This window comes from Callithrix jacchus, chromosome 10 (assembly GCF_049354715.1).
Source record: "Callithrix jacchus isolate 240 chromosome 10, calJac240_pri, whole genome shotgun sequence".
In the NCBI taxonomy this organism is placed as follows: domain Eukaryota; kingdom Metazoa; phylum Chordata; class Mammalia; order Primates; family Cebidae; genus Callithrix; species Callithrix jacchus.
In genome coordinates this window covers 123,396,677-123,534,609 of record NC_133511.1, presented here as the reverse complement: position 1 = coordinate 123,534,609, position 137,933 = coordinate 123,396,677, and the positions used below count along the sequence as shown (strand labels likewise).

The following is a 137,933-nucleotide window of genomic DNA, read 5'->3' as shown; positions in this document are numbered from 1 at the left end:
CTGTCACAACACTCGGCTAATTTTTGTATTTTATTTTATTTTAATTAAAAAAATTTTTTTAATTATTTTTTTTTTACTCCCCCCACATCAGGATAATTTTTGTATTTTTAGTAGAGATGGGGTTTCACCCTGTTGGCCAGGCTGGTCTTGAACTTCTGACCTCTTGTGATCTGCCTGCCTTGGTCTCCCAAAGTGCTGGGATTATAGGCATGAGCCACCATGGCCAGCCGTCAGGTATTTAGTTTGTTTGTTTTGAGATGGAGTCTCGCTCTGTCACACAGGGTAGAATGCAGTGGTGTGATCTCAGCTCACTGCAACCTTCGCCTCCTGGGCACAAGCATTTCTCCCGCCTCAGCCTCCTGAGTAGCTGGGATTACAGGAGAACTCCACTACGCCTGGCTAATTTTTGTATTTTTAGTAGACACAAGGTTTTACCATGTTGGTCAGGCTGGTCTCGAACTCCTGACCTCATGATCCACCTGCCTCGTTCTCCAAAAATACTGGGATTATAGGAGTGAGCCACTGTGCCCAGCCTAGGTATTTCTTTATAGCAATGTGAGAATGGCCTAACATGCCTTAACTCTACAAATAATTTAAAAATTAGCCAGGTGTGGTGGTGCATACCTGTAATCCCAGCTACACCAGAGGCTGAGGCAAAAGGATTGCTTGAGCCTGGAAAGTAGCAGGTACAGTGAGCTATGATTGCACCAGCCTCGGCAAAAGAGTGAGACCTTGTCTTAAAAAAAGCCGGCTGGGCGCAGTGGCTCACGCCTGTAATCCCAGCATTTTGGGAGGTTGAGTTGGGTGGATCACTTGAGGTCAGGAGTTCGAGACCAGCCTGTCCAACATGGTGAAACCCTGCCTCTACTAAAAGGACAAAAATTAGCAGGGTGTGGCGGTGCATGCCTGTAATACAAGCTACTAAGGAGGCTAAGGCAGGAGAATTGCTTGAACCTAAGAAGCGGAGGTTGTAGTGAGCCAAGATTGTGCCACTGCACTCCAGCCTCCTGGGTGACAGAGCAAGACCCTGTCTTAAAAAAAAAAAAAAAAAAGTAGAGGCTGGGCGCAGTGGCTCAAGCCTGTAGTCCCAGCACTTTGGGAGGCCAAGGCGGGTGGATCATGAGGTCAAGAGATCGAGACCATCCTGGTCAACATGGTGAAACCCCGTCTCTACTAAAAATACCAAAAAAATTTAGCTGGGCATGGTGGTGCGTGCCTGTAATCCCAGCTACTCAGGAGGCTGAGGCAGGAGAATTGCTTGAACCCAGGAGGTGGAGATTGCAGTGAGCCAACATGGCGCCATTGCACTCCAGCCTGGGTAAGGAGCGAAACTCCGTCTCAAAAAAAAAAAAAAAAAAAAAGTAGGTAGTAAGAGGGAGAGCTCCAGATCTTTCCCTAAAGGAACATTTGCAACAGGTTGTAAAGAAGTTTGAGTTCAAGCCCAGGAGCACTCTCAAAACACTGGAGGTTATGGTGAAAGGCAATAGAGGGAGATTGATAGAATCTGGAGATACAGGCTAAATTGCAGGCTGGCTAGTCTGCTGAAGAGAAACGGGGGGAAAGGGAAACTGGAGAATCCTGCTAGAGTCGGAACAAATCTCAGACACTGACCTCCGGGACTGTTTCTTCAAAGGAGTCACCAGGTTTGATTGGATCCATTTGTGGAGCAGTTTATACCCAGAGCTTTGTGGAAAATACAGTAATAGACAATTCAGCTGGCAATTACTGGAGTTTAACAGCTGGGTGTGTCAGGGAATGAGTCAGTCAAAGAGAGTCCTGCCAAAACCCTTGTTAACCCACGGTGATTGTGGGTACCCAGGGCTATACCCCCTGAGGAATGACATCTGAGGCTTCACACTCTGGCAGCAAGAAGGAGGAGATAGACTTCACTAAAATATCCTCCAGTCACCAAACGTGTAAGTAAGGGCAACGAGCCCGAGATTTGTATCTGTCATACACAAGCAACGTCAGCCTCTTGCTTGGTATCTTGGGAGCCCCAGGAGGAGCAAGGAAGAGCAGACAGAGGACAGGGAAGGCAGAGGAGAGGAGGCTGGGCTCCCTTTGACCTTTGATGGGCCACTTGGAGAGTTAGGGACCCAGAACTTCCTGGAAGTAGCTCATTCCCCTCCCTCATTGCGCACTTTCAACGCGTTACCAAGTCCTGCCTCCTATGTCCCCACAGCTCCCATCAACCTTGCCATCCCTTTTGCAACTGCCCAGAGAGGCAGTACTGAGATATAGGTTCTGCCTCTCCCAACACACACACACAGACAACTCTCCCTAGTTGTGTGATGTTGGGCAAGGCTCTTCACCTCTCTGAGCTCAGTTTTCTCAACTGTGAAATAAAAATAATTAAGATAGGCTGGGTATGGTGACTCACGCCTGTAATCCCAGTACTTTGGGAGGCTGAGTCGGGCAGATCATGAGGTCAGGAGTTCGAGATCAGCCTGGCCAGCATGGTAAAACCTTGTCACTACTAAAAATACAAAAATTAGCCACACGTGATGGCAGGCACCTGTAATCCCAGCTACTTGGGAGGCTGAAGCAGGAGAATCGCTTGAACCCAGGAGGCAGAGGTTACAGTGAGCCAAGACCACACCATTGCACTCCAGCCTGGGCGACAGAGTGAGATTCCGTCTCAAAAAAAAAAAATTTTTTTTTATTAAAATGAATAAAGACACTGGCCAGGTGTGGTGGCTAATGCCTGTAATCCCAGTATTTTGGGAGGCTGAGGCAGGAAGATCATTTGAGCCCATTAGTTTGAGACCAGCCTGGGCAACATGGCAAAACCATCTCCACAAAAAAATTAAAAATTAACTGGATGTGCGCTGGGCGCAGTGGCTCACACCTGTAATCCCAGCACTTTGGGAGGCCGAGGTGGGTGGATCACAAGGTCAAGAGATCGAGACCATCCTGGTCAATATGGTGAAACCCCATCTCTACTAAAAGTACAAAAAATTAGCTGGGCATGGTGGCGCATGCCTGTAATCCCAGCTACTCGGGAGGCTGAGGCAGGAGAATTGCCTGAACCCAGGAGGCGGAGGTTGCGGTGAGCCGAGATCGCGCCATTGCATTCCAGCCTGGGTAACAAGAGTGAAACTCCGTCTCAAAAAAAAAAAAAAAAAAAAAAAAAAAGAGATTGAGACCATCCCAGTCAACATGGTGAAACCCCGTCTCTACTAAAAATACAAAAAATTAGCTGGACATGATGGCGCGTGCCTGTAATCCCAGCTACTCAGGAGGCTGAGGCAGGAGAATTGCCTGAACCCAGGAGGCGGAGGTTGCGGGGAGCCGAGATCACGCCATTGCACTCCAGCCTGGGTAACAAGAGCAAAACTCCGTCTCAAAAAAAAAAAAAAAAAAAAAAAAAATTAACTGGATGTCGTGTCATGTGCCTATAGTCCCAGCTACTTGGAGGACTGAGGCGGGAGGATCCTTGAGCCTGGAAGATTGAGGCTGCATGAGCCATGTTTGTGCCACTGCACTCCAGCCTGGGTGACAGAATGAGACCCTGTCTCAAAATAATAATAGTAATAATAATCAAGATACCTGTCATACAAGACTATTGTGAGAAATTGATGAGATTACCTAGGAAGGTTTAGCTCAGGCCTGGCTCATGGTGTATGTTAAAAACTCTCTAAAACTCAACCACTATTTGTAAGGCCGGTTGCCTCACCGCGAGGCTGGAGACACCCACCTCTGCACTCAGCACGGGACTCTGCACCCGGCACCAGGCTCTGCACTGGGCACGTAGCTCTGCTGCATTGCTCCCCTGGAAGGCTCCGGCTGATGCAACCCTGGCCGGCTCTCACACCGGAAAACCCACCCAAAAACCCGCCAACCAATAGCGGCCCACCCCGTCCCAATACCGCTCCCCTGGAGCCAATCAGAGCACCCAGCTGTTGCTTGTTCCTCGTAGCCATAAAAACCCCCACGCCCCAGGAAGTCAGTGTGACTTCTCTGGCCCCCTTTTCCTGGACCAGAGAACCTCACCCGGGAGCTGAATAAATTGGCATTTAATTTTCTTATACTGGCCTCAGTTTCCTCATTTTAAACTCGGCAATAACCCTTACACTATTAATGTTAGTTCAGACTTCATCATTTCTTGGCTTGGGCGCTCGGGACATCCCCCATCATGGCCTCTCTGTTTCCATTCTTGCCCCTCCAATCTATCTTCTCCAACTAAGTCGGTGTCAAGTTCCTGTTTACATCTTGTCAATGGCACCTGCACCTTTTTTTTTACCGAGGGTAGGTCTCGGTCCATCTGAGATACTGATTAAAGTGCAGCTTTCTGGGGTGTCCCCTCCAAGGATCCCTGGACTTATCCCAATGTCCCAGGCAATCTTGCTGGGCACTGACAGTTGAGATTCAGCCCTCTGCAAGCTAATCTACATTCATTGGTGCAGGATTCAAGGCCCGTCAGATCTCTTTCTCCTGCACTGGTCATATAAGATATGCCTGCTTCCTCTTCACCTTCACCATGATTGTAAGTTTCCTGAGGCCTCCCCAGAAACTGAGCAGGTGCTTCCATGCTTTCTATACAGCCTGTGGAACCATGAACCAATTAAACTTCTTTTCTTTATAAATTAGCCAGTCTCAGGTATTTCTTTATAGTGATGTGAGAACGGACTAATACACTTGTGATATAGTGTTAAATGTTTGCTATGACTTGCATGTCTGTCTCCTCCAAACCCACATGTTGAAACTTAATCCCGTAGATGAAAACAGTCAGACTCTGTAAAATATTTGAAGAGATTTATTCTGAGCCAAATGGCTTGTGACACAGCCCCAGGAGATCTTAAGAAAATGTGCCCAAAGTGGTTGGGCTACATCTTGGTTTTATACATTTTATGGAGGCATAAGGCATCAATACATGTTAGATGTTCGTTCACTTTGTCCAGAAAGGTGGGACAACTTGAAGCTGGTGGGAGGCGGTAGTCTAGGGAGGGGAGCTTCCAGATCATAGGTGGATTCGAAGATTTTCTGATTGGCAATTGGTAGAAAGAATGTATCTAAGGACCTGGAATCAATAGAAGTGGGTGACTGCGTTAAGATAAGATGTTGTAGAGACCAAGTTTTTATTATGCAGATGAAGCCTCCAGGTAGCAGTCTTCAGAGACAATAGATTGTACATTTTTTCTATCAGGCTTAAAAAGGTACCAGACTCTTTTTTTCTTCTCCTGGATCAGGAAGAAGACCTGGAAAAGGAAGGGGATTCTTTTCAGAATGTAGAATTCCCCCATGACAGGACTATTTCAAGATATGGCAAAGTAACATAATTTGGAGTAAAATACTTTGATTTCTCTCAGGGCCTGCTGTCTATCATGGGATGGTATACTAGAGTCAGGTTGGAATTTGGTATCCTGTTCCTACAAAGAGTCTGCTTTATTAGGCTTAAGATCTGTCTTTACTGGTGAGTTGTGCCTGAATTCCAAAAGAGAGAAGGAATTAATGAGGCATATCCAATCCTCAATTCCCATCGCAGTCAGAACTAGTTTTTTGGGTTAACTTTGGAATGCCCTTGGCTGAGAGGAGAGGTCCTTCAGATGGTTGTAGGGCTTAGAATTTTATTTTTGGTTTACATTACTAAATGTGGAAGTGTTGAAAGGTGGGGCCTTTTCGAGGTGATAGGTTCTGCCCTATGGACAGATTAATGTGCGGGATCAGTCAGAGTGAAACTATAGGGAAAAACTATAGGGAAAGGACGAAAACCTTCTGAAAGGTCAAAAGATTCTGCAGAGCCCCGGGGAGAATAGCTGAAGGCAGCTGTTCTATAACCCTGAGGCAAAGGGCAAGGAGTAGGTACAAGAGAGTATGGGGGAATTTATCTTGAACAGGCTTGTTTACTTATGTTGACCAGGAAATGACCCTTGATTATCCATGTGTGACATTCCCTGAAAGGGGAACAATAAATCATAATTATCTTTAGGTTGCATGGGCACAAATTTTCAGCATTGTGCTTGCACTGAATAAAAGCAAGCAGCTCCAGCTTGCTCCAGGGGCTGCTCTCTGGCCACTAGAGCCAGGCAGTCACCTACCTGCTCTTACACTGCATACCTGTGTCTGAGTCCCCATTTCATTTGTTGGCCAGTGTCTGCGGGACAGACTGGGCAGATTAATCCATTTATAAATCAATGGATTGATGACTTAATGGATTAGTGAATTATCATAGGAGTGGGACTAGTGGCTTTATAAGAAGAGGTGGCCAGGAGCAGTGGCTAATGCCTGTAATCCCAGCATTTTGGGAGGCTGAGGTGGGTGGATCACCAGAGATCAGGAGTTCGAGACCAGCCTGGCCAACATGGTAAAACCCGGGCATGGTGGCAGGTGCCTGTAATCCCAGCTACTCAGGAGGCTGAGGCATGAGAATCACTTGATCAGGGAGGTGGAAGTTGTAGTGAGCCAATATCATGCCACTGCACTCCAGCCCAGGGGATAGAGTGAGACTCTGTCTCAAAAAAAAAAGAAGAGGCAGAGAGACATGAGCTAGACACTCAGCCCCCTGGTCATGTGATACCTTGCATCACCTCAGGACTCTGTAGAGAATCCTCACCAGCAAGAGGGCTCTTACCAGTTGTGCCCTCTCAACTTTGGACTTCCCAGCATCCAGAACCGTAAGAAATAAATTTTATTTCTTTTTTTTTTTTGAGATGGAGTTTCACTCTTGTTACCCAGGCTGGAGTGCAATGGCATGATCTCGGCTCACCGCAACCTCTGCCTCCTGGGTTCAAGCAATTCTCCTGCCTCAGCCTCCCAAGTAGCTGGGACTACAGGCACGTACCACAACACCCAGCTAATTTTTGTATTTTTAGTAGAGATGGGGTTTCACCTTGTTGACCAGGATGGTCTCGATCTGTTGACCTCGTGATCTACCTACCTTGGCCTCCCAAAGTGCTGGGATTATAGGCGTGAGCCACTGTGCCGGGCCAATAAATTTTATTTTTTATACTCAGTTTCAGGTATTTTGTTATAAGCAACAGAAAACAGATTAAGATAGTGCTCAAGGTAAAATACCAATGTACAACACACAAATTTTGTATACAGTGTGATTGCAATTGTGTTTCAGTTTCCTCATCTGTAAAGTGGGAATAGAAATAGTAGGCCTGGCCAGGTGTGGTGCCTCACACCTGTAATCCCAGCTTTGGGAGGCTGAGGAGGGCGGATCACCTGAGGTTCAGAATTTTGAGACCAACCTGACCAACATGGTGAAACACTGACTCTACTTAAAAAATAAAGAAATTAGCTGGGCGTGGTGGCAGGTGCCTGTAATCCCAGCTACTGGGAGGCTGAGGCAGGAGAATTGCTTGAACCCAGGAGGCGGGGGTTGCAGTGAGCTGAGACGGTGCCACTGCACTCCAGCCTGGGTGACACAATGAGACTCCATCTCAAAAAAAAAAAGAAATAGTAGGCTGGAAGCAGTGGCTCATGACTGTAATCCTAGTGCTTTGGGAGATCAGATTGCCTGAGCTTAGGAGTTTGAGACAAGCCTGGGCAACAGCAACAGGGTGAAACTCCATCTCTACTAAAATAAAAAATTAGCCAGGTGTGACACCATGTATCTGTATTTTGAGCTATTTGGGAGGCTGAGGCAGGAGAATTGCTTGAACCCAGGAGGCAGACGATGCAGTGAGCATAGATCATGCTACTGCACTCTAGCCTGGGCGACAGAGCGATACTCTGTCTCCAAAAACACAGAAATAGTACCTATACTTCTTAGGGTAGTGATGAGGTTTAAATGAATTACTGTTCATGATACAAAAATTAGCCAGGTGTGACACCATATGTCTGTATTTTGAGCTATTTGGGAGTCTGAGGCAGGAGAATCGCTTGAACCCGGGAGGCAGAGGTTGCAGTGAGCCAAGATGACACCATTGCACTTCAGCCTGCGAGACAGAGCGAGACTCCGTCTACAAAAAAAAAAAAAAAAAAAGAATTACTGTTTAGAGACACAGTTCATACTGCACAAACGTTGGTGGAATAACATAAATTCTGTCTTCTAGATAGTTCATGAATGGGTGCCCTCCTCTTCCCTGGTCGGAGTCACCGTTCTCTCTACCCTATTCCTTCCTAACAGCTTTCCTTGCATCCACCCTTATGCTACTCCTATGCCTCTTACCTACCCAAGTTCAGGTGACCTTTTCAAAATGCAAAGATGATGCCTATGCTTAACACCCTTCAGTGGCTTCCTATTGCACGGGCCACACTCCTCAGCAGGGCTGACAAGGCCTGAATGATTGGGCTCCTACCCACCTGTCCAGCCTCCTCTTTACTACTACCACTGAACCTCACACATGACCTCACTTTGACTGTACACATTTCTGAGGTACCCTGGGGAGTTGCTTCCTGGCAGTCTGTGAGAGCCAGAGTAATCAAAGCTGTGTTTCCTGGCCGGGCGCGGTGGCTCACGCCTGTAATCCCAGCACTTTGGGAGGCCGAGGCGGGTGGATCACGAGGTCAACAGATCGAGACCATCCTGGTCAACATGGTGAAACCCCGTCTCTACTAAAAATTACAAAAAATTAGCTGGGCACGGTGGCGCGTGCCTGTAATCCCAGCTACTCAGGAGGCTGAGGCAGGAGAATTGCCTGAACCCAGGGGGCGTAGGTTGCGATGAGCCGAGATTGCGCCATTGCACTCCAGCCTGGGTAACAAGAGCGAAACTCCGTCTCAAAAAAAAAAAAAAAAAAACAAAACAAAACTGTGTTTCCATTGACCGGCAGTGGAGATCACACCCCACAGAGCAGATTGCCCCAGATTACCCCAGATTGCACTCTTGGCTCTCTAGTCACCCGCGATGCCAGTCAACTTTCCTGATTCTGTCAGAGGTGTTTGAACCAGAGTGACTCCATCTTGAAGGGTCTGAGTAGAATGAGGATGAGGCCTTCAGGACTGCATTCCCAGGAGAGCAGGCACTCTTTGTCACAGAATAAGGAGGTCGGCAGGCTGATGTCACAAGATATAGGTCACAAAGACCCTGCTGATAAAACAAGTTGTAATTAGAAACAACAACAACAACAACAAACATCCAAAACCCAACAAAATCAAACTGGCAAAGAAAGAAACCTCTGGTTGTTCCCATTGCTCGTTATATGCTAATTCTAATGCATTAGAATGCTAAAAGACGCTTCCATCAGTGCCATTACAGTTTACAAATGCCATGTCAACATTTGGAAGTTACCCTATATGGTCTAAAAAGGGGAGGATCTCAGCCCAGAAATCCCCACCGCTTTCCCAGTGTGAACTCCAAAGTATCTGACAGGTCTCAGCCAATTTAGATGGTTTTATTTTGCTGAGGTTAAGAATGCACCCATGACACAGCCTTGGGAGGTCCTGACAACATGTGCCCAAGGCGATCAGGGTACAGCTTGCTTTTATATCTTTTAGATAGAATACATCAGTCAATACATGTAAGAGGCCGGGCATGGTGGCTCATGCCTGTAATCCCTGCACTTTGGGAGGCTGAGGTGGGTGGATCGCCTGAGGTCGGGAGTTCGAGACCAGCCTGGCCAGCAGGATGAAACTCCATGTCTACTAAAAATACAAAAAACCCCCACAAAAATTAGCCTGGCGTGATGGTGGGTGCCTGTAATCCCAGCTACTTGGGAAGCTGAGGCAGGAGAATTGCTTGAACCCAGGAGGAGGTTGCAGTGAGCTGAGATTGTGCCATTGCACTCTAGCCTGGGCAACAGAGCAAGACTCCATCTCAAAAAAAAAAAAGAAAATTATCTGGGCATGATGGTGGACACCTGTAATCCCAGCTACTTGGGAGGCTGAGACAGGAGAACCGCTTAGGAGGTGGAGGTTGCAGTGAGCTAAGACTGTGCCACTGTGCTTCAGCTCAGGCGACAGAGCGAGATTACATACCCCACCCCCAAAAAAAGAAAACAAACTTAATTTTACTTTTCTCTGTTGGCTTGTTCTTGATTTCCTTCCTGCACGAAGCCAAGAACCAATGTGGCCTCCCAGGCTGAACCCCAATTTTGGGGGTTGCCTTGTGATTATTCCTTCATTCAGAAGGGATTTATTGCACTGTGGGCGCGCAGAGCTAAATCAGACCCAGCCTGGCTTCCTCTGGGCCAAGCTGTCTTCTAAGTGCTTTACCTGAATTCACTAATTTCCTGCCACATAGGTGCTATTATCGGTTCCATTTTACTAGCAGGGAAAGTGAAGCACAGGGAGGTTAAGGGCCTTGTTCAAGGCTTTGTAGCTTGGCTCCAGAGCTGTGGCGAGGTTAACAAGGCCGAGTGCTATAAAGGCCTTGATGGACTTCAGAGGCAGGCACAGCCACATTCCATTAGTGGGAGTCCGGCAAGTATTCCCAACATTTATATGTGTCTCGCAGTTTCCAGTGTGGTTTTATGTGGATTCTCTCATTTCGCAGGATGAGGTATGTTCATGGAAAAACCAAACTCTGTAAAACATTTTAAAGAGGTTTATTCTCTGCCAATATGAGTGACCATAGCCTGGGGAACAGTCTCAAGATGTCCCGTGGAAGTGTGCCCAAGGTGGCTGGGTTACAGTTTGGTTTTATATGTTTTAAGGAGACAGGAGTTATAAGCAAAGACAATAAATCAGTGCATGGGAAGGACACATTGGTTTGTGAGAAGACGTTTTAAATGGTTCATTTTCCAGGTATAGTAAATCTAAGCACTGGCAGCCAGCCTGCGGATGTAACAAACCGCACGGCTCGTGCACCTAGAAGGTCACAGTCAGCGAACAGCATGCAGAGGGGAGGTCAGCCTCTCAGACACAGAGACTGACTGACAACGGGAAACAGGAATTCTACGCCTAGGGGACAAATGAAAGAAGGAGCCAAAGAGACTCCCTCTGACATTCTCCCAGATAGTCCTTTGGGGAGAATGTTGCAGGTTTGGAGGGATAACCCCCGAACCAGGGACAAGGAAAAGCAAAAGATGATAAAGTTGCTGTTTTATCTGGCTCAAAGACCCCATTTATAAGCCTTTGGTCTTTTGGCCTAAGTTTGTCTCAGACGAGGATTGGATGTGCCAAGCTTTAATTATTGATGTGAATGATAAACTCTCATCCTCACAAAAAGAGAGAGGTTACCTCTCTGCTGAAACAAGGAATTAGCCCCCATGAAGAAAAAGAACCTAGTAAAAAGCCCTTGTCCACTGGAAAGCCCTGGGACTCCATATCCTGCTTGCTGCCTCCATACATCTCACAAAACAGGGGAAAGGAAGATCAAGGGGCAGCAGGGGGATTAGAGGAAGAAAGACCTGGAGATCATGGGGGAGCCAAACCAACCACTCCTTTAGATCCTTATCCAAATCTAAGAAAAGAAATAGAACAGTGTAAGAGGGACATTGAGAACTTCCCTATCCCTTCCACACAGCCGGCATCTAGCGTGTTCACTCTTAGGGAAGTTCCCATGAGACAGGGAGAGATTGGCTTTGTAAATGCTCCTCTTATAAGTACTGAAGTTAGGAATTTCTTTGTTGTTGTTGTTTGTTTGTTTGTTTTTTGAGACGGAGTTTCGCTCTTGTTACCCAGGCTGGAGTGCAATGGCGCCATCTCGGCTCACCGAAACCTCCGCCTCCTGGGTTCAGGCAATTCTCCTGCCTCAGCCTCCTGAGTAGCTGGGATTACAGGCACGCACCACCATGCCCAGCTAATTTTTTGTATCTTTAGTACAGACGGGGTTTCAGCAATTTGACCAGGAGGGTCTCGATTTCTCGACCTTGTGATCCACCTGCCTTGGCCTCCCAAAGTGCTGGGATTACAGGCTTGAGCCACTGTGCCCGGCCAGGAATTTCAAGAAGGAAATGAAACAACTCCTAGAAGCAGACCAGCTGGACAGATTCCTAGGATCCAGCTTTTACACCTGTTAGAATAATGTCTGTGATACATATCCTGTTTATAGGAAAAGACAGGGAAATGATTAGGAGAGTGGCCATGACCATCTGGGGAGGAAACGCCCTCTCAGGCAAGGAGTCTTGCCAGCCCAACAAAAATTTCCAAATGTCAATCAGGAATGGGATAATAATGATCCCAGGGACTGAGCCCAAATGCAGGAATGCAGGCCCTCAGGGAATTATTAATTAAAGGGATTAAAGGGTCCCCTCCTATGACACAAAATGTCTCAAAGGCATTCAAGATTCAACAAGAAAAAGAAAATTTCCTCTGCATTCCTGCAGAGGCTCAGAGATCAGATGAAAAAAAAATACTCCAGATTAGATTTGGAGGACCCAGTAGGCCAAGGCCCTTTGGAGGTTAACTTTGTAAGTAAGAGCTGGCCTTGCAGACCAGGGAGTGCAGCTGCAGGCATGGAGGTGGCAGGAGCTGCAGAGCTGGAACAGACAGCCAAAATAAAGGTGGACAGGGTGAGAGAGCTAGTGTGAGCAAATCCCTAATAAGAGAATGAATGTCTATATTACATGAAGGGAGTTACTGGGGACCCCAGGCTTTGTGTGATGCAATACTTAGGAATTATGGGTGTATAGGGATTTATACCCTGGCTAAGCAAATCTATGGAAGTTGTGCAACGTGTCAAAGGATAAACAAAAAGGTGATTAGAAAACAGGTGATGGGAGGAAGACCTCCTGGACTAAGATCATTTCAAAGCATTTAAGTAGATTTCACAGAAATCCCCAAAGGAGAAAGACTAAAGTATTTACTAGTGATCATAGATCACCTTTCCAGCTGGACGGAAGCCTTTTTGCCTTCCAACAGCCACTGTTGGGAATGTGGCCAAAATAACATTAGAACAGATTGTACCTAGATGTGGCCTGGTGAAAAACATTAATTCAGACAATAGAAGCCACTTTACCTTAAGGGTGTTATGGGGAATTATGGAAGGTTTACAAATTAGATGAAATTAGCACACCCCTTGGCATCCCCCTTCCTCTGGAAAGGTAGAAAGAATGAATTGAACTCTCAAAAAGCATATCACTAAACTAATCTTAGAAACTAAAGTGCCTTGGACCAAATGTCTCCCAATAGCACTACTTATGATTAAGACAGCCCCAGGAAAAGACTTGGGATTGTCCCCCTACAAGTTATTATATGTGCTCCCATATTTGGGCAGAGCTATAGAAACCATCTCCCCACTATAGAAACCAAGGATCAATTCTTAAGCAATTATATACTGGCCATACCCTTCACCCTGTCATGCTGTAGGTTAAAAGGACTTCTGACTCAAACTCTGCCTCTTGAGTTCACAGTTCACCACTTCCAGCCTGGTGACTTTGTGCTGTTTAAGACTTGGAAAGAACACAAGATCCACCTATGCTTGGAAGGTCTCTATTCAAGATGTAGTTTATTATTCAATGCTCTTACCCACTGAAATGGCCACGTGAACAGCTGAACGGGGGTGAGCTCACTATGCTTGAGTCAAGGGACTAGTAAAAGAGACCCTGGAAGGGAAGGAAAAAGGCCAGTGAGAAGTGCATAGGTCATCTGAGGAACCCTTAAAGTTAACTCTGAGAAAAATCTAAAAAGAAAACATGGGCTGTTGGCATTTCTGGAAGTCAGCATGGCTGGGATGGGCTGCTATACAAAGAGCGGAAGGTCAGCCTGGAAACTGCCAGTTGACTCCTCCCTACCCAGTTACCCAGTCTCCCTTGGTGATTAATGTGACCAAGACGGCAGGACTCCAAAGTGTAAGATTTAATGCCAGGTCTTACCTTGTGGGACTTTGGAAAATCCAGTTCAAGCGATTCTCCTGCCTCTGCCTCGCTGGGATTACAGGCATGTGCCACCACACCATTTTGTATTTTTAGGCTGATTTTGTATTTTTAGTAGAGACAAGGTTTCTCCATGTTGGTCAGGCTGGTCTCAAACTCCCGACCTCAGGTGATCCGCCTGCCTCAGCCCCGCAAAGTGCTGGGATTACAGGCATGAGTCACCGCGCCTGGCTCTGTTGACTGTGATAGACATAGTTCATCCAATCCACATTCTTTTTTTTTTTTTGAGACGGAGTTTTGCTCTTGTTACTCAGGCTGGAGTGCAATGGCGCTATCTCGGCTCACCGAAACCTCCGCCTCCTGGGTTCAGGCAATTCTCCTGCCTCAGCCTCCTGAGTAGCTGGGATTACAGGCACGTGCCACCATGCCCAGCTAATGTTTTGTATTTTTAGTAGAGACGGGGTTTCACCATGTTGACCAGGATGGTCTCGATCTGTTGACCTCGTGATCCACCCGCCTCGGCCTCCCAAAGTGCTGGGATTACAGGCATGAGCCACCGCGCCTGGCTCTGTTGACTGTGATAGACATAGTTCATCCAATCCACATTCTTATTGGTAGCCAACCACCAGAAGGTTGCTGACTCAAACCCAGCAGCTGTTTAGTTTTGGGCCTTAAATTCTTGAGGCCCCCACCGGGGCTCCTATTGAATCAACATACATATTGGGATCCACAGAATTTTTTTTGTCAGATCCCTCCGGTTTCGGTGGCCATGTGTATTTTTGGGTATCTTATGGAATGTCAGGGTGGAGGGAATGGCCAATCGGCTAAAGCACAAGTCCTGGTTCAATTGGACGGTAACAGGTAATGGAGGTTCCTTTTCCCACAGTACCACCAGACATTAGCCTGGGGTTTATGGAGAGCTGAGTAATTGCCATTGTCTGACTCACCAGTGACGTTTAGGATGTGGGTACAAGACCAGAGTTCTCCCACGGGCTTATTGAACTCTGCCCCCTGCCTAGAGAGGCAAAAGGAGTAGTACGTATTCCCTATAGCGAACAAGGGGATTGCTCTGGGGACTGACCCCTGCAATGCAGGAAAGAGCAATGAGAGAATCTTAAAAGTCTCATTTCCCCATGCATCCTTGCCCTGGTATAGAGCCAACATGCAATGCATTCCTTCAGGATTAGTACCCCACCCTAGGGAAACGGAACCACCTGTGCCTGAGGTCATCCCGCAGCACATGCACAGCAGTTACTCTTGTTGAGAGCTTGTACCGAAAATTTGACCCGTTCTACCCAGGCATGCACATCCCTGTATGCTGTCTCAATTTCTAAGGTTTGCCTTGAATCCTTTACCTCAATTATTTTTACCCTTTTAGGATCATTTACTTCATGAACTAAAGTGTTTATTAGGGTCTGGGATTGAAGTAGTCCCAGGCAAATGGGAGGTTGAGTTCTTGATTCATTTCAGAACAAATCACCCCAAGGGGGTCTTTTCCTGTGATGTCTGCCCCTTACCCACATACCTGAGATGCTTCTTTTGCTTCTTGCTTTAGAACGGCTGGATTGCCGGTGCTGATGAGTATAGGACCGCATTCTAAATTCTCGCAGGAGCCCTTGGACAGATGTAGTTTATTATTCAAGGGTCTCCAGCTCGAAGTTACCCATCTCAGGTTACCATCCAACCTGAAATCGGGTAGTCCACCATACATCGTCCCAGCTGGGGCAGGGTGATGCCCTATTGTAAGCTATATCTGGTTCAAGGCAAAGATATTTATCCACCTGTGAGAGCTGTCTCTGATTTTCCAGTTTTGTTGTTGTTGTTGTTGTTAGAGACGGGGGTCTCAATATGTTGTCAGGATTGGTTTCAAACTCCTGGGCTCAAGTGATCCTCCTGCCTCGGCCAAATTGCTGGGATTACAGGCATGAGCCACTGTTCCTGGCCTACAATAAAAGCATTTGCCTCATGCCATCGTGAGGATTAAAATAATAATGCACATGTGTGCTTAGCACAGTGCCTGACACAGAGCAGATGCTCAGAAAACAAGGTAAATGACATGCCAGGCAAGGTGTCAGAGCCCTGGCATCGGACGTGCTTGACTCATGGGTTAAGAAGAATTTACTGACAACAGTATAGGTTGGAAAAGGAAAGTTTTATTTTTATTTTTTTATTTTTATTTTTTTGTGAGATGAAGTCTCGTTGTGTAGGCCAGGCTGGAGTGCAGGGGTGTTATCTCGGCTCACTGTAACCTCTGCTTCCTGGATCCCAGTTCAAGCAATTCTCCTGCCTCAGCCTCCCAAGATTACAGGCACATGCCACCATGCCCAGCTAATTTTTTTATTTTTAGTAGAGAAGGGGGTTTCACCACGTCGGCCAGGCTGGTCTTGAACTCCTGACCTTGTGATCTGCCCGCCTTGGCCTCCCAAAATGCTTGGATTACAGGTGTGAGTGACCGCGCCCAGTGAAAAGGAGAGGTTTTTTTTTTTACCCAGGTGTGGGCGGGCTGAGGCCAAAAAAGGGCGTCAATTGGAAAGTTTTATTAGAAAGAAAGAAGGCCGCGCAGAGAGGGGCCTCAGCAAGAGAGCACTGAGCAAGCTGGTGGATTTTCCTTAGGGGCATTTATGGACCTTGAAGCGGGAGACTGAGGGTAATTTGGACCACACTAGCCACATCGGTCATGATAAATGATTACATTCGTAGTGACTCTGGTGCCTTACTGTTAGCAAGTGTTGCAAAATGAGTTTTGGGATGGCATTCCTGCGATGTATAGAAATTCTAGTTGCTTATACATTTTAAGTTGAAAAGAGGCCTAGAACCAGATGCTGACATTAGATACTAGGGAAGTTTAATTACTTTTAAATTCCTCATTTAAGGAGTTTTTGTCTCTAGGGTCCGTTCAATGGTCACCAGGTGATTTTTGCTTTCCTCACGATACAATAAGATGCTGGCCAATTTGACTGGTCACAGGTGATGTATCAAATGTTCTGGGTCTGTTAAGCCTCACAACAGCTCAGGTTTTATCTTAATTGTACAGATAATAATAGCACGTGCTTACTGGGTGCCAGGCATTGTTTTAAGCACTTTGCTAACCGTCTTCACGGCAATCCTGAGAGGTAGGTACTACACATTACAATACCTGCTGTACCGGGGAGGAGACAGAGCATAAGTAAGTTGATCAAGTTCACTTGCCGTAGAGCGATCATAGCTCACTGCCGCTTCCAACTCCTGGGCTCAAGTAATCCTCCCGACCAGTAGAGACAGGGTCTTACTGTGTTGCCCAGGCTGGTCTCAAACCCTTGGGCTCAAGCGAGCCTCCCGCCTTGGCCTCCCAAAGTGCTGGGATTACAGGCGTGAGCTACTGCGCCCAGCCCAGGGTCTACACTCTTAACCGAACTGCCCTTCAACAGCATGTGAGGAACAGAAGAGGATGGAGAGATTTCCACTACCAATTAAGAGCTCCAGGTGTATTTCAAACCCTAGGATCATCACCGTGTCCAGCAGATGGCGCACTGGCGCATAGCAATTGGCCGGACCTGCACACGGAGTCAAAACTACCTTACCCACAATGCTGCGGGGTATCACAGTCCCACCTCCTGGTTAGCTGTCCAAGATACTGCCTGTGCGCGCACCTGGGGGATGGGGGGGGCGGAATGCGTGTACTGAGGCCATTCGAGCCCTCCCTTTATCTGCATAAGACAAGTTAAAAAGTATTTTCTCCTCCTCTCACCCTCCATGTCTTACTAGTTGGCGAGCAGTAGGACTGAAACAAGGCTGCTGTTGGCCTCACCTGCCTGAGCCTAACGTGAGGACCCTTGACCTCTGGCTCAAGATGGTGGCGCCCAGGGCGTCGCTCTTGCTGCTGCCCTGAGGTGAACTAAAGCTGGCAGCCCCGCATCATGTCGAAGGTCAGCCGGGTCAGCCGGGCCACCCGGGCCCTCAGGAAGCCCGAGGTCGGCGGTGTGATCCGGACCATCGTGCGGGCAGGCCAGGCCATGCCCGGGCCTCCACTAGGCCCAGTGTTGGGTCAGGTGCGGCCATGGCGGAACCGGGTGTGGGGGTCGAGGGTGGAAGCTAGTACGTGGATGGAAGGCGCTGGCTCTGGAACCACCCGGGCCTCGGTTCAGAGCTCGGCTCTGCATCTCACACGCTTTATGTCCTTGTGCTGGTTACAAAGTGTCTTTCGCCTGGGCTTCCTCATCCCTTCCTCAATGTGCTGTGATGAGGATAACGTGGGAAGATGCTTATAGATCTTTTGGCGCAGCGCACCAAATGGCAGTTGAATCTGGGTAGAGATGGGAACCGGGAGAAGTGGAGACGAAGGAGGGAACGGATGGCGCCTTCTGGGCGGTGGGAAGCCGTCCCTTCCTCCCAGCACTAACTCCCTGTGCTTCCCTCACAGCGAGGTGTTTCCATCAACCAGTTTTGCAAGGAGTTCAATGAGAGGACAAAGGACATCAAGAAAGGCATTCCTCTGCCTACCAAGATTTTTGTGAAGGTGAAGTCTGGACTCTGATCCCTGGTTTCCTTCTCCCCTTGTTCTTCCTCGGCCCTGGGGCTGGTCACCTGGGGTTGCTTCTCCGCTCCTGACTTGACTTCCTATTACTAGGTTCCACTTTCCCCATTTAGGACTAGACCATATTTTTTCTGAGCCCGCCCCATCTTGACGTATTGCAATTCCTCCCTTTGCGCCTTCATCTCAGAGCAGAGTTAGGGCAGGAATAGAGGGGACAGGAATGTTTGCCGTAGATTTATTTCTTCTTGGGATTCTGGGGTCTTTTCGAGGCATGCCATAGGAAAATGAGATGAAGGAAGCAGAGGCAGGACATTAGAAGTTCCCTGGGATGGGGCAGCAGGAAGAGAGAATCCCATATTTCTTTTCTCTGCTTAAGCCTGACAGAACATTTGACATCAAGATTGGACAGCCCACTATTTCCTACTTCCTGAAGGCAGCAGCTGGGATTGAGAAGGGGGCCCGGCAGACAGGTGAGGGCCAGGATGGGCGTCGGAGATTCTGGGGGCACCAGAAGGAAGCAGTAACACCTGAAGAGCCATTTGTTCCTTCCTTCCAGGGAAAGAGGTGGCAGGCCTAGTGACCTTGAAGCATGTGTATGAGATTGCCCTCGTCAAAGCTCAGGATGAGGTATTCGTCCTGCAGGACGTACCCCTGTCCTCTGTTGTCCGCTCCATCATCGGGTCTGCCCGTTCCATGGGCATTCGTGTGGTGAAGGAGTAAGTGTCCTGGCAGATGGCAGTGGGAAAGTCAGCTTTTGATTCAAGGGACCCTAGATTCTAGAGGAGGGGGCGGGGGTGGGAGGCCACATTCATTGATTTGGAATACACTTATTGGGCACCTGTTATGTATTGGATGTTGTTCTGCAAATGTTCTAAGAAATGGAAAGATTTCCATGAAGGATCCAAGTGGGAGAAGTTCAGTGTGATCAGGGTCTATAGTCCTAGAGACGAGTGGTGGATGACATGAGGGAAGGACCAGTGGGGAAGGACTTTTGAGCTGGGTCACGTTCATGCTTGCTCCTGAGGCAAACAGGGGACCCCTCTCATGGGGCTTTCGGTGACTTCAGGAATTGTTTCATTAAAGCAAGACGTTGGGTGAGAGGGTGTCTGGCTTAGACAACAGGCTGGACAGAGACAGCGACTCAGCCCTTTACTGCTCTCTTGCTGCTGTGTCACATCCCACGTCAAGGCTGATGACTGATTGTTTCCCAAGAAGGGTGGGATTAAGCATGGAGCAGATGTGGACTTGACTTTTCTCAAACCTTTTCTTTTACTGGGAGAATGGAGATGGGTAAATCTGACCCCTGCCCTGGGAGAGACACACATGCTCAGCCTGTGATGTCACTGTACAGCATATTTTGGGGCACAGAGTACCCCAGTTAATCTGGACTGGCATATGGCTGATGCCTCAAACGATGAGTAGGGATTTAATAAGGGAACAAAAGGTTGGAGGTTGGGAGATGGTGTCCCTGGAGAGGAAACATGAGCAAAGGTATGGAGGCTGAGAAGTCAGGGAGGGAGAAGGGGCCAGGCAAGCTGGGCTCTGAGACAGAGGCCCCTTCGAGCCCCTGCAAGACGTGGGGTCCTGTGAGCTCCCACCAGTGACCGACCATGTGCCAACTGTCTGTCTGTCTTCACTTACAGCCTCGGTTCAGAAGAGCTTGCAGCTTTCCAGAAGGAACGAGCCATCTTCCTGGCTGCTCAGAAGGAGGCAGATTTGGCCGCCCAGGAAGAAGCTGCCAAGAAGTGACCCTTGCCCCCCAACTCCCAGATTTCAAAGGAAGCAGCTGGGAAGGGGGCCAGTTGCGAAGGCAGTGCCCAAGGGGAGGAAGGGAGGTCACGCAAATATGGTGATTGTTTTTGTGACTTTGAATGATATATTTTTGTACATCTGGCTTTATCAAGGCATCAGGCCTGAATAAACATCCTTTCTTGCCCACTGTCAGCTTCAATCTTGGGACCCTGGGGAAGGGGACCGGTACTGATGGTAGCCAACGTGGGCAGACATTAGGAAACTGGGGTCTTCATGCTGCTTCTCAGATGTGCAAACTGAGGCTTAGCCAAGCCAAGTAACTTGTACAGGTCCTTTTTTTTCTTTTTTTTTCTTCTGCCTAAGCCTCTCGAGTAGCTGGGACTATAGGCACAAGCCACCATGCCTGGCTAATTTTTGCATTTTGTACTAGAGACAGTTTCACCATGTTGGCCAGGATGGTCTCCATCTCTTGGCCTTGTGATCCGCCTGCCTCCACCTCCCAGAGTGCTGGGATTACAGGCGTGAACCACTGCACCTGGCCTTTTTTTTCTTTTTTAAGTTATTGTTTTGTTTTATTGCCCAAGTTCTGAATAGAACCCAGGCCATCTCATTTGAAATCCTGTGTTCTTCCCCTCCCCAGGGTGGGAACATGCATGCTGGGGCTGGGGTATATTGCCTGCTGCTTCTTTCAAAAATCTCTTATCTCTTAGGGACTTGCTAGCTTAGCAGAAACAGGTCCCTGTGGAGATCTCAGCTCACAGCCGGAGGCAGGGTTGCTTCACAGAGTGCCCAGATCCTAGGGGCTACTTGAGGCCCTTCTACTAAGCTTCTGACCTTGGCTCTGGGTCAGATGTGGCCAAACATGAACTATTGTAGGGCTCACAGCTACCACAGAAAGACCAAAGCTTCAGCAGGTTCCCGTCTGAGGCAGAAGTCCTCAGGAAACCCTTAGCCTTTTATTTCCTGATTGTCCTTTCAGAAAAGAGAGCAAGAGTTGGGAGAGAAAGGAGATTCGCATATACTGAGCATGTGTTATGTGCTAGACACTTCATTTTACAGAGAAAATATGGCAAGCATAGGTAGATAAACACCTAAAAGGAAAACCTCATGTTATCCCACCACCCAGATGATACTCCTGCTGCTCTTTTTTGTCTTTGTGTGTGTATTTATGTATAATGCATTTTGAAAAAAAACAAGTTGGGGTCATACTCTATACATCTTTACAACACTGTATACTTTTAACTTGGCAACTATTTAGAACATTTAAAAATTATCTTTCTAGGCCGGGCGCAATGGCTCACGCTTATAATCCCAGCACTTTGGGAGGCCGAGGTGGGTGGATCACGAGGTCAAGAGATTGAGACCATCTGGTCAACAAGGTGAAACCCAGTCTCTACTAAAAATACAAAAATTAGCTGAGCATGGTGGCGTGTGCCTGTAATCCCAGCTACTCGGGAGGCTGAGGCAGGAGAATTGCTTGAACCCAGAAGGTGGAGGTTGCGGTGAGCCGAGATCGTGCCATTGCACTCCAATCTGGGTAACAACAGCAAAACTCCGTCTCAAAAAAAAAAAAAAGAAAAAAAATTATCTTTCTAAAACTATTTTAAATGATGGTTTAGTAATCTTTTTTTTTTTTTTGAGATGGAGTCTTGCTCTGTCACCCAGGCTGGTGCAGTTAGCTGGGGTTACAGGTCCATGCCAACACGCCTGGCTAATCTTTTTTTATTTTTAGTAGAGATGAGGTTTCACCATGTTGGCCAGGCTGGTCTCAAACTCCTGACCTCAGGTGATCTGCCTGCCTGGGCCCCCCAAAGTACTGGGATTATAGGCATGGGCCACTGCACCCAGCCAAGACTTCATTTTCTTCTGCCTCAGCCTCCTGAGTAGCTGGGACTACAGACAGGCATGCACCACCATGCCTGGCTAATTTTTGTGTTTTTAGTAGAGATGGGGTTTCACCATATTGGCCAGACTGGTCTCGAACTCCTGACCTCATGATGTGCCTGCCTCATTTTCCCAAAGTGCTGGGATTACAGGTGTGAGCCACCACTCTTGGCCATTACTTTTTTCTTACTCTTTGAGTTTCGTGGACATTGTATTAAAGGAACCATAGTAGCTTCAAAGTTCCCTTTCAGCGTTAGATGAAGTGAGTGATTATCTTGTTCCAGTGACAGGTGAGTCAAGGTAGACTGCACTTTCATCAGACCTCTGCTTTGTGCCTATTCCCTGCCATAGCCCTCCTGGGCTTTGACTGAGAGCTTGGAAGATCTCCAGAAGACTGTGGAATTCAGTTCTGCCTTTGAGAAGTTTTAAACTTAGCATTCCTCCCCATGCAGGTTTGAAATGTGGCGAATGTCTTGAAGGGGAGATGGTCATGAGTATGTGGCAGGCTGTTGCCCTTTTAAGGACTTTCTTCCTTGAGGTTGCTCAGGTTAGCCCTAAACTGATGACCTCGCCTTTGCGAGCGCCATGACCTCCGGCGGGAGCCACTTTGGACCCCATGGACTTTCTTCCTTAAGATATTCGATATGCAGTATATGTCAAGAGTTTTTTCTTCAAATACTGATTTTTAAATTATATCAATAGTGTATATAGTTTTCTTTCTTTTCTTCTTTATTTTTTTCTTTTGAGACTGAGTCGCTCTATTGACTAGGCTGGAGTGGAGTGGAGCAATCTCAGCTCACTGCAACCTCGGCCTCCTGGGTTCAAGCGATTCTCCTGCCTCAGCCTCCCAAGTAGCTGGGATTACAGACGCCTGCCACCACTCCCAGCTAATTTTTGTATTTTTAGTAGAGATGAAGTTTCACCACGTCAGCCAGACTGGTCTCAAACTCCTGACCTCAAGTGAGCCACTTGCCTCAGCCTCCCAAAGTGCTGAGATTATAGTTGTGAATCTGTAGTGTATATAGTTTTCATTGTATCAGTAGTGAAATTTACTTCCCTTCAAGGTGATTCTGTAACTGCAATAGAAAATGGCATTTTGGGGACCGATCCAAGATGGCCGATCGCTAACATCTGGGGACTGCAGCTCTCGGTGAAGGCGCGGAGAACTAGACGACGCCACACTTTCAGACAAATTCTGGTCGCTCATGGAGCAGAAGATCCCCAGTGGAGGAATCACACGGATCGCCAGTGCGACTTTCGTGGCCGGCGCAGGGGTTCCGCCGGCACCTTGGCGCGGCAGCTCTTGGAGCAGAGTAAACAGGTTTGGAGGACCCACAAGGGCCCCCAGCACGACACCAGAGTCCGGTGCAGTGGCTGTGACGGCACCTCGGCGCGGCAGCGCTCGGTGCAGAGGCGCAGAGTAAACGGGACCAGCTCCCCTTCTGACCGAGGTTTGGATCCCCGGGAAGGCAGAGTCGCCCACTACGGACACAAGAAGGAAGCCAGACAAGAGAATCCTGGGCAGAAAAGCACCATCAGTTTTAATGTCGCTGCTCTGGCCCTGGGAACTAACAACCTGGACGCCCACTCAAGAGACCTAATCTGAAAGTTGGTAAATTCAAAGCACAGGAGGATAAACTTACAATGACGGGAAGAAACCAGCGTAAAAAAGCTGAGAATACTCAAAGTCAGAATGCCTCACCCTCTAAAGATGATCACAGTTCCTCATCAACAATGGAACAAGGCTTGATGGAGAAGGAGCGCATCCCAATAACAGAATCACTCTTCAAGGGATGGATAATAACAAACTTCGGTGAGTTGAAAGAACATGTTGTAGCCCAACGTAAAGAAACTAGGAACTTTGAAAAAAAGTTTGATGAAATCCTATTGAGAATAGACAACTTAGAGAGGAGTATGGGTGAATTAATGGAACTGAAGAATACAATACAGGAACTCCGAGAAGTTTGCACAGGTTTAAACACTCGAATTGTTCAAGCAGAAGAAGGGATATCAGAGGTCAAAGTCCAACTTAATGAAATAAAACGTGAAGAAAAGATTAGAGAAAAAAGGATAAAAAGGAATGAGCAAAGTCTCCAAGAAATGTGGGACTATGTGAAAAGACCAAATTTCCGTTTGATAGGTGTACCTGAATGCGATGGAGAGAATAAATCCAAGATGGAAAATACCCTTCAGGAAATTATTCAGGAAAATTTTCCTAAACTAGCAAAACAGGTCAATATTCAACCCCAGGTAATACAGAGAACACCATAAAGATATTCCTCAAGAAGAGCAACCCCAAGGCACATAATCGTTAGATTCACCAGGGCTGAAACGAAGGAGAAAATACTAAGGGCAGCCAGAGAGAAAGGTCAGGTTACCCACAAAGGGAAGCCTATCAGACTTACAGCAGATCTCTCAGCAGAAACTCTACAAGCCAGAAGAGAGTGGGGGCCAATATTCAACATCCTCAAAGAACAGAACCTTCAGCCCAGAATTTCATATCCAGCCAAACTAAGCTTCACAACTGAAGGAAAAATAAAATCTTTTATGAACAAGCAAGAACTCAGAGATTTTATTACCACCAGTCCTGCTTTACAAGAGCTTCTGAAAGAAGCATTACACAGAGAAAGAAACAACCAGTATCAGCCCTTCTAAAAATATACCAAAAAGTAAAGAGCACCAACATAAAGAAGAATTTACACCAACAAATGGATAAAACAGCCAGTTAACATCAAAGGGCAGTAACCCTAAATTTAAATAGACTAAATCCCCCAATCAAAAGACACAGCAAAAACCCAACGGCATGTTACATCCAGACCTGTTTCACAGGCAAGGATACACAAAGACTCAAAACAAAGGGATGGAGAAAGATTTACCAACCAAATGGAGAGCAAAAATAAATAAATAAATAAGCAGGAGTTGCAATTCTCGTATCGGATAAAATAGATTTTAAAGCAACAAAGATATAGTGGTAAAAGGATCAATGCAACAACAAGAGCTAACGATCCTAACACCCAGATACATAGAGACTTAGACACAATGAGACAGAAAATTAATAAGGATATCAAGGACTTGAACTCAGATCCGGAACAAGTAAACTTAATAAATATTTATAGAGCCTTCCACTTCAAATACACAAAACAAACATTCTACTCAATACCACATCACACGTACTCATAGGTTTAAATGAAACATTCATTGGCCATTATTAATACCCATTTTTTTTTAAGAATAAAGCAATATTTCCACTCACTCTCCCTCTTTCTCTTCCTCTTTCTTCCTCTCCTTTACTCATTGTTTTCTTGTTTCCTTCACTCAAAAAAAGAGAAATCAACTTGTAAACCTCTAGATCCAGGTCGGCAATGTCTCTCTTATTGCTTGAATTCCTTCCTTCCCTTCCCTTCCCTCCCTCCCTCCCTCCCCCCTTCCTCCCTTCCTTCATCCCTCCCTTCCTCAAAAAAAAAAAAAAAAAGAAAATCGCATTTTGGATTATGTATTTTTACTAAAGGTTGGCCTATTATAAATTATAATAGCCTGTGATAAATTAAAATATCCAGATCACACAGGCAATAGGTTTTCAGACGATGTACAAATGTTTTCCATGTTTTAATTTTCCATTTTCCTGCCTCCTGAGCCAAAGTAGGCTCAGAGACTGGCTCAGGAGGCTGCCCGATAAAGAAAAATTAAAAATAAAGAGGTGATAAAGCAGATATGTAAAAGAACCGGTAGAACTAGAAATAAAAAACATGAAAACTGAAATTTAAAACTCAGTTGGAAAACAGAAATTAGCCACCATGCCAAGCTAATTTCTAATTTTTTTTTTTTTTTTTTGTAGAGACAGGGTCTCACTCTGTTGCCAGAGCTGGTCTTGAATTCCCAGGCTCAAGTGATCCTTCTGCCTCAGCCTCCCAAAGTGCTGGGATTACAGGCGTCAGCCACTGCACCTGGCCCCTGGTTATCTTTGATTCTGTGTTGCTCCATGCCTTTGGTACATTATTTACTGAAGCTCCTTGAGGCCTAAGGTGGGTGGGCCCTCATCCAGAAAGGGTTTGAATTAATTCTTCCAGGCATCAGTGGACAGAATTTCCAATATTCATCTCATCTCAGTTTTTATTTATTTATATATTTTTTGAGATGGAGTTTCGCTCTGTCACCCAGGCTGGAGTGCAGTGGCGCGATCTCAGCTCACTGCAACCTCTACCTCCTAGGTTCAAGTGATTCTCCTGCATCAGCCTCCTGAGTAGCTGGGAGTATAGCTACATGCCACCAGGCCTGGCTAATTTTTGTATTTTTGGTAGAGATGGGGTTTTGCTATGTTAGCCAGGCTGGTCTTGAACTCCTGGCTTCAGGTGATCCACCCACCTCAGCTTTCTGAAGTGCTGGAATTACAGGCATGAGCCACCATGCCCGGCCTTTCGCCTCCCTCCCTCCCTTCCTTCCTTCTGTCTTTCTTTTCTCTTTCTTTCTTTCCTCCTTTTTCTTTCATTCTTTCCTTCCTTCTTTCTTTTGTTCTTTCTTTCCTTCCTCCCTCGCTCCCTCCCTCTCTCTTCATTTCTTTCCTTCCTTCCCTCCCTCTTTCTTTCTTTCTTTCTTCTTTCTCTCTCTTTCTTTTTTTTGACGGAATCTCACCCTGTCACCCAGGCTGGAGTGCAGTGGTACAATCTCAGCTCACTGCAACCTCCACTCCTGGATTCAGGTGATTCTCCTGCCTCAGCCTCCCGAGTAGCTGGGATTACAGGTGTGTACCACCGTGTCCGGGTAATTTTTTGTAGTTTTAGTAGAGAAGAGGTTTCACCATGTTGGCAATGCTAGTCTTGAACTCCTGACCTCAGGTGATCTGCCTGCCTCGGCCTCCCAAAGTGCTGGGGTTACAGGCATGAGCCACTGCACCCAGTCTCTTTCTTTTTCACTGAGTCTTGCTCTGTTGCTCAGGCTGGAGTGCAGTGGCACAATCTCAGTTCACTGCAATCTTTGCCTCCCAGGCTCAAGTGATTCTCTTGCATCAGCCCCCTGAGTAGCTGGGATTATAGGCACCCACCACTGCACCCAGCTAATTTTTGTATTTTTAGTAGAGTAGAGACAGAGGTTTCACCATGTTGACCAGGCTAGTCTTGAGCTCCTGACCTCAGGTGATCCGCCTGCCTTGGCCTCCCAAAGTGCTGGGGTTACAGGCATATGCCACTATGCACAGCCTCTTTTTTTTTTTTTTTTTTTAAGACAAGGTCTCACTCTTGTCGCCCAGGCTGGAGTGCAGTGGTGCAATCAAGGCTCATGCAGCCTTGACCTTCTGGGCTCAGGTGACCTTCCCACCTCAGCCTCTCAGGTAGCTGGACTACAGGTGTGCAACACCACTCCTGGCTAATTTCTTGCCTTTTTTTTTTTTTTTTTTAGATACGGGGTTTTGCCATGTTGCTCAGGCTGGTTTCAAACTCCTGAGCTCGAGCCATCCACCCACTTCAGGCTCCCACAGTGCTGGGATTATAGGCATGAGCCACTGCATCTGGCCTCTTCTTTCTTCTTTTTAGGTCTTAGCTCAATGTCATCTTAGAAGAGCTTTCTGACACCACACTGTAAATTACCCCTCAGTTCCTCTGTGCCACAGCATGCTGGGTCTTCCCTTCACTGCACACAGTGCACGCTCTTTTTAGAGACTTATTTTACTTTTTGTTACGTCTTCCCACAACTTCAGTGAGCAGGGTCTTTGTCTGCCTTGTTCAGTTTTCCCCAGCACCCAGAAAAGCCCCTGGCGCATGTAGGTGTCATAAGTATTTGTCACATGCAAAAATGAGGTGCCAGAGCTGGTATTTGAGCTCAGTCTTTGTGGCTCCAAAACTTCAGCCCTTTCTCATACCTTTTTGCTCCCAGAACAGCAATCTGGTGTGGGTGGCAAGGGAACCCCTTGACAGTCAGATTTTGCTTCTGCAATCATTTTGGAAGTTCCATTGGGCAATTCCTTTCCTCTCTCTGAGCCTCAGTTTACCCATCTGTTCTAAGATGCAATATTGATGCTCTGAGCCACAGGGACTATGCCAGGGAAGGGAACAGAAGCAGATAGGTCTATGTCCAGCAGGGGGCGCCATGGGCCCTTTCAACTTCGCACTGGCGGGCGGCCTGGCTGTCCAGTTCTGAGTGTCAGGGTGCCTTCTCGTCCACACACACTACCATCTCCCGTCACTGCTACCAAATACCAGGGAGGGATTTCTATTTTTTCTCCCATGATTTTTACCTTTTAAAGTTGTGGCGGTATTTTTTTTTTTTTTTTTTTTTCAAAACAGAATCTCTGCCACCCAGACAGGAGTGCAATGGCGCGATCTCAGCTCACTGCAACCTCTGCCTCCCGGGTTCAATTGATTTTCCTACCTCAACCCCCGAGTGGCTGGGATTACAGGCGCCTACCACCACGCTCGGCTAATTTTTTGTATTTTTAGTGGAGACGGGGTTTCACCATGTTGGCCAGGCTGCTGTCGAACTCCTAACCTCAGGTGATCCACCCACCTCGGCCTCCCAAAGTGTTGGGATTACAGGCATGAGCCACCGTGCCTGGCCTAGAATAGATTTAGACTTACAGAAAAGTTGCGAAGATCATACGAAGTTCGCATAGACCCCACAGCCGTTTTCCCGTTATCAACATTTTACACTTACATGGTACATTTGTCACAATTAATGAGTCAGTTGATACGGTATTATTAATTGAAGGCCATACTTTACTCAGGCTTCCTCACTACTTTGCGTCCTTTTTCTGCTCTAGTATACTATATTCTATCTCATCATTATGTTACCTCAAGTTTCTCAGATTTCCCTTTTTGTTTTGTTTTGTTTTTGAGGCGGGGTCTTGCTCTGTCACCCAGGCTAGAGTGCAATGGTGTGACCATAGCTTATTGCAGTCTGTAACTTCTGGGCTTAAGCAATCCTCCCACTTTAGCCTCCCAAGTAGCTAGAATTATAGGGACACACCACCATGCCCAGCTAATTTTTGTTTGTAGAGATTGGGTCTTGCTTTGTTGCCCAGGCTGGTATTGAACTCGTGGGCTCAGGTCATCCTCCCACCTCATCCTCGTCCTCCCAAAGTTCTGGGATTATAGGCATGAGCCACCACAATTGCCTGGCCAGACTTTCCTTTTTTTTTTTTTTTTTTTGAGACGGAGTTTCGCTCTTGTTACCCAGGCTGGAGTGCAATGGCGTGATCTCGGCTCACCGCAACCTCCGCCTCCTGGGTTCAGGCAATTCTCCTGCCTCAGCCTCCTGAGTAGCTGGGATTTCAGGCATGCGCCAATATGCCCAGCTAATTTTTTGTATTTTTTTTTAGTAGAGACGGGGTTTCACCATGTTGACCTGGATGGTCTTGATCTCTTGACCTCGTGATCCATCCGCCTCGGCCTCCCAAAGTGCTGGGATTACAGGCGTGAGCCACCGCGCCCGGCCTCCTTTTTTTCTTTTTTTAATGTCCCCAGGGAGGTTTTTAGATGGGACTCCAATGTGTGTCTTGAGCTCATGGTCACTTAAGATTCCCTCTGGGAAACTCAGGAACACATTTTTATGGTAGAAACTGACGACTCTTAATGGAATTCTTGGATTGAGATTCAGAAGTAGTTCTCTCAGCCAGGTGGAGTGCTGTGCACCTGTAATCCCATCACTTTGGGAGGATGAGGTGGGAGGATCACTTGAGCCCAGGAGTTTGAGTCCAGCCTGGGTAATATAGTGAGACCTTGTCTCAAAAGAAAGAAAGAAGAAGGAGAGAAGGAAAAAAAGAGAGAAAGAAGAAAGAAAGAAAGAAAGAAATTTTTCAATAAATATAGTAAGACCCTGTCTCAAAAGAAGAAAGAAAGAAAGAGAAAGAACAAAAGAAAGGAGAAAGAAAAAGAAAGGAAGGAAGGAAGATTCCTTTCAAGAAGACATTTTGAGTATGCCTGCTATATGCCAGTCCTGTGCTCGGTGCCAGGGTCCTCCTGGGGCTGACAGCCCAGTTATTTTGTCCAAGTTGGAGAACATGCACAAGGAAGGCAGAGGGCAAAATTCCCCGCTCCTTTTCCACTCAAGGACCCAACCAAGGTGGAAAGGTGGTGACGGGTCCTCGGGAGTATCTTCCTTCCCATCGAACTCTCGGAAGGGCATGGCCCCAGAGTTGGAGGATTTGGAATAAAAGGAGGCTTAGGGGCTTTCTCAGGGTTATGTCCTCAGTTCCTGGAACTCAGCCCCTGTACCTTACTGGTAAGTAAGGTACAGGAAAGATTGGGGCATGGAGTTTCTTTCCTTTCTTTGAGAAAGAAATGTTTTTTAAGCCTCTGAGGTCACCACTGCCTTCTAATTCAATTTGATAACTTAAGTCCATTTTGCACTTCTCAGCTTATAAATGGACACCATCAAGTTCTAACAGCATCTTTGGGAGATAAGTGTCATATTTGTGAGTCCCACTTCATTTGTGGAGAAACTGAGCCTCAAGTCCTATTTGGCAAATAATTGGTGGAGGTGAGATTTGAATCCAGGGTTCGCTCTGTTGCCCAGGCTGGAGTACAGTGGTGTGATCCTGGCTCACTGCAACCTCTGCCTCCCAGGCTCAAGAGATCCTCCTGCCTCAGCCTCTCATGTAGCTGGGACTACAAGTGTGCACCACATCCAGCTAATTTTTGTATTTTGTAAAGACAGGGTTTCACCATGTTGCCCAGGCTAATCTCAAATTTCTGGGCTCAAGAAATCTTCCTGCCTTGGCCTCCCAAAGTGCTGGGATTGCAGGCACGAGCCACTGCTCCCAGCCCATCTCTATTTTAATTTGCCTTCACTCTATCCTGTGGCTGTTTGGCCTTCAAGCTTGGAGGAAAACAGCATTTTTGGAAACCTTATTCTCTTGACCTACTGAATTATATTCTGTTCAGCTCGACTTTACAGACCTGGAGGGGCAAAAGGAGGGAGTTTCTCACCCCATGCTTGGCAGAGAGGCCCCTGCTCCAGCCCACACTTGCCCTTCTTGAGTAATCTGGGATGGGATGATTTGAGGTGGTGGTTCACTGGTTCTTGCAGCAGAGAAAACAGCCCAGGGCTGGGATGCAGGTGCTCTGGGTATGTTGCCCACCCACCCATGCTGGGAGCAAATAACTTTACCTGTGGTCCTCAGTTTCTTCGTCAGTGAGATGGGCTAATATGCCTGCTCGAGAGGCTTTGCTGCAGCAAATAAGATATGTAAACAAGTGTGTCAGCCGAAAGCCCCGTGCAAGGATTACAGACATGTTTATGATTTCCAATGAGTTGATCCCGGGCCCCACAAGGAAGTTGCTTCCCTGAAGGATCAGGTGAAGAAATAATCTTTAAGCAGAAGCTTCAAGCCCATGTCCAGAGCCAATATCAAGTTGAATCCTCTTGTCCACCTCTAAGCCCTCTGTTCCGTCCCACACCACGAGCATTGTAAGCCTGGCACAGGGAAAAGATGCCAATATTCTCTAGTACTGGACGTCAAGCACCTTGAGGATAAGACATAACATTTGTTTCAGCCCTAAACTTTCCAGCCTCTAGCACAGTATGGGCCACACAAAGTACATGTAGATGTTGAGTGAAAGAATGAATGAATGGGTCAAATGAATTCACAAGTAGATGAAGAAATGCTGGGGCCATAAACAGGTCCAGCTTTTACCTTGTGACCCCCAGACTCCCATCCAAGCCTCCTGAACTCATCCTTCACCCTTCCTTTTACACAGCAGTGCATGACACCAGAGGTACCAAAAAGGCAAACTGGACTTTATTATAAAGTTGGCTACAAAGTCACCGCAGCACCACGAGGTGGCCATCTGGGCAGGCCCAGGCAGTCTGGCAGCCGGTTGAGTCCCGCACCAGGTACACGCACTCGTGCAAGCACATGTGTGACGGCAGGTCTGCCTTCCTCCATCGGAAAGGAACGTAGCGTCTCTTCGCACCCCCCACCCCAGGCGCGGGGTGCAAAAGTCACAGGAAGGGCCGCCAGGGCGGCAGAGTCCATCGGAATTGAAATCCCGTTACTGGTGTGTAGAGAATTCTACGTGGGTGTCAAGAGCCCCTCAGGGCACGGGCTGGCCCGGGTGGGCCCTGCCTTTCCCCCACCAAGGCCTAGAGGTGGCTTGGCCCCTAGGAGTGGAGAACTGGCCCAGGCCAATGGGGCAACGCGGCAGGGAAGTGAGACTCCCCCATTCTCCGCTTGAAATCCCATTCAAGGAAACTCACTACGAGTGAATACAGATTGAAATGGAAACTGGGATCGCTGGAAGTCTCTTGATTTTAAAAAGAAGCTCCCCTCCCTTGCCCTCCCACCTCCCCCCGCAAATCCTGCAGGGCCTGGGGAATCATATATATCCCCCTCTGGCCCCCAGAATCCCCCCAACAGTCCCGGGGGGGGTGGAGAGCGGCTCCACGTCTTGATGACAATATGCCATACTTGACGACGTTAAGTCACAGACTTATTCAAAACGTTGGTTCCCCTCCACTTCCATCTGCAGGGAAAGATAGAGAGAGAGCACAATCAGTTAGACCAATTAGGACAGAGGATCCTGGGGCTGAGAATGTGTTGGTATTAGTACGGGCTTCAAAGATGTTGGCTCAATGACAAAACGATCCCCAGAGACTCAGTAGATTAGGGAGCAATTTGGATGGACGGAGTGAAACTGAGGCTGTAGTCAGGGGCTGAGCCTCATCTTTCTTTTACCAACTTCTATAAACTCTTGCTCTTTATCCCCTGCAGGGGGCTAGGATACTAGGATAGAGCTCTAGTCCCTCTTCCATCAGTTTGTTTTGTGCCCTAAGGAGTTTCCTTAAGTCTGGGGCTTTGATTATTTTCATCTGTAAAATGGGGTGGTGAAGAGTGATCTAGTTAAGCACAAGCCCTCCTTAAGGATTCTCTAGCACTCTATCCCACAGCCCCAACTCCTGCCAGGTCTACTTGTTCAAAACTTAAGTCTTTCACTTTTTCCTTATCCCCACGGCTACTCTTTGCGCAGCAGGTAATTTCATCCCTTAATAAAATCGAGGTACAGAGAGGGGAAATGATTCACCTAATTCTACCCAGCATTTCCTTGGCAGGAGAGGGTCTTGGGTTCTTGGACCTTTTGGCTGGACTCACCTTCATGGAAGCTGTCTTGAACTTGGCTCTGGAGTTGATGCAACTCATCAGTAAACCCATCATAGGGGAATGCTGAGACACCTGTCTCAAAGGCGGTTTCATATGTGGCCAGGTCCTCCAGGAAGCTGTGGTCTTCTGGGGACAGGTTGTTGCAAGGCGATGGGGCCCCTCCTGGGCCCTCTGCCTCAGGATCCCCAGAACCCCATTCCTCATTGGGGTCTGGGGTAGAGAGATCCATGAAGATGTCTTCCACGGGCGTCTCTTCCAGGAACATGTTATCAGGGTCAGCCAGGAAGTCCAACTCCTGGCATTTCCAGGGTTTCAGGTCCAGGCTGAGCACAGGGGGGCCTGCCCCCGACAGGGACAGGTTGGAGTCCAGGGGCTCCAGTCCTCCAAGTGGCTCTAGTCCACCAGTGCCAGCCTCAGCTGAGAAGGGTCTGTCCATGCCTTGAGCCAATTGGCTAATCTGCTGAATGAGACGGTCTATCTCGTTCTGTTCCTTTTCAGAGTAGTGGAAGAAACTCTGCTTGACTGGAGAGGCCTCAGGTGTGAGCAGGCCTTCAGGCACCAGGGGGACATCCACAGAGAGGGGGCCCCGGAGCTGGGCTAGGGCCAAGAGCGTGCAGTCCCCATTACCAGGGCTGCTAGGACTTGGGGGCAACTTCTCATAGAGAAAACTGCATCCCTCCTGGGCGAAGTAAGTCTTGGTAGGATTGGGGCTCAGTTGCTCTGGGAACGTTTGGCTGGGGCTGTCCAGGTGTGCTTGGAATGCTGTGCTGGGAGGAGTCAGCTGTTCATGGGCAGGGCTGCCCACAGGCTCTGGAAAGGTGGCTGTGCTGGGAAGCAGCTGGTCTGGGAAGGTAGAGGTGCAGGGAGTCAACTGGTCTTCGTAGCTTCTGGCTGAGGTTTCAGTCAGCTGGCCTTGCAGTGGGCTAGTTAGTGGATCTGGGAAGGTTGCACTGCTGGGTGTCAACTGATCAGAGAAGGTCGCAGTGCTTGGAGTCAGCTGTTCTTGAAGAGTGCTGGATGGGGCGGGCAAGTGGGTCTGGAAGGGCTCATGGAGGCTGAAGAGGAAGGCACAGCCTCCTGGCTGGTGGGGCGTGTAGGGTGGAGTGCATACGAGATCCTTGCTCAGTTCTGCTTGGAGAGAAGGCTCAGGCCCAGAAGGGAATGCCAAGTAACTGAAGTCCAGTTCTTTGGAGGGTCGGGGAAGCTCTTCTGATGCGGAGACAACACTCAGTTCAGGAGCACTGGGGAAGCTAGTGCTTCTGGGAGCCCCCAAGGCTGCGGTGAAGAGTGGGTTAGTGCTGGAGCACTGTTCCTGGGAGAGAATGTTCTCAGGGAATGAGGGCAGCATGGTCGGAGTGCCCAGGACATAAGCTGCCTGGTTGTCTTCAGAGTTCAACTGCTGGCGGAGACTCCAGGCTTCCATGTCACTGGAGAGGAGAGAAGAGGCAGCTGGTAAGGGTCTCATGTCCATTTCCAGAGTAGTTCCCTGATTTGTGTTTCCTCCATGCCGACCTCAGCTGCCTGCTAAACCCCTGGCTTGTGGCTTACCTGATTGGGTAGTTATTGGCAGTAATGGGGCCCTCTGGACCTTCTGAGTATAGCAGGCAGTAAATCCATGCCCAGCCTCCAGTCTTGGCCTGTAGTCTCACCACCATCTCTGCCTGAATATCTCCACTCTCAGCCACTGGGGAGAAAGAAGATGCAGAGTTAGGATGCCCACCAGGCAACTCTACCTACTCCCCACCTTTGCTCACTTCTCCACTGAATTAAGAAGGCATGACATCCTCTCCTCTGACTACCCTCACCTGCACCACTCAGCTCTCTACCTTGACCTCACCACTCAGAGTCCCCCAGTTCTGCTTCGATTATTGCCTTGAATCCTCACCCTCATGTTCACCCTATAGCATCCAAAACTGTTGGCTTCTGTTATCTCCCCAGCATCACTCTTGACTACAGCTCATTCTTTGTCTGGTCTCCCATGCCTTTCTCAGCTTGTTCTCTTGTCCCCAGCCTCTCTGGACACTCACACAGGCGGTAGTGTTGAGCAGAAGCGTGGGCCAGGTCCTCGGGGTGCAGCAGTCCATACCATGATTTACAAAGCAGTTCACTGCGCTCAAAGCCCAGGTAGATTAGGACACTGGGAAGGTGGAAAGGGTGAGGTCAGCTTTCTGTTTTCCTTGCTTGATACCCATGCATCTCACTCCCTCCCAGATCCTCTGCCCCCCTAAACCCCATCCTCCCTGCCCCTGACTCCAGAATCTAGGGTCCCCTCATCTCTGGCCTGCCTTTGTCTTGGAATCTGAACACTCCAGGCTTACCTCTCAGAGATGTCCAGTAGGGCCAGGTCTTTAGCATGACGGCTCTGGAACATGGCCAGGAAGAGTGAGGCAGGACCAGGGCCAGGGCCAGGGCGGGGTCTCGGCTCCAGTGGGGCACAGAAAGCTGTGAACACGGGGTTTCCTGCCCAGTAGGCCCCAGGTGGGTGAGCATGGAATCGGCCTCGAATAAGCACTAGTTTGTTGCCTGCACTCTGGCGCCTGAGGGACTTGGAGGTGTTGAAGCGGCAGCGGAAGAGGCGATCTAGATGGGTGAAGAAAAAAACCGATAAGAGGGTGAGTGGCTGAGCTAGACAGTGGATGCAGGGGAGAAGGGAAGCAAGTGGGAAAACTGGACCGAGGAGGGAAGAAGGGAGTCCTTACCAGTGTCCAGGGCAGAGGGCAGAGTGAGTTGCTGGCGCACAGTGAGGTGGTCAGCTGGGTCAATGATGTCGTAGATGCTGTCACCCTGGGCAACTAGGTCCACCTGGAGAAAGGAAAAGAAGAGATGACCATTAGTGAGAACAGCGGGAGCCAATCTTTGATCTATGGTATCTTGCAGGGTATAACCTCTTCCTCCATAGTAATTCCCAGTTCCTCAGGAGTGGAAGGCTCATGGTGCCCCCTTCATGCCCAGCCTCAGCTGAAATGACCCTCAGCACTCACCATGGAGTGGCCCAGATGCTCGCTCACACTCTCAGACAGGTAGAGCAACTTCCCCTCGGCTGTGAACACAAGCAGAAAGCCAGGTAGTGCCGCTACGATGTCCTCAAGCTCCTGAGCTGAGAGAAGCCCCGTGGGGCCTGCCAGAGGAGTGCCTGTAGGGCGAGAAGACATGGTGAGTCAGGAGTAAGACTGGGAGGCAAAGCAGAAGTGAGGAAGGCATGGCCTGAGTTTCAGAGAATCCAGAGGAATTTCTTATGGACCTGCCTCTGCAAACACCTGTTGACCCGCTGCCCGCAGCTCTTGGCCAGGGAACCTGTTGCTGTATCTCCATAGCCCGCAAGCCCTCGACTTCTAAACGGGGTCGGCGCCTCCTCGGCTCTAAATTTCTGAACCGTGGACAGAGCTCCCAAGGGGCTCTGAATCTCAGAACCGCGGACAGAGTTCCAAAGCGGACTGTGGGTTCAGAACCGTGGACAGCTCCCTGCTCGGCCGAAGCGGCCGTCAGCACCACAGGCAGCACCCCACGAAGGCGACAGGAAATCCCTTTCAGCACCGCGGACAGGGCTACGCTTCCCTAGACTCAGGCCGCTCCATCCCTGCAACTTCCCGGGCTTCCCTCCCCAGCTCCCCGAGCGCCTCTGCACCGGCGGGCCCCGAGGCCGCTCTGTCCTGTCTCTTCTCCGCTCCTCTAAGGCCCCCGGTGTTAGAGATACCTTCCAGGCTCTCTAACTCTCATTCAGAACTAAGGTGAGGTTTGGAGGGAGCTCAGGAGGAAAAATAGACAGTCCCGAATCTCCCCAGCTCGCCAGCACGCTGCCCTAGACATGCAGCAGCCCCAGCGGGTTCCCCAGATCCAGGGTCTCCGGCTCCCGGCAGCTCGGATCTCCGGTAGTCCCAGCATGCTCACCTCCAGAGAAGAAGACGCCCTTGCGAGTGTAGATGCAGGCGAGGCTCATGATGTGCAGGTAGGACAGCCGGACCTTGTCCGCTTCGGCCAGCGGCAGCAGCTCCTTGAGGTTCCGGATCTCGGCGTTGATCTGGTCCCGGCGCGCCTTGGAGGCGCCCTTGGTGGAGCGGTACATGACCGGCGGCTGCGGAGCTTCCTGCTCGGGTGCCCGAGCACCTGCGCTCCGGTCCCGACGCACCGGCGGCTTCCTCCTCCGTGCTTCCCCGTCTCTCGCTCAGGCTCGCTTTCTGCTCTCCTGGGCTCCGCTCGGCTGCGCTGCCCCCCTCGCCTGCCTCACGCCTCCTTATATAGCTCCTGCCAGGCGTGGGGGGCTCGTTTTAGAGCTGGGGGGCGGGAGAGCGGGAGGCTGGGCTAAGCGAGCTGCAGCGGGAGCCGCTGACTGGGGAGGGGGGCTCCTCCTCCCGCCCGGCTTCCGACGTCATCCCATGACGTAGAATGAGAGCGGGAGGGGGGCGAGCGAGGGGGGAGCAGGAGGCTGCAGAGGGGGCCGAGCCTGGCGGGAGCTGAGCGGAGAGGCAGGCGCCGCGTTAGGAAAGCTTGAATGGGGTGTGGGGACCCAGGCGTCCGAACGCTTTCAGTTGAGGGAAGCGACAGGGCCAGGGTTAGGGCGGCCTGAAGCCCCCGGCAGGAGTCTGCAGAGGGCAGAGAGGGGCCGGCACTGACACTAATTTTTCTGAGGAGTTGAGGGAATAGGGAGGAACAGGGCTGTCTACAAATCCCCCTCGTTACTTGCCAGACAAGGTCACGTTCACATGCAGGGAAGGAGGACTTTCCTTGGCCTCCGTGGGACAGGTCACAGCTGGGGTTCCTCTCTGGGGACTACTCAACCTGGGATTCCCTTGGCCATTTTCAGAAAAACAAATCCCCTCCCCCTCTCCTCAAACCGGGCTTTGGCGGTTTATCAGGGGTGTTCATGGGGGTCTAAGTCCCTAGGATGGGTGGAAAGGGGGTCCGGTGGGAAGGGACCAGCTGAGTTTGGCGCTGATCCTGTTTTCTCACAGCCACGTATAGAAAGCAACACCAGCGCTAGGCTGCAGTGATTCTTGGTTTCCCTGTCAGCTAATTAACCTTAGCTGCTGAAGGGGGAAACTGAGGCAGGGACGCAGGGGACAGCGAGGACCTGGATCTGCACTTAGGCATCCCTTCCCCCCTCCCCCACCCCGTTACTGGCCCCCAGGCGAGCGCTTCCCCCCGCCCTGCTGCCAGCCTCGGTCTCCCCGCGGGCCGGGGGCGGGGGCGGGGCCGGGGGAATCCCAGCTCCATATTAGGACAGGAATCCTCCGGCGGCTGCCGCGGCTGCGGCGGCGGCGGGCGGGGCCTGACTGCCTCCGCACAGCTCCGGAGGGCTCCCCGCCCTGCCTAGGCGGGCAAGATGGGGGAGCAGCCGAGAAGCGAGGGGCCGCGCCGGACCCTCCGTGACCCCTGCAGCTACCGGGGACCCTGTAACTTCGCCAGGCTCCCTCTACCTCTCTCCACATCTGTGGCGCTAGGGTTGCTGGCTCTGCCTCTCCACCTTCAACTCTCCATCTCTCACCTTCGTTTCTTTTTCTCCTAGCGTGCTTGGTGGTGGGCTCAGCTTAGTGCCCCGGCCCCTGAAGATTCCCCTTTCTTTCTTCTCCGTATCCTGTCACTTTTGCCCTATCCGATACTCCCCCTTCTTTCTCTTTTCACCACAGACGATTGCTTTCTACAGGGGCGAGGAGATGCTGTTCTTACCTGGGGATTCAATAATGCAAGAAGCAAGTGGGCTAGCGAATGTTCTTATCTGAAATCTCATCTGATGGAGTAGCTGTGTGTGCATGGAATCACTTAAGGGGCTGGAAATCAGGCCACTTAAAAATTGGGGTTGTGGGACTGGGAAGTCCCAGTCACACAGGAAGCCTGGAGATGAACCCTGACATCCAAAAGGACAGTTTGAGACCAGGGAATTCCCCACTCCTCGTGGAAAGGGGTGGTAGCACGAGAGGTAGAGTGGGAGGAGAGGCAGTCGAGGAGACATATGTCTTAGAAGAGGGGTACAAAGCTATGGAGACCCTATCCTGGTATCTCATGCATTTGGCAGAGGTTGGGGCCATCCTGCGGTAAGCATCACAACTGAAGTGGAGGGAATGGTGTCCATGTGTCTGTCTGCCACTGTCTGTAATACTATTGACCCGGATGACAGAGAGATGGTTCCTTCTGGACATGGGTGTGTGTTGCTTCTTTCATTTCGATCTGACCTCTGATGTGCCCATCCATGCCTCTCTCAAGCTTCTATTTGAACAACCCCTTGATCTTTGGGTCCCCTTCTGTATGAAATTCCAGGGGAATTGTTCCGTGTTCTTCACCCACTGATGCTAAAGCTGCCTGGGAGACATTCTGAGTGTCCTTCTCCACAATCAGAGGAGTCTACTGGGTGGGTCTTGGCCTCCAAAAATCTGAGCGCATCTGCGCTGAAGGAATGGGGCTCTGGCAGCTGTCCGTGGTGCTGAAAGAGTCACCATGGAAGTGAGATAGGTTACAGTTTGCCTGGGACATCAAGGTAGGTCTTGGGTCCCCACAGGCCTCAGAGTGAGCCTCCCCTTTGACTGTCCACTTATTCTCTGTGGATGAATGTGAGGGGGCTTGCGGGGGGCCAAGATTCCTGGGCTCTAGTAGGAGTGAAGTAAGCAAGAGAGGAAAACTGGGCTCAAGGGAAGAGCCGCTGGCTTTTTCCAGAATGGAATAGAAAGAAGCACTTTGGAAGGGAAGAAGGGTCTAGAAAGGGACAAGGGAGGGGGTAGAGAAGAGCTCATCCTAGTTCGCCCACTCTGATTCAAGTTGAGAAGCTCTATATGCCCCGATGTCTCCTCTCCCTAGGCCAGCTCCCACTCCCCTTGCCTCCCACCTCCATGAAGCTATTTTTAACTGTGCAGAACCAAAAATAGCTTGGCAGCAGCTTCAGGCCGTGGGAGAGGAGCTATTTATATCACCAGTGACGGTTCCGAAATAGCAAGCAGGAGGAGGGGGGTGGCTGGCACACTAGAGAGCTCCTGGCCGCTGCTAAAAATACTGGCAGTGTGAGTCATCCTGGCCTGGCTGAGTCACCCCACTCTCTCCCCCAAGTGGCAGGCAGCAGCAGCAGAACAAACTAAGAATTAGAAGCCTGAGATGGGGGAGGCATCAGAGCCTGCTGTCCGTGGGAAACTGGGCAAGGGAATGAATTGGGAGAGGGGCTTTGGGGTGAGCGTGTAGAAGGAATGGGAGAGCACAGCCTCTCAGCCAAACCTACTGGGCAAGCGTGCAGTGTCCCCAGCCAGCTATGCACTACTGCTCAGGGATGCTTGGGCAATGGAAGGAAAAGAGCCAGACTCTGTGTGTGTGTGTTCACTTGACTGAGAGTGTGTTTGTATGTCCTGTGTGTCTGCCTCTAAACCTGTCTGAACGTGGGTGTATGTCTTTATCCGTGTATCTCTTTGCATGTGTCTTTGTAGCTGCAAGTCTCTGCCCCTGTATGTGTTTACCTATGTCTGCATCTTTGCCTGTCTTTTTTTTTTAAGTCTCCAACTTCCCATGCAATTCTATGTTTGTTCCTGTGTGTATTTATGTCTACAACTTTCCATATGCCTCTCTGTCGGTGTCTGTGTTTGTGTCCATATCTGAGTCTGCTCTGGGTCTTTCTCTCAGCATCTGATGGTGTGGTGGGATGTGCATGCATCCCCAGACTCAATATCGTTTCTGTTGCCCTCTCTGATGTCACTTGTTGGGGCTCCTGCACCATATTTGTCTTGCTCACCTCTTTCTACTTTCTACCTAGCATCTTCCCCTCTTTCCAAGAACCCCCTAGCCATTTGTGAAGCTCTCTCTGTTGCATGCAATCTCTAGTAAAAACATGGAGGAAAAGAGCCCCACATGACCTCTCCCTTTTTTCTTGAATCATCCTGAATTCTCCCTGGCCTGCAGGAGTAAGTGGTTTTCCATCACTCCATATTTGGAGAGCTGAGAGAAGAGAAGGGCTTTCTTTAGTTCCAAAAAAAAAAAAAATTCCTGGTGTGGGCACAGGCATGCGTAGCGCGCATGCACACACACACAGGCGCACATACACATGCACGCACACACACACAACTGAGAGAATGAGAGAGAAAAAAATATCAAGGTCCCTTCTTTACTGAGACGAGCTCGCATCTGTTGCCATAGCAACCCACCCACTCTTTCCCCGAAAAATCACCAAGAAGAGGTGATGGCATCGAGGAGGGATTGGCTGATTCTTTTCTTTATTATTTTTTCCGAAAAAGGGTTTTTGTAACAAAAACAGGCTGTGAGAGCTCTTGCCCGTCTTGCATAGCTTTATTGGGAACCCGGGGGAGGGGCATCACCCCCCAGCCTTTATCAGAGAAGAGGAGGTGTATCTTTTCTAGAGCTTTGGAGGAGGATGACCTCCTGGGAAGGACTTGAAGGGTGGATGAGGAATCTGCTTCTTCAGAACCAGCATGGAGACTCCTGGATACTAGTCTGGACATTTGGAGCAAGGATCTTGACAGAGGGCTGTCAAAGTGTTATCTTGTCTTGCTCTGGACAAATGTGTCTATGAGAAAGAGAAAGAAGGGGGAAGGGAAGGGAAGTGGGGAGAGATAGAAAGAATATGAATGAGGTCGGGCGCGGTGGCTCACGCCTATAATCCTAGCACTGTGGGAGGTCGAGGCGGATGGATCACGAGGTCAACAGATCAAGACCATCCTGGTCAACATGGTGAAACGCTGTCTCTACTAAAAATACAAAAATTAGCTGGGCATGGTGGCGCGAGCCTGTAGTCCCAGCTACTCGAGAGACTGAGGTAGGAGAATTGCTTGAACCCAGGAGGCGGAGGTTGCGGTGAGCCAAGATCATGCCACTGCACTCCAGCCTGGGTAACAAGAGCGAAACTCCGTCTCAAAAAGAAAAAGAAAGAAAGAAAGAATATGAATGAATGAATTACTGGATAGGGCTTCAGAGATGACAATATGCCAAAGGATGCAAGCTTGCAGTAGTGGTCAGACCAGGCAGGTGGGCAAGATGGTGCCAGAAAGATGTACTGATACCATTGGTGCAAGTCACCAATGAGACCACAGCGGCAACTACTTAACGTGTGGCCATAGGTGAATGTTCCAGAGGAGCACTGAAGCCCATGTTTCGTAGTTCTATTCCCATCCAGAGTCTCAAAGTCCTCCTCCAAAGCCTGGCCACCAGCCACTGCAGTCACATCACTCTCTCAAGTGAACTGTTGCCTCCTGCCAAATGACTGGATGGTGGAAAGAAAGGGATTCCTTGTTTTCTTCCGTGCTTGGCTTGCTACAGAAATGGGGTCACTTGTGGCTGGAGCTTGGAAAGACAGATGAAGAATCTGACCCTGGAGAGAGATACCTTCCTTTCTGACAGGCTGCTGCCACCCTTAGCAGACAAGGGCATGGCCAGGTGAAGTTGGGGTGGGCAGTGGGTGCAGCTCCACTTAGCATCACACAGAGGGATGAAAAGACTTCAGATTTGCTCTGACCTGTTAGACACATTCTCATGACAAATCTGACTGATATCATTATTGTTATTTATACACAGAGTGCAGTGGCCTGATGATAGCTCACTGCCACCTCAAACCTCTGGGCTAAAATAATCCTCTGTGCCAGCCTCTTGAGTAGCTGGAACTACAGGCATAAATCACTACACCCGGATAATTTAAACTTTTTTTCGGCCCAGGCTGGTCTTGAACTCCTGACCTCAAGCAATCCTCCCACCTTGGCCTCCAAAAGTGCTGAAGTTACAGGTGTGAGCCATGGCACCCAGCCTTGACTGATATTATGATGCTTATTTGATAGATGGTGAAACAAGGGACCAGAGATGGAGAATGATTTAATCAAAGTCACACAGCAAGTCTCTGGCAATGCTGAGCCTCATCCCTGGCTCCTGCTCCCAACCTAGGCTTGCTCTCTTGCACCACGTGGTAGGGCTTAGGGCTAGGGTTTACAAATTATGGACTGCAAATCTAGCGACATCTAGCCTGCTGCCTCTTTTTGTAAATAAAGTTTTATTGGAATACAGTCACATCCATTCATTTACTCATTGTCTATGGCTGTTTTCACCTTACAATGGAAGAGCTGAGTAGTTGCAATAGAGACCATATGGTTCAAAAAGCCCTAAGTACTTTTTGACCCCTTTTCACTAACTGACCCTTTACCAAAAAAGTTTGCCATCCTTAGACTAGGGGATGAGTTCACATCAGGAATAGCTCCACTTGTTTCTCTTTCTCACCCAGAAAGCTCTCTTAATCCAGGGTATGTCAAGCTATCATTTAAGCTCCCTTTACTCTTCCAAATGCCATGGAGAAGTAGTGCCCCTGGACACCTTAACGGAGGAGAGGTGGGAAGCCCAATGGGCCAGGCTCCTTATTAGCTTCCAGTCCCCTTTGTGTCATCCAAGCAGGATGATGCTCCACTTCCTGCAATAGGAGTTGGAACGGGCAATGAGGAGACAGGGTACCCCAATAAATCCCTATTTCAAACCTAGTCTTCAGGACTGCATTTTGGGAAGGGGGAGTCTCAGGGCTGATGATTAAGGTATTGTCAGGAAGACAAAGTATATGTATGAGAGGAAAAGGAGGGTATTGTGGGATCTTGGGCCTCCTGAAGCCTCCAGTCTGACCCGGGGAAGAATCTCTCTATGTCTTCTCAGAGAGGTTGATTAACTTGTCCAGGATCCCACAGCAAGAATGAGATAAATCCACCCAGGTTGAACCCAGGTTTTCCTGACTTCTACCTTTTGTTTTTGTTTTTTAACTAGATTGTTCTTTTGAATTGGTGGATTTGAAACCAGGGAAAGGTTTTCTAACAGATTCCTAAGCACCTCCCCATCCTGTGTCCACAGCTCTGCAGTCAGTGCAGTGAGAAAAGGAGCCCCACGCAGAGCTGGCCTGTGCAGCAGTGTGTTGTCTTCCGCTGCATCTTAGCAGGCTGTTTTCCTTTTCATTATGCTATCACTCCCTCAATTCTACTTGCACATGAAAGCATTCAGAACATTTTATCTATTTATGGTTATGAAATCAACAAAGCTCATGTAAAGAGGGTGCAGGCTGGCACCCACGCATTGAGACGGCCAGAGCCGGGTGAATGAGCTGGGAGCCAGGAAGGTGAGGGGCAGAGAACCATGGAGAGGGTGGGAGAGGGAGAGTGGAGCCCAGGTGGGAAAAATGAAACTTTTCTGAGCAATGTCCTGAAGGCAGGGGCTGAGAGAAGAGGACACAAGGAATGCAGCGAGGAGCGAGTCAGAGCAGCCACATTCCAAGAGAGAAAAGAAACCTAATCAACTAAAGCCACTTTTCAAATGCGGAGCAGTGGCCAACACTCCTGAAGTGCCCCGGGGAGGCTGGAGGAGACGGACTTTCCCCACATTCATTTTCAGAAATCTTCTTCATCACTACTCCCAGCTGGGGAATTCCTCCTTGCCCTGCCGATCCTCCAGTGGAGTCTGGGGATCCCTCCAGTGCCCCCCAGCCCCCTATGCTTCCTTATCACCGCGCTCCGCACACTGCGTTGTCCCTGAGTGTTTACTTGGCTGTGTCCACTCTCAGCAACTACATCTGTCTTCATGTTCCCAGCATCCAGCACAAGGCCTGGCACAGGGCAGGGGCTCGGGCATGTAAGTCATTCATGCAACCAACAGCTAGGGGCGGAGTCTGTGCCAGCCTCTGCGGTGATGACAGCTGGTCTTGGCCTCATGGAACCTGCAGGCTAGTGAGAGAGCAAGGGGTCTATCCAGCCACTTCAGTGGGCTACTGCTGTCAAGGAGGCACGCTGGGAGTTGGGGAGAGCAAGAAGAGGGGTGACCCTGCTGGAGGAATTGGCACCGGCCTCCCCAAGTTGGTGCATTTGAGTTGAGCTGCTGGTGGCGAGTCAGTGCTGACTGTGCCAGGCTGTGCTGGGTGGGTGGCTGGGTGGACAGAGGAGTGTGGCCTCATAAATGAGACTCTCCACAGTCCCAGTAGCCACCAAAGAAGCCACCGTAGCTGAGGTTGTGTTAACAGGGGCACACAGCAAAGGTGGAGAGAGGGCAGCCTCTGTCAGGGCCGGGAAGTTTGGTTCTAGGACTTGTGCTATGAGTTCAAGCCCAGCCTTAAGCAGAGCAACCAGTGGGGAGGGGTTGACTTCACCTAGGGCTGCCAGGCAGGGCCCAGAGCATCCCCCAGGCCTGGTTCTGGTAGGCCCTCCAGCCTGTCTGGCCTCATGCACCCCCTTGCCTCTCTTCCAGTTGCATGAGCCTTCTTCTAGTCCTTGGCCTGCCACTCTCCCATCTACCACAGTGCCTTTGCACATACTGTTCCCTCTCCTGTAGTGCCACTGTCTCTTTCCTCTGCCAAGTTCTTCCTCTTTTCCCATTGAGGGAGGTGACTCAGGCATCTAGGATCACATCCCCCTTGACTTCCACCCTGCAGTCAATAGAATAAAAGCCTGGCTGACTGGCGCCTCCTAAATCACCTTCCAGTAAATAGCAGGCTTGGTATTGGGGAAACTCTCTGGAAGACATTGTTTTTACTTAAACAAGATCAAAGCCCCGCCCCACTCCTCCATCTGGAGACCAGAAACCTTTCATATGTGATTCCTAAAACTGTAAACCCAAGACCCTTTCATATGTGATTTCTAAGGCTGCAAAACTAAGATCCTTTAAGGTGTAATATCTAGAGTGTACGCCTATATAAAGGCAGAGCTTCTCTTTGTTAGCTAAGCTGGGTCATTTAGACAAATTAACATCTGGCTCCCAGCCATAATAATAATAATAAACACTTCCTTCCCAGTTTGGTGTTCGAAAGGTCTGTTTTTCGTGGCCGCTCCTGCTACACCATTAGCTCAGCCCAAACATCACCTCCTCTGGAAAGCCTCCCCTGACCTTCCCACTGAGGTCAAATCCCCAGTTACAGGTTCCCAGGCACCCTGGGCCTCTGCTGGCACTTGGTGCTACAGCGATTTAATACTTTATTTTGGTGAGGAATTTATTCTCTCCTCCACTAGACCGCAGTCACCATGGCAAGCAACCGTGACTGCTTTGCCCACTGTCAACTCCAGCATGGAGTAAAGTGCTTCATAAACATTTGTAAGAAATTTTTTTTTTTTTAAGACAGGGTTTCACCATGTTGGTCAGGCTGGTCTTGAACTCCCGACCTCAGGTGATCCACCCGCCTTGGCCTCCAAAGTGCTTGGATTACAGGTGTGAGCCACCGCGCCTGGCCCAAGACAGTTTTAAAAGATGGAAGGAATGGAGATATGTTCCTCAGAGAAGAAGGGGCTTGAGGGAGTGGTTTGGCATTTGCAGATGTTTGAAGAGAGGGAGACATGGTCCGCGTGGAAAGGCTGGCGGGTGGGGGTGTACCTGAAGCAGGAGAGGAGGATCTGTGCTGACTTCTGCCTGCTCCACAGACTGCCTTTGTGACATTGGTCAGTTAAGTGGCTTAACGTCTTGTGCCTCAGTTTAACAATTTGTTAAACACAGAAGTGGGGAGAATCATGGCCCCTCCACCCAGGGACTGATGTGTACCCTAAAGCAGTTAAGTAGTTAAAACACTCAGAAAATGCCTGGTGCATAAAAGGAGCACAAGAAATGCTCAGTGGCAGAATGCTGGTCATTATCTTAACTTTAAGAAAAATACAATTTTGAACAAGGCTATGCAGAGACAGCAAGGGCTGGTTCAGGAGGTGAAGTGTCCTGGCACTGCAAGTATAGAAATAACCTGGGTACCCACTGGCAGTTTTGGTCCAGGCCAGGTCTAAGAGCACCAGATGGAGTAAGCCTGGAGAAGTCGAGGGATGCACAAAGCGGCCCTCGGGGCTCTGGCTCGGGCCCCAGCAAGCCCCTTTCCTGGGCAGCAGCCGCTCCCTCCACTGCTCACCAAAGCCAGGGATGGAGGGCTTGGCCCAGGCCCAACACAGCCTCCTGGTCCTCAGCAGCCCAGCTCCCCTTGCCATTCTTCCAGAAGCTGACCTGACCATGCTCTTCCCAGCTTAAGATCCTCATGGCTCCCACTATCTCCCATTACTAAACCTCCTCCGGGCCGGCACCTCCTCTCTTCCCCTTCTGCCCATAGGTTTCTTGGCCTCCAGAGGCTCCAGCTTCAAGTCTCTCCTTGCTACTATCAGGGCACAGCTTGTAACATGGGAGTTTACAGATGCGGCACCTACCTACACCTTGTGTACCTGATGAGTGTGTTAATTCATGAAAACTCCAGCAGCCCTATGACATGCCAGCCATTATTACTCCCACAGGCCCTGGGCCAGCTGAGAGGGAGTCTACTGGGAATGGTCCAGGGGTCCCAGGAAAGACTGAGCACTGGTGGGAGGGGAGGAGCACCAGGAAGCTTTGGTGGAAAGGACCATTGGGTTGAAGGGAAAGCTCCTGAGTTGCCAGCCCTGACAGGGTGTGAGCTGGGAGAGCCTTCTGCCAAGGAATCCAAGGTCCAGGAAGAAGAAGAGGTGAGCTAAGTCTAGATGTCAGTGGATTGTGTTTGGTGCAGGGGAATAGTTCTGGACAGGAGCAGCGGAAGATGGATTCTGTTCCCAGCTCTGCCGCTAGCCTGCTAGAAGTGTTCTGCAAACCTCTTCCCCTCTCTGGGCCTCAGCTTTTGAATTTGCAAAATGGTAGTGGGTCGGACCCTTAGCCTCAAAGGGCCCTCCTAACCCTCTGGAGCATCTCTGGGCCTGCTGGGCCCCCTGTCCCAGTGCCTCTTGGCTTTGGAAGTTGAATGCTGCAACCCCAAGCCCCAGTTTCAGGTGGCGACAAGCCCATTGCCTAGTGCTAGGGTCTGAGTGGCCCTGCAGTCTCCCAGAGGACCAAGTCCTCGGCCTTGGATGGGCAGGAACCCTGGAGACCTGGCCTGTGTGGATGCAGGGGAGCAAGTACTGGGACTGAGCCTGTAGTTTTTCTTCTTCCACCCAACCCATCGGGGGGCCATTCTCACAGCTTGGTGCTGGGTGCACCAGGGACTCACCACTGGAGGGATCCGATGGGTTCCAAGGTGCACAAAACAGACGCCCGGATCATCCTCAGGTGATCTACATCCTCCGGGCCTCAGGTGGTCTACACAGCCCGTGGCTAAAGCAACTGCTGTCTGCAGCTCTCCTTAGCTTCAGTCTGGTGGGAGGAAAAAAATCCCCTTGGCAGTGTCCTACAGGCAGCCACAGAGGTCCCCCACAGCCCAGCCAAGATGCTCAATTTCAGAAAATCCCAGACTCATAATTGGAGTGGGGGCCTTTGAAAGATGGTCTTGGATGACTGAGGCCTAATGCAGAGAATGGAGTGACCCAAGTGACACGGCTGGCACTTAGTGGAGGTGGACCTGGACCAGGTCCTTGTTTCGTGGTGCAGTGGCCATCTAGGCCTCCCACGGGCTGACCTCTCGGGTCCAAGTGGCTGAGAAGGAGCCTGGGCCAGGGGGTGGGGTTCTAGGTCCTAGTCTCAGCAGCTCCCTGACTTGCTGTGTGACCTTGGCAAATTGTGTCTCTCCGAGGGCTGCCTGAGTCTCCCCCTTCTGCACTGACTGCGTGGCACTGGGAGTGGATGCTCCATGGAGGACCATTCAAGGTCCCAGGGCTAGCTGTGTGAGAACAGGAACTCTCCTCACCACCCTTGGAGCCCTCAAGTGCTGCCTTGTGTGTTCAGCTCCACCTCTGGGTCCCCCATCCTGGTCCAGAGAGGGGCCTAGGGATGTCTGGAAGCCATGCAGTTCCTTGAGAAGGGTCAGGCACTTCCCAGCTGTCCTGTGGGTCCTGGTCAAACGCCTCCAGGAGATGCTGCAGGGAGAGGGCAGAGGTCAATAGGACCGGCAGGGGGTCCAAAGGGCTGGGTCCATTTGGCTCTGGGGATCCCTGCCGGACCCCCGCAGGCCACACCTCCATCCAGAAGCCAACCGGTCCTTGTAGGCAGTCTGGGGAAAGGTTTGGTTCCAGAAAGTTCCAGAGCTGGTGGCTGCAGAAATCCTTCAATGGAGGTGACGTTTGCAAGCAGCAGCAGCCTAGCTGGTCGGTCGTGGAGTCCGTGACATCCAGAAGCTTTTCCAAAAAGCCTGCCCAGGTTCAGACTACGCTGGGGAAGGGGAGGCAGCTGGTGGCAGAGCAGAGGTGTCCAGCACCTCTGCTTGGTGTACACAGATGGGGCTGGCTGTGCTCAACTGTAAGGAACAGGGCTTGACCTCTGGCCCATGCTCTTCCCCCAGGAACGTGCCGTGTGGCCCCGGTCCATCACAATTTTCCTCCGGGCCTCAGTTTCCCTTCCAGTTTAAGGAGGGGGTTGGAGCAACTGGTAAGGGGCTTTCTCGGGATCCTAACTCTGCTCCAGGCTGAGCTCAGGAAGAAAAAAGTTAAGGGGCCGGGAGCCTGGAGGGAGGCAAAGAACTCCAGAGTTCCAGGGTGGCCCCGAGGGCAGTGAAGTCCTCACCTGGTGTTTTCACCCTGTGGCCTTGTCCAGGGAGGATCTCCGAAGGCGCTAGGCCTGGCATCTCTCTTCCTTCCAAGGTTTCAACAGAAGTCTCCCCTGTTGGAGGAGGGGGCGGGGGCAAGGGGCAAGGGCAGGACCTCCCTTCTCCCTGGTTGAAATGTACCCATGGTGGGTGGGGGCGCTAAGACGGGGTTGGGGGAGGGGGGCGTGTGGCGCTGGGGACTCCCCGGGCCGGGCCGGCGCAGGGCTCACGGCTCGGGGGCGGGGGCAGCTCCCGGGCTCTGGTGGAGCCGCCACTCAGCCGGTTGCCTTAAAAAGGCGCCAGCGCGCGCGCATCAGCAGAAGGGCTGCGGCTCTCTTCCAAATTAGGCAAAAACTGGGAGGCCGCGGGAGACGAGCTGTGAGAAGAGCGCGGACGTCACCCGGGGCCTCCCTCTCCCTCCGGCTCCCCGCGCCTGCATCACGTCCCCATGGCAACGGCGTGCCGCGGCTGCGATGAATGAGCCACAGCGAGGACAGGCGCGCGCCGAGACGCGCGCGCCCCTCCACTAGGCGTCACGGCTCCGCGGCTGCCCAGGGGAAGGGGGTGCAGCCCGGCTCCCGGAGGAAGGGAAGCCCCCCTCAGATTCACAAAAGCCGGGGACTCATTAATTCCTAGCTGATCTTGTTGCGTCCCGGGAGCCCGGGGGCTACTCGGTCCAAGGGTCCTCGACCCTCTGGTTCAGGACTCCCTGGCTTCCCGGGTCCCCCTTACCCGGCCTCTGCTCTCCCGGGATCAGCCCTCCGCTAACCAAAGCCTGCGGAAAACCAGGTATTTTGCAGCTTAGCGCCACTGTGTGGCCTACCATGGCGCTGCGGCGGTCGTGCTTGGCGGCTGAGGTCCCGCCGTCTGTGTCGCCCTCTGGCGTCTGCAAGCGGGGAAGAGCGCAAAAGAACTCAGCAATTTTCACACCAGAACTCTGATTAACGCGGGACTCATTCTTATCACTCTTGTGATTAATTTGTGATCAATCACACTTGTTCTTAACGTACAGCAAGCGCGCTCCATGTGTTGGGCACTTTGCTATGTGTTTTCTTCGTATCACTCCATGTCATTCTCACAGCAACTCTGTCATGCAGAATATTACTGTCATTTGATTTTATTTTTTTTGAGATAGGGTCTCACACTGTCGTGCGGGCTGTAGTGCAATGGCATGATCTCGGCTCACTGCAGCCTCTGTCCCCGAGGTTCAAGCAATCCTCGCACCTCACCCTCCCCGGCACCACCACACCTGGCTAATTTTTGTATTTTTAGTAAAGATGGGGTTTTGTCATGTTGACCAGGCTGGTCTCGAACTCCTAGACTCAAACAATCTGCCTGCCTTAGCCTCCCGAAGTGCTGGGAGCTCTCACAGACATGGGCTCCTGTGCCTGGACGTTATCATTTTAAAGTGAGAAAAGCTGAAGCTGAAAGAAGTTGTGGCTGTGCCTAAGACCCCATAGCAGCATGGGGTGGAACTGCCTTCTGAACATGCCTGCGAAAGTGCTCTTGAGCCCTTTCACTCCCACAGCAATTGTCTCTTTTGCTTAATGTTCTCTCTTTTTTTCCTTTTCTTTGTTGATAAGTCATTGTGACTATTTTTTGCTGTATCCATCAGGGTTCTATTGCTGAAACCACTCTTACCATTTTAAGCATTAAGGGATTCTATATAGGGTTTCAGTGTTTATAAAATAATTGGAAGGGCTGGAGAAATGGGCTCTCCACTGGGCTTTCAGAAATGACCTAAAAACAACCCTGTACAATCAGCCCACCCTGGGGTACTTTGAACTCTGCTGCAACGTGAGGCTGGAGAATCCTCTGTTCCTAACCACTGGCTCTGAGTGACATCACTTTGGCTAAGGATTGGGAAGCTGCCACTGTGAGCATTGATTCTAGGAATGCACTGCCTTGGCTGGCATCTGAGAAATAGAAAGTCTGTCAGGACTGTTGGCTCCAAAACTGGTTGAGCCTGAACACTGGACAGCAGGATAGATGCCTCCGCACTGCTGCCCATCTCATGGGAATGCATCTGGCTGGTGGCACCTAAGTCTCATTCAGAGCCCTTGCTGTAAGCAAGTCTGGGAAACAGTGTGTTTCTCTTTGTAGTCTCTGAAGAACAGGAAAGCATACTGGCAAACGATTGCGAGAGATGATGAATGAACCAATTCACCACACCTGCTGAATCCCACCCTTTCAGGCACTCAACATTCGTGTCCTTCTCATCCTCAAACATCCGACAATGACATGAACCAATACCTGGCCCCAACACAAACACTCTCTCTCTTTCTCATACAAATACAAAAGCACTAAGTCACGCTATATTAGTCTGTTCTTGTACTGCTATAAAGAAATGACTGAGACTGGCTAAATTATAAGAAGAATCCGTTTAATCAGCTCATGGCTCTGAAGGCTGTACAGGAAGTATGGCAGCATCTGCTGCTGGGGAGGCCTCAGGGAACTTAGTCATGGCGGAAGGCAAAGTGGGAGTGCATCTTCACATGGCTGGAGCAGGAGGAAGAGAGAGCAGGGGGATGTGCTACACACTTTTAAACAACCAGATCTCATGAGAACTCACTCAATATCACAAGAGAGTAACATGGAGGGGATGGTGCTAACTCATTCATGAAAACGCCACCCATGTGATCCAATCACCTCCCACCAGGCCCCACCTCCGACATGAGATCTGGTGGGGACACAGATCCAAGCCATATCACACACCTTAAAAGAGAACATTAGTAGCTCAATGTTCCATCAGTCATCACATCCATTTCTGGGTATTATTCAGCCTTCTTTGGTTCAATCCCAATTCTGTCTTGATATCCTGTAACTTGTGGACTTAAAATATGAACAACCATCTATACTCTCCATCAGTTCTCTACCTTGAGAACACTGACATTTTGGGCCAGATAATCTCTGTGGTGGGGGACTTTTCTGTGCACTGTAGGATGGTTAGCAGCCTCCTGTACTCTATCCACTAGATGCAGTAGCACTCCCCCTTCCCAAGTCATGGTCATTGAAAACGTCTCTAGAAAAATGTCTCTAGACATTGCCAGAGGTCTTTGTATTAGTCTGTTTTCACACTGCTATAAGGAACTTCCTGAAACTGGGTAATTTATAAAGGAAAGAGGTTGAATTGACTCACAGTTCTGCATGGCTGAGGAGGCCTCAGGAAACTTACAAGCATGGTGGAAGGGAAGCAGGTCCCTTCTTCACAAGGCGGCAGGAGGGAGAAGTGAGATTGTAGAAAAAAACCTGACACTTTCAAAACCATCAGATCTCATGAGAATTCCCTGTCATGAGAAAAGCATGAGGGAAGCCATCCCCATGATCCAATCACCTCCCTCCCTGTAAATGTGGGAATTACAATTTGAGATGAGATTTGGGTGGGGACACAGAGCCAAACCATATCAGTCCCCCACTGGCCAAAATCACCCCTGGCTGAGAATGATCACCATATGTAAAACAGAAGAGGAAAGGAAGAGGAGAAGAAAAGTGCAAATGGTTACATAATAGGACAAGGACAAAGCATTTGATGCCTGTTGGAATCTTCATTTCTGCAATAGGCCTAAGGCTGTAGTTGATATTTACAACTACCTTTTTTTTTTGAGATGGAGTCTTGCTCTGTCACCCAGACTGGAGTGCAGTGGTGTGATCTCGGCTCACTGCAGCCTTGGCCTCCTGGGTTTAAGCAATTCTCCTGCCTCAGCCTCCCAGGTAGCTGGGGTTACAGGCACATGCCACCATGCCTCGCTAATTTTTATATTTTTAGTAGAGATGGGTTTCACCAACATGGCCAGGCTAGTCTCGAACTCCTGACCTCGGAGTGATCCACCCACCTCGGCCTCCCGAAGTGCTGGGATTACAGGCGTGAGCCACCGTGCCTGGCCAAAACTCAGTTCTTTATGAGTATCTCAGCTTGTGTTCTGAAAAGGGTATGGTGCTACCAAGTACCACAGACCCGGGGAAAGCACTGTGAGAAATGTGTATCTCACCATTCTGGAGGCTGGCAGTCCAAGATCGAGGTGTCAGCATAACTGGCTCCTTCTGAGGGACTTCTTCTCTCTGTGTTCACATTGTCTTCCCTCCATGTGTGTCTGTGGCCAAATTTCTTCTTATGCGGATATTGGTCAGAATGGATTAGGGACCACGCTAATAATCTTATTTTAATTGTACTTCTTTAAAGACTGTATCACCAAATACAGTTATATTCTGAGGTACAGGCAGTTAGAATTTCAATACATAAATTTGGGGGCAGAGGAGAAGATGGACACATCAGCCCATAACACAGGCTAAAGAAAAAGAAAAACCACAGGATCACATCAACTGATACAGAAATTGCATTTCAGTCCAGGTGTAGTGGCCCACACCTATAATCCCAGCACTTCGGGAGGCTAAGGCGGGTGATCATTTGAGATCAGGAGTTCAAAACCAGGCTGGCCAATGTAGTGAAACCCCATCTCTACTAAAAATACAAAAATTAGCCAGTCATGGCGGTGCATGCCTGTAATCCCAGCTACTCAGGAGGCTGAGGCAGGAGAATCGCTTGAACCCAGAGGGCAGAAGTTGCAGTTAGCCAAGATCACCCCACTGCACTCTAGCCTGGGTGACAGAGTGAGACTCCATCTCAAAAAAAAAAAAAAAAAATTAGCCAGGCATGGTGGTGGGTTCCTGTGGTCCCAGCTACTCAAAAGGTGAGATAGGAGGATCTCTTGAGCCTGGGAAGTTGAGGCTGCAGTGAGCCGTGATTGTGCCATTGCATTCCTGCCTGGGTGACAGATTGAGACCCTGCCTCAAAAAATGCATTTTGCAAAATTCAACAATCATTCATGATAAAGACTTTCACAAAAGTAGGAATAGGAGGCTGGGTGCAGTAGCTCACACCTGTAATTCTAGCACTTTGGGAGTCTGAGATGGGCGGATTGCCTGTGCTCAGGAGTTTGAGATCAGCCTGGGCAACACGGTGAAACCCCATCTCTTCCAAAATACAAAAAAAAAAAAAAAAATTAGCCAGGCATGGTGGCAGTTACCTGCAATCCCAGCTACTCAGGAGGCTGAGACAGGAGAATCACTTGAACCCAGGAAAGAGAGTTTGCAGTGAGCCAAGATGGCACCATTGTACTCCAGCCTGGACGACAGAGCAAGATTTGGCCTGAAAAAAAAATAAATACATTAATAAAAAGAGGAATAGGGGAGATGCTCTCAACTTGATAAAAAGCATTTACAAAAACACAACAGCTAATCCTATACTTAATGGCAAAACTGAATGGCTTCTAAGATTGGGAACAAGGAAACGATGTCAGATCTCACTGTTTTTATTTTTATTTTATTATTGTTTTTGAGACAGGGTCTTGCTCTGTCGCCTAGGCTGGAGTGCAGTGGTGCTCACTGCAGCCTTGACCTCCTGGGCTCAGACAATTCTCCCACCTCAGACTCTCAAATAGCTAGAATTACAGGTGTGCGCTACCATCTTTTTTTTTTTTTTTTTTTTTTTGAGACGGAGTTTCACTCTTGTTACCCAGGCTGGAGTGCAATGGCACGATCTCGGCTCACCGCGACTTCCGCCTCCTGGGTTCAGGCAATTCTCCTGTCTCAGCCTCCTGAGTAGCTGGGATTACAGGTGCGCGCCACCATGCCCAGCTAATTTTTTTTTTTATTTTTAGTAGAGACGGGGTTTCACCATGTTGACCAGGATGGTCTCGATCTCTTGACCTCATGATCCACCCACCTCGGCCTCCCAAAGTGCTGGGATTACAGGCTTGAGCCACCGCGCCCGGCCCGCACTACCATCTTAATTCAACTTAGTACTAGAAGTTCTTGCCACTGAGAGAAGTCAAGAAAAGGAAATAAAAGGCATACAGATTGAAAGAAGGAATGAAACTGTGTCTATTTGCAAATGATATGATTCTTTACATAGAATCTACCAAAAAAAAAAAAAAACCAAAACACTAAACTCTAGAAGTAATAAATAACAAAATTGCAGGATATATGGCTGGGTGTGGTGGCCAACACTTCTAATCCTAGCACTTTTGGAGACCGAAGTGGGCGGTTAGCTTGAGCTCAGGAGTTTAAGACTAGCGTGGGCAACATAGTAAAACCCTGTCTTTATTAAAAAAAAAAAAAAGATTGCAGGATATAAGCTCAACATGCAAAAATCAATTGTATTTTTATGCACTAGCAATGATCACATGGACACAGACATTAAAAATACAGTGTTATTTGTTATATATATATATATATATATATATATATATATATATATATTTGTTTGTTTGTTTGGTTGGTTTTTTTCAGACAGAGTTTCTTTTGGTCGCCCAGCCTGGAGTGCAGTGGTACGATCTTGGCTCACTGTAACCTCCACCTCTTGGGTTCAAGTGACTCTCATGCCTCAGTCTCCCAAGTAGCTGGGATTACAGGGATACACCACCATATTCAGCTAAGTTTTTTTTTTCTTTCCTTTTCTTTCTTTCCTTCCTTCCTTCTTTCCTTTCTTCCTTTCTTTCTTTTCTTTTCCTTCCTTCCTTCCTTCCTTCCTTCCTTCCTTCCTTCCTTCCTTCCTTCCTTCCTTCCTTCCCTTCCTCCCTCCCTCCCTCCCTTCTTTCTTTCTTTCTTTCTTTCTTTCTTTCTTTCTTTCTTTCTTTCTTTCTTTCTTTGTTTCTTTCAGATGGAGTCATGCTCTGTTGCTAGGCTGGAGTTCAGTGGTGCAGTCTCGGCCCACTGCAACCTCCATCTCCCAGGTTCAAGCGATTCCCTTACCTCAGCTTCCCAAGTAGCTGGGACTATAGGCATGCACTGCCACGCCTGGCTAATTTTTTGTATTTTAGTAGAGACGGATTTCACCATGTTGGTCAGGATGGTCTCGATCTCCTGACCTTGTGATCTGCCTACCTCAGCCTCCTAAAGTGCTGGGATTACAGGCGTGAGCCACCGTGCCCAGCCTTTTTTTGGATTTTTAGTAGAGATGGAGTTTTGCTAAGTTGGCCAGACTGGTCTTGAACTCCTGGCCCCAGGTGCTCCGCCTACCTTGGCCTCCCAAAGTGCTGGGATTACAGACATTAGCCATTATGCCTGGCCATATAATGTCATTTATAATTGCTTAAAATAGAAAGGAAATACTTAGGTGTAAATCTAAGAAAATATACACAGGAATTGTAAGCTGAAAACTGCAAAATACTTATAAAAGAAATCAAAGATTCCTCAAGGACCTAGAAATAGAAATTCCATTTGACCCAGCAATCCCGTTACTGGGTATGTATCCAAAGGACTATAAATCGTTCTATTATAAGGACACATTCACATGAATGTTCATTGCAGCACTGTTTACAATAGCAAAGACTTGGAACCAACCCAAATGCCCATCAATGATAGACTGGACAGGGAAAACATGGCACATATACACCATAGAATACTATGCAGCCATAAAAAACGATGAGTTCTTGTCCTTTGTAGGGACATGGATGAACCTGGAAACCATCATTCTCAGCAAACTGACACAAGAACAGAAAATCAAACACCGCATGTTCTCACTCATAGGCGGGTGTTGAACAATGGGAACACATGGACTCAGGGAGGGGAGCATCACACACTGAGGTCGGCGTGGGGGACTAGGGGAGGGTCAGCGGGGGGAGTGGGGAGTTGAGGAAGGATAACATGGGGAGAAATGCCAGATATAGGTGATGGGGAGGAAGGCAGCAAACCACATTGCCATGTGTGTACCTATGCAAAAATCCGGCATGTTCTTCACATGTACCCCAAAACCTAAAATACAATTAAATATATATATATATATATATACACATATGTAAAGAAATCAAAGAAAGTCTAAATAAATGGAGAGACAGAGTGTGTTCATGGACTGGAAGATAGCATAGTGAAGATGTCAATTCTCTCCAAGTTGATACATAAATGTAATTCAATTCCTATCAAAACCCTGCAGGATTTTTCACAGATATAGACAAGATTATTCTAAAATGTATGTGAAAAGACAAAATAGGCCGGGCATGGTGGCTCACGCCTGTAAACCCAGCACTTTGGGACACCAAGGCTGGCTGATCACCTAAGGTCAGGAGTTTGAGACCAGCCTGACGAACATGGAGAAACCCTTCTACTAAAAATTCAAAATTAGCTGAGCTAGTTAATTTGTGGTGGTGCATGCCTGTAATCCCAGCTACTCAGGAAGCTGAGGCAGGAGAATCACTTGAACCCAGGAGGCTGAGGTTGTGGTGAGCCGAGATGGCACCATTGCACTCCAGCCTGGGCAATAAGAGCCAAACTCCATCTCAAAAAAAAAAAAAAAAAAAAAAAAGAAAAGGCAAAGACAAAATTAGTTAAAATAACTTTGAAAAAAGAATAAAGTCAGTGGAATCACTCCAAGAATTCAAGACTTATATAGCTACAGTCCTCAAGACTGTGTGTGGTGTCAGCAGAGGGATAGACACCTAGATGAATCAAACGGCATAGAGAACCCAGAAATACACCCACACAAATATGCCCAATGATTTTGGACAAAGGTTCCTCAGTGGAGGAAAGACAGCCTTTTAAGCAAGTAGCAGTGTACATACATAGGTAAAGAAATCCAATCACCATCTAGTTTCATAACCTAGTACACCAATTAACTCTAAAGGATCACAGACAACACCAAATGCAAACTTACAGAGAAACGGGGTCACTCACACATTGCTGGTGACAATGTAAAATGATGCAGCCATTCGAGAAGAGTTTGGCCGATTCTTGAAAAGTTAAACATGCATCTGCCAGACAACCCAGCAATCGCACTCCTAGGCATTATGAAAACTCAGGTGCACGTGAAAACCTGTACGGGAATGTTTACAGCAGATTTATTTGGAATAGCTCAAAACTGGAAACAACCCAAATGTCGTCCAGTAGGTAAATGGTTATACTGCCTGTTCATCAATACCGTGGAAGACTGCTAGCAATAAAAATCAACAAACTTAGCCGGGCGTGGCGACTTACACCTGTAATCCCAGCAGTTTGGGAGGCTGAGGAGGGTGGATCACCTGAGGTCAGGAGTTCGAGACCAGCCTGGCCAACATGGCAAAACCCCAATTTCTACTAAAAATACAAAACTTAGCCGGGTGTGGTGGTGCGTGAGTTTCTCATCTTCACAACTGTAGAGAGGGACTCATAGGACCCTGTAGGGCTGGACCATATATATTAAAAATATAAAAATTCAGCCGGGCGTGGTGGCTCAAGCCTGTAATTCCAGCACTTTGGGAGGCCAAGGCGGGTGGATCACGAGGTCAAGAGATTGAGACCATCCTGGTCAAAATGGTGAAACCCCATCTGTACTAAAAATACAAAAAGTTAGCTGGGCATGGTGGCGCGTGCCTGTAATCCCAGCTACTCAGGAGGCTGAGGCAGGAGAATTGCCTGAACCCAGGAGGCGGAAGTTGCGGTGAGCCAAGATCGCGCCATTGCACTCCAGCCTGGGTAACAAGAGCGAAACTCCGTCTCAAAAAAAAAAAAAAAAAAATTAGCGGGGCATGGTTGCAGGTGCCTGTAATCCTAGCTACTCAGGAGGCTGAGGCAGGAGAATCGCTTGAACCTGGGAGACAGAGGTTGCAATGAGCTGAGATCGTGCCATTGCACTCCAGCCTGGGCGACAGAGCAAGACTCTGTCTCAAAAAAAAAAGTCTTTGTGTCACAACACAAACTTTGTACATGTAAGTTTAACAAATAATTCAGACCAGGCACGGTGGCTCACACTTGTAATCCCAGCACTTTGAGAGGCCAAGGTGGGAGTATCACGAAGTCAAGACATCGAGACCATCCTGATCAACATGGTGACACCCCACCTCTACTAAAAAATATAAAAATTAGCTGGGTGTTGTGGTGAGCACTTGTAGTCCCAGCTACTGGAGAGGCTGAGGTGGAAGAATCACTTGAACCAGAAGTCAGAGGTTGCAGTGAGCCAAGATTGTGCCACTGTACTCCAGCCTGGTGTCAGAGTGAGACTCTGTCTCTAAAAGAAAGAGAGAGAGAGAGAGAGAGAGAGAGAGAGAGAGAGAGAGAGAAAGGAAGGAAGGGAGGGAGGGAGGGAGGGAGGGAGGGAGGAAGGAAAGAAAGAGAAAGAAAGAAAGAAAGAAAGAAAGAAAGAAAGAAAGAAAGAAAGAAAGAAAGAAAGAAAGAAAGAGAAAGAAAGAAAAAGATTGATTCAGAGGATTCAGGCTCTGGAGACAGAAGACATTCCCGTGAGTGTCTTATTCTCTGAGAATAAAGTGAGGAGGCTTCCCAGGTGGTCAAAAGGCTTTCTGATGTGTTAGAAAACTGAGGTTGAGGCCTGGCACCGTGACTCACGCCTGTAATCCCAGCACTTTGGAAGGTCAAGGTGGGCGGATCACCTGAGGTTGGGAGTTCGAGACCCGCCTGACCAATCTGGAGAAATCCTGTCTCTACTAAAAAATACAAAACTAGCTGGGCATGGTGGCACATGCCTGTAATCCCAGCTACTTGGGAGGCTGAGAGCGAAGAATTGCTTGAACCCGGGAGGTGGAGGTTGCAGTGAGCCAAGATTGTGCCATTGCACTCCAGCCAAGGCAAAAAGAGCAAAACTCCATCTCAAAAAAAAAAAAAACCTAAAAAACAAAAAAAATTGAGATTAAAAGACCTCCTCGTTATGTCTGCATTTCCTAAAATATTGGAAGAGTTTAGCTGTTGTTTTTCATCTAACTTCAAATGGCGTTCACCATGGTACAGTTTCTTTTGTACTTTCCCCAATTAACTAAGCATGGAAATACCAAAAAAAAAAACCATGTGTGTACCTATGCAACTGTCTTGCATGTTCTGCACATGTTCCCCAAAACCTAAAATGCAATAAAAAATTAAAAAAAAAAAAAGAAAAGAAACCTATCATATGATTTCTTTGACATAAAGTCCAGAAGAGCTGCTAGCATCTCCAAGGGAATCGCCAACCTTGGCTTCATCTGTAGGTCAGTGGGATGTTTCTCCTCTGCTTCAGCTGAAACATTGTCTTGGCACAATCTCACCTGTAATTGGGTCCTGCCACTCATCCACCTGTTTCTCACCGTAACTCTGATGTCCCTCTCAAAGTTCTGTAGTCTGCTCTCTGTAAATGAAACAGATCAGTTTCATTTCAACAGATTTTTTAAAAATTTATTTTTTGTTTAATTTTTATCTATTTTTTTTTTGAGGCAGAGTCTTGCTCTGTTGCCAGGCTGGAGTGCAATGGTGTGATCTTGGCTCACTGCAACCTCCGCCTCCTCTGTCCAAGCAATTTTCCTGCCTCAGCCTCCCAAGTAGCTGGAACTACAGGCATGTGCCACCTTGCCCGGCTAATTTTTGTCTTTTTAGTAAACACAGGGTTTCACCATGTTGGCCAGGCTGGTCTCAAACTTTCAACCTCTGGTGATCCACCCGCCTTGGCCTCTCAAAGTGCTGGGATTACAAGTGTGAGCCACCTCGTAATCCGCTTGGCCCCTCCTACCATCTTTGAAGCCTAGAGTAGTAAGACCAAGGAGCAACTTCCTTGAGAGGGAGCTCACATCCACTGAGTGAGGTTTCCCTTTTAGCGTTAGGATCTGACAGGTTGATTACACAGTTCAGTTGACTTCCAACTCCATTGCTTGTATAAGCCCATCTTGCCGGAAATGTAGTCCCAGCCTCATCAATAGAGGGCGCTGAAGAGACACTGGAGGAGACAAGTGCAACATGCTACTGAGTGTAGCACTCAGCCCTTGGGCAGGCACAGTTTTCCACACCAGGCTCCTGCAGGGCACAGCTTCCATAGCATCTAGCCCACACATAATAATAGTTTTTCCAAGGACCAGCTCTCGCTGAGGTCAGCTTCTCCAGCTCCCAATTCCTGAGCACACAGTAACCAGTAGCACCCAGTGGCCAGCAGCTTCCCCTGGCATAGTCTCTGGCAGCTTTGCAGTGTTGCCCAAGGCACTTCCGATGTCTCCTCCAGCCATGGCCTTGCTCTCTCTAGCATGGTCTGGATCCCTGTTTTGCAGCAGGGCTCTTCCTTGGGGGCTCTATGTTAGCCCTCAGGCCCATGGCTTCTCCCTGTATCTGCTTGCTCACCCTCCTTCCCTCCTTTCTCTCTCTCTCTCTCCCCGTCACCCTCCCTTTCCTTCCTTCCTTTCTTTTTCTTTCTTTTCTTTCTTTCTTCTGACAGGGTTTTACTCTGTCCCCAAGGTTGGAGTGCATGGATTGTGTGATCACAGCTCACTGTAGTCTTGACTTTAGGGGTTCCTACCTCAGCCTCCCAAAGTGCCGGCACCCAGCCTGTTGAAACTTAACATAAAGCTTCCTACCCAAAGACGTGAGTTAGCCCCTAAAGGGGGTGACGCTCTCGATTGCTGTCTGCTCATCCTTGCTCATGGGAAGTTGTTTCTTCCTTTGGCTGTGAGCATGCTGAGAAGGGCTGTGATTGCTGTCTGCTCATCCTTGCTCATGGGAAGTTGTTTCTTCCTTTGGCTGTGAGCATGCTGAGAAGGGCTGTGATTGCTGTCTGCTCATCCTTGCTCATGGGAAGTTGTTTCTTCCTTTGGCTGTGAGCATGCTGAGAAGGGCTGTGTTCCACCGAAGTGTTCTCATAGTTGCTTCTGCTGTTTTAGTCTGTTAGAGCAGCTGCAGCAAAATACCGTAGACTGGGTGGCTTGTAAACAACAGGAATCTATTTCCTGATGGTCCGGAGGCTGGGAAGTCTAAGATCAAACACTGTTAGACTCCGTATCTGGTGAAGGCCTGTTTCCTGGTTCATAGAGGGCACATTCTCACGTATTCTCACATGATGGAAGGCCTGAGGGAACTCTCCCAATTCCATTCATAAGGACTCTACCCCCATGATCCGATCACCTCCCTTCACATGGATGATTAGCTTCCAACACATTCGTTGGAGTAGGAGGACAAACAGTCAGACCATGGTGTAGAAACAGCCTGGGATTTGTTTTATTTTATTTTATTTTTAGAGACGGAGTCTCACTGTGTTGCCCAGGCTGGAGTGCAGTGATGTAATCTCGGCTCACTGCAACCTCTGCCTCCCTGGTTCCAGCAATTCTGCCTCAGCCTCCCAGATTGCTAGGACTACAGGTGCATGCCATTATACTCAGCTAATTTTTTGTATTTTAGTAGAGAAAGGGTTTCACCGTGTTGCCCAGGTTGGTCTCAAACTCTTGAGCTCAGGCAATCCATGTGCCTCGGCCTCCCAAAGTGCTAGGATTACAGGCATGAGCCACTGTGCCTGGCTGCCTGGGATTAATTTATCAGCTTGAATTTCCCCTCGGAATAGACTGAGTCGGGCTCCTTGCCTGCCTGGAGATAAGGAAAGCTTGTTTTATTCCCAGCCAAGGCAACAGCTGAGACGGGAATTTCTGGTTGCCTTCCTGGCCAGTGGAAGTTTACTGGTCTTCCTTACAAAGTGATTGCAGCCCTTCATGGGTCCTGGCTTTTTGCAAGGATCTTATTGCTAATTTAACCCCTGTCAAAATCTGAGAGTCCATCTTCTGTTCCTGAATGCGGTTGAAAACCAATCTTTCTCCTTTGGGGAACTCGTAAGCAAATGTTCGACTGTCCCTTGTGAAGACTCCAGGCAAGGCTGAGATGGCCTTTTTAGCCAATCTGTTTTTGTTTTTATTTGACAAATAGTCTCGTTCGCTTCCCCAGACTGGAGTGCAGTGGCACAATCTCAGCTCACTGCAACCTCTGTCTCCCAGGTTCAAGGGACTCTCTGGAGATTAACAAATTAGAGTGGTAGACACACCCCTCCCTGCCATCCATCTATAATCTGAGAGGGCGCCCACCTATGTTTAATGGGGAATACTTTTGCACTGAGTCACAAAAGAGTGACTCAGCTCTGGAGGACCCTAGGATGTGAAATTGTGTGACGTTCCTTGTCTTTGTCTTTCTGCTTGTGTGTGTGTGTGTGTGTGTGTGTGTGTGTATGAAACACAGTCTTGGCGAGGTGCAGTGGCTTATCCCAGCACTTTAGGAGGCTGAGGCAGGTGGATCACTTGAAGTCAGGAGTTTGTGACCAGCCTGGCCAACATGGTGAAACCCTGTCTCTGCTAAAAATACAAAAATTAGCTGGGCGTGGTGGCGAGCACCTGTAATCCCATCTACGCAGGAGGCTGAGGCAGGAATAGCTTCAACCGGGGAGGCGGAGTTTGCAGTGAGCCAAGATGATGCTACTGTACTCCAGCCTGGGTGACAGAGTGAGACTCTGTCTGAAAGAGAGAGAGAGAGAGAGAGAGAGAGAGAGAGAGAGAGAGAGAGAGAAAGAGAAAGAAACATGGTCTCACTCTGTCACCCAGGTTGGAATGCAGTGGTGTTCTCTGTACAAGCTCCTGGACCCCAACTATGCCCCTACCTCAGCCTCCTGATCAGCTAAGACTACAGGCACACACCACCATGCCCAACTAATTTTTTTTTTTTTGAGATGGAGTCTCAATCTTGTCCCCGAAGCTGGAGTGCAATGGCATGATCTCAGCTCACTGCAACCTCCACCTGTTGGCTTCAAGAGATTCTCCTGCCTCAGCCTCCTGGGTAGCTGGGACTACAGGTGCCTGACACCCTGCCTGGCTAATTTTTGTATTTTTAATAAAGATGGGGCTTCACCATGTTGGCCAGGCTGGTCTCAAATTCCTGACCTCAGGTGATCTGCCTGCCTTGGCCTCCCAAAGTGCTGGGATTGCAGGCGTGAGCCACCATGCCTGGCCACATAGGTATTTTTTAATAAAGGTGGGGAAATATGGTTTGGCTCTGTGTCCTCACCCAAATCTCACCTTGAATTGTAATAACCCTGTGTTGTGGGAGGGACCTGGTGGGAGGTAATTGAATTGGGGCAGGTTTCTCCTGTGCTGTTCTCGTGATAGTGAATAAGTCTCATGAGATCTGATGGTTTTATATAGGAGAATTCCCCTGCACATGCTCTCTCTTGCCTGCCATCGTGTAAGACGTGACTTTGTTCCTTATTCACCTTCAGCCATGATTGTGAGGCCTTCCCAGCCATGTGGAACTGTAAGTCCATTAAACCTCTTTCCTTTATAAATTACCCAGTCTTGGGTATTCTTTATTAGGAGTGTAAGAACAGACTAATACAGTAAATCGGTACCAGTAGAGTGGGGTGAGGCTGTAACAATAACCCAAAAATGTGGAATCGACTTCGGAACTGGATAACAGCAGAGGTTGGAACAGTTTGGAGGACTCAGAAGAAGACAGGAAGATGTGGGAAAGTTTGGAACTTCCTAGAGACTTGTTCAATGGTTCTGACCAAAGCTCATCTCAGGTGGAGATGAGGAACTTGTTGGAAACTATAATAAAGTGACTCTTGCTATGTATTACCAAAGAGACTGGTGGCATTTTCCCTCTGCCCTAGAGATCCGTGGAACTTTGAACTTCAGAGAGATGATTTAGGATAACTGGCAGAAGACATTCCTAAGCAGCAAAGCATTCAAGAGGTGATTTGGGTGCTATTAAAAGCATTCAGCTTTATGTATTCACAAAGATATGGTTTGCAATTGGAGCTTATGTTTAAAAAGGAAGCAGAGCATAAAAGTTCAGAACATTGCAGCCTAACAATGCTGTAGAAAAGAAAACCCTGGCCAGGTGTGATGGCTCATGCCTGTAATCCCTGCACTTTGGGAGGCCAAGGTGGGCAGATCATGAGGCCAAGAAATTGAACCATCCTGACTAACATGGTGAAACCCTATCTCTACTAAAATTGCAAAAAACTAGCCAGGTGTGGTGGCACGTGCCTATAGTCCCAGCTACTTGAGAGGCTGAGGCAGGAGAATTGCTTGAACCCAGGAGATGGAGGTTGCAATGAGCCAAGATCACACCACTGAACTCCAGCCTGGTGACAGAGTGAGACTCTGTCAAGAAAGAAAGAAAGAGAGAGAGAGAGAGAAAGAAAGAAAGAAAGAAAAGAAGGAAGGAAGAAAAAAAGAAAGAAAGAAAAATCAATTTTCTGAGGAGAAATTCAAGCCAGCTGCATAAATTTGCATATGTAACGAGGAGCCAAATTTAGTCACCAAGACAATGGGGAAAATGTCTCTAGGGCATGTCAGAGACCTTTTCCATAGACTCTTATCACAGGCCAGGAGGCCTAGGAGGAAAAAATGGTTTCATGGGCTGTTCCCAGGGCTCCTGTGCTCTGTGCAGCCTAGGGACTTAGTGCCCTGCATCCCAGCTGTTCCAGCTATGGCCAAAAGGGGCCAATGCATAGCTTGGCCATGGCTACAGAGGGGGCAAGACCCAATCCTTGGCAGTTTCCACATGGTATTGAGCCCACGGATGCACAGAGGTCAAGAATTGAGGTTTGGGAACCTCTGCCTAGATTTCAGAGGATGTATGGAAATGTCTGGATGTCCAGGCAAAGGTGTGCTGCAGGAGCAGAGCCCTCATGGAGAACCTCTGCTAGGGCAGTGAGGAATGTGAAGTGGGAGCCCCTACACAGAATCCCCACTGGGGCACTGCCTAGTGGAACTGTGAGAAAAGGGCCACCATCCTCCAGACCCCAGACCTCAGACCCCAGATCCACCCACAGCTTACACTGTGCACCTGGAAAAGTTGCAGACACTCAACACCAGCTCATGAACGCATCCAAGATGGGGGCTGTACCCTGCAAAGCTTCAGGGGCAGAGCTGTCCAAGGCCATGGGAGCCAACTCTTGCATCAGTGTGACCTGGGTGTGAGAAATGAAGTCAAAGGACATCACTTCAGAGCTTTAAGATTTGGCTGCCTGCCGGGCATGGTGGGGGCTCACACCTGTAATCCTAGCACTTTGGGAGGCTGAGGCGGGTGGATTGCTTGAGGTCAGGAGTTTGAGACCAGCCTGACCAACATGGTGAAACCCCATTCTCTACTAAAAATACAAAAATTAGCCAGGCGTGGTGGTGGGCACCTGTAATCCCAGATACTCAGGAGGCTGAGTCAGGAGAATCACTTGAACCTAGGAGGCAGAGGTTGCAGTGAGATGTTACTCATCTTTCTTCTTATCATGCTGGCCTGTGGTAGTAACATGTGCTGCTTCAGGACACCAACTCAGAAGCAAGATGTCCTGGGTTCAAGTCCTGGCTCTGCCTCTGCCTCTTTCCATCTGCAAGGCCACAGACAAGTGACATAACTACTGTGTGCTTCCATCTCCTCGCCCATAAAATGGGGAAATTACAGCACCTCCTTCATAAGGCTGTGATGATTAAGAGTGGATACATGTGAAGAGCTTAGGACAATGACTGGTATACACAAAGTGTTCAATCAATGTTATTTTATTTATTTTTTATTTTTAGAGATGGGGTTTCACCATATTTGTCAGGCTGGTCTCGAACTCCTGACCTCAGGTGATCCATCCGCCTCAGCCTCCCAAAATGCTGGGATTACAGGCGTGAGCCACTGCGCCCAGCCAGTGTTATTTTTAAGTCACTAAAAGCAAAGCAAGGGCCTGGCATGGTGCCTCACACCTGTAATTCCAGCACTTTGGGAGGCTGAGGCAGGCAGATCACCTCAGGTCAGGAGTTCGAGACCAGCCTGATCAACATGGGGAAACCCCATCTCTACTAAAAATACAAAATTAGCCAGGTGTCATGGCACATGCCTGTAATCCCAGCTACTCGGAAGGCTGAGGCAGAAGAATTGCTTGAACCTGGGAGGCGGAGGTTGCAGTGAGCTGAGATTGCACCATTGCACTCCAGCCTGGGCGACAAGAGTGAAACTCCATCTCTAAAAAAAAAAAAAAAGCTAAAAAGAAAAGAAAAGAAAAGCAAGCAAGCAAACAACAGCAAAAACAAAACACAAAGCCCCTAACTTCACCAACGGCCTGGGGCTGCCTACCTCCCTGCTCACAGGCTGCTTCCCTGGGGCCTGAGTTTCTCTTTGCTTCCAGTGCTTGGAGATTTCCCTTTCTTCCCTGCAAGTTCCCTTAATTCTACAGTTGTGGACTTGGATATTTTATTCCACACCCCACCAGGTTGTAGTTGGAAAAATTCAACACTAGTGTAAACTTCTGTTCAGAGTAGAAGCTCCCTCCATGTCACTGTCCTTTCTGCTCCACACCTCTGAGAGCATCAGAATGGAATGAGATGGCGTTTTCATTGGGGTAGGCTAAGCTGCCAAAACAAATAGGCCCCAGCAATGTTGGATTTTCTCTCACATAATAGTTTAGGGTAGGGGTTCCAGATTGGTGAGGATCTCTGTCCGCTGCTGTCATCCAAGTCCCCAGGCTGGCATCAGAGCTGCCTTCACACAAAGCTTCCATGAGCTTCTGGTTGTGGCCATTCCAGCCCCAGGATGGGGAAAAGACCATGGAGGCCATGCAATGAGAACTTCTGTAGGCTACTTCAGAAAGCAGCGCATGTCACTTCAGTCAAATTCTGCTATAGGCTGGGCATGGTGGCTCACACCTCTAATCCCAGCACTTTGGGAGGCTGAGGCAGGAGAATCACTTGAACCCAGGAGGCAGAGGTTGCAGTGAGCCGAGATTGCACCACTGCACTCCAGCCTGGGAAACAGAGCAAGACCTTGTCTCAAAAACAAAAACAAAACAACAACAACAAATCGACTAGAGAGAACCTAGCATATGGACGAGGCTAGGGACCCTGGGAAAGGAAGCGTAGACCACGTGACATGCCCAGTTACAAGTCCATTCCCACCAAAGAAGAAGAGAAAGGCTTCTGGTGGGTAGCAAGCATTCTCCACCACAGAAGAAAAACCACGGGGTCCTGCCTAATGAAACTTGGGTATGGGACAGGAACAGGCCATTCGAAAACACCTTTCTTAGGAAGGGGCATTTCAGGAGGAATCAGAGTTACTCACACAGAGGTGACACCCTCCTCTTGGCCTTGAGAACAAAAAACCTGGAATATTTCAGGAACCAAAAGGGCTGGCACAGCGGGGACCTGATGCACTAAGGGAAGAGGAGCTGGCGATGGTGCTGAGGAGAGGGCAGGAGCCTACTCAGGTGGGTTCTTGCAGGCTGTAAATTGATCCAGCTCTAGCTGGGAGTATGGTCGGAAGCCATCCAAAATCGTAAGCAGAAAATTGATATCATCCAATTTTCATTTTTAAATGATCACTTTGGCTGCCAGTGCCTAGATCTTGGCACTCCCCCCCCCCCGCCCTTAACCTTTCTCTCTCTCTTTCTTTTTATTGAGATGGAGTCTCACTCTGTTACCCAGTCTGGAGTGCAGTGGCTTGAACTTGGCTCACTGCAACCTCTGCCGCCTGGGTTCAAGCAATTCTCATGCCTCAGCCTCCCAGGTAGCTGGGACTACAGGCACGTGTCACCACGCCCAGCTAATTTATTTTTATTTTTAGTAGAGACAGGATTTCACCATGTCGGCCAGGCTAGTCTTGAACTCCTGACCTCAAGTGATCTGCCTGCCTCAGCCTCCCAAAGGGTTGGGATTGCAGGCGTGAGCCACCGTGCCCAGCAGAGATACTCCTTACTCCAGGAGATAGAGCTTAGTGCCATCCTCCTGTGACTGTAGGCTGGACTCAGCAACTAGCCTCCGAAGAATAAAGTATGTAAATGACAAACAGTAACTTTATACTAGAGAAACTTGGCAAATGTGACTTAACCAGGTAACCAAAGTCCATATCAAGAATATCTGCATAGGCCAGGCGCAGTGGCTTATGCCTGGAATCCCAGCACTTTGAGAGGCCAAGGTGGGCAGATTGCTTGAGCTCAGGAGTTTGAGAAACCCCATCTCAAAAAATCAGCCGGGCATAGTGGCATGCACCTGTGGTCCCAGCTACTTAGGAGGCTGAGGTAGGAGGTTGGCTTGAGCCTGGGAAGTGGAGGTTGCAGTGAGCTGAGATCACACCACGGCACTCCAGCCTGAGTGACAAAGTGAGACCCCCCCCACCTCAAAAAAAAATCTGCTTAGAAAAACTACCATTATCAAAGTCAAGTGACGAACTAAGAAAAAATTCACAACTCACGTGACACACAAACGTTTAGTTTTCCCAAAATAAAGACCTCCTGCCTTTCACTATTAAGAAGGAAGAAAAAGACCAACCACCCAGTAGAAAAATGGGCAAAAAACATAAAGTTCTCAGAAAAAGAGGCTTTTTAATAGATTAGCTTGAACCATATACAGCTGCCAATATTGACTTCTGACTTATGAAACTGACAACTTCATATGATTTAACTATTAAAAGTTGCTAAACCACAACAAAAAGTTAAATGCCAATTAAAACTATACTGATACAGTTTTCCACCTGCAGTACAGTTAAGAACGAAACATTAACAGCATCCTGCTGGCTGGATAGCAGGCAGCAGCCTGTGTAGCTGGCGGAAATGTGAACTGGTGCAATCGCTGTAGAGAGCCATTTAGCAGCATCTATTAAAATTATAGGTGTAAAAAGAATTATAGGTGTACATATCCTCAAAAGCATTTCCACTTCCGAGAATTTCACCTACAGATAAATTCCCAAAGGTTATTGCACCATTATTTATAATAACAGAGGAATGGAAATAATCTATTTTATTTTTTTTTATTGTTTTGGTTTCTTGTTTATTTTATGCTTTCTTTCTTTTTTTTTTTTTTGTATTTTTTTCTAGTTTGGAAACAATCTAATCTAAATGTCCAATAAGGGACTACCTTTTTTTTTTTTTAGGAGATGAGGTCTCACTATGTTGACCAGGCTGGTCTCGAACTCCTGGCCTCAAGAGATCCTCCCATCTCGGCCTCCCAAAGTATTGGGATTACAGGCATGAGCCACCATGCACAGCCAATAGTGGACTAATTTAAAACATTTTGGTTTAGCTATACAATGAACAACTATGCAGATAGTACATAAAAACAAGTATAAGGAATCAGGTAATATGATTCAGAGAAACTGCTCCTGGTATAGTGAAACTAAAATACTGGGCAAAATGTGAAAATATCTTTCTGACAAATGGTTAAATAGGAAAAGTAGGAGAAATTCTTACTTCATAAACTTTTTTTCATAGACAGCTTCGAACTTACAGAAAGATAGAATAGCACAATGAACACTCATAAACCTACAACCTAGGTGGCAACTGTTGATATTTTGCAACATTTTTCCGTCTATATGAAAAAATATAAAAACGCATAATTACATATAAAATACATATAATACAGAAAGTAAAGACCAAATAATCATGATGATTTCAACCCTAATTACTTACCATACATGCTGAATACTTTCTTAAATTACCAATATTCAGAGATAAGAGTTGGTGTCGTGCGGCCAACTGCTTCCAGCAGTGGCAAAGAGGGTTGGTTTTTTATTTTGTTTTGTTTTTGCTTGTTTGCTTTTTATTCCTTTTTATTGTTTTTTTGAGACAGAGTCTAACTCTGTTACCCAGGCTGGAGTGCAGTGGTGCACTCTCAGCTCACTGCAACCTCCACTTCCCGGGCTCAAGCAATTCTCCTGACTCAGCCTCCTGAGTAGCTGGGACCACAGACATGCGCCATCACACCCGGCTAATTTTTGTATTTTTAGCAAAGATGGGGTTTCACCACCTTGGCCAGGCTGGCCTCGAACTTGTGGCCTCAAGTGATATGCCTACCTTAGCCTCTCAAAGTGCTGGGATTACAGGAGTGAGCCACTGTGCCTGGCCTGTTTTTTATTTCTTTTAAAATTATCATCATGGATTCATGGACTTTTATAGAGTCAACATATTTGCTCAATTTGAATCATTTTTTTTTAAAGGGCTCCCATGAGATTTCCCAACCACAAGTCTGTTCTCACATGAGTTGGGAGCTAATGAGATTTTGTGGCTCACCTAAGAAAAAGTTAGCAGCAGGCGACTCAGCAAGTCACTGCATTGTTCATTGACAACACTTGGCCATCAAGGATCTTCAGAAATCAGCTTTCTTATTTTAAAAAATTGCCTTCTCAGCTTTCTTATAAAAAAATTAGAAAATACTACAAATCAATGAATGTTTTCCCACATTCTTAGTAGATTGAACCATGGGAAGTTGACATTTTTGTGGATTAAAAAGCAATTTGATAAAGAGCATCTACAAAAAAACTACAGCTAACAATATACTTTATAGTGACAAACTTGAATCTTTCCCACTAAGATCAGGGACAATCCAAAAATGTCCCCTCGCCACTGCTTTTCAACAACCTACTGGAAGTTCTAGCCAACACAATAAGTTAAGAAAAGGAAATAAAAGGCATACAGATGGGGAAAGAAGAAATAAAGCTGTCTTTGTTTGCACATGACATAATTTTCTATGTAGGAAACTTGAAAGAATCAAAAAAGCTTCTGAAACTAATAAGCATAATTAGTTAGAACTAATAAGCTATAATTAGTTATTAACTAATAACTAATTATAGCAAGGCTGGAGGATACAGGTTAATTTCAAAAGCCAATCATTTTCTCATATATAGCAATGAATAAGCAAATTTAAAGCACATTATAACTTCCATTAGCATCTCAGAAATGGAAATACTTAGGTGTAATAAATATAACAAACTATGCAAGATCTATATGAGGAAAACTACAGGACTCTGATGAAAGATATCAAAGAAGAATGAAATAAATGGAGAGGTCTGGGACTGGTGGCTCATGCCTATGATTCCAGCACTTTGGGAGGCCAAGGTGGGAGGATCACTTGAGTCCAAGAGTTTGGGACCAGCCTGGGCAACAGAGCGAGACTTCAGCTCTGCAAAAAATTAAAAGCTTAGCTGGGTGTGGTGGCACATGCCTATGGTTCCAGCTACTCAGGAGGCTGAGGTGGGAGGATCACCTGAGCCCAGGAGGGCGAGTCTACAGTCAGCTGTCACCGCACCATTGCACTCTAGCCTGGGCAACAGAGTGAAACCTTGTCTCAAAATAAATAAAATAAAATAAAATGGAGAGATAGTCCATGTTCATGGATAGGAAAGCTCCATATTGTTAAGATATCTCCCTTCCCAACTTGATCTATAGAATCAGTGTGATTCTAACCAAAATCCCAGGAAATTATTTTGTGGATATTGACAAACTGATTCTAAAGCTTAGATGAAGTGTCAAAAGACTCAGAATAACCAACACGATATAGAAAAAGAACAAAGTCAGAGAACAGACACTACCCAACTTAAATACTTAATGTAGTGGCCAGGCGCAGTGGCTCACTCCTGTTATCCCAGCACTTTGGGAGGCAGAGGAGGGAGGTCAGGAGTTCAAGACCAGCCTGACCACTATGGTGAACCCTATCTCTACTAAGAATACAAAAAGTAGTTGGGTGTGGTGGTGCACACCTGTAGTCCCAGCTACTCAGGAGGCTGGGGCAGGAGAATCGTTTGAACCTGGGACGCAGAGGTTGCAGTGAGCCGAGACTGCACCACTGCACTCCAGCCTGAGAGATTGAGCAAGACTGTCTCAAAAAAAAAAAAAATATATATATATATATATGGCTACAGTAATCAAGACAGTGTGCTGTGATAGTGAAAGAACAGACAAATCTATTTATTTGTCTGTTCTTTCACTAAATAGATCAAATGAAACAGAATTGAGAGCCCAGAAATAGAGCCACATAAATATAGACAACAAAGCGAAGACATTCTTTTCAACTAATAGTGCTGGAACAACTGGACATCCACGTGCAAAAAATGAATCTAGACACAGACATTCACAAATGTTAGCTCAAAATTGATCATGTGCCAACCTGGCCAATATGGCGAAACCCCATCTCTACTGAAAATGCAAAAGTTAGCCAGGTATGGTGGCACGCACATGTAGTCCCAGCTACTTGGGAGACTGAGGCAGGAGAATCACTTGAACCCTAGAAGTGGAGGTTGCAGTGAGCCAAGATTGTGACACTGCACTCCAGCCTGGGCGACAGAGCGAGTCTTGTCTCAAAAAAAAAAAAGTTGGTCATGTAAAATGCAAAGCTATATAAAATGTCTAAGCTGTACGTACTATATAAAACTTCTAGAAGATAGCATAGGAGAAAATCTAGATCATCTTGGGTATAGTGATAACTTTGCAGATACAACTCCAAAGGCACAGTGCCTGAAATAAGTAGTATAGGTTGGATTCATTCAAATTAAAACGTTCTCCTCTGCAAAAGACACCGTTGAGAGAATGAAGAGACAAGCCACGGACTGGAATAAAATATTTTCCATTTGATAAGAGACTGTTATCCAAAATATACAAAAAAGGGGTAGGCATGGTGGCTCACACTTGTAATCCCAACACTTTGGGAGGCCAAGGCGGGCAGATCACGAGGTCAGGAGTTCGAGACCGTCTTGGCCAACATAGTGAAACCCTGTCTCTACTAAAAAACAAAAATTAGCTGGGTGTGGGGGCCTGAGCCTATAGTCCCAGCTACTGAGGAGGCTGAGGCAGGAGAATTGCTTGAAGCCAGGAGGCGGAGGTTGCAGTGAGCCGAGATCACGCCGCTGCACTCCAGCCTGGTGCCTGGCGAAAGAGGATTCTGTCTCAAAAATAAATAAAACATACATACATACATAAAACAAGATATCATTGCATACTTATTAGAATGGCTAAACTCAAACACAACACCAGGCCCACAAAAATGTGAAGCACCAGGAATTGTTTCATTGTTGGTGGAGATAAAAAATGGGAGAGGAACTTTGGAAGACAGTTTGGCAGTTTCTTACCAACTAAACAGTCTTACCATATGATCTAGCAATGGCGCTCCTGTGTATTTAACCCAAATAAATTGAAAAGTTATGTCCACACAAAAACCTACACACAATTGCGTATAGAATCTTTATTTGTGATCACCAAAACATGGAAGCAACCAAGATGTCCTGAAATAGGTAAATGGATAAACGAACTGTGGCAATTCATACAATGGAGTATTATTTAGCAATAAAAATAAATGAGTTGTCTGGGCACAGCGGCTCCTGCCTGTAATCCCAGCACTTCGGGAGTCGAGGCAGGAGGCTTACTTGAGGCCAGGAGTTTGAGACCAGCCTAGCCAGCATGGCAAAACGCTGTCTCTGCTAAAAATACAAAAATTAGCCGGGCATGGTAGCAAGCACCTGTAAGCCCAGCTACTTGGGAGGCTGAGGCAGGAGAATCACTTGAACCTGGGAGGTGGAGGTTGCAGTGAGTCAAGATTGTGCCACTGCACTCCAGTCTAGGCGACAAGAGTGAAACTCCATCTCAAAAAGTTTAAAACATTAAAAAATTAAAAAAAAATGAGTTATCATGCCATGAAAAGACATGGAGGAACCTTAAACACACATATAAGTGAAAGAAGCCAGGCTGGGTGCAGTGGTTCACACCTGTAATCTCAGCAGTTTGGGAGGTTGAGGCAGGTGGATCACTTGAGGTCAGGAGTTGGAGACCAGCCTGGCCAACATGGTGAAACCCCATTTCTACTAAAAACACAAAATTAGCTGGGTGTGGGAGCTCACACCTATAATCCCACTTACTTGGGGGTCTAAGGCAGGACAACCGCTTGAACCCGGGAGGTGGAAGTTGCAGCGAGCCAAGATCATGCCACTGTACTCCAGCCTGGGCAACAGAGTGAGACACTGTCTCAAAAAAAAAAAAAAGTGACAAAAGTCTGTGGGCGAAGGCCCTCTGAGAAGAGAACTCTGCTCTTTAGGCCTTTCAGAGGTGGGCAGAGCTCGGGAACCGGTTTCTATGGACAGGGGATGCGTTGCTAAGGGACGGAAGGGTGGATGCGGGGCGAGTAACCCGTGGAGCCGGAAGAGAGAGGAAAGGAGATGAGGGGTAGAGATGGGGTTTCATCATGTTGGCCAGGCTGGTCTCGAACTTCTGACCTCAAGTGATCTGCCTGCCTTGGCCTCCCAAAGTGCTGGGATTACAGGTGTGAGCCACCATACCCAGCCTGATGGCATTTTGAAGAATCAATATTTGAGGAATGAGGAGGAAGCTTTGGGGCAGGCAAACTAGGGGGGTGTATAGAGCAGTAACCCAAAGGATGGTAAGTGACAACCCGAAGGTCTGAAGAAGGGTGCTGGGAATGGAAATCAAAGCAAGGGTACCAAAGGGATTTACTGACTGACAATGGCAGAAAAAATCTTAAAGAAGTTAGATGTCCTTGCTAAGCAAGCAGAGATAATCTTGGCCAGAAGAGCAAAGATAAAGAGGTTTCAGAATGAAGGAAGAAAAACAACTATGGCTATACCCCTGACATTTGATTTTCAGTTGGAATTTGAAAAGGATAATGCTACCTCCACATCTAAGGAAATATCAAAGATCAGAGAAGACAAGTCATGTGGCATTACAAAATCAAAAATGTAACTATCATAATTACCTTAAATTTTGAGACAGGGTGTCACTCTTACGGCTTAGGCTAGAGTGTCATGGTGCAAACATAGCTCACTGCAGCCTCAACTTCCCAGGTTTAGGTGATTCTCCCACCTCGGCCTCCCGGGTAGCTGAGACTACAGGCACACACCACCATGTCCAGCTAATTTTTTTGTATTTTTAATCTACATGGGTTTTGCCATGTTGCCCAGGCTGGTCTTGAACTTCTGGCCTCAAGAGATCTACCTTCCTTGGTTTCCCAAAGTACTAGGATTACAGGCATGAGCCACCACACCTGGCCCAGTTCAGAGTTTTAAAACATTACTTTACTTATATTTGTCTTAGATTATGCAATATATATTAAATGAAAGTTGTATGGCAAAAAAAAAAAAAGCCTGTTAGAATGGCTGCATACTGTATGATTCCAATTTTATGACATTTTGGGAAAGGCAAAACCGTAGAGACAATAAAAAGATCAGTGGTTCAGGAGATGGAGGGAAGGGATAATGAATAGGTAAAGCCCAAGGGACTTTTAGGGAGGTGAAATTATTCTGTACGGTAGAAATTATTCTGTGACATTATGCATTTGTCAAAACCCATAGAATGTACAACGCCAAGAGTGAATCTTGACTGTAGCTTATGGACTTTAGAGTTGTTAATAATAATGTATCAATATTGGTGCATTAATTGTAACAAATACACCATATCAATGCAAGATGTTCATAACATTACCTTAATTTGATCTTTACACATTATATGAATATATTAAATTACCACATACACCCTAAAAATATGTACATCTATTATGCATCAATAAAATAAATAAATAAAAATAAAATTTTAAACATAAATGATTTAAAAAGTTTTTTTAAAGAAGAAAAGAGGCCAGGCGAGGTGGCTCATGCTCGTAATCTCAGCACTTTGAGAGGCTGAGGCGGGAGGATCACCTGAGGTCAGGAGTTCGAGAACAGCTTGACCAACATGGAGAAACCCTATCTCTACTAAAAATACAAAATTAGCCAGGCGTGGTGGTGCACACCTGTAATCCCAGCTACTCAGGAGGCTGAGGCAGGAGAATCACTTGAACCTAGGAGGTGAAGGTTGAGGTGAGCCCAAATTGCGCCATTGCACTCCAGCCTGGGCAACAAGAGCAAAACTCCATCTCAAAAAAAAAAAAAAAAAAAGAAAGAAAGAAAAAGAAAATCCTGGCAAACTAGTGGTCTCTGAGTGGCCAGTCTCACTGCATGCTTGTATCGCACACGCGTTTGCAGCCGTGGATTCACTGCAGTTTTATAAAGAGGGCAAGCATCTGACAGCTTCATGTACCATCAATATGAACACATTCATACATATTGTGTCCTTACTAAATAATTTCCTTTATGACTCCTCTGCAGTACAATCAGGATATTATATCGACATCAAATGTTTTTGTGTATAAGTAGGTTTTGCTCTATATGAATTGCATTGCAGGATAGTAACAAAATATTTATTACAAGGATGATGAAATTCGCCCCAGCTGACTGCCTGTCCTTTGAAATGAAATCTCAACTCCTTACTCAGCCCTCAGGCTTGCCATAACCAGCCTGGCTGCTGTAGAGACTCTGTCCCCTCCTCCCACCAATGCCGGCCAATGGAATCTATTTGTATGTCCCAGAATGTGTCAGCACTCTCTTGTCCCTTGTCTTGGGACAGGCTGTTCTCTCCCTGAAATGCCCTCATCCTCTCCCTTCACTGTCTCAACAAATACAGTGCTCCCCAACCTCCATTCTTCAAGTCCTTCCTTCACAACCTGTGCCATAGGGGGCTGCCCCAGCGTCCTCACTTGGTTTTCTTTAAATGACTCATTTTCCATAAATAAATTGATTTTTCAAAGAAAAGTTGATATGATCATAAATAGGAAACTAGTCTGAGTAACCCTGAAAATACAGTTGCCATAAAAATAATATAAGGAAAATACAAGTTAATAACTTTTGATAGAATTGTCAGCAGTTGCCCTGAGGCTGAGGGATAGGGATGGGGGTGGGCAGATTAAGAAATGTTAGCAACCTGTTAACACCCTTGACATATTCAGAAGCTTGAAAGAATAACTTTCTTTTCTAGCCTGATTTCATGCTGTCCTTGTTCTCCCTAAAATCACCTGCATGTTACTACAACCCATTTATCACTCAGTGGCGCTAGAGGCTGCCGGTAAACCAGTGGACCAGACAAGCACAGTCTTTGCCCTTCCAGACTCACAGTCGGCTGGTGGAAAAACACAAACAACCTGGGAATGGCTATAAAATGTCATTGCTTAAGAAAATAGTTTGTGGCTGGAAGCGGAGGCTCACGCCTGTAATCCCAACACTTTGGGAGGCTGAGGACTGCGATCACCTGAGGTCACAAGTTCAAGACCAGCCCGGCCAGAAGACGAGTTCTAGACTAGCCTGGCCATCTCTTTAGTAGAGGTGGTGAAACCCCGTCTCTACTAAAAATACAAAAATTAGCTGGGCGTAGTGGCGCGTGTCTAGTCACAGCTACTCGGGAGGCTAAGGCACCTGCACCGCTTGAACTTGCCTGAGAGGCGGAGGTAGAGATGGCGCCACTGCATTTCCGCCTGGGCGACAGAGCCAGACTCCGGGGGGAGGGGGGGGAATGAAAGAAAGAAAGAAAGAAAGAGAAAATAGTTTGCGATTTAGGGCCTCTCACTTCTCCAGCGTCCCGGATACGCCCGGGATTGTAGAGAACCCGCACCTATTCGAAGATCATAAGAGTAGGAGCAAATTAATGATTTCTAATCTTTTCAAAGCTTTTTTTTTTTTAAACAGAAAAAAAAAGTGGGGAGTGGGTGCATCTCACTATATTTAATGCGATGTGGCGTGGGACCGCCGAAAGTAATGCTGTTTTTTCCAGGCACTCCCGGGGACCCAGCTAGGCGAAGCCCGCCAGGACTGCGGGCGAACCGCGGCGGCTCCGGCCGGGCTCGGGTTACACTCTAGGAGGGGCTCCGCAGCGGCTCCCTAGTTAGGGGTCTCCCCCGTGCGCTCCGGCGTTAGGGGTCGCAGGAGCGGCTCTGGCATCATCTAGGAGCTGGCGAAGAGGGAAGAGTCCCGCGCCAGGGCTGCCCCCAAAGAGCTCTCAGCGGGGGGTGGGGGTGAGGTTACTCCCTGCCCCTCCCGCCGCCTTCCCCTCCCCCGCAGGGATCCGGGACCCGCGCCCGCGGAGGGGACCGGGGCTGCGGGGAGGGGCTGTGCCGGCAGGGAGGTGGGGCGGGGCCCGAGCCGGAGTCCTGAGTCCCTGCGGCGGGTGGGGGATGGAGACAGGGGTGGCGCGACCCTCTGTCCCCGCCCCGGGGGCGGAGCCCAGGTCCCAGCCTGCGGAGCACCAGACTAACCGAAATCCGCCCGGGGCTCCCTGCGCGGCTCCCGCCGCCCCGCACCGAGATTTGGTGAGACCCGCCCCCCGGCCCCGGGTCCTGCGGCCCTCGGCACCTGCGCAGGTGCAGGTGCGGCTTCCCCGCCCCTTTCACCCAGGCGCACCTGCAGCGGCGGCCATGGCACGAGGAGACGCCCCGCGGGACAGGTGAGTGGGCTGGGGTGGGTACGGACTGGGACCCGAGTGGCCAGGGGCGTTGCAGACCGGATCCCTGGAAGCGCTCCGAGGCTCAAAGAAGACCGGATCGAACTACAATTCCCATCAGCCGACTCCCTCGGCCGCCGGAGCCGGGGTGATGGGGGTTGTAGTCCGCTCCGGAGGGGGCGGCCTGGGAGGCGGGAGGGCCCGCGGAGGCGGGTGCGTCCTCGGGGTGACCTTCCCCACCGATCCCCACAGCTACCACCTGGTCGGGATCAGCTTCTTTATCCTGGGTCTGGGCACCCTTCTTCCCTGGAACTTCTTCATTACCGCCATCCCGGTGAGACTCGCGGTGGAGTGGCAGCCCGTGGCCACAGCCAGCACCCCTCCCTCCCTCCCGCCCTTTAGGATGAGGTTTATACGGGCGCTTCACCGCGCGCCTGTGACCCCTCTTGTGCTCATTGTGTACTGAAGCTCGGAGCCTCAGAGAGGGGAATGCTTCCCCAATGGCTAGGAAAGCAGAAATTCAGGAATGCCCGCATCGCAGAGGAGCAAGGCCACCAGCCCACGGGGTCTGGCACGAGCCAAGGCGCTGCCTGCTTACTTCCTCTATGTGTTGCTATTCCTGAGTCAGTCACCCCAAAAGTCGGTTACTGAACCTTTGATTTTCTTTGAAATACCATGAATAACATTCATTCATTCATTCAACAAACTGTACACCTACTGTGGAGCAGGCACTGGGGACACAGGAGGAAACAGCAGGGAGGCTCTTCAGGAAAGGCAGGAATGTAGGGTTTGCATTGTCTTTGGGACCGGGTAATTCATCTGTATTCATTGCAACAAAGATGCCTCTTGGGTACCTGGCTCTGTGCTGGGACTTGGAAACCCAGAGACGAATCAGCCCCTGGTCTTGTGAGCAAGAGGGGGCCAAAGAGCTATTAGTAATGTAACATGATTCGTGCCATCCCAGGCTTGCAGGGGGTCCCCAGGGGTGGGAGAAAGTTCCTTCGGCTTTGTGGAAGAGATTTGTAAGTTGGGAGTAGGGCTGGCAGAGTGCATAAGGAGGGGTGTGGCCTTGAGGGCATTCCAGGCAGCGGTGACAGCCATGCCAAGGCAGACAGGCAAGAGAGAGCCAGCCTGTTGAGAGAGAGATCCAGAGCCAGGACTGCCTGGAGCTTAGCAGGATGGAGCAGAAGATGAGGTACAAAGGGAGATTGGGATCTGATTCTGAAGGGCTATTTTATGTGGGCCTTTGCCCTGCAGGCATCGGGGAGGCATGGAGCACGGTATTGAGGTTAAGCAGAGGAATGGCAGGCTATGTGCTCTAGAGAGAATGCAGTTGGTCAGCACCTAGGCCAGAGCCCGGCTGACGTAGGTGCACAGTAAATACCCGTGGAATGAATGAATCTAGCAGCTGCTGCAGGAGTAGAGGTGGGGGCTGGAACCAGGGCACTGAAGAGGAGTGGCCGTCCAAGGCCGGATCAAGGCTTGTGTTGGGGTCTCCTAATACTTGGGATCTGTCCCAGACTTCAGTATTCAACTTAGCACATATTCATGAAGGGAGCTCTGACTGTGTGCTGCTGGGTGCTGGGGACAGAACAAGGACTTGGCAGACAAGCCCCAGCAGACATTAGGAAGCCATAAGTGACGGGGAAGGTGGTGGGGGAATGCTGAGAGGTGCTGACCCTCCATCACCTCCCCACCTGGCAGTACTTCCAGGCGAGACTGGCAGGAGACAGCAATAGCACAGCCAGGACCCTGAGCACCAACCACACGGCCCCCGAGGACGCCTTCAACTTCAACAACTGGGTGACGCTGTTGTCCCAGCTGCCCCTGCTGCTCTTCACCCTTCTCAACTCCTTCCTGTACCAATGGTGAGAGGCCTGCCCTGGCTCCTGTGCCCCCTGCCGAGGCAGCTTCATTTGGGCCCAGGAAGGCCTCCACACCCCTGACTCCCACCCCTATCCCCCCCCCAGCCCTACTGTCCAGCTCCATTGCTGAACCTCCTTCCCCAACTTCCTCTGGCCTGGGCCACACTGATCCACTCTGCCCCCTCTGAGCAGCATCCCGGAGACAGTGCGCATTCTGGGCAGCCTGCTGGCGATACTGCTGCTCTTTGCCCTGACGGCAGCGTTGGTCAAGGTGGACATGAGCCCCAGACCCTTCTTCTCCATCACCATGGCCTCCGTCTGCTTCATCAACTGTGAGCATCTCTGCCCCATCCCCAGCCAGCCCATGCAGGGCTTCAGCCTGGCCTCCTCATCTCTGAAAGGGCCCAGCATATCTGAGAAGGGAAGACAGCCTCATAGTTGCTCATATCCCTAGTGAAGAAACTGAGGCCCAGAGGGAGAGGAAGAGTCACTTGTCCAGGCCTCACAGTGCCCTAGGAGCAGGCCTCCTGGTCGACAGCTCCACAGACCAATGGCTGCACCTCAGAAGAGGACTGAATGGCAGGTGTTGCCCCGAGTGCCCAGAGTCCCTAGGGAAGCTCACACCTGCTCAACCTTGTCCAGAGTCCCCTGTGCATCCAGCGGACACCTCCTCCAGCAAGCCTCTGAGGCCTGCCCAGTTGAGCACCAGCCCCCATCCCTGTCCCTCCGCAGCCTTCAGTGCAGTCCTACAGGGCAGCCTCTTCGGGCAGCTGGGCATCATGCCTTCTACCTACAGCACCCTCTTCCTCAGCGGCCAGGGCCTGGCTGGGATCTTTGCTGCCCTTGCCATGCTCCTGTCCATGGCCAGTAAGTGCAATTGAGTGGCTGGAGGGCTGGGGTGGCCTCTGAGGTTTGGGGAGCAGAGAGGGCATGTGAGAGCAAGAACCTGGGTTCTGAGTGAAGATGGAGGTGAGGGGGTGATATGGAAATGGGGATTGGGTCTGGAGCTAGGGAGTGGGGCCCATGGGCCCTGGAAGTGGAGGAGGAGTAATAACCAAGTGAGGACCGGGTTAATTCAGGGCCAGGGGCAGGATTCCTGCGGCCAACACTGGCATGTGACAGCAAGTGTTGAAGTTGAAGGATGAGGGGATGGGTTTGGGATTCAGGTAGACTTGGGTTTGAATCAGCTTCAGTTCTCATTAGCTGGGGGCATTGGACAAGGCTTGTCACCTCTGTGCTAGTTTCTCCACTTGTGTGATTGTTATAGCTCCCTGCTTAGATTGTAATGAGCACGCAATACGAGAAGGCTCCTGGCACATAGTATGTGCTCAACAGAAATGATGCATAGAGAAAAGTGAGAGAAGTGTAGGGCTGCTCTGGGGCCCTGTACAAGGTTCCCAAGTCTGTCAGTGAAGGGTGGAGTGGAAGAGGCTGGGAGTGGGTCTGAGAAGTGCACAGTGGGAAATGGGACAGGAGGTGGGAGCCCTGTGGGAGCCGGCGGGACCAGGTACCTCTCTCTGCAGCTGACGTTTCTCTGCAGGTGGTGTGGACGCCCAGACATCCGCCTTGGGGTACTTCATCACGCCCTGTGTGGGCATCCTCATGTCCATTGTGTGTTACCTGAGCCTGCCTCACCTGGTAAGCCTGCTGTTGGGCTCGAGTCCCCACCTCAAAGCATCTCCGACGAGTCCTGAGTCTGAGGCCCTGAGAAAGGCCAGGGGAGGCAAAGGACACCTGGCCTCAGCCCTGACGGCTAGAGAAGATGCTGAGGGACTCCAGCCTCTAGACCAATGGTGTGGGGAGGGATCCAGACACCTCAGTCAAGCCAGGCAGGCCCAACACTTTCCTGTCCTCTGCAGAAGTTTGCCCGCTACTACCTGGCCAAGAAACCATCCCAGGCCCAAGCTCAGGAGCTGGAGACCAAAGCTGAGCTCCTCCATTCCGGTAAGCCCTGAGACCCTTCTGGGGAAGTGGGAGATGCAGGGGAAGCTAGAGCCACTTCCCCTGGGAACCAGTTCCCTCTGCAGCCGGAGCCCACCCCAGCAGCCTTGTGCAAATAGGAAGATCATGATGGGCAGCTGGGAAGGGTAAAGTTCTCCCTGCTGTTCTTCAGGCCTCTTTCCACCTCTATACAATGAGGAGGCAGTAGAGCTTCCATACCTGCAAATTTTGGATCCAAAGACCTCTGAATTTGAATCCTGGTTTCACAACATCTCAGCTATGTGCCTGAGATGAACACTTAGCCCCTGCACCCCACTGAACCTCCAAGTGTTGTAAAGCAATGGTCATGAGATAATCCATCTAAGGTGCTTCGCTCATGCCTGACCCATGCATGCGCTTCCTGGTAGCTATGCCTTTCCATCGTGAATTCCCTTCGCCTGCAGCCTGGGTTGGAGGAAGATCACTGGTTTTTTGTTTTGGTTTGGTTTTGAGGCAGGATCTCACTCTGTCTCCTGGGCTGCAGTGCAGTGGCACAATCATAGCTCACTACAACCTCAATCTTCTGGGCTCAAGTGATCCTCCTGTCTCAGCCTCCCAAGTAGCTGAGACTATAGGTGCAGGTCACCATGCCCGGCTAATTTTTGTATTTTTGTAGAGATGGGGATTCACCATGTTGCCCAGGCTGGTCTCGAACTCCTGGGCTCAAGCAATCTGCCCACCTTGGCCTACCAAAGTGTTGGGATTACAGGTGTGAGCCACCGTGCCTGGCCAAGGATCACTTGTTTTAACTGCTGGGAATTTCTCTGTAGGGCCTAGAGGTCGGGAAACCTGGGTCACAGGATGACCCTTCCCCCTCCCCGCTTGCCCCAGATGAGAAGAATGGGATTCCCAATAGTCCCCAAAGGGTAGCTCTGACCCTGGATCTTGACCTGGAGAAGGAGCCGGAACCGGAGCCAGATGAGCCCCAGGAGCCAGAAAAACCTTCAGTTTTCATTGTCTTCCAGAAGGTTTGGCTTGGATATAGCCCCCAACCACCATCCCTGGGGAAGAATGGGTCTTACATTGTCTTCCCCAAGGTCATAGGGTCATAGTGGGTCAGGGACACAGCTGGGCCAGGCCCCAAGTGTCCTGCTCCCGGAATGGGCTTCAGCCAGAGGGTGGGGCCCTGGGACTGCCCTGCTTGCTCACACCCCTGCCTCTGGCTCCCAGATCTGGCTGACGGCGCTGTGCCTTGTGTTGGTCTTCACAGTCACCCTGTCCGTCTTCCCCGCCATCACAGCCATGGTGACCAGCTCCACCAGTCCTGGGAAGTGGAGTGAGTGTAGGGGTGCAGAAGCCGACAGGGCAGGGAGCACAAAGGGAAGAGGAGGGGTGAGGGGAGTTGGGGACCACTATGAGCTGCAGCCCTTTCCCTCGCAGGTCAGTTCTTCAACCCCATCTGCTGCTTCCTCCTCTTCAATATCATGGACTGCCTGGGACGGAGCCTGACATCTTACTTCCTATGGGTAAGCACACCGGGGCTGGGTGATCTGATGTTTCAGGAAGCAGTTTGGGATCTGAGGGCTTGAAAGAGCATGGAGGGGATTTTCCAGTAGTCCAAGTGGCCTGGCAATGGAACCACTGGCCAACCACCAGGGAGCACCTGGGCCCTGGAGGTGTGCAGGCCAGGGCTTGCACTGTGAGCTCCTTGAAAGCAAAAGTCATGTCCAGCTGACCTCTGTGTCCCCAGCATCCAGCCTTCGCTGCTCAGAGAATGTTACATGGAGGTTCCTGCACCAGGTGAGGGACTGAGCAAGTCTTAGTTTTGGGGTTGGTTTTTGCCATGGTGCTGTATCTTTAAATGAAATCTTCCAAAAAGACAATAAATAAAGCAGACGAAAGAGGAACTGCTCTGATCCAAGTCAGGACAGGAGCTGATCTACTGCTTCTAATCCCACTCAGAAACCCCAGCTGCTCCCAGAGGGGTCTGTGCAACCCCCAGGGGTGCTCTGAGGAACTACGTGAGTACAGTGTAGGTGTTGTGGATGTAAGGTTTATTGCCGAGTTTAAAATGAGGAAACTGAGGCCAGTATAAGAAAATGAAAATCCAATTTATTCAGCTCCCGGGTGAGATTCCATGGTCCCGGGGAAAGGGGGCAGGAAAGTCGCGCCAACTTCCTGGGGCGTGGGGTTTTTATGGCTAGAAGGAACGAGCAACAGCTGGGCGCTCTGATGAACTCCAGGGGAGCCGGATTGAGATGGGGCAGGCTGCCATTGGTTGGCGGGTTTTCTGGTGGGAAAGCCGGCCAGGAGCCTTGCATCAGCTAGAGCCTTCCAGGGGAGCCATGCGGCAGAGCTAGGTGCCGAGTGCAGAGCCTGGTGCCGGGTGCAGAGGTGGGTGTGTCCAACCTCCTGGCGAGGCAACCAGCCTTACAGTGGAGAGCAGAAGCTAGAGCCTGGGAGAAGCAGAGGTGAGCCCCTGGCCAATCCCTGATTGCTGGGTGGCCTCTGCCCAGGCCCCAACACTGAGTCTACTCTCACTGGCTCACAGGGCAGGTCAGAAGAGGTTAGAGAGTGACAGATGGGTCTATCCTATGGGTGGGCCAGGTGTGGTGGCTCACACCTGTAATCCCAGCACTTTGGGAGGCCGAGGCAGGTAGATCACAAGGTCAGGAGTTAGAGACCAACCTGGCCCACATGATGAAACCACCTCTCTCTCTACTAAAAATATAAAAATCACCCAGGCATGGTGGCACATGCCTGTAATCCTGGCTACTTGGGAGGCTGAGGCAGAAGAATTGCTTGAACCCAGGAGGTGGAGGCTGCAGTGAGCCAAGACTGAGCCACTGCACTCCAGCCTGGGTAATAGAGCAAGATTCCGTCTCAGAAAACAAAAACAACAAAACAAAATCCTAACACTTTGGGAGGCCAAGGCAAGAGGATCGCTTGAGCTCAGGAGTTCAAAACTAGCCTGGGCAACACAGTGAGACCTTGTCTGTACATATACACCCACACACACATTTTTAATAAAAAAAAAAGGGGGGGGCGGATGCGGTGGCTCATGCCTATAATCCCAGCACTTTGGGAGGCTGAGGCGGGTGGATCGCTTGAGGTTAGGAGTTCAAGACCAGCTGGCTAACATGGTGAAGCCCCATCTACTAAAAATAGAAAAATTATCTGGGCATGGTGGTGGCAGGCACCTATAGTCCCAGCTACTCAGGAGGCTGAGGCAAGAGGATTGCTCGAACCCAGGAAGTGGACGTGCAGTGAGCTGAGATCAGGGCCACTGCACTTTAGCCTGAGAGACAGAGTGAGAGTCTATCTTGAAAACAAGGTACCCTCTGGGTGTTGTGAGATGGCCTGGAGCATAGACCTGGCTCCAGGGACCACACTGACCCCAGCCTCTGCCACAGCCAGACGAGGACAGCCGGCTGCTGCCCCTGCTGGTCTGCCTGCGCTTCTTGTTCGTGCCCCTCTTCATGCTGTGCCACGTGCCCCAGAGGTCCCGGCTGCCCATCCTCTTCCCGCAGGATGCCTACTTCATCACCTTCATGCTGCTCTTTGCCATTTCTAATGGCTACCTGGTGTCCCTCACCATGTGCCTGGCGCCCAGGTCTGGGGGAATGGGGTGGTGTGGGGGCTGAGAGTGGGGAAGTGGGTTTCTTCTCTGGGGAGGGACAGCCTTCGAGGGAGGGAGGATTCGTCCTGCTTCTGGCCAGCCCAACCCTAGCTGTTCGTGGGCCTCGCTGGCTCCCCCTGCCGGGCAAGGCCTTAACTGCAGGGGAGAGGAGAACTGGGCGAGAGAGTTACCTGCCCAGCAAAGTAGCCCAGGCACTGGTTCTCGGTCCCCCTCGATGGGCCTCAGTTTCTCCATCTGTAAAATAATGGGCTGAACTGTTATCCCTCAGGGCCCATCAGGCTCTAAAATTCTCAGTTTGAGGAGAGCTAAGGTATTATGTGTTTTTTGAGACGGAATCTTGTTCTATGGCTCAGGCTGGAGTGCAGTGGGAGTGATCTCCCCTCACTGCAACCTCTGCCTCCCAGGTTCAAGCAATTCTGCCTCAGCCTCCTGAGTAGCTGGGACTACAGGCGTGCACTGCCACACCTGGCTAATTTTTATATTTTTAGTAGAGACGGAGTCTCACGGTGTTGGCCAGGATGGTCTTGTTCTCCTGACCTTGTGATCCGCCCGCCTTGGCCTCCCAAATTGCTGAGATTACAGGCGTGAACCACCGCGCCCGGCTGAGAGCTAAGGTTTGACCAAAAACAAGGTTCATGGGCCATTTCCTCAAGGGGCAATGCAGTGGAGAATCCAGAGAGAATGAAACTGACAGGGTGGGGGCACTGTGGAAAGGGTAGGCTGTGGAATCTGGAATCCCATAATGTTGGACCCAGAGGCCCTGAGAGATGTCCTTGTCCAGCAGCTTCCTTTACATACCAGGAAACTGAGGCCCAGAAAGAAGGGGCTACTTATGGTGACACAAGGGTTGGGTCAGAGGCCCAGACTGGACGGGCAGAGGGCAGTGGAGCTGGGTCTAGGTTTGGGCCCAGTGTTTTCTAAGAGCTCCTGTTCCCGGTGTTCCAGGCAGGTGCTGCCACACGAGCGGGAGGTGGCTGGCGCCCTCATGACCTTCTTCCTGGCCCTGGGACTTTCCTGTGGAGCCTCCCTCTCCTTCCTCTTCAAGGCGCTGCTCTGAAGCAGTCCCTCCAGGATCTTTGGCAGCCTCTTCTCGAAGTCTCCTTCTGGAGCTGAGATCCAGCCCAGGGTGAATGGCAAGCTCGGCTCAGGCTTCTGCTGGGCAGGGGAGCCTGGGCCTGGGGTTGCCAGCAGGGGCCAGGAGCTGCTCTCTAACCCTTGGAGTGCTGTGGGGAAGAATTCACCCTGGGTCATTCTAACCCTCACCCAGGAATGGAGGTGACTCGCACAAGACCTCGTGGAAAGGGTGATGACCAGGGACAAGTGGGAGCAGTACACAGCTGCTCCCCACCATCAGCTCTGCCTATGTTCATCATCACCAGGAGCAGAGGCGACCAGAGGGTTCAGAGTGGGAGGTGGGGCCAGTCCAGCGCAGGAGCTCCTCATCTTCCCAGGCTTCAGCAACCCAGGGTAAAAGATGCCAGGGACATTGCGGGGACCTGGGAGGAGGAACAGGTGTTGAGGACCTGAGGGTGCTCAAAGCGCTAGGCTCAGCCTCAAGCAGTATTTTCATTGCCAACACTTACTGTCCCCTCTTTCCAGAGCCCAGCTGGGTCTGGGCCCCAGAACCGCAGCCAGCCTGCATGTGTGCACTGCACTTTACAGTTTGCAAAGCTCTTCCATACCCACTCTCTCACTGAAGCCTAATTGAGGACCTTGGAAGGAGCTGAACAAAGATTGTGCTTCCCCCATTATACAGGGGAGGAAACTGAGTCCTGGGGGAAGTGACTGGTTTGTGGTAGAGCTGGGACTCAGTCCCGTCTCCCTCCTCCCTGTAGGTGCTGTTCTTCCTGCCCAACACCTGTTTTTCTTTTCCTTAAGGGGTTCGGGGCAGGAGCCCTGGGCTCTCACTCTCCTTTTTGCTGTTTCTCCTTCTGTGGACCCTGCTCCTGGGTCTAATAACAACCCCATTTATTTGTATAATGCGTTCACCAAGTTTTTATTTCTGAAGTGCCGTTGGCTCTATTGGCCTCAATGACTCGGGTGGGGTCAGAAAGACTGTACCCCCTTGACAGGTGGGATGACTGAGGCCCCGGGAAGGGCAGGGATTGGTGAGCATCTCTGTGCTGGGTCCTCTGGACCACATGATAGCTGGGGGGTGCTGACCTGCAAGGAACCCGGAGCTCCTGGGCAGAACACTTGGTTGGATGGACAACTGTTGCTCTCCCCCACCCCGCGCCATGAGCCCCTGGGCTCTCACTGGCATCCTCTGCCTCCCCAGGGTTGTTCCTCCTCAGAAATCTAGCTTTAGTGAGGCAGTTGGCCTGGGCAGGGCTTTGGCGGCCCCACCAATTCTGAAGTCAGAGGGTGGAAAGGCCTGCTTCACCACACGCCTGGCTACCCTGCCCGTCCCAGACAAAAGCAAGGCTTTTCTGCCCACCTGCCTTTGTGAACATCCACCGAGCACCTATTAGACAGGTGCTCAGCACACGGTACCTGCTCAGAAGCCAGGGGCTCTTTCGGCATCAAAGAGGAAGATAGGCAAGATATGACCTTGGTTGCTGAAATAAGCCACAGGGCAGACCCCAAGTAAGGATTCATTCCTTTCAGCACTGTTCACAGACAGCTGCCCCAGACTAGGCCCTGCCTGGTCTGAAGACCCTGAAACACAGGGAGAGACAGTCCCCACTCCCAAGGCCATGGAAGCCAGATGTAACTTGTGATACGGCTTATAAGGGTCCTGCAGAAGCATGTCGAGGGAGCTGCTGATTCCACCTGAGAATTCAGGGCAGGATTTCCGGAGGAGGATGAATATGAGCTTGCTAGTCTGAGGTGGAGGAGGGGCAGAAGCAGAGAAGCCACAGAGGAGGTGATCCCCACAGTCCAGCGGGTGGCGACGGGGCATAGACAGTGGCTTAGAGAGGAGGAAGGATACAGGAGACACAAGGGAGGCTGCCTCTATGGAGGCCACCTAACCTTGTGGTTAAGTGCATGCATGCTGACCTAGAGTCCTGGGTTCAAATCCAGACCCTTTTCTTTATGAGTGGAGGCAGCTGGAACCTGCCTGAGCTGGAGTCCTGGAGTGAGACTGGAGCTAGAGCACCAGCTCTGATGATGTTAGGGAGACGGCTGTCAGAGTCCTAGGAGTCTCTTGCAAGACCAGGAGGCCTAGCTGTGCTCTTTGACTGCAATTGTTGGGGCAAGACCCCAGCACTTGATGGATCCCCTTCTCCTTCTCCACCTTCAGAGGAGAGTACAGTTGTTGTTTGTGTACCTAAAAGTTCCCTAGAGGCTGGGTGTAGTGGCTCATGCCCGTAATCCCAGAACATTGAGAGGCAAGGCAGGTGGATCACCTGAGGTCCAGGAGTTCGAGACCAGCCTGACCAACATAGAGAAACCCCATCTCTACTAAAAATACAAAATTAGCCAGGCGTGGTGGTGCATGCCTATAGTCCCAGCTACTCGGGAGGCTGAGGCAGAAGAATCCCTTGAACCTGGGAGGCGGAGGTTGTGGTGAGCCGAGATCACGCTATTGCACTCCAGCCTGGGCAACAGGAAACGAAACTCTGTCTCAAAAAAAAAAAGCTCCCTAGACCTGCCAGATCCACCTGGGACCAGGAAGGCAGATACCCACCTGCCCACCTCACAGGCCAGACAGTTCCAGGAAACCCACTGGGGCCACCGTCACCCACAGCAAGACCAGGGTCAGGCTGGGTAGTGGAGGATGGGGCCCAAAAAGAAGATACTCGCCCCTTGGGTGTCCTTATGATGTCACAACCTGGGATTCCATCTTCCCATCCTCCTTCCCAGTAGACCCAGCGAGACTTTCTTATCAGCTCAGGGTGTAGGGGCTTTGATGCTGGAAATAAATTCTTGGGCTGCTTGGCTACACTTGCCTGCCCCTCGCCTGTCCCTCGCCTGACACCTAGTCCCCAGCTTCTGCCTCCCCATCCTGTCACAGCTCTGCCAAAAGGCCCGGATTCCCTCAGAAGCAGCCAGTTTCCATCAGCAAATACTTGCACTGCACAGGGTACTGGGCTGGGCTCAGTGGACAGACACGTCCTTACCCTCAGGTTGCTGACTGTTTCATGGAAGAGGAAGCTGGTAGTTAGAATTCTACTACATGAGGCCACGCACGGTGGCTCACACCTGTAATCCCAGCACTTTGAGAAGCTAAGGCAGGCGGATCACTTGAGGTCAGGAATTTGAGACCAGACTGGCCAAAATGGTGAAACTCCGTCTCTACTAAAAAAAATACAAAAATTAGCCAGGTGTGGTGGCGAGCACCTGTAATCCCAGTTACCCTGGAGGCCAAGGCAGGAGAATCACTGGAACCCTAGAGATGGAGGCTGCAGTAAGCTTAGATCACGCCACTGCACTCTAGCCTTGGTGACAGAGCAAGACCCCATCTCAGGCACTGTGCCTCACACCTGTAATCCCAGCACTTTGGGAGGCCAAGGTGGGAGGATCACAAGGTCAAGAGATCGAGACCATGCTGGCTAACATGGGGAAACCCTGTTTCTGCCAAAAATACAAAAATTAGCTGGGCATGGTGGCGGGTGCCTGTAGTCCCAGCTATTTGGGAGGCTGAGGCAGGAGAATCATTTGAACCCGGGAGGCAGAGGTTGCAGTGAGCCGAGATCACGCCACTGCATTCCAGCCTGGCAACAGAGTGAGACTCCCTCCATCTCAAAAAAAATGTTTCTACTACATGAAAAGCATTTTACATTTGTTATCTGCTTTTCTACCTGCTTTAACACGTCAGATGTTGTCAGAGTTCAGCCCTTTTTGAGTGGCCCCAGAGGCCTCCCTACCTAACCCTCGTGCCCTGCTTTGTATGGGAATGGCATCTCTGGCCAGGGCTGACTGGACCAGGGCTGGGGTCTGAGCCATAGCAGCCACCCACTGACCAGCAGCCTATGAGGTTGCCTGGTCCAGCTTCCCTGATGAGAGGAACCAATCAGATAATCTCTCTTGGGAGAATGAAGCTACAGCACGAGTGGGGGTTGTCTAGAGGTTACTGGCACATTAGAATAGGTCATAGGCAGGGTCAAGGTCACAGGCAGGGTCATCAGCATAATAGAATGGGGCATTGATATCCTAGATGGAGCCGGTGGCATCCTTGTTCTTCTCTTTCTTTTTCTCAGGATTTCTTGAACTAACTACTGTTGACTGAGGTCACCTGGCTAGACTCCACCCTCCCTTTTTTTTTTTTTTTTTTTGAGATGGAGGCTTGCTCTGTTGCCAGGCTTGAGTGCAGTGGTTTGATCTCGGTTCACTGCAACCTCCACTTCCTGGGTTCGTTATTCTCCTACCTCAGCCTCCTCAGTAACTAGGATTACAGGCATGTGCCACGGTGCCCAGCTAATTTTTTTTGTATTTTTATTAGAGACGGGGTTTCACCATGTTGGCCAGGCCGGTCTTGAACTCCTGACCCCAAGTGATCTGCCCGCCTTGGCCTCCCATAGTGTTGCAATGCCACTGTGCCCCACCTGGACTCCCTTTTCATTGCAGCCCCAAAGAGTTTGTGAAGCAGAAGCTCTGGGCATATCCCATTTTACAGATGAATAAACTGAGGTTCCATAGGGCTTAATATTAATAGAATGTAGGCAAAGGTAGTAAAACAGACAGCCTCAAGGGCCTGTGCCCTTAAAAAAAAAATATTAACAAAAAAAATTTTTTAAATGAAAAAGAAAAAACCAAATTAAAAAAATACTGAAAAAGTGAGCAACAACTGTTGGCACCACCTTTGTGGGAACTCTGGAAGGTAAAGATTTACAACAACCCAGCAAGTGCTGAATCGGGAAAGCGGCAGCTTGAAAATACTGAGTGCTTTGCAGTATTTTACCCGGGCTTGCCCCATCTCCCTTCTGGATTGGGGGTGGTGTGAAGATGGCATTCCCAAGGTGAGAACCTGGCCTTTTTTTTTTTCTTTTTGAGATGGAGTTTCGCTCTTGTTACCCAGGCTGGAGTGCAATGGTGCGATCTCAGCTCACCGCAACCTCCACCTCCTGGGTTCAGGCAATTCTCCTGCCTCAGCCTCCTGAGTAGCTGGGATTACAGGCATGCGCCACTGTGCCCAGCTAATTTTTTGTATTTTTTAGTAGAGACGGGGTTTCACCATGTTGACCAGGATGGTCTCGATCTCTTGACCTCGTGATCCACCCGCCTCGGCCTCCCAAAGTGCTGGGATGTCCTGGCCTTTTTTTCAATACAGCAAAGCAGACTTTGTTCTAGAAAGATTGTACCTATCAGTTCTGGCCTGTGCGAGGGCTACCAAAAGCACCGAAGCCAGACACTTGCTTATGTTTTGCCTAACTCAGAAATCTCTCAGAATGCAAAAGCTTCTACTTAGAAGACAGCTTTCCGAAATACTGAAAGGCAAATGAAAAACCCACTGCTGTCTGGAACAAAGATTGCAGTTTCCATGAACAACAGACAAGCTGAAAGGGTGCAAGGAAAGGCTGGGGAGAGATTCTTTTGGGAACTGAAAAGCTCCCATAAATATCAAGGAATTTAGAAAGCCTTGTACACGCAAGGCAAGATGCATGCTCAGAAAAGACTCAAGAAGTCCAGGCCTGGTGGCTCACGCCTGTAATCCCAGCACTCTGGGAAGCCAAGGCAGGAGGATCCCTTGAGGCCAGAAGTTCAAGACCAGCCGGGGCAACACAGCAAGCAAGACTCCATCTCTACTAAAATAAAATAAAATAGCAAGGCACATGGTGGTACGTGCCTGTAGTCTTAGCTACTTGGAAGGCTGAGGCAGGAGAATCATTTGAGGCCAGGAGTTCAAGCTTGCAGCGAGTTGTGATTGCGCCACTGCACTTCAGTCTGGGCAACAGAACGAGACCCTATCTTTTCAAAAAGGAAGGCATTAATGGAGGAAATGAAGAATGAAAAGATACAAGACATGTAGAAAACAAATAGCAAAATGGCCTAAGTCTTCCCTTATCAGTAATTACTTTTTTTCTTTTTTTGAAACAGAGTCTCACTCTGTTGCCCAGGCTGGAGTACAATGGTGCAATCTTGGCTCACTGCAACCTCAGCCTTGCGGGTTCAGGCAATTCCCCTGCCTCAGCCTCCAGCTCAGAGAAGCTGAGTAACTGAGACTACAGGTGTGTGCCACCACACCAGGCTACTTTTTGTATTTTTAGTAGAGACAGGGTTTCACCATGTTGGTCAGGCTGATCTCGAACTCCTGGCTTTAAGTGATCCGCCCACCTCAGCCTCCCAAAGTGCTGGGATTACAGATGTGAGCCGCCATGCCGGCCTCAGTAATTACTTTAAATGAAAATGACTCAACTCTCTAATTAAAAGGTGAGATTGTCAGAATGGATTAAAAACGTTGTTTGTTTGTTTTTAGAGACAGGATCTCACTAAGTTGCCGGCTGCTCTCCAGCTCCTAAAGCTCAAGCCATCCTCCTGCCTCGGCCTCCCAAAGTGGAGGGATTGCAGGTGTAAACACTGTGCCTGGCCCAACAATGGATCTTAAACAGCCATCTTCCTGCCTCGGCCTCCCAAAGTGCTGGGATTGCAGGTATAAAACACTGTGCCTGGCCGAAGAATGGATCTTAAACATGATTTGACTGGGGCTGGGTGGGGTAGTCACGCCTGTAATCCCAATGCTTCGGGAGGCTGAGGTGGGTCGATCACCTGAGGTTGGGAGTTCGAGACCAGCCTGACCAATATGGAGAAACCCTGTCTCTATTAAAAATACAGAATTAGCTAGGTTTGGTGGCGCATGCCTGTAATCCCAGCTACTCGGGAGGCTGAGGCAGGAAACTCACTTGAACCCAGGAGGTGGGGGTTGCAGTGAGCAGAGATCACACCATTACACTCCAGCCTGGCAACAAAAGCAAAACTCCATCTCAAAAAACAAACAAAAGATTTGACTGCATGCAGTGGCTCAGGCCTATAATCCCAGCACTTTCAGAGGCCAAAGAGGGCAGAATTGCTTTAGCCCAGGAATTCAAGACCAGCCTGGGCAACAATGCAAGACCTAATCTCTACAAAAAAAATTTTAAACTTGGCTGGGCGCTGTGGCTCATATCTGTAATCCCAGCACTTTGGGAGGCTGAGGTGGGCGGATCACCTGAAGTCAGGAGTTTGAGACCAGACAGGCCAACATGGTGAAAGCCCGTCTCTGGTAAAATTACAAAAATTAACTGAGTGTGGTGGTGCACACCTGTAATCCCACCTACTCAGGAGGCTGAGGCAGGAGGATTGCTTGAACCTAGGAGGTGGAGGTTGTAGTAAACTGAGATGGCACCACTCACTCCAGCCTGGGTGACAGAGCAAGACTCTATCTCAAAAATAAAAAAGGCTGGGTGTGGTGGCTCATGCGTATAATCCCAGCACTTTGGGGTGGTTCATGCCTGTAATCCCAGTACTTTGGGGTGGCTCATGCCTGTAATCCCAGCATTTGGGGGTGGCTCATGCCTGTAATTCCAGCACTTGGGGGTGGCTCATGCCTGTAATCCCAGCACTTGGGGGTGGCTCATGCCTGTAATCCCAGCACTTGGGGGTGGCTCATGCCTGTAATCCCAGCACTTGGGGGTGGCTCATGCCTGTAATCCCAGCACTTTGGGGTGGCTCATGCCTGTAATCCCAGCACTTGGGGGTGGCTCATGCCTGTAATCCCAGCACTTGGGGGTGGCTCATGCCTATAATCCCAGAACTTGGGGGTGGCTCATGCCTGTAATCCCAGCACTTTGGGGTGGCTCATGCCTGTAATCCCAGCACTTTGGGAGACCAAGACGGGCAGATCACTTGAGGTCAGAATTTCGAGACCAACCTGGGAAACATGGTGAAACTCTGTCTCTACTAAAAATATAAAAATTAGCCAGGCGTGGTGACACATGCCTGTAATCCCAGCTACTCAGGAGGCTAAGGCACAAGAATTGCTTAACTCAGGAAGCAGAGATTGCAGTGAGCCAAGATCATGCTACCACACTCCAGCCTGGGAAACAGAGCAAGACTGTCTCAAAAAAAGAAAAACATCAATCAATATAATACACCACATTAATAGAATGAAGGGGAAAACATCACATGATTACCTCAATTTATGAACAAAAAGCAGGTGACAAGGTCAAACATGATTTCAAAATAAAAAAGTAGCCGGGCATGGTGGCATGCACCCAGGTACTCAGGAGGCTGAGGCAGGAGAATCGCTTAACCTGGGTTGGGGACGGAGGCTGAGATCACACCACTTCACTCCAGCCTGGGCAAAAGAGCAAAACTCCATCTCAAAAAAAAAAAAATTCAGTTATATTTCTATACACTAACAATGTTAACAACCTGAAAAGGAAATTAAGAAAACAATTCCATTTATGATAGGATACAAAAGAATAAAATACCTAGGAACAATTAACCCAGGAAGTAAAAAACTTGTCCACTAAAAATTACAAAACCTTGGCCATGCTCAGTGGCTCACGCCTGTAATCCTGGCACTTCAAGAGCCTGAGGCAGGCAGATCACCTAAGCTCAACAGTTCAAGACCAGCATGGTCAATGTGGTAAAAACCCTCTACTAAAATACAAAAAATTAGCTAGGCCTGTTGGCACATGCCTATAATCCCAGCTACTTGGAAGCCTGAGGCATGAGAATCACTTGAACTACAGTGAGTGGAGATCATGCCACTGCACTCCAGCCTGGGCAACAGAGTGAGATTCTGTCTCAAGAAGAAAAGAAGAAGAAGAAGAAGAAGAGGAGGAGGAGGAGGAGGAGGAGGAGGAGGAGGAGGAGGGTGGGGGAGGGGGAGGAAGAAGAAGAAAATCACAAAACATTACTGAAATTAAAAGTTTTTTTTGCTAGGCACAGTGGCTCACGCCTGTAATCCCAGCACTTTGGGAGGCTGAGGCAGGCAGATCACGAGGTCAGGAGTTCAAGACCAGCCTGACCAACATAGTGAAACCCTGTCGCTACTAAAAATACAAAACATTAGCCTGGTATGGTGGCAGGCACCTGTAATCCCAGCTACTCAGGACGCTAAGGTGAGATAATTTCTTGAACCTGGGAGGTGGAGGTTTCAGTGAGCCGAGATCCTGCCATTGCACTCTAGCCTGGGCGACAATGAGACTCAAAAAACAAAAAAAAAAAAAGATTTTTTTGAGACGGGGTCTCACTCTGTCACCCAGCTTGGAGTGCAGTGGCCCAATCATGGCTCACTGCAGCCTTGACCTCCCGGGCTCAGGCAATCCTCCCTCCTCAGCCTCCTGGGTAGCTGAAACTACCATGCCCAGCTATTTCAAAAAAATTTTTTTTTTTTTGTAGAGCTGGTATCTCAATGTGTTGCCCAGGCTGTGCTGAAATAAATTAAAGAAGACCTAAAGAAATGAAAAGATATTCTGTGTTCACGGATCAGAAGATGTACATTGTTAAGATGGCAATACTACCCAAAGTGATATACAGATTCAGTGCAATCTCTATCAAACTTCCTGCCAAGCACAGTGGTACATGCCTGTAGTCTCAGCTACTCAGGAAGCTGAAGTGGAAGAATAGCTTGAGCTCAAGCTTGACACCAGCCTGGGGCAATATAGTGAGATCCTGTCACTTAAAAAGAAAAGAAAAATCTATCCTTAAATTCATATGGAATTGCAAGTAACCCTAAATAACTAAAATAATATTGAAAAAGAGAACAAAGCTGGATGGAAGACTCACACTTCCCAATGTCAAAACTCACTCTGAAGCTGCAGGAATCCAAACAGTCTGGTGCTGACATAAGGATGAACATGTGGTCCAATGGAATAGAAATGAGGCACCAGAAACAAACCCTCTTTGGCTAATCAATTTTTGACAAAAATTCTAAGGCTGTTCAATGGGGAAAGACAGTCTAACAAATCTGGACCCCTAATCTACACCATATGAAACTAACTCAAAACAGATAAGTGACCTATAGTATAGGACCTAAAACTACAAGACTCTTAGAAGAAAATGTAGGGGCAAATCTTCATTACTTTGGATTTGGCAATGAATTCTCAAATATGACACCAAAGTCATGAGCAACGGAAAAAAAAAAAAAGAAAAATTGGAACTTCATGAGAATTTTTTCTTTTTGAGACAGTCTCATTCTTTTGCCCAGTCTGGAGTGTAGTGGCACAATCTCTGCTCACTGTAACTTCTGCATCTCAGGTTCAAGCGATCCCCCACCCCAGCCTCCCAAGTTGCTGGGACTACAGGCCCATGCCATCATGCCAGCTAAATTTTGTTGTTTGTTTGTTTGTTTGTTTTGAGATAGAGTTTCACTCTTGTTGTCCAGACTAGAGTGCAGTAGCGCAATCTCGGCTCACTGCAACCTCTGCCTCCCAGGTTCTACCAATTCCCCTGCCTCAGCATCTCAAGTAGCTGGGATTACAGACATGCACCACCACACCCAGCTAATTTTGTATTTTTAGTAGAGATGGGGTTTTGCCATGTTGGCCAGGCTTGTCTCGAACTCCTGATCTCAAGTGGTCTGCCTGCTTTGGCCTCCCAAAGTGCTGGAATTACAGACATGAGCTACCAGGCCCAGCCCCAGTTATAGTAATTTTTTAACGAAAATAAGTTTTAGCAAGAATGTGGAGACATTAGAACCCCTATACATTGCCGGTTAGAATATAAAATGGTACAACTGCCATGAGAAACAGTCTGGCAGTTCCTCAAAAAATTAAACGTACAGCTACCATATGACCAAGCAATTCCTATGCTAAGTGAAAGAAGCCAGACATAAAAGATCATATATTGTATGATTTCATGTATTTGAAATATTCAGAATAGGCAAATCCACAGAGACAGGAAGCAGATTAATGTTGATGGGGAGTGGGGAAGGGGAATTGGGGAAGAACTATTAATGGGCATGGGGTTTTCTTTTTTGTTTTTTTTCTCCAAATGGTCAGGCAACTGGAGGTTGGGGTTTTTTCTTTGGGGTGGTGGAAATGTTCTGGTACGTGATAAATGCAGTAGCTGTACAACACTGTGAATATACTAAATGAATATTTAGTGAATATACTAAATGCCACGGCAGTGCACACTTTAAAACGGTTAATTTCAAGTTATGCGCATAACTTCAATTGTTTTAAAAAATTATTTAAAAAAAAAGTACCTTACTTAAGACCACACAGCAGAGTCAGAGTCCATCTTCAGAACCCACACTCTGCCTGTCCTGCTTCCCAAGAAAAGTACCTCCAGAGGCCAGGCGCAGTGACTCATGCCCGTAATCCCAGCACTTTGGGAGGCCAAGGCAGGCGGATCATGAGGTCAGATTAAGACCATCCTGGCCAACTGGTAAAACCCCATCTCTACTAAAATACAAAAAGTTAGCCAGGCATGGTGGTGTGCACCTGAAATCCCAGCTACTCGGGAGGCTGAGGCAGGGGAATCACTTGAACCTGGGAGGCGGAGGTTGCAGTGAGCAGAGATCGCACCACTGCACTCCAGCATGGAGCCAGAGCAAGACTCTGTCTCAAAAAAATAAAAAAAAAGAAAGAAACGAAACTCCAGAGACCCAAGGCTGCCATGGAGGACAGTAGACCAGTAGCCAAGCATGAACTTGCTTGGTTAAGACAATAATTCCATCCTTCTGGCACTTGGAGGCAGGGGACTCCCTCCAGGCTGAAGGCAGCTCTGGAGCTACCGAAGCCAGGCCATGAAGCCCATGTAGTTGGGGGCCTAGGGAGGGGGCAAGCCCTCGGGAGGAGGGAGAAAGATGTGAGCGGTGAACAGACCTCACATTAGGGGCAGTTGGAAAAACTCAGGGTGGGCAAAGCCCTTAGCTGGGGCTGACATGATGGGGCCTTAGGAAACTAAAGTCATTGGCCTTAACCTTGGGACAAGTGAAGGGTCTGATTATATCTTTTAGGCCTCAATCAAGCCTTCAACTGACTTGGAACAGAACCCTGTTAAAACTGCAGCTGGGGCTGGGCACGGTGGCTCACACCTGTAATCTCAGCACTTTGGGAGGCCGAGGTTGGCGGATCAACTGAGGTCAGGAGTTTCAGACCAGCCTGACCAACATGGAGAAAGCCTGTCTCTTGAATAATAAAAAAAAAAAAAAATTGGCTGGGTGCGGTGGCTCAAGCCTGTAATCCCAGCACTTTGGGAGGCCGAGGCGGGTGGATCATGAGGTCAAGAGATCGAGACCATCCTGGTCAACATGGTGAAACCCATCTCTATTAAAAATACAAAAAATTAGCTGGGCATAGAGGCACGTGCCTGTAATCCCAGCTACTCAGGAGGCTGAGGCAGGAGAATTGCCTGAACCCAGGAGGTGGAGGTTGCGGTGAGCCGAGATCACGCCATTGCACTCCAGCCTGGGTAACAAGAGGGAAACTCCGTCTCAAAGAAAAAAAAAATTAAGCAGACATGGTGGCACACATCTGTAGTCCCAGCTACTTGGGATGCTGAGCGGGAGAATCGCTTAAACCTGGGAGGTGGAGGTTGCAGTGAGCCGAGATCACGCCATTGCACTCCAGCCTGGGTGACAAAGCAAGACTCTGTCTCGGGGCGTGGGGGGGAACCTGCAGCTGGCAGATGCCCAATCTGGGACTGTACTGATTCAGTTCTTAAGGGGTGGGTGGTTGTAGGTCTAGGTAGCAGAAAGCAGCCTGGGAAGGGGACGCAGGGTGGAATCTCGGGTGAGTCTCGGGTCTGGCAGGAGCTGTGGGAGGTAAGTGGGAGGAGCCCAGTGCTCTGTGTAGCAGTAGAGTCTCTTGATGGTTACTTTTATTTGTCAAGTTGGTTAGGTCTAATATCAGTTTAGATATCATTATTAAGGTATTTTTGAAGAAAAAATTTACATTTAAATCAGTAGACTTTACTCTAAGTCTACCTTCTCCAAAGGAGAAAATCCAGTTATTTTCTCTCTAGTCTCACACTCAATAGAACACTTCACTTCTGGTCACCAAACTGTGTGGGGATTCCTCCCCAAAAACCATCCAAGCAATTCTTCAGTGGACACCAACTGGGTCCTATCATTCAATTCCAATCTGATATTATTTACCAGGAGACAGTGTCAGATCCCATGGGTTGAGGGCTCCGTCCAACACACCTGCTCCACTTCAGATGCCAATTGCACAAAGTAGGTTGTTGCTTACTTTTTTTTTTTTTGAGATGGAGTTTCGCTCTTGTTATCCAGGATGGAGTGCAATGGCGTGATCTTGGTTCACTGCAGCCTCCACCTCCTGGGTTCAAGCAATTCTCCTGCCTCAGCATCCTGAGTAGGTAGGATTACAGGCAGTTGCCACCATGCCCAGCTAATTTTTTGTATTTTAGTAGAGACAGGATTTTGCCATGTTGGCCAGGTTGGTCTCAAACTTCTCGCTTCAGGTGATCCACCTGCCTTGACCTCCCTGAAGTACTGAGATTACAGGCGTGAGCCACCGTATCCGGCCAGTCGCTTACACTCTGACCAACCAGATATAAAACCAAGTTCCTGCCGGGCATGGTGGCTCACACCTGTAATCCCAGCACTTTGGGAGGCCGAGGCAGGTGGATCACCTGAGGTCAGGAGTTCAAGACTAGCCTGGCCAACAGACCAAAACCCTGTCTCTGCTAAAAATACAAAAAAAAAAAAAAAATTAGCCAGGCATGGTGGCACACACCTGTAATCCCAGCTACCTGAGAGACTGAGGCAAGAGAACTGCTTGAATTGCAGTGAGCCGAGATTGCATCACTGCACTTCAGCCTAGGCGACAAAGCAAGACTCTGTCTCAGAAAAAATAAAAAAATAAAATAAAATAAAATAAAACCTAGTTGCCCTGACTCCTTCCTCAGGTTTAATTTGCTAGAGTTCCCAGAATTCAGGAAACCACGTATGTCTATTCATTCATTATAAAGAACGTTACAAAGGATACAGATGAACGGCCAGATGGAAGAGGTGCACAGGGCAGGGTGTGAGGGGCAGGGTGCAGAGCTTCTGGACCGCCTCTGGACACACTACCCTCCAGGAACCTCCAGGTGTTCTGCTATCTGGAAGCTCTCCAAACCCGGTCCTTCTGGGGTTTCACGGAGCCTTTATTACTTTAGCATAATTGACTACATCATTGGCCACTGGTGATATATTCAACTTTCAGCCTGTCTCTTCCTCCCCAGAGCTCAGAGGATGGGGCTGAAAGTTCCAACTCTCTAATCACAGGGTTGGTTCCTCTGGCAACCAGATCCCACCCTGAGGCTATTCAGGAGTCCACGAAGACTTGCATCATTAGAATAAAAGATACTTCTATCACCCAGGAAATTTCAAGGGATTTAGGAACTCTGTGTTAGGAACTGGAGAGAGAGAGGAAACTTGTATTTCTTTTTGTTTGTTTGTTTTTGAGACAGCGTCTTGCCTTGTTGTCCAGGCTGGAGTGAAATGGCATGATCACAGCTTGCTGTAACCTTGAATTCCTGGGCTCAACTGATCCTACCATTTCAGCCTCCCGAGTAGCTTGGACTACTGGTGAGCACCACCATACTCGGCTAATTTTTTAAAAATTTTATAGAAATGGGGTCTCACCATGTTGCCCAGGCTGGTCTCAAACTTCTGGGCTCAAGCGATCTTCCCACCTCAATCTCCCAAAGTGCTGGGATTACAGGCATAAGCCACTGTGCCTGGCCATGGCCATTTATTATTTTATAATAGCACGACCTTCCATAATGTGGGTGGGTCTCATCCAATTAGTTGAAGTCCTTAATGGAAAAAGACATAGAGGGAATTCTGCCTCTAGACTGCCTTTTTTAGTGAGATAGGGTTTCACTTTGTCACCCAGGCTGGAGTACAGTGGTTCGATCACAGCTCACTGCAGCCTCAACTTCCTGGGTTCACAATCCTCCCACCTCAGCCTCCTGAGTAGCTGGGACTATAGGCATGTGCCACCATGCCTGGCTAATTTTTGTTTTGTATTTTCATAGAGACAGGGTTTCACCATGTTGCCCAGGTTGGTCTCAAATTCCTGGCTCCAAGCAATCTGCCTGCCTTGGCCTCCCAAAGTGCTGGGATTAGAGGTGTGAGCCACCACTCCTGGCTAGACTGCCTTTTAACTTGAGCTGCAACATCCAATTCTCCCTAGGTCTCCAGCCTGCCCTGTGGAATTTGGACTTGCCAGTCCCTATAATCACATGAGCCAATTCCTCAAAATCAATCACTCTTTCCTGCTCTCTTTCTGTCACATGTATACACACACACACACACACACATACACACACACCATTGTTTCTCTGGAGAACTCTAACACAAGTCTCTCTGGAAAGAGCCCAGGGATGCCCTGCCATCTGGCCTGTAATAAAGGCAACAGCAGATCCCTTGTTAATAGTTATTAACACCATTTTTTGTTTGTTTGTTTGAGACAAGGTCTCACTCGGGTGAGAGCCACCACACCTGGCTATACTGGTCTTTGAATCTCCCACTCCCCTCTTTGTTACAGACGGTCCCTCTTCCCAGCCAGGTGCTTCTACCCACAGCAGCAGATTTCTGCCACCTCTGGGCCTTCCATGTGGCTTTCTCTGATCTTGACATCACACCAAGGCCCAGTCACCATTTTACAGTGTCCCCTTAGACTAGGGTCTCTGGAGACACTTCACTTCATAAGCATCTTTTTTTTTTAAAGACAGAGTCTCATGTCTTGTACTATCGCCCAGGCTAGAGCGATCTTGGCTCACTGCAAGGTCAGTCTCGAACTCTCTGCCTCTTGGGTTCAAGTGATTCTCCTGCCTCAGCCTCCTGAGTGGCTGGGATTACAGGTGCGCACCACCACACCCAGCTAATTTTTGTTTGTATTTTTAGTGGAGACAGGGTTTCACTATGTTGGCCAGGCTGGTCTCAAACTCCTGACCTCATGATCTGCCCACCTCGGCCTCCCAAAGTGCTGGGATTACAGGCGTAAACGACATGCCCGGCCCATAAGCATCTTATCTATTCATTCAACGAATATGTATTGATGATGCCTGCTGTGCGGCTAACACTGTAGTCGGGGGCTGAGGGCAGAGGCGCAGGCGAACCTTCTTTGAGGTAGTAAATGGGCATGTATGAGCACTGCAGATGAAACTCACATGCTCAAAGGGCCACGGGCAGACAAAGAAGGGCAGGGTTGGCATTTTGGCAAAGAGAAGACTGTTTACAAAGTGGGGGCCACTCTGGTGCTGTGGCCAATTGTCACCCTGGAGGGATGCAGGCCAGTCATTGCCAGATCTTCCAAACTTTAAAATAAAAGGTAGGCCTGGCTCAGTGGCTCATGCCTATAATCCCAGCACTTTGGGAGGCCAAGATGGGTGGATCTCTTGAGCCCAGAAGTTTGAGACCAGCCTGGGAAACACAGCAAAACCCCATCTTTACAAAAAGTACCAAAAAGTAGCCAGGTGTGTTAGCACACACCTGTAGTCCCAGTAACTCAGGAGGCTGAGGTGGGAGAATCACCTAAGCCCAGGAGGTTGAGGCTGCGGTAACCATGATCATGCCACTGTACTCCAGTGTGGGCAGTGGAGACTCTGTCTTAAAAATCAAGTGAAATAAAATGATTAGCCATGCATGGTGTCATACACCTGTAGTCCCAACTACTTGGAAAGGTCCCAGCCTGGTGAGGTTGAGGCCATGGTGAGCCATGATTGCAGACCTATACTCCAGCCTGGACGATAGAGTGAGACCCCATCTCAAATAAATAGATAAATAAATAAAAGGCAGAAAGGTGGATTTTACATGAAATTGGATTCACCAAAGTTAACTATTAACATGATTCAAACACTTTTCTTTTCTTTCTTTTTTTTTTGAGACAGAGTCTTGCTTGTTGCCCAGGGAGGAATACAATGGCACGATCTCAGCTCACTGCAACGTCTGCCTCCCGGGTTCAAGCAATGCTGCTGTCTCAGCCTCCTGAGTAGCTGGGATTACGGGAGCATGCCACTGCACCCGGCTAATTTTTGTATTTTTAGTAGAGACGGGGGTTTTACCATGTTGGTCAGGCTGGTCTCAAACTCCTGACCTCATGATCTGCCCACTTCGGCCTTCCAAGTGCTGGGATTACAGCTGTGAGCCACCACCCCCCACCACATTTTTCTTTTCTAATAGAGATGGTGGTGGGGGGGGGTCTCACTATGTTCACCAGGCCAGTCTCGAACTCTTGGCCTCAAGTGATCCTCCTGCCTCGGCCTCCCAAAGCATTGAGATTACAGGCATGAGCCACCAAGCCTGGCCCAAAATGACTTTTTCTTTTTCGTTTTTTGAGACCGAGTCTCTCTTTTGTTGCCCAGGCTGGAGTGTAATGGCACTATCTTGGCTCATTGCAACCTCTGCCTCCAGGGTTCAAGTGATTCTCCTGCCTCCGCCTCCCGAGTAGCTGAGATTACAGGCCAGCACCTCCATGCCCAGCTAATTTTTGTATTTTGGCATTTTTAGTAGAGACAGGGTTTTACCATGTTGGCCAGGTTGGTCTTGAACTCCTGACCAGGAGTGATCCACCTGCCTCAGCCTCCCAAAATGCTGGGATTTACAGGCATGAGCCACTGCGCCCTGCCCCAAACTGATATTTTAAAACACTAAGGAGGCTGGGCACAGTGGCTCACACCTGTAATCCCAGCACTTTGAGAAGCCAAGGGGGGCAGATCACTTGAGGCCAGGACTTTGAGACCAGCCTGGCCAACATGGTGAAACCCCGTCTCTACTAAAAATACCAAAAAATTAGGTGGGTATGGCGGTGCTTGCCTGTAATCTCACTACTCACGAGGCTGAGGAAGGAGAATCACTGGAACCCAGGAGGCAGATGTTGCAGTAAGCTGAGATCGTGCCACTGCACTCCAGCCTGGGTGATAGAGGGAGACTCTGTCTTAAAAAAATAATAATAGGGCCAGTTGTGGTGGCTCACACCTGTAATCCCAGCACTTTGGGAGGTCAAGCGGGGTTGGTGGATCACCTGAGGTCAGGAGGTTGAGACCAGCCTGGCTAACATGGCAAAATCCCGTCTTTACTAAAAAAAAAAAAAAAATATATATATATATATATGCAAAAAGCCAGGAATGGTGGTGCACACCTCTAATCCCAGCTACTCAGGAGGCTGAGGCAGGAGAATCGCTTAAACCCAGGAGGCAGAGGTTGCAGGGAGCCAAGATCATGCCACTGCACTCCAGCCTGGACAACAAGAGCGAAACTCCATCTCAAAAAAGGCCAGGCACGGTGGCTCACGCCTGTAATCCCAGCACTTTGGGAGGCCGAGGCGGGTGGATCACGAGGTGAAGAGATCGAGACCATCCTGGTCAACATGGTGAAACCCCGTCTCTACTAAAAATATAAAAACTTAGCTGGGCATGGTGGCACGTGCCTGTAATCCCAGCTACTCAGGAGGCTGAGGCAGGAGAATTGCCTGAACCCAGGAGGTGGAGGTTGCGGTGAGCCGAGATCGCGCCATTGCACTCCAGCCTGGGTAACAAGAGCGAAACTCCGTCTCAAAAAAAAAGAATTTGTGTGTGTTGGGGCGGGCGGAGGGGGCATGTGGACACAAGGTCTCTGCCCTGGGAGAAGTGCTGGGGAGTGGGAGAAATCCACAGGCTGAGTGGAGTAACAATTTAAATGATCAAACACCACTACCACCCTTCCCCCAACCCCAAGTACCACTACTTCGGACAGGGAGCTACCCCAACTTCGCACTGGCCAGAATCCCAGTTCTAGTCTTTTCTGTGCCACCAACCCCTGGGCCCTCTTTATAAAGAGAAAGAAAACACCTTTGGTTTTTTGTCCATTTGTAGCCCAGAGCTACAGACACCTGCAGTAGGAGCAGGCAGGAGATGCGTGGTGGATAGACCAGAGAGACTTGGGATAGAATTCCACTCTCACCCCCAGTTTAGTTTTCGTCAGCTTGCTGCTCTAAACAGGCAGAATGTGAAAATTAAGATGCCTTCCCCACTCGCACCCCCAGTTCAGTTTTCTCTAGCTTGCTGCTCCAAACAGGCAGAAGTGAAAATTTAGGTGCTTTTTCCCCCCTATAAAATAGGGCCGACGAGGATGGGATTCGAACCCACGCGTGCAAAGCACAATGGATTAGCAGTCCATCGCCTTAACCACTCGGCCACCTCGTCCTACGTGGAACAGCTCTTTCCACATTCCCTTATCTCTCATCTCCTCCGCACCTTCCGAGCACTGCCACCCACCTGGCAACGCCAACCTCCTCGGACCCGGGGAAAAGAGAAGCCGCGGGAGGAAAGGAGCGTTTTGATTTCCTTTCAGCCGGGAGCCCGCGCCATCCTTCACCATGCTGCAGCCGAGCTCTGCCGCGGGTTCCTCAGAGTCCGGCCGAGCGCGCCAGACGTTCAGGGCGCGCTCGGTCCGGGGTGCGCGCGCCGGCGGGGAAGAAGGAGCGCGCGTCCCGGGAAGCCGGCGGGGCCCGGGCGGGCGGGACATCTGCACCGCGCGCGGCCGGGCGGTGAGGCCGTGGCTCCTCCCCCCTCGCAGGGGGCGAGCTGGCGCTTCTGGGGCTGGGGGCGGTGGCAGGCGGCGGGCGGGGCGGTGCGCGGGGCTCGGCTAGCCTCGGCTCGTCTCGGCTGCGCTCGGCAGGCTGCGGTAAATCCGGGCTTGCGGCGGTTGGCGTAGTCTGTGGCCGGTGGTCTTTGCTGCGCGCCCCGAGCCCGGAGAACCATGCAGATGTCCTACGCCATCCGGTGCGCCTTCTACCAGCTGCTGCTGGCCGCGCTCATGCTGGTGGCGATGCTGCAGCTGCTCTACCTGTCGCTGCTGTCCGGACTACATGGGCAGGAGGAGCAAGACCAATATTTTGAGTTCTTTCCCCCGTCCCCACGGTCCGTGGACCAGGTCAAGGCCCAGCTCCGCACAGCGCTGGCCTCCGGAGGCGTCCTGGACGCCAGCGGCGATTACCGCGTCTACAGGGGCCTGCTGAAGACGACCCTGGACCCCAACGATGTGATCCTGGCCACGCACGCCAGCGTGGACAACCTGCTGCACCTGTCGGGTCTGCTGGAGCGCTGGGAGGGCCCGCTGTCCGTGTCGGTGTTCGCGGCCACCAAGGAGGAGGCGCAGCTGGCCACGGTGCTGGCCTACGCGCTAAGCAGCCACTGTCCCGACATGCGCGCCAGGGTTGCCATGCACCTCGTGTGCCCCTCGCGTTACGAGGCAGCTGTGCCTGACCCCCGGGAGCCAGGGGAGTTTGCCCTGCTGCGGTCCTGTCAGGAGGTCTTTGACAAGCTAGCCAGGGTGGCACAGCCCGGGATTAATTATGCGCTAGGCACCAATGTCTCCTACCCTAATAATCTGCTGAGGAATTTGGCTCGTGAGGGGGCCAACTATGCCCTGGTGATCGATGTGGACATGGTGCCCAGCGAGGGACTGTGGAGAGGCCTGCGGGAAATGCTGGATCAGAGCAACCAGTGGGGAGGCACCGCGCTCGTCGTGCCTGCCTTCGAGATCCGACGAGCCCGCCGCATGCCCATGAACAAAAACGAGCTGGTGCAGCTCTACCAGGTGGGCGAGGTTCGGCCCTTCTATTATGGGCTGTGCACCCCCTGCCAGGCACCCACCAATTATTCCCGTTGGGTCAACCTGCCAGAAGAGAGCCTGCTGCGGCCTGCCTACGTGGTGCCTTGGCAGGACCCCTGGGAGCCATTCTACGTGGCAGGAGGCAAGGTGCCCACCTTTGACGAGCGCTTTCGGCAGTACGGCTTCAACCGAATCAGCCAGGTGCTCATAAGGGAGAGGGCAGGGGTTGGGGCAGGAGGGGTGGTGGGATCAGGGAGTTACGAGGAGTGGCCCTGGATGGAAAAGAGGCAGTGAAGCAGGAGGGATCATAGTTTAGTAGGTGAGTGGATAGTATGGAAGATCCAGGATGCTTCCAGAGGGGTGAGGATGCTGGACTGTGGCTTGAGGGAAGTCAGTCTCAGCCCTGTAAATGTCATCAAATTTTGCTGACCCGTCTTTCCCCCTACAGGCCTGCGAGCTGCACATGGTGGGGTTTGATTTTGAGGTCCTGAACGAAGGTTTCTTGGTTCATAAGGGCTTCAAAGAAGCGTTGAAGTTCCATCCCCAAAAGGAGGCTGAAAATCAGCACAATAAGATCCTTTATCGCCAGTTCAAACAGGAGTTGAAGGCCAAGTACCCCAACTCTCCCCGACGCTGCTGAGCCCTTCCCTCCCCTGGTCTGAGAAGTTAGCCTCTTGGCTCCTCAGGCCACCCTTAGGCCTGACTGGGGTAAGAAATGTGACTCTACTTTACAGAGGTAGCTGTGGTGTTGAAACACTGGACTTGAATATGGGGTGCTGGGATTTAGTCCTAGCTTTACCACTAACTAGCTGTGTGGCCTTGAGTAAATCCCGTTACCTCTCTGGGCCTCAGTTACCCTGTCTGTAAAAAGGGAGGTGAAAATACCTACCTCACAGAACTGTTGGGAGGCTCAGATGAGACGCTATATGTGAAAACATTCTGTAAGCTTCGTACAAATGTGAAGTATTAATATTATCACAGTATTATTATTATTGTTATTAACAATCTTGGGTGGGTAGGAGAGCAAAAAGTATGAATGGGATGGAGCTAAGAAGGCTGAGTACTTAATGAAATGGACTTTTTGGAAAGAAATCAGATGAAGGCATAAAATTTAGTTCTTAGCTCTTGGGCAGAAGCCTAAAATTCCTGGTTCTCTCAGGCCTTCGGCCTCAGGAGCTCTGAAGGAGGGCAGGGTCTGCAGGCCCCATGGGTGACAGCCTCAGATCTGTCCCTTCAACAGGCCGGGCTGAGTATGTGCCTACCGATGACAATGTGTAAATAAATGAGTGTTCACACCCACAGCTGGCTCCGTTACTCTCTTGAGCTGGGGGTGGAGGGATCGGGGCCGGGTTCTCCCCTTGCACACGGTGGGGAGGTGGCCACGGACGAAGGTCGCCGCCTGCAAAGCACTGAAACCTCAGGGCCTTCCTTGCAGGCCAAAGGCCTGCGTGAACGTCGGCCGGTTGCTATGGAGACCGGCCCGCGGTATCCCAGCATGCCTCGGGACCCAACTGTCCAATTGTGAACACCGTCGACGGTCGCGTCCTGATGAAGCACACGGAAGCACCGAGGCTCTGCCTCCTCGAGAAGAGGGAGCCGCGCAGGTCTTACGGGAGGCCGGCGGCAGCAGCCGGTACCGGCAACCACGGGCACCTCTCAGGGAATCTCGGTCGTGAGGCCAGAGGCCCCAGTCCCCGCGGTGCGTATCGCCATGCATGGCTTTTGTTCAGCCTCTCGGGTTAGTCCAGCAGAGCCGGCACAATCTCCTCCTCCGAGCCCGAAGCAGCGATTTAACCGACCTGACGCGTGCTGGGCCGCGGGCCAGCCAGGAATGTTCCGGCCCGTGCCGGCTCATCTAGAAGGGAGCAGGAGGCTCCCTGGGCGCTGCGGAAAAGTTGGGTTGACCTGTGTGAGAGTGGGGAGGGTCTGCCTTCCCTGGGCGCCTGCCCCGGAGGAGCTGCCATTCTGAAAAGATAAATTGCCTGTGTACAGCGCTTTACAATGTGCTTTTCCATCCCTTACCACCTGCGAGCTCTTCAACACTCAGAGTAGGAATAGTTACCTGTTTTTTGCACCCGGGGCAAGGAGGGAAGGTTGTGACTTAACTCACTTATAATCAGAACCAGCGGGAGGAGAGAAAGGCTTCTGGAAGAGATAGGACTTACGCTGCGTCTTACAAAGTGAATATACTAACAGTGAAGAGGCATTGCAAATGTTGGGAACTGGCTTGGAGAACTGAGCTTTTCAGGTCAGGTTGAGGTCATTAGTGAAATTGTTGAGGAATGTGAACGCTCACCTAGGCCAGCCTTACAATGCACAACTTGAATCGGTGTCAAGGACAGTTTGCTACCATTACAGGGACCTGGGACTACCAAAAAGTAAAAGCTAATCTCTGCCTCACAATTTTGTTGTTGTTGTTGTTGTTGTTAAATTTGTATTTGCAAATCCTCCAGTCATCAAGTGAGCTAGTACTATGCTAGGCAAATAAGACGCATGTGCAGCCCCTGCCCTAATGAGGCTCATAGGCTGATTGGGAGGACAGACGGGAGAATGGGCAAATAGGAGATATAAATAAAGCTTCCTGGAGGGAGTGCTGTCTGCACTGTTCTAAAGGACTACAAAGCAGTGTCCAGAGAAGCTGGAAGAATATCACAGCGAAATAGAACCTGCAGGGGGCCGAGAGCTTATCTGCTGAGAGGACTGGTTATTCTTCCTTTTGGGTGATCTCTTGGCAGTACTTGGCACTATCGGTACAATTACTGCTGGGAAGTACTTGGCTTCCTTCTGAAATTCTTTCTCCAAGACTTCGGGTTTGCCTCTGCCTTTGTAGGAGTCTCCTCATCTGCCTCTTTGGTGACCCTGGGAGTCCCATTGTGGATGTCTTCTGACCACACACATTCTGCCTTGATACTTGCACCTTCTCCTGTGGCATGAAGAACTTGCTGTAGGCCGATGACCAAACCTCTGCAGCTCAGATTTCTCACTGAGATTTAGACCCATGTACCCCAGCTGCTTTCCTTCTCTTATTCTGGGTCTTTGCTACTAACTCGATCTGGAATATTCCCTCACTCAATCAGCACAGCTCACCCAGCTGGTCCATCTTCATCTAGAAGCCCTCCCTACTGCATCAGGCTTCAGGTCCTGGTTACATACCCCTCCCTTATACCCTGGTCTTAACTCTCCTCATACCAGAGTTATAGTCTGCTCCTTTGCCCCTGTCTCCCAAGAACTTGTAAACTCCGTGAGGTCAAAGACAGTCACACTTGGGGCCCCTGCATACCATAGTGCCTGACAGTACCTAGCATATATTAGATGTTCAATACATGTTAGATGAGTCAGTAAAAGAATGCTTACCAGTGTTCAGTGTTGCCGAGCAGACAATTGAAATAAGCACTGAAAAATATTGTCATTACCCATAAGGAAGTCACTGGTTAATGGTACAGGATCAGTTTCAGCTGAGATCGATGGGTACAGAAACACATCGAACAAGTGGAAGGTGAAACTAGGAACAGCCAGTGTGCATGAAACCTTGAAAAGTATAACTGAACTGGCAGACAGGGAGCAGTCAGGTGGAAGGGTGAGGTTTTGTGTTTCTGTGTTTTGTTAATGGTAGAAAATACTCAAGCACATTGAAAGTTTCATGGGAAGGAGGTTGCTAAGAGGGAGAAGCTGAAGACACAAAAGAGAGAGGGGAGCACTGATGACCTGAGGTCCTAGAGGAGGCAGAAGGAAATGGGATTTGACCCAGAGCACAGTGAAAGACAAGGGGATTGTAATGGTATCCAGAAGAGAAGCTGAGGGCATTATAGGGAGAAGGAACAGCTGAGGCAGAGGGCAGAAAGTGAAAGTGCAAGCACTGGCCGTTAGATGGTGGGATGAAGGAGCTGGACCGGGAGGGCAAGTGCAGTCTGTGAAAGACCTTGAAAGCCCCGGTCAGAAATGTAGATCCAGTTCAGATATGGTGGCACACACCTGTAATCCCAGCTACTCAGGAGGCTGAGCCAGGAGAATTGCTTGAACCCAGGAGGTGGAGGTTGCAGTGAGCCGAACTCATGCCACTCTAGCCTGGTGACAGAGTGAGACTCTGTCTCAAAAAAAAAGAATGAAAATTGGCTGGGTGTGGTGGCTCATGCCTGTAATCCTAGCACTTTGGAAGGCTGAGGTGGGCGAATCACAAGATCAGGAGTTGGAAACCAGCCTGGCCAACATGGTGAGATCCTGTCTCTACTAAAAATACAAAAAATTAACTGGGCATAGTGGCAGGCACCTGTAATCTTAGCTACTTGGGAGGCTGAGGCAGGAGAATCACTTGAACCCAGGAGGTGGAGGTTGCAGTGAGCCGAGATCGCGGCACTCACTCCAGCCTGGGCGACAGAGCGAGACTGTCTCAAAAAGAGAAAATAAAAATTTAGGTCCAGTTCCATAGGCAGTGGAGAGTGCCCCCTAGGCCTTTCCTTTCTGTGGATCACAGCCTTGGCCAGTATTCCCAGGATTAGGATCACCAGTGACATCCAAGAGCAGGAGCATTTCCACAGCTCCCAGGCTTCTGTGAGAGGTGCAGATGGCCATTTGCACCCTTATTACCCAGTATGTGCTCAAGGTGTGGCCAGGCCAGTCACTTCCTGGCTGTCCCAATCTGGGGTCTGGTCGGGTTCAGCTCCCCACTGCCTCTTTCCCCCTCTGAACAGAGGGCAGCTGTGAGTGATGGCTTCATTCCTTCTCCCAGAGTCCAGATGCCTGTCCAGCCTCCAAGCAAAGACACAGAAGAGATGGAAGCAGAGGGTGATTCGGCTGCTGAGATGAATGGGGAGGAGGAAGAGAGTGAGGAGGAGCGGAGCGGCAGCCAGACGGAGTCAGAAGAGGAGAGCTCTGGTGAGCCCCTGCACACACACACACACACACACACAGCCCCTACACACAAGCATGCATGTACACGCACGCACAGCCCCTACACACAGCCCCTACACACAAGCACACACCACCCCTCCACATAAGCACGCATGCACACACCACCCCTCCACATAAGCACGCATGCACACACAGCTCCTACATGCACACATGCACACACAGCTCCTACACACACACACACATGCACACACAACCCCTACACACATGCACACACAGCCCCTACTCACAAGCACACATGCACACAGCTCCTACACACAACACACAGCCCCTACACACAAGCACACACGCAAACACAGCCCCTACACACAAGCACACACACATGCACGTGCATATATAGCCCCTACACACAAGCACACATGCACACACAGCCTCTACACATAAGCACACACAGCCCTTACACAAATACACAGCTCCCACACACGCACACATGCATACACAGCCCCTGTGCACAGGCACACATGCACGTGCACAGATAGCCCCTACACACGAGCACACATGCACATGCACACACCACCCCTACACAGAAGCACACACGCACACACAGCCCCTACACACATGCACACACACACAGCCTCTACACACAAGCACACATGCACACAACCTCTACACACAAGTACACATGCACACCCACACAGCCTCTACACACAAGCACGCACACACACATAGCCTCTACAAACAAGCACACACATACACAGCCTCCACAAAGTACACATGCACACACACACAGCCTCTGCACACAAGCATGCACACATATACACAAACAGCCTCTACACACAAGCACACATGCACACAGCGTCTACACACAAACACACACACAAGATTGCACCAGCTTGCTTTACAACATGCTTCAGGGGGAGCTGCAAGAGCAGAGCCAGAGACTGGAGGAGGACTGCCAGAGCCTGGACGCGCGCGCACACACACACACACACACAAGCACGCACATGCACACACAGCCCCTACACACGCATGCAGATGCACACACACGTGGGTATCCACCACGCCTCTCCAGAGCTACCCCTTACTGGCCTCTTGTCCAGAGATGGATGATGAGGACTATGAGCGGCGCCGCTGTGAGTGTGTCAGTGAGATGCTGGACCTAGAGAAGCAGTTCTCGGAGCTAAAGGAGAAGTGAGTGTGGGAATACCTTGGGCTGGGTCTGCGAGGATATGGGATGAGGAGGTGGCGGGCCTGGAACTGGGCAGGCATGGCTGGTGCCCAGGGAGTGCACGCCTGACATGGGTCTTGCTGTGCAATGGGTGCTGGGTATGTGTTTGTCCAAGAGCGATGGGTGAGCAAATGGGCTCACTGCTGCCTTCTCCCCACCCAGGCTGTTCAGGGAACGACTGAGTCAGCTGCGGTTGCGGCTGGAGGAAGTGGGGGCTGAGAGAGCCCCTGAATACACAGAGCCACTTGGGGGGCTGCAGCGGAGCCTCAAGATTCGCATTCAGGTGGCAGGTCTGTGGGTGGTTCTGTGCCCTATTCTCCTCCCAGAACCCATGGCACCCTGTCCCCTTCCTTTCTCGTTCCTGCCCAGCCTCACCCTTTGCTCTCAGCCCTCCTTTGTGGGCACTGGGCTCCCTAGACAAGCAGGGCCCCTCCTCCCGCCCTCTGCAGGGATCTACAAGGGCTTCTGTCTGGATGTGATCAGGAATAAGTACGAGTGTGAGCTGCAGGGAGCCAAACAGCACCTGGAGGTGGGCCTGAGGGCATACGGGGTGAGGCGGGTGCAAGGCCTGCAGTGGACTCCTCCTGTTCCTCCTGCTGAGCTATTGCCCGTCTTCTAGAGTGAGAAGCTGCTGCTCTACGATACGCTGCAGGGGGAGCTGCAGGAGCGGATCCAGAGGCTGGAGGAGGACCGCCAGAGCCTGGACCTCAGCTCCGGTGAGTGCCAGAGCCTGGCTCTGTCAACGCCCACCCGGCTCTGGACTTCAGCTTTCCTAACTGCACAAGGGGACAGTCAGACGACCTGCCTCTTGGGATCAGTGTGAGGACTGAAGGAAACCAGGCCTGGAAAGGGCCTGGCATACAATGGGGGCTCGGGCAGTGGGTCCCCCTGCCCTCTTCTGCCCCTGCTCTCTTTCCAAAACAGGTATCAATGTAACATGCAGTCCCATATAGTAGTTGTAGTCCCCTCCATGTTCACAGTACCAGTGTTCATGTGGAGTCCTGGGGTGGCAGGAATTGTCATTATCCCACTGTCCACTAAACAGATGAGGCTCAAGAAGTACAGTGGCCTCTTCCCGGGGTTGTGCATTTGGGACCTGAATAGCCCTAAGGGGCTTCCTATGGCAAGCCCAGGGTGGTGATGGGGCAAGGGAGGTGAGGCCAGGCTGGCCCATGGTGGGGGCAGAGGCTACAAAAGAGGGAGCATCCTGTGGGCCAGCACCCCAATTTTGACTCTGGGTCTGGGGGCAGAGTGGTGGGACGACAAATTGCACGCCAAAGGCAGCTCCAAGTCTTGGGACTCCCTGCCGCCCAGCAAGAGGAAGAAGGCACCTCTTGTTTCTGGTATCCTTTCACCCAAGGTGGCCTAAAAGTGGACAGGATCAGCTCCAGACCTGGAGTGGGGGGTGGAGAGGACATGGAGGACAGTCACATAGACGAACTCGTGGTTGCTTGGTGTCACGTGACCATGTCCAGGCAAATCCAGCTGTCAGCAGTTTCTTACAGGGTCCTGGGTCTCCCTGGGCTGTATGGTCCCTTGGAAAACAGAAATGGCTTGGGCTCAGTGGTGCACACCTCTAGTCCCAGCGCTTTGGGAGACCAAGGCAGGTAGATTGCTTGAGCCCAGGAGTTCATTTCAAGACCAGCTTGGGCAACATGGTGAAACCCATCTCTAGGTAAAAAGAATAAAAATAATCTAGGCATGGTGGGGCACACCGATAGTCCTGCTACTCTGAAGGCTGAGGCAAGAGAATTGCTTGAGCCTGGGAGGTTAAGGCTGCAGCGAGCTGTGATGGTGCCAGTGTACTTGAGCCTGCGTGAGGTTTGGCCTTTGAGGGCTTTCCGTCTCCCAGGGTGGTCCAAGCGGGTCCCCAGCTTTCCGTGGGCACCTTTGCTCACTTCCTACCCACCTCTTGAAAGTCCTGCCTGCCCCTGACCAGGGCTCATCTCAAACATTACCTCCTCTGTGAGGCCTCTCCTGGTCTTCCCCCAGTGCCTGGGGTGCCCACATTCCAGAGGGCACCGGCTGCCTCTGCCCCTCCCTAGACAGGGTTGGCTTATGCTTAGTCCAGGGCCTGCTGTGCCTTCATCTGTCCTGGCAGAGTTTAGTTCTCTTGCGCCCCTGAGGACATTCCTGCAGCAGCCACCTGGTGCTGGAGAGCAGGCCCAGGCAGGGAGGGAGGAATCTGGAAGGCCTGCGAATGAGAGGTGAAGGCATGGAGACATCAGGTAGGGAGCACTGGGGGAAGGGAGAAGTTGTCTCTGGAGGAACAAGCCCTGAATCTGTCTTTGGATGGGGGATGGGGTCAGTTGAGGGCTGGTGCTACAGGGTGAGATGGGATGGGCCTCAGCCAGCTGACCTCAAGACGAGACGAGGGCAATTAAGGGATGGCAGGCAACACTTGGTGTCCTCCATGGATTTGGTTCCAGGAGGACCCCGGGAACCAGGGTCTAAGAGGTAGAAGGTGGAACCTGAGCTCGGACCCAGGTCCTCAGCTCCCGCTCCATGCTGTCTGCTGCACCCCCACTCCCGAATGTCGGGTGGGTGACCCTGCCCCTGCCCTCATCACGTGCTGCCTCCACTGGGCTTCCTTGACCCCCACTACAGGCCCGTACATCGTGTATATGCTACAGGAGATCGACATCCTGGAGGACTGGACAGCTATCAAAAAGGTGGGGCTGCTGCTGCCCATGTCCCTTGCCCCACCTCAGGGCCCCCCCACCCTGGCAGCAGCTCTGCCATCTGCAGGCCTAGGAGTTCTCTGCTCACCAAGGCTCCCCTACCTTTAGCCCAGGGTCCCTGGATCGAAGTCGGCTCACAAGTCCTCTTGCTCGAGGTGGCCCTGGGAGAAGGGACTTGTAGTCTGTGTCAGCCCCTTCCTGTTCCAGGGCAGGTTTTGGTGGAGTGGGAGCGTGGTGGGAAGGCAGGAGAGCAGCTGAGCTGGCCAGTGGTCAAATGTATGGGAGCTCTGCCTGGGAGGGCCTATGCTCCCAGCCCTGGGGGTGTACTGAGGCAGCAACACGCATGCCACAGAAGTGGGGGGTGGGGACAGGGATTGCCAAGCTGGAGGTGGGCTCTCAGGGGGGCTTTTCTCACCCATCCAGGCTAGGGCAGCTGTGTCCCCTCAGAAGAGAAAATCGGATGGTAAGAACCATGGCTGTTGTACGGCCTCCCCTTCCCCCTCACCATCACCTTCCCTCAGCTCAGCCTCCAGGAGGGATCCCAGAGCGGCTGTGGCTGTCACAATCAGTGGCCCAAGACAGTTAAGATGATCTAGATTTGAGGGGTTTGCAGGAGTTTGAGGAGCAGGAACCAGGATGGGGTTGATGGAGCTTCCACTCAGGAGGAGTCAGGGAGGGCAGGGGAGCTGCTCAGGAGGCCTGTCCTGGGCCAGCCCAAAGCCGCTCCCCTCAGTAAGTGGCTACTTCCCTCCTTTTGGCTTCCTCAGTGGTGACAGTTTTCTCTTTCCTGCATATGCACAGGACCATGACCCTGCTGTTCACAGCCAGGGGACCCTCAGAGCCGCTGGCACGGCACCCAGGATTCTCATCTTCCTGCCACAGACAGGTGGACCCACAGGCCCCTCAGTGTCCACCCAGCCAGGCTCGTGGTGCTGCAGGGCCCTCCCCCCTCCCCGCCCCAGCTGGCACTGGACTCCTCTGCCCTCCTTGAGGCCTGCACAGCTGTGGCCGTGGAGCTGACCTGGCCAGTCAAAGCTGTTGTCTCCTGAGCCTCCTCCCACTCCTGAAGATCCACCTCTTAGGGCTCCCCTGACAGAAGACAGCTGAAGTCGAAGCCACATCCTCCTGCTGACCTTGGATGCAGGCAGGCTCCCCGGCCTCTAGGCCAGGAAGCCAGGCCCCACTGGCGGGAACTCTGAGTCAGACGTGGTGTCTGGAGGGCTGTCCACCCTGGCTGGAGCTGGAGGCAAGAAGCCAGGCCCCTAGGTTTTCTCAGGGCAGTTCTTGGTGTCTGCCTCCCAGATTTCAAGGACTGGAATTAAAACCTTTCCTGGAACTCTTGAGTGCCTTGTGTGTGCGTGTGATTTACCTTGCAAGAGAATCAGAGCTTCTGTGGGGAGCGCCTGAACCAGGCCGACTTCTGGGGTGCCAGTGACTCCTCACATTACCCAGCAGTGGCTGGAGCACTGTGCATAGGGCCAGGCTGGGGAGGCGGAGGTGGGGAGGTGGGCGCTGGGCACAGTTGGAAGCTGCTAGCGGAGCGCCTTGGGTAGGGAGGGTGGGTGCGTGTGCTTGGAGCCTGGGTCATGTCTGCACCTGTCCCAGTTGCCTGGCAGATTGGCAAGGCAGGCTGGCAGAGCCTGTGTGCGTGGGAGGCAGCCGACAGCAGCACCATGTGCTGGCGACCTCACAGCCAGACTCCCCCTGGTTAGCTCTGAGTGTCAGAACCACCCCCAGAACCTCAGTTAAGCAAAGAGGTTGGTTTCCATGGAGATGCAGCATCTTTTTTCCATGGCAACCTGAAATTCCAAAACCCAGGCTCAGGAATGAGTCATCGATGGACAGTAGAGGGTGCTCTCCCACAAGGCTGACCTGAGGCGGGGCAGATGAGCAACTGACCACAGACCCAGAGGTGCCCTAAGGGTGAAGGGAGTGGCTGGGGCCTGTGGAGACCCAGTCGGGCCTGCTTAACCGCTTCTCACCCATCTGCAATTTGAAGGGGAGGCTGCAGGAGGCCCTGTGTTGAGGTGGCACCCCCCAGCTGGGGCCATCAGAGTGGGGATAGCTAGCATGGAGGGGATCCCTGACCACTGAGCAGGGTCCAGAACAGAAGAGGCAGGCACTGGCCAGGCGGGGTGGACACACAAGAGTTAACTGGCGGGTGTGACAGGCGGACCGCCCTCAGGAAGTGTTACTCACTGGGGATGTGCGCGCCTTGCCTTCGGGCTGGATTCTCTTCCTGAAGCCGAAGGAGCTCCCAGCCATGGAAAGCCCTGGAGAGCCAGGCGCGGGCCTTCCTGGGGCCCCCAGCCCGTCCAGCTTCACTCCTGGACACCTGGAGAGAGAAAAGTTAGTGAAGTTGGCATGGCAGCCAGGTGGGACAGGGAGGGGCGGCAAGAGGAGAGCCTATCCCGGGACAGAGAAGGTGGGAAACCCGGGAGCAGGGAAGAGGTGAGTAAAGGTCCCAGCCCCCGGCCCCTGCTCAGATCTGGGTGCCTGCCCCCAGGCCAGCCCAGGATCCACTGTACGACGTACCCGATGCCAGCGGCAGGCAGGCAGGCGGGCCGCAACGGCCGGGGCGTGTTGTGAGCCTCCGGGAGCGCCTGCTGCTCACCCGGCCCGTGTGGCTACAGTTGCAAGCCAACGCGGCGGCTGCTCTGCACGTGCTAAGGACAGAGCCCCCGGGGGTGAGTCTTGCCTGACCTCCAGGGACTGGCCAGCCAGGGGTGGGAGGGAGAGGGGCCGGATGCCAAGGTCCTGAGCTGCCTGAACCCCATCCACTTGCAGACGTTCCTCGTGCGGAAATCGAACACTCGCCAGTGCCAGGCCCTGTGCATGCGGCTGCCCGAAGCCAGTGGCCCCTCCTTCGTCTCCAGCCACTACATCCTGGAGAGCCCTGGCGGTGAGGGGCTGACCTGGTGGGAAGGGTTGGAAGCAGGGAGGTTCCCCAGAGAAGCACCTCACTTCCCTCCTCTCTCAGGCATCTCCTTGGAGGGCTCAGAGCTCATGTTCCCGGACCTAGTCCAGCTCATCTGTGCCTACTGCCACACCCGGTGAGTCTGCCCACAGGGTGCCTGGTGTCCACGGGCCCTGCTCCTTGGGACAGCCCATCCTCCTCACCCCCTTCGGCCCAAGCATCCCTCACTCCCTTCTGCTCCCCTCTCTGGCCTCAGGGACATCCTTCTCCTCCCGCTCCAGCTCCCCACAGCCATCCAGCAGGCAGCCACCCACAAAGAGCTGGAGGCCATCTCCCATCTGGGCATTGGTAAGGGCTCCCTGCCACACATTGCACAGATGGACAAGCTGAGACTGAGGGAAAGGGAAGGCTCGCAGCACACAGCCCGAAGCCTTTCCTTGCTTAGGAGGCCTCCCCTAACCAACCCCAGAGGCCCCAGTTAGTTTCTTGTTCCCTAGAGTTCTGGAGCTCCTCCCTCAACATCAAGGCTCAGCGGGGCCCAGCTGGAGGCCCAGTGTTGCCCCAGTTGAAGGCCCGGTCCCCTCAAGAGCTGGACCAGGGCACCGGAGCCGCCCTGTGCTTCTTCAACCCCCTGTTCCCAGGGGACCTGGGGCCCACCAAGCGGGAGAAGTTCAAGAGAAGCTTCAAAGTGCGCGTGTCCACAGAGACCTCCAGCCCCCTGTCTCCACCTGCTGTGCCGCCTCCCCCTGTCCCCGTGCTGCCAGGGGCAGCCCCCAGCCAGGCAGAGCGGCTGCCCCCTTGCCAGCTGCTGCGGAGGGAGAGCTCAGTGGGGTATCGCGTGCCAGCAGGTGGTGGCCCTAGCCTTCCACCCCTGCCCTCCCTCCAGGAGGTGGACTGCGGCTCCCCCAGCAGCTCCGAGGAGGAGGGGGCAACAGGGTCCCAGGGGAGCCCAGCGACCTCACCCCACCTGGGCCGCCGGCGGCCTCTGCTTCGGTCCATGAGTGCCGCCTTCTGCTCCCTACTTGGGCCAGAGCGGCAGGTGGGCCGGGCTGCAGCGACACTGATACAGGACCGACACACAGCCGCCGGCCAGCTGGTGCAGGACCTACTGACCCAGGTGCGGGCCAGGCCTGAGCCTCAGGAGTTGCAGGGTGTCCGCCAGGCGCTGAGCCGGGCCCGGGCCATGCTGAGTGCAGAGCTGGGCCCTGAGAAGCTGCTGTCGCCTAAGAGGCTGGGTGAGGCTCCATCTCTCCATAGCTCCAGCACTGCCCCATCCGACCCTCTGCTCCCCTCCAGTGCCAGCCTGTCTGATTCTGTTCTGCTGCTTTACAAACCCACCGTCTTACCACTGTGCGGGAGAGTTCCACCCCCTCTCCCCCAACTCTCCCATCTCACCCAGTCTACCTCCTGCTTTCCTTGCCTCTCCTCCCCGATTCTACCCCTGCTCCCTTCTCTCCTGACCTCTGCCCCTACCTCCAGTCCTGCCCTGTTTCCCCTGACCCCTTCCTGCCCCTCCTCTGGCAGAGCATGTGCTGGAGAAGTCGCTGCATCGCTCTGTGCTCAAGCCTCTCCGGCCCATCCTGGCAGCCCGCCTGCGGCGCCGGCTTGCTGCAGACGGCTCCCTGGGACGCCTAGCTGAGGGCCTCCGCCTGGCCCGGGCACAGGGGCCTGGAGCCTTCGGGTCCCACCTGAGCCTGCCCTCCCCAGTAGAGATGGAGCAGGTGCGCCAGAAGCTGCTGCAGCTGCTCCGCACATACTCACCCAGTGCCCAGGTCAAGCGGCTTCTGCAGGCCTGCAAGCTGCTCTATACAGCTCTGAGGACCCAGGAGGGTATGTCCCTGCCACACCTCACCCTGCCCTGCCCCTCTGAGTCACAGGCGGGCCCCCCAGCGGCAGGTCCCCAGGACCCTGGAACAGCACTGTGGGGGAGAATGAGCCCACTCTCCTGTCTCACAAATGGTGAAACTGAGGCCCAGAGAGCAGCTTATCCTCTCCACAGCCCCTCTGTGGTTGCTAGGCCGGGGGGAGGGGTCACTGCCTAAAGCAAGGATTGCACCTGAAGCTTCTTCCTCTCACTGTGGCCCCACAGGGGAGGGCGCAGGTGCCGATGAGTTCCTGCCTTTGCTGAGCCTCGTCCTGGCCCACTGTGACCTTCCCGAGCTGCTGCTGGAGGCCGAGTACATGTCAGAGCTGCTGGAGCCCACACTGCTCACCGGAGAGGGTGAGGGACCCCCACCAACTTCCCTGTCTGGGTGGGCCCTGAATAAGCAGGGAAGTGGGGTGCCCCACTCCCAGCCTGAGCTGTGTTCTTCCACACTGTGTCCTAGGTGGCTACTACCTGACCAGCCTCTCTGCCAGCCTGGCCCTGCTGGGCGGCCTGGGCCAGGCCCACACCCTCCCACTGAGCCCCGTGCAGGAGCTGCGGCGCTCCCTCAGCCTCTGGGAGCAGCGCCACCTGCCTGCTACCCACTGCTTCCAGGTAACAGGCCCTCCACCGTGTCCTCAGAGCCAGACACCGTCCCCGCCCTTCACCTTCCTGTCCTTGGTGAAGAGTCCAGACTCTGTAGCCAGATCCTGGGTTCGAATTCTAGCTCTGCCACTGGGTTGTGGGAACTTGGACAAGTTATTTAACTACTTTGTGCCTCAGTTTTCTCATCAGTAAAATGGGGTAATAGGACCTACCTCCTGGGGTTGATGTGAAGATGAAATGAGTTAATGCAGGAGAGTGCTTGGGGCACAGACTACGTGCTATCAAAGCTTCGTCTCAGGCTCCTGAGCTCCCTGCTGGGCTGTCCTTGCACCTTCAGCTGTGGCCCACGAGCCCACCCCTGGAGCTCACAGGGCTTTTCCCACTTGGTTCTCCCACTGGATTTCTACCTCCCCATCTGTCCCCACACAGCCCACACTGGCCCCTCAGCTTTGGACCCAGATGCATGCCTGCCAGGACTGAGTACTTCCTTTCACTTCTCCTCCTGTATAGCACCTTCTCCGAGTAGCCTATCAGGACCCCAGCAGTGGCTGCACCTCCAAGACCCTGGCCGTGCCCCCAGAGGCCTCGGTTGCCACCCTAAACCAGCTCTGTGCCACCAAGTTCCGAGTGACCCAGCCCAACAATTTCGGCCTCTTCCTGCACAAGGACCAGGGCTACCACCGCCTGCCCCCGGGAGCCCTGGCCCACAGGCTGCCCACCACAGGCTACCTCATCTACCGCCGGGCAGAGTGGCCTGAGACCCAGGGGTCTGCAACAGAGGAGGAGGGCGGTGGGCAGTCAGAGGCAGGGAGCAGAGGGGAGGACCAGGGATGCCGGGGAGATGGGGACGCTGAGGTCAAAGCTAGCCCCAGGGACATTCGGGAAGAGCCTGAGACAACTGCTGAAGGGGGCCAGGGTTGGGCCCGGGGAGGGCCTGCTCAGCCAGGGGAGCCAGAGGCAGAGGGAAGCCGGGAAGCAGAGGAGTAACTTGAAGTGGCCAGAAGGGGTCACTGGCGGCGGGAGACCCAGAGCCTACTGAGAAGTCCTTTCAGTGCCAGTAGCCCCCTCGGGCTCCATCCTGTGTTTGCCATCAGCTTTGTCTGATACTTGTCTCTGGGGAATCTGGGGGAACTGCCACAACTGAGGAAATAGAATAAAGCTGAGGGGGCTTGGAGGACCCCCAGACTGTGTGCCCAAGGCCCCTTGCCTCTTGTTCTTCTACCAGCTGAGGGCGAGCCGGACTGCAATGGGGAGTGTGTCAAATGGGGACAAATCCAACCAACCGATGGCCAACCCCCGACGTGGGGAGGGTGGTGGTCTCGGCTCCTTTCACCCCTGCCCCGATGTGCGCAGCTCAGGCCGGGCTCTACCCAAGCAGCCCCCACCAAGCTGGAACTTCTGGGCCCTGAAAGGTTCCAACTCCTCCTGGGCGTCAGGAGGATTTAGAGAAGCCGCAGAACAGCAGCAAAGGCTTGAGGCCCATCCCTGCCCTTGACACTAAAGGACCTGCACTGTGAGCCTCAGTCTCATCTGTAAATCGGGGACACTACTGCTGCCCTGCCTGGCTCCCAGAAGTGTTCCAGAAATCAAAATGTGTGATTTTGCTACAAGCGGAGCTCACTGCAGAAAGGGAGGGAAGGAGCTGGGCTGCTAACTCTCCTGGGGTCTGGTCCCTGCCAGACAGGGCTCCCACCTGCTCATGCCCAGTCCAGGAAGGCTATTCCCCTAGAAATCAGGCCCTGGGGAGAAAGTACCCAAGTTACAGTCTCTCCCCAAGACTGGAAGTCCTCCCAGGCCCTCCAGCATCTCTGGGAGATCCACTAGCCGGCAAATAAGCTTCCAGAATGGAGAGGGGCTAGGAAACCATGCTCTCTGCACAACACTCTTGGCCCTCACGAAAGCTTTATCTGGCCATGGCTTGTTGGGCCCACTGAGGTTCAGGAAAGTGACTCCCAGGATGTCACACAGCAGGTCCTTAATGGTTCCCCCACCCAAACCAGGGCATCAGGTTCCAACTCCACCTACAAAGGCTGGGGCAGCCCCCAAGGGAGCCCAGAGCAGGCGGCAAATCTGAACAAGGAAAAAGTGCCGACGACCAACCACCAGGGGGCGTGCACGGCCCAGGAAGCTGCTGAGAGGGTGACCACCCACCGAAGGACAAGGGCACCTCCAGGGCTGCAGCAGCGCGGCGGGGATGTGTGGAGGGGGGTCCCTGGCCATGCATTCAGGTGTCAGGCAACCTGGGGACAGCGTAGGGGCTGAGGTGTCAGGCCCTCAGGTCCCTTAGGATCTGGGTAAGGCCAGCCTCTCTGGGGCCATCCCCAGGAAGGAAGGAATTGTCTCCCCATGGAGGATGACCCCAGAGTCTCTCTCCTCGGGCACCGAGCACAAAGGGACATCGGTCCACATGTCAGACATGACAACTGGGTGGTGGAAATCGTGGACATTGGCTTTTTTTTTTTTCTTTTTTTTGAGATAGAGTTTTGCTCTGTCGCCTGGCTGGAGTACAGTGGTGCGATCTCGACTCACCGCAACCTCCACCTCCTGGTTCAAACGATTATACTGCCTCAGCCTCCTGAGTAGCTGGGACTACAGGTATGGGACACAACACCTGGCTAAGTTTTGTATTATTAGTAGAGAAGAGGGGGTTTCCTCATGTTGGCCAGGCTGATCTCGAACTCCTGACCTCAGGTGATCTGCCCACCTTGGCCTCTCAAAATGCTGGGATTATAGGCATGAGCCTCGAGCCTGGCCAGACATTGGCTTTCAGATGAGCAATCCAGACACAGTCCCGTTGCAGGGCTCCCAAATTTCTCACTAGGCCACTGGCAGCTCTTCCCTCCCCACTTCCACGCCCTCCCAAGCTCCTCACTGATAGGAGGTGTCCCCTTGGCTCTTCTGTCCGCCCTCCCTGTTTCGTCCCCTCCCCTGACCCCCTGCAGTGCCTCACATAGTCCAACGCTAAGCACAAACGCCGTAGGTGCTCAATAAATGCTGTCCACTGATTGGAGTTTGATAACCCGGAGTGAGGGACAGTGAGGCAGAAACCTGGGGAGTATAAGGAAGGGCTGGGTTCTGGGAATCAAACACAGGATGTGTCAAGCTCAGTCCCAGAGGAAGAACCTGGAATGTTTATAGAGGGTGCTCCGAGGATCCCAGGGGCCGGATGTACAGCTAGTCTCACGGGAATGAGGCTCTGGGGCCTCTGCAAGCCCTTCCTACCCTTGTCAGGCTCAGCAGACTTGACCATCCCCCTTCCCACCCTCCCCAGTGATGGAGCACCACAGGGGGCTACCACTGCCTGAGTCTTGTGGTTTTTCTTCTCAAGAAACTCTGGGCTGGGCGTGGTGGCTCCTGCCTGTAATCCCTGTACTTTGGGAGGCTGAGGAGGGTGGATCACCTGAGGTGAGAAGTTCGAGACCAGCCTGGCCAGCATGGTGAAACCCCATCTCTACTAAAAATACAAAAATTAGCTGGATGTAGTGGCATGTGCCGATAGTCCCAGCTACTAGGGAGCTGAGGCAAGGAAACTGCTTGAACCTGGGAGGTGGAGGTGGCAGTGAGCTGAGATCGTGTCACTGCACTCCAGCCTGGGCAACAGAGTCAAAAAAAGAAAGAAAGAAAGAAAGAAAGAAAGAAAGAAAGAAAGAAAGAAAGAAAGAAAGAAAGAGAGAGAGAGAGAGAGAGGGAGGGAGGGAGGGAGGGAGGGAGGGAGGGAGGGAGGGAGGGAGAGAGAGAGAGAGAGAGAAAGAAAGAAAGAAAGAAAGAAAGAGAAAGAAAGGAAGGAAGGAAGGAAGGAAGGAAGGAAGGAAGGAAGGAGAAAGAAAGAAAGGAAAGAAAGAGAAAGAGAAAGAAAGAACGGAAAGAAAGAAAGAAAGAAGAGAGAGAGAGAAAGAAAGAAAGAAAGAAAGAAAGAAAGAAAGAAAGAAAGAAAGAAAGAAAGAAAGAAAGGAAGAAAGAAAGAAAGAAAGAAAGAAACTGAACTGATTGGTCAGGGGTCTAGGTCGAATCAGCATCAACAAGGACACGATCCTGAGGCAGCGCCTCCAGGCAAGGCAGACAATAATAGGCCAGTGTAAAAGCAGTCTCATTAGCTCCATTTTACAGATGGGGAAACTCAGGTTTGCTCAGGGAAAGTGCCTTGTTACAGGGCAAAGTGCTCGGACGCCAGGTTCTGCAGTTCTCCAAAGCAGAGGGACTGATTTGTCTACTCAGCCCTCCTATCAAATATCTGTTATAGGCCAGATGAGGTGGCTCATGCCTGTAATTCTAGCACTCTGTGGCCAAGGTGAGTGGATCACCTGAGGTCAGGAGTTTGAGACCAGCTTGGCCAACATGGTGAAACCCCGTTTCTACTAAAAATTCAGAAATTAGTTGGGCACAGTGGCTTGCGCCTATAATCCCAGCTACTTGGGAGGCCGAGACAGGAGAATCGCTTGAACCTGGGAGGCAGAGGCTGCAGTGAGCCGAGATTGTGCCATTGCACCCAGCCTGGGAGACAGAGCAAGACTCCGAATCAAACAACAACAAAAATGTCTGTTGCGGACCAAGCACCAAGCACCAAGCACTAAGCACCAAGCACCAAGCACCCCCAGCTCCAGCCAAAGGGAAACATGTTACATCTCTCTATCTACGTGGTGTGTTGTGGGCAGAAACTAAAAGTTCACTGTGTGCTAGGGAGTACGTGTCCACCTCTCCCAGCCTTTGTCCTTATGGAAAAAGATGCCAAGGCTCCAAAAAGTGATGTGCCTGGTCCAGCATCCCCTGCTGCAGGGCAAGACTGGAACTCTGACGTTCGGATCTGTTAAAGAGCAGCCAGGTGATTTCCTTACTTGGAAATGCTGCCCCATCACTCCTAATGTCATGGGGGTTCTGTATGCAACTTTATTGTCTGTCTCCCTCACTAGGATGTCAGAGCCAACCCCACCTTGTTCCCAGCTAAATCTCAAGGGCCTTGAACAATACCCGGGCTGGAATTGGCACTTGTGAGTCTATGTGGAATGACTGATTTGGAAAGACGCAGCCTAAACTGTCCCTCTGCTTTCCTGGGGTTCAGGGTGGTGGTGCGTCCTTCATTGCTGCCACCAGGGATGAGCACGCCTCACTCCTGGCCCCATGTGGGGTCCCCTCCACTGAGAAGGCCATCCAGAGGACCCAGGGGACTCCATGCTCCTGGCCTGGGACTAGGAGGAAAGTGCCTGGCAGTGAGCACCTGGGGCTGTCCTCCAAATGGGGGCCTGCGAATGGGGGTGAGAGAAGGGCTGAATACCCCTGGTTCTGTGGACCAGGGTACTCCAGGAGCCAGAGGTCTACTGGGTGGCCTGAAAGGGGTGCAGTGGAAGGCAGTCATTGAGACCCACCCCAAGCTGCCACACCTTCAACACAGAGCGTCTAGCACCCCTCCATGGCCTTGCAACCCGTGTTCACACCCACACTTAACACACAGTGACACCGTCTGACCCACATTCCCACACAGGGTGCACACCCTGCCAGCCACAGACACGTGCAACCACCCTGGGGCACCCCCAGGATAAACAGGCACACCCTGACACTGTCAGCCATTCACTCCTACGGATGGGACACAGAGACACATTAGTGCCCCTCCTCCCAGGCACACCCTGACACAGACCAGCCACCCACGCAGACATCCCTCCATCTGCAAACACTGAAATATTTCAGCACCCTCGCTCTTGGGCTCAGAGCGTGACTCCCAGACACACACGCATGCACAGTGAGAGGCTGACAGAGACACATGGGGACTGCCTACACGGGGACCTCATGAAGCACTAGACCTGCCCAAGCAGAACTGCCACCAGCACACTCAACCCCCAACTCAGACACAGTGGCACACACTCTCCCAAGACATGGCACCCGGCTGCCACTTCCCACTCTCCAAGCATTAGAAGTTCAAACACACACACAGACACACACACAGACACACACACAGACACACACACAAAGACAAACACACATGCAGAGACACACACAAAGGCAGACACACACACAGTGACACACACAGACACATAAAGACAAACACACACGGACACACAGACACACACAGACCTTTTACACTTTGGAGCACACAGAAGTGGTCGAAGCCCTCCCCTGAGTGGCTTCACTCCAGCCCTGGCCTGCCCCACCACCATTCACACAGCCCAGCCCATGTTGGACCCTGGGGAGATGTGGGTTGTTGAGAAGACCCCCATGAGGGGTGTGGTGACCCCACCAGCCAGGCAGAAGGCAGAGGCAGGCAGCGTTGGGCGTAGGGCGGGGAGGCCTGAGCTCATCAGATTCCAGCCTGAGTGATTCACGGGAAAAGCCTGGGGAGGACCCTGGTGGAGACACTGGCCCAGGGGCTGGGGCTTTTGGGGCCTGAGTGGGCTTTGGAGCACAGGGTACTGGGTCCAGAGTGAGCCTTGAGTCTGGGGGCAGAGGGCTTCCTGAGGGGGTGGCCCAGCCTGAAGTGTGCCTGCTGGCCACAGCCCCTGGGAGGGGCTCGGGGCTCAGAGCTGAGCCGCAGGATGAGACAATTGGCCCTTCCCACCCACCCCACCCAGGGCCAGGGCCAGGGCCCTTGACCCCACGCCTTCCAGGTCCCAGCAGCTGGGTGTCTTTAGCAGGGGTTAGGCCAAGGGTAGGGGGTAGGGGTGGGGTGACCCTCTAGGCCCATTTTGGCCCCTCAGGCCCTCAGGCCCTCAGCTCAAGCGGACTCCAGAGGCTCCAAAGGGCTGGGCCCGCCTGGCTGGGTCGGGGCCGACCGGGTTATAGCCTCGCACAGCCCTGCCAGGCGAGGCCTCTGCCAGAGAGGCGGGAATGCACGGGCTGTCTCCGAGCCAGGGATGTTTTCCTGCTGAGATCGAGCCCTCTGCTTCTGCCACCCCCAGACCCCACCCCCAACTCCCGCCTCATGGGCCAGGCTGATGCTCAGAGGAGGTGGGGCCCGCAGCGCCCAGACCCAGCTGCAGGGTGACAGGAAGAAAGGATGGGGCTGGGGTCAGGGCGGGGCACAGGAAGTGCCTTCCTTGGAACTCTGCACCAAAATAGTCCATTCTGTCCCTACTCCGTGTCTCAGGGTCCCACTGGGAGGTGTGTGTCTCCAAGGAGACCCTCAGCTGGGAGGGGCCGGTGCTGACCTTAGTCTGGCTTTTGCTAGCACTTCCCTCCCTCCACCCTCCACCCCTCCACCCCCACTGCGGCCTCTGTCCCACTTTGAAGTCCTAACATAAATATCATGTCTGCTTGGGTTCCCCTTCCCGGCCTGGTCACAGCCCCCAGACCTGGCTCCCACCCCAGCCAGCCCCAGGGGGTGTGGTGCCTGGAGACAGGAGGGGGGCCTGGACCACCCAGGGAAGGTGGCGAGCCAGAGACCCTGAGACAGAGACAGGGAGACACTGGATATGGAGAGGGGAGACGAAAGTGAGCAGAGAACAGAGAGACAGACCCCAGAAACCAACCTGGGAGGATCCTTACCCAGGAGAGGAGACAGAGACACTCCAGAGACAGAGAGGGAAGAGAGGGGAGCAGACAGAAAGACCCTACAGCCAGAGAGACAGAGTGAGACACTGAGGACAGTAGATCCCTGGGGACAGTAAGGGGCAGGAGGAAGAGGGCAAGGGACAGGAAGCAAAGGGGAAAATGAGAACCTTCAGAGAAGGTTCCAGAGACCGGGTGGGGGGAGGCAGGGATGGGGTAGCAGGGAGAAGGATGTGGTGGAAAGAGAAATGTCCCTGGCAAGTATGACCAGCCATCTCGATTTCTTGGTTGGGATTGGTGGGGGAATGGGGGATGTCCTAAGACATAGGACTTTCAGTGCTAAAACCAAGAAAGTACTCAGCAAACCTAGACGAGTTGGTTGCCCTGGGTGCTAAGCCTCTGGCAGACACCATGGGGACCACAGTGTCCACTCCACAGGCACCCCTTGCACAGGTGAGGAAACTGCGACCCTGAGAAGTGTGCTCCAACAGTGGGCTGGGAGGCCTGGGCCCTTCTAGCTCTCACACCTGCTCCGGGACTCCCTTTCTTGTGGCCAGATGTTCAGGTCAGGCTTCTGCCAAGAGAGGGAACTGGGGTCCCAGCTGGACCCAGGTTGGACAATCTGGGGCCAGCCATATGCTGCTCCCTCACAGCTGTGGGCACAGGTGTGGACTTGTGGGGACACACACACATCACCCAGCTGTGCATTCACAGCAGTCCCAGGCCTTTGCAAGCACATATGTGCGCGCGCGCGCGCGCGCACACACACACACACACACACACACACACACACACACACACACATGCACCCAGGAACACAGTGTGGCCTCTCGCCATGGTAAAGACGCCCCCACCTCAGCCTCCTTCGGCTGGCAGGATCCTTTACTCTCAGGGGCTAGGCCTGGTCTGGACCACACTTTTCCTGGGCCCCCCTTCCCCAAGCCTATTTCTCCCACCCGGCCCAGTTCCCAGCCCCACTGCCTCCCCTTCCTGCAGGGATCTCCCATCCAGAAGCACAGAGGGTGGGGAGGGGGAGAATGCTGCAATTGCTCCTTTCCCTCCCAACTCCTGCCTAGGTTAGGTGCCTGGTCTTGAGTGGGAGGGACCCCCAGCTCCTACCCGAGACCAGGCGCCTCCCACCCACCACACGTCAGCCCTTCTTCCTGACAGCCTGAAGGCTGGGGTGGTTTGGGAAGAATTTAGACGTGGAGGGAGGTGGGGGATGGGAACAGAAGAAAAAGAACAAAGGAGGTGATTTGTACACAAAGCAATGTGCTGGCTCAGCGGCCTCACATGCCAAGGCTGTCCAGGACGCCTGCCTGGGGGGCGCCCCCCAATCACACTTCATACCCCACCCTGGCTGTTCCACAGGGCCCTCTCTGAGCCAGCCCCTCTTCAGGCTGCCCTCACCCTCACCGGCCCACACACGGCATCCAAAACCACCATCTGCTTCTTGCCTATCCCAGTAGCTGCAAGACAAGGCTCCTGTTTTCATGTTCTTCTTCAGGTGAGCTCCCCTCATATGGGCCATGATCAGAGCTGGGAACCACAGCCTCTTGACCCGGATGTGAGCTGAGCCTGGCCTCCTGAGCTTGGAAGGTACATTGTCCCTACCCTGAGCCAGGAATACATGTTGGCCTCAGAAGCCAACAGAAAACAGGCTGTGTGGTACCAGGGGAAGCATCACGAGTGATCCCTGCCACTGGTAGCCTAAGCTGTTCTGCCCTACTGGGCTGCACTTCTGCAGAGCCAAAGAGTTCTGTTCTGAGCATGTCATTCTTCATGGTGGCTGCTAGGTATGACTCAGGACCTCCCACTTCTGCCTGTGGCCCTGTATCTAAACATGCATCTCAACATCTTCTCATCCACACATCTTCCCACCCACCCATCTATCCATCCATCCACTTACTAATTTCTACATCCTTCCATTTAGCCAGCCTCCTGTCCACCCACCCAGCTATCCACTTATTCTACACGTAACCATCTCCCACCCACCCATGCATCCATGCATCCATCCATCCATCCATCTATTCACCCATGCATCCACCCACCCATGCATCCATCCATCCCATGCATCCATCCACCCACCAACTCATGCATCCACACTCCATCCATTCACCCACCTACCCACGCATCCATCCACCTATCCACTCATGCATCCATCCAGCCACCCATGTATTCATACATGCATGCATCCCTCCACCCACCCATGCATCCACACTCCATCCATCCACCCACCCAGGCATCCATCAATCTATCCACCCATGCTTCTATCCACCCACCCATGCATCCATATTCCACCCACCCACCCACCTACCCACCCATGCATCCATCCATTTACCCATCTACTCATGCATCTACCCACCATGCACCCATGCATCATCCATGCTTGCATGCACCCACTCATCCATGCATCCATCACCCATGCATTTGTCCACCCCCCCATGCATGCATCTATCTATCCATACATCCATCCATCTTCCACCCAAGCATCCTTCCACCCACTCATGCATCTGTGCATACATGCATCCATCCATCTACCCATCTATTCATGTATCCACCCACCCACACACCCATGCACCATCCATGCATCCATCCACCCACACACCCACCCATTCATCAACATCCATATATCCACCCAGCCAGCCACCTACTCATTCATCATTTATGCATGCATCCATCCATTCATCCATCCATCCACTCATGCATGCCTCCATCCATCCATGCATCCATCCATCCACACAGCCACCCATTCATCAACATCCATGCATCTACCCAGCCACCTACCCATTCATTCATCATTTATGCATGCATCCATCCATCTGTTCATCCACCCATCCGCTCATGCATGCCTCCATCCATCCACATATCCACTCACCCATCCTCCAAGCATTTATTATATCAAGTAGCATCTTCTCTCTGCTAGGCTCAAACAGACTAGCAGGAAGACCAAGATCTCAACCAACCCCTCTCCAGCCCCTCAAACCCAGATCCCTGGTGCTATGCCCACTGCATCCCCCAGCCCCACTAGAGAAACAGTTCTTGGGCAGCCTCAACTTTACCTCACACAATCTGGGGGAGGCTGCTGAGTGCTGGGCACCCTCCCAAACTGGGCAACCAGATGCCTCTCCAAGTCTCATTCCCAACCCAACAGACACTTAGCCTCGCAGAGGCCAGAGGTGCCCCCTCCTGCCTTCCCCATCCCTCATGCTGACTCAGGCTTCCTTCCACTTGCAAGTAGGCCCAGCCAAGACATCTGGAGTTTGGCCTTTGATCTTTCTCCTCCTGCTTTGCTTGCTTGCCCCCCAACCCCTCACCCTCACAGAGGCTGGGCTCCTGACCTCTGATCCCATCCACCCGCTTGCCAGGCGGCCTGCAGCCGTCTGTCCCCTTAGACGCCCCAGCACTGGCCATTGCCTGAATCATGACTGGGCTCGCCACACCCTTGGACCAGGCTCAGGGCTGCCCCTAAGGAGCCTCCAGAGGCTGCCTCCCCCAGCCCGGCCCGCCCTGCTGCCGGGCTCTCCAGCCAGCTCCCTCCCCTTCCCAGACTATTGCGACAGCCTCCTAACTGGTCCCTGGCCTCCAGGCCCCTCCACCCACCACACATGAGCCATGGAGGTCTCTCGTCATGTCTCTCTTCCCCGTGGCCTCCAGAAGGGAGTCCCAGACTTTTAGGGACAACGCAACCCCTTTCAAGCCAGGCCCCTACTCCCTTTCTGATATTCTGTCTTCACTCCTTCTCATGATCCCTGACCATGTACCCCACTTCGGCCTAATGGAGTCCTTTGTATTCTCTAAACCCATCTTGAGTTCTGCCACCTCAGTTGCTTTGCCTGGGCTGTGCCTTCTTCCCGGTGTGCCTTCCTCCCATCTTGTTTTTGTTTTTTCGAGACTGAGTCTCACTCTGTCACCCAGGCTAGAGTGCAGGTGCAGTAGTGTGATCTCAGCCCACTGCAGCCTTTGCCTCGGGGTTCAAGCGATTCTTGTGCCTCAGCCTCCCAAGTAGCAGGGACCATAGGAGCCCACCAACACACCCAACTAATTTTTGTACTTTTTTTGAGACGGAGTTTCGCTCTTGTTACCCAGGCTGGAGTGCAATGGCGCGATCTCGGCTCACCGCAACCTCCGCCTCCTGTGTTCAGGCAATTCTCCTGCCTCAGCCTCCTGAGTAGCTGGGATTACAGGCACACGCCACCTTGCCCAGCTAATTTTTTGTATTTTTAGTAGAGACGGGGTTTCACCATGTTGACCAGGATGGTCTCGATCTCTTGACCTCGTGATCCACCCGCCTCAGCCTTCCAAAGTGCTGGGATTACAGGCGTGAGCCACCGCGCCTGGCATTTTTGCATTTGAATAGAGACAAGGGTCTGGGCGCAGTGGCTCACACCTGTAATTCCAGCACCTTGGGAGGCCGAGGTGGGTAGATCACGAGGTCAAGAGATAGAGACCAGCCTGGACAACATGGTGAAACCCCGTCTCTACTAAAAATATAAAAATTAGCTGGGCATGATGGCGCGTGCCTGTAATCCCAGCTACTCAGGAGGCTGAGGCAGGAGAATTGCTTGAACCTGGGAGGCAGAGGTTGCAGTGAGCTGAGGTCGCTGTCACTCCAGCCTGGTGACAGGGCGAGACCCTTTCTCAAAAGAACAAACAAAACAAAAATAGAGACAAGCTTTCCCCATGTTTGTCAGGCTGATCTCAAACTCCTGGCCTCATGTGATTGGCCCGCCTCGGCCTCCCAAAGTGCTAGGATTACAGGCATGAGCCACTGTGCCTTGCCCCATCTTTGTTTTTTGACTGGAGGCCTGACTCTCAGACTCTCCTCAAATGATGCCTGAAGGAGCTACAGCAAAAAGAGAATTGGAATAAGAATAGGAGACCTTGGTTCTAGTTCCACTCCTGCCACCGACACTCTTTGAAATGCCTTGTACGTTAGTTTCTGTATCTGCAAAAAGGCCTGCCGATTGCCAGAGGTGGTCTGACTTCATGGGGAAGGCCAGCAAGTGTTGGGGACAAGTGGGCTTTGGCTGCAGGAAGAATCCCAGCTCCCTGACTGTGTCTACCTGAGCCAGGTTCTTTATATCTCTGGAGTTTATTTACAAAGCACTGTGAATGAGTCAGGAGCTTTCCAGGCTTGGGCATAGAGTGGGGAACAAAATAACAACCCTGCTCTTATGGAGCTCACAGTCTCTGTGGGCAGAAGTTCTCCACTTGGGGTGATGTTGCTCCCAGGGACCATGACATTTGGCAATGTCTGGAGACATCTGGGATGGTCCAACTGCAGTGATGCCACTGGCATCTAGGTAGGAGCCAGGGACACTGCTAAGCACCTTGCAATGGCCAATGCTGTCCCTACAGCATGTAATTATCCAGGCCGGAATATCAATGATGCCAATGGGATTGGGAAACCCTGGCTAGGGGATGTTGAAAATAGATGCTTGGGGCGCAAAGAAATATCAGCACTGAGACAAAGGGCTTTTTAACAGCATAATTTTTACATCCTGGACCACAGGAAGTGTACTCTCACTAGCCATCTTGCTACGAGAGCGCAGTGTACAAAGGAAAACAGACAAATTTATCCCTTACGAATTTGGGGTTATCCTTACTGCTGTATCTAATCTCTGCTGGCTGGAGCCAGACCTTACAATTTAAACTAAAACTCGATTGGCTAATAACTTAAAACTTTCCAAATCGGTAAAAGCAATGGAGAGCTGGGACATGCCTGTGAGCCCGTCCAGCACAGATATCTTGATTAAAATACAGGGACATAGAATGTACTACGTGCCTGTAAGTGTGGCATGTGTAATAGCTACGTAGGATAGGGCTTAACAAGTTATTAACACACTTATTCTTTAACAAGAAAGGAAACTTTAAAAAGGAACTTTACTCCCCACAGGGAGATTTGGGCCATAAGCAGTAAGCAAATCCACAAGGAAATTTTTTTCTTCTTTCTTTCCCTTCCTCCCTCCCTTCCCCTCCCTCCCTCCTTCCTTCCTTCCTCTTCTTTCTCCCTCCCTCTTTCTCTTTCATCCTCTTTCTTTCCCTCCCACCCTCCTTCCCTCCCTTCCTTCTTTCCTTCCTTCCTTCTTCCCTCCTCCCTCCCTTCCTTCTTTCCTTCCTTCCTTCTTCCCTCCTCCCTCCCTTCCTTCTTTCCTTCCTTCCTTCTTCCCTCCTCCCTCCCTCCCTCCCTTCCCCTCTCTCCTTCCCTCCCTTCCTTCCCCTCTCTCCCTCCCTCCCTTCCTTCCTTTCCTGCCTTCTGAGTCTTGCTAAGTCACTCAGGCTGGAGTGTGCACTGGTGTGATCTCGGCTCACTGCAACCTCCCTCTCCAAAGTTCAAATGATTCTCCTGTCTCAGCCTCCCGAATAGCTGGGATTACTGGTGCACCACCATGCTCAGCTAATTTCACAAGTAAATTTCATGTCAGATAGTGATAAGTGCAGAGGGGGGAAATGCAGGAAGATCCAGTGGTCAAGGAACCCCCAGGGGAAGTGTGGGGTGGGGTGAGGTGGTCAGGGACTCTGGTACTTGAGCTGAGCCCAGGAGAATGTAAAGAAACAGAGCATTTGGATATTGCAGGAAGAGCATAACAGGCAGGGGGAACAGCCAAAGCCAGGACCCTGAGGCAGAGTCCCTGGAGCATTTAAGGAACAGCAATGAGGCTGGAGTGGCTGCAGCCAGGGGAGTGTGCAGGAGGGATGGATGAGTAGTTTGGAGACAGATCACATAGACCTGGAGGCCACGGCAAGGAATGTGGCCTTTTCTCTAAGCAAGATGGGGGCCTCAGAGGGTTCTGAACAGAGAAGTGACCAAACCTGACTTCGATTTTGAAAGGACCTCTGTGGCAGGATGGAGAGGACAAGACAGAATCTAGGGGAGAGGCTGTTGGGGAAATCTAGATGGGAGTCGATAGCCACCTGGGCCGGGGTGGGCAGCAAAGAAGGTGTCCAGAAGTGCTCAGATTCTGGATCTGTTTTGAAAGTGAGGCAAACAGGATTTGCTGAGACACTGGATGTGGGGTGTGGGAGAAAGAGGAGTCAAGCATGATCTCAAGGTTTGGGGCCTGAGCCAGCAACAGGGTGAACTGCTCCATCTTGACTTTTGTCTCCTGAGAAGGGGAGTCATTCTGTGTGCTTCACAGGCATAGACCTTATAAGAAGGGACTTCCAGGCATATGGCACCTGGTTCTTGGTGGGGTGGGGCGGGGGGCTAGGTCTGCAGGGCCAGCCCAGGCACTGGAAGGTGGTTTACAAAACGCACCCTGGTCCCACTCACTACATGTGCTCAGAAGACTGAGGAACATTTGCTTCAGGCTCCGCAGCTGACAAAGCACATTTGCAAACACTGAGTGCTGTGAACACAATATCTCAGCCCTGCTGAGCTAAAATTCCTGGACTCATTACCCCCATATTGCAACTGAGAAAAAAGGAGACCCAGAGAGTGTCAGTGACTCCCCTGCAATCACAAAGCCAACCCATCTGCGGCAGAGTGGGAAGCTGCACCAGGGCAGCTCGCTGCAGGGCAGAGCCTCTCCCCCACCTCCCCACCCTGTTTCCAGCTTCTGCTAAGAGCTCGGTGGGTGTGCACGGGTTAATCCACCAGCCAGCTCCCCAGAGGCTGTCTGGTGATGGGCTCAGTGCACAAGCCTCCAGAGGCCTCCAGGAAGGGCGGGAAGAGGACCCTAGCCAGGCCCACGAAGCAGGCCGAGGGGGCAGGGAGGGCTCCACACACATGATGCCTGTGTCACATACACGCATATGTGTCACTGTGTGCCCCATGCCCATACATGGCCTTGCATGGGTCCCCTCACAGCTTTGCACATCCTGAGTGCAGCCCAGCCCCCACCCAGCCCCCTAAACCATGCACCCTGCCTTCCTGAAGAGGCATTTCCTGTTTAGGGGCTGCCTTCTCTCCCTCTAAGCCCAGGTTCCCAGGGCCCCAGCCTGAGCTGGAGTGAAGAGAGGGCAGCCCCTGGCCCCTTCACTCCCCCAGTACCTCACACATTGGCCCAGCTGGAACCAGAAAGCTTGACGGTAGTGGGAGAGGCTGAGGCAGGGAGGGGCTCAGTAAATAAATGAGAGGCGGAGGATGCCGGGGCCTGGGTGACCAAGGTGTTTCCCATTCAGGGCCTGCACTTGAATCGGAAGTCTTCCTGTGTCAGGCCATGTAGAATGCCACACCATTTTTGTATGTGCATCTAGGGTCTTAGCATGTCAGAATGTGTGCACCTGTGGGAAGGGAGTCGTTGGCAAGCCAGCAGAGGTCTGCGGTGAGGTGAAGGGACAAACAGCTTGGCAGAGAGTGCACTCTTGCGCCGGGCTGGGGGTGGAGGAGGCGCATGAGCGAGTCTGTGGGGCGAGGAGGGCATGAGGGTGTTCCTGTGTGTGGCGAGCAGCTGGGCTGAGACTGCTCACGGGTGTGAGGAGGCTGCCGTGTCCAGATTTGGGTCTCTGAGTCTCTGGGAAGCGACCTCACCCCACCG

General features: G+C 50.9%; 7 protein-coding genes, 2 long non-coding RNA genes and 1 other non-coding gene across 29 annotated transcripts; 5 read left to right on the top strand and 5 right to left on the bottom strand.

The window, feature by feature from the left end:
- Positions 1-17,447: 17,447 nt before the first annotated feature.
- MRPL11 (mitochondrial ribosomal protein L11) lies at positions 17,448-20,095 on the top strand. Its single transcript, XM_002755615.6, has 5 exons — positions 17,448-17,671; positions 18,043-18,138; positions 18,533-18,626; positions 18,713-18,872; positions 19,800-20,095. The coding sequence occupies exons 1-5, from the start codon at positions 17,540-17,542 to the stop codon at positions 19,903-19,905; spliced, it is 588 nt and encodes a 195-aa protein (XP_002755661.1). The 5' UTR covers positions 17,448-17,539; the 3' UTR covers positions 19,906-20,095.
- An 11,402-nt stretch (positions 20,096-31,497) lies between these two features.
- On the bottom strand, positions 31,498-37,088 carry NPAS4 (neuronal PAS domain protein 4). Of its 2 annotated transcripts, XM_002755561.6 has the most exons (8): positions 36,767-37,088; positions 35,860-36,011; positions 35,578-35,680; positions 35,197-35,458; positions 34,906-35,015; positions 34,427-34,562; positions 32,870-34,305; positions 31,498-32,243 (listed from the first exon to the last, which is right to left on the bottom strand). In XM_002755561.6, exons 1-8 carry the CDS (start codon positions 36,939-36,941, stop codon positions 32,215-32,217), a joined length of 2,403 nt encoding a protein of 800 aa, XP_002755607.1. In that variant the 5' UTR covers positions 36,942-37,088; the 3' UTR covers positions 31,498-32,214. The 2 variants fall into 2 exon arrangements, with proteins under 2 accessions (XP_002755607.1, XP_078197593.1); XM_078341467.1 differs by lacking the exon at positions 34,906-35,015.
- A 3,953-nt stretch (positions 37,089-41,041) lies between these two features.
- LOC144578188 (uncharacterized) lies at positions 41,042-49,514 on the bottom strand. 2 transcript variants are annotated; one of them, XR_013523503.1, is made up of 5 exons: positions 49,229-49,514; positions 48,685-48,877; positions 48,417-48,585; positions 47,784-47,926; positions 41,042-41,369 (listed from the first exon to the last, which is right to left on the bottom strand). It is a non-coding gene; the product is annotated as an uncharacterized LOC144578188 (long non-coding RNA). The 2 variants fall into 2 exon arrangements; XR_013523504.1 differs by lacking the exon at positions 48,685-48,877.
- A 29,261-nt stretch (positions 49,515-78,775) lies between these two features.
- Positions 78,776-88,390, top strand: SLC29A2 (solute carrier family 29 member 2). 12 transcript variants are annotated; one of them, XR_013523499.1, is made up of 13 exons: positions 78,776-78,993; positions 79,243-79,324; positions 80,695-80,858; positions 81,048-81,187; positions 81,588-81,722; positions 82,396-82,493; positions 82,715-82,799; positions 83,667-83,803; positions 84,006-84,111; positions 84,216-84,301; positions 86,193-86,388; positions 86,907-87,029; positions 87,361-88,390. XR_013523499.1 is itself a non-coding variant. In XM_078341463.1 (13 exons), exons 1-12 carry the CDS (start codon positions 78,965-78,967, stop codon positions 87,001-87,003), a joined length of 1,359 nt encoding a protein of 452 aa, XP_078197589.1. In that variant the 5' UTR covers positions 78,776-78,964; the 3' UTR covers positions 87,004-87,029; positions 87,361-88,390. The 12 variants fall into 12 exon arrangements, 10 of the variants coding, with proteins under 10 accessions (XP_078197589.1, XP_078197588.1, XP_009006761.1 ...); XR_013523498.1 differs by having other exon boundaries at positions 86,904-87,029; XM_078341463.1 differs by having other exon boundaries at positions 86,189-86,388.
- Positions 84,868-107,410, bottom strand: LOC118145537 (uncharacterized). The gene is made up of 2 exons (XM_035263401.3): positions 106,498-107,410; positions 84,868-87,911 (listed from the first exon to the last, which is right to left on the bottom strand). Exons 1-2 carry the CDS (start codon positions 106,745-106,747, stop codon positions 87,766-87,768), a joined length of 396 nt encoding a protein of 131 aa, XP_035119292.1. The 5' UTR covers positions 106,748-107,410; the 3' UTR covers positions 84,868-87,765.
- On the bottom strand, positions 106,344-106,425 carry TRNAS-GCU (transfer RNA serine (anticodon GCU)). The gene has a single exon. It is a non-coding gene; the product is annotated as a tRNA-Ser (tRNA).
- B4GAT1 (beta-1,4-glucuronyltransferase 1) lies at positions 106,899-109,135 on the top strand. Its single transcript, XM_035263399.3, has 2 exons — positions 106,899-108,037; positions 108,285-109,135. The coding sequence occupies exons 1-2, from the start codon at positions 106,982-106,984 to the stop codon at positions 108,474-108,476; spliced, it is 1,248 nt and encodes a 415-aa protein (XP_035119290.3). The 5' UTR covers positions 106,899-106,981; the 3' UTR covers positions 108,477-109,135.
- A 269-nt stretch (positions 109,136-109,404) lies between these two features.
- BRMS1 (BRMS1 transcriptional repressor and anoikis regulator) lies at positions 109,405-117,933 on the top strand. Of its 4 annotated transcripts, none has more exons than XR_013523500.1 (10): positions 109,405-109,535; positions 112,563-112,708; positions 113,782-113,872; positions 114,072-114,199; positions 114,359-114,438; positions 114,529-114,625; positions 115,160-116,137; positions 116,517-116,581; positions 117,014-117,053; positions 117,392-117,933. XR_013523500.1 is itself a non-coding variant. In XM_002807371.7 (10 exons), exons 2-10 carry the CDS (start codon positions 112,570-112,572, stop codon positions 117,397-117,399), a joined length of 741 nt encoding a protein of 246 aa, XP_002807417.2. In that variant the 5' UTR covers positions 109,405-109,535; positions 112,563-112,569; the 3' UTR covers positions 117,400-117,933. The 4 variants fall into 4 exon arrangements, 2 of the variants coding, with proteins under 2 accessions (XP_002807417.2, XP_009006759.1); XM_002807371.7 differs by having other exon boundaries at positions 115,160-115,252; XR_008474841.2 differs by lacking the exon at positions 117,392-117,933 and having other exon boundaries at positions 116,011-116,137.
- Positions 111,243-118,925, bottom strand: LOC144578187 (uncharacterized). 2 transcript variants are annotated; one of them, XR_013523502.1, is made up of 2 exons: positions 118,790-118,925; positions 111,243-116,103 (listed from the first exon to the last, which is right to left on the bottom strand). It is a non-coding gene; the product is annotated as an uncharacterized LOC144578187 (long non-coding RNA). The 2 variants fall into 2 exon arrangements; XR_013523501.1 differs by lacking the exon at positions 118,790-118,925 and adding an exon at positions 116,693-118,212.
- RIN1 (Ras and Rab interactor 1) lies at positions 118,413-123,174 on the top strand. 3 transcript variants are annotated; one of them, XM_035263387.3, is made up of 10 exons: positions 118,413-118,502; positions 119,097-119,277; positions 119,378-119,492; positions 119,571-119,643; positions 119,764-119,855; positions 120,005-120,742; positions 121,032-121,337; positions 121,597-121,728; positions 121,835-121,986; positions 122,488-123,174. In XM_035263387.3, the coding sequence occupies exons 3-10, from the start codon at positions 119,426-119,428 to the stop codon at positions 122,962-122,964; spliced, it is 2,037 nt and encodes a 678-aa protein (XP_035119278.3). In that variant the 5' UTR covers positions 118,413-118,502; positions 119,097-119,277; positions 119,378-119,425; the 3' UTR covers positions 122,965-123,174. The 3 variants fall into 3 exon arrangements, with proteins under 3 accessions (XP_035119278.3, XP_054097051.2, XP_002755605.4); XM_054241076.2 differs by lacking the exon at positions 118,413-118,502 and adding an exon at positions 118,819-118,939 and having other exon boundaries at positions 120,539-120,742; XM_002755559.6 differs by lacking the exon at positions 118,413-118,502 and adding an exon at positions 118,819-118,939.
- The last annotated feature ends 14,759 nt before the right edge of the window (positions 123,175-137,933 follow it).

Coding starts and splice junctions, on each gene's coding strand:
- MRPL11 (XM_002755615.6), top strand. CDS start 17,540: ATGTCGAAGGTCAGCCGGGTCAGCCGGGCCACCCGGGCCCTCAGGAAG. Junction 18,627..18,712: donor GAAGGGGGCCCGGCAGACAG/GTGAGGGCCAGG, acceptor CCTTCCTTCCAG/GGAAAGAGGTGGCAGGCCTA. Junction 18,873..19,799: donor GGCATTCGTGTGGTGAAGGA/GTAAGTGTCCTG, acceptor CTTCACTTACAG/CCTCGGTTCAGAAGAGCTTG.
- NPAS4 (XM_002755561.6), bottom strand. CDS start 36,941: ATGTACCGCTCCACCAAGGGCGCCTCCAAGGCGCGCCGGGACCAGATC. Junction 35,459..35,577: donor GCCCTCTGCCCTGGACACTG/GTAAGGACTCCC, acceptor TCACCCATCTAG/ATCGCCTCTTCCGCTGCCGC. Junction 34,306..34,426: donor GCCAATAACTACCCAATCAG/GTAAGCCACAAG, acceptor TCTCCTCTCCAG/TGACATGGAAGCCTGGAGTC.
- SLC29A2 (XM_035263388.3), top strand. CDS start 78,965: ATGGCACGAGGAGACGCCCCGCGGGACAG. Junction 80,859..81,047: donor AACTCCTTCCTGTACCAATG/GTGAGAGGCCTG, acceptor CCCTCTGAGCAG/CATCCCGGAGACAGTGCGCA. Junction 82,494..82,714: donor ACCTGAGCCTGCCTCACCTG/GTAAGCCTGCTG, acceptor TGTCCTCTGCAG/AAGTTTGCCCGCTACTACCT.
- LOC118145537 (XM_035263401.3), bottom strand. CDS start 106,747: ATGTCCCGCCCGCCCGGGCCCCGCCGGCTTCCCGGGACGCGCGCTCCT. Junction 87,912..106,497: donor GAGGAGGTTGGCGTTGCCAG/GTGGGTGGCAGT, acceptor TCCTCCTCCCAG/GTCCCCGCAATGTCCCTGGC.
- B4GAT1 (XM_035263399.3), top strand. CDS start 106,982: ATGCAGATGTCCTACGCCATCCGGTGCGCCTTCTACCAGCTGCTGCTG. Junction 108,038..108,284: donor GCTTCAACCGAATCAGCCAG/GTGCTCATAAGG, acceptor TTCCCCCTACAG/GCCTGCGAGCTGCACATGGT.
- BRMS1 (XM_002807371.7), top strand. CDS start 112,570: ATGCCTGTCCAGCCTCCAAGCAAAGACACAGAAGAGATGGAAGCAGAG. Junction 115,253..116,516: donor GAAGGCACCTCTTGTTTCTG/GTATCCTTTCAC, acceptor CCCCCACTACAG/GCCCGTACATCGTGTATATG. Junction 116,582..117,013: donor ACTGGACAGCTATCAAAAAG/GTGGGGCTGCTG, acceptor TCACCCATCCAG/GCTAGGGCAGCTGTGTCCCC.
- RIN1 (XM_002755559.6), top strand. CDS start 118,854: ATGGAAAGCCCTGGAGAGCCAGGCGCGGGCCTTCCTGGGGCCCCCAGC. Junction 119,278..119,377: donor TAAGGACAGAGCCCCCGGGG/GTGAGTCTTGCC, acceptor ATCCACTTGCAG/ACGTTCCTCGTGCGGAAATC. Junction 121,338..121,596: donor AGCTCTGAGGACCCAGGAGG/GTATGTCCCTGC, acceptor GTGGCCCCACAG/GGGAGGGCGCAGGTGCCGAT.